The sequence below is a fragment of the Manis pentadactyla genome, chromosome Y, assembly GCF_030020395.1.
Source record: "Manis pentadactyla isolate mManPen7 chromosome Y, mManPen7.hap1, whole genome shotgun sequence".
Classification (NCBI taxonomy): domain Eukaryota; kingdom Metazoa; phylum Chordata; class Mammalia; order Pholidota; family Manidae; genus Manis; species Manis pentadactyla.
The window spans coordinates 4,522,626-4,666,804 of record NC_080039.1 but is presented as its reverse complement, the minus strand read 5'-3'; the positions used below and the strand labels follow the sequence as shown (position 1 = coordinate 4,666,804).

The 144,179-nt window shown below is 38.3% G+C and overlaps 1 pseudogene; it reads left to right on the top strand.

Moving 5' to 3' along the window:
• The first annotated feature begins 36,133 nt into the window (after nucleotides 1-36,133).
• Nucleotides 36,134-142,114, top strand: LOC130682189 (putative bifunctional UDP-N-acetylglucosamine transferase and deubiquitinase ALG13; annotated as a pseudogene).
• Nucleotides 142,115-144,179: the final 2,065 nt, after the last annotated feature.

Here is a 144,179-nt window from a genome sequence, read left to right as displayed (position 1 = left end):
AACTGGAAAAAGAAGAACAAATAAGGCCCAAATTCAGCAGAAGGAGGGACATAATAAAGATCAGAGAAGAAATAAATAAACCTGAGAAGTATAAAACACTAGAAAAAATCAGTGAAAACAAGAGCTGGTTCTTTGATAAAATAAAGAAAATAGGTAAATCCCTAGCCATACTTATTAAAAGAAAAAGAGAATCTACACACATAAACAGAATCAGAAATGAAATAGGAAAAATCACTATGAACACCACAGAAATACAAGCAATTATTACAAAATATCATGAAAATCGGTATGCTAGTAAGCTGGATAACCTAGAAGAGATGGACAACTTCTTAGTAAATACAACCTTCCAAGACTGACCAAGGAAGAAACAGAAAATCTAAACATACCAATTACCAGCAACGAAATTGAATCAGTAATCAAAAAACTACCCAAGAATAAAACTACCATACCAGATGGATTCACCGCTGAATTTTATCAGACATTTAGAGAAGGCATAATACCCATTTTCTTTTAAGTTTTCCAGAAGAGAGGAGGGGAGGGAATACTCTCAAACACATTCGATGAAGCCAGCATCACTCTATTACCGAAACCATGCAAAGACACCACAAAAAAGAAAACTACAGACCAATATCCCTGAAGAACATAGATGCAAAAATACTTAACAAAATATTAACCATGATCAAGTGGGATGCATCTCAGGGATGCAAAGTTGGTAAAGCATTCAAAAATCCATCAACATCATCCACGACATGTACAAAAATAGGACAAAAACCACATGATAATCTCCATAGATGCTGAAAAATCATTTGACAAAATTCAACATCCATTCATGATAAACACTCTCAACAAAATGGGTACAGAGGGAAAGTACCTCAACATAATAAAGGCCATGTATGACAAACCCACAACCAACATTACAGTTAACAGCGAGAATCTGAAAGCTTTTCCCCTAAGATAGGGAACAAGACAAGGATGCTTACTCTCCCTGCTTTTATTCAACATAGTACTGGAGGTCCTAGCCACTGTAATCAGACAACACAAAGAAATAAAAGGCATACAGGTTGGCAAGGAAGAAGTTAAACTGTCCCTGTTTCCAGATGACATGATATTGTACATAACAAACCATAAAGGATCCACTCCAAAACTACTAGAACTAATATCTGAATTCAGCAATGTTGCAGGATACAAAATTAATACAAGGAAATATGTTGCATTCCTATGCCATTAATGAACTAGCAGAAAGAGAAATCAGGAAAACAATTCCATTCACAATTGCATTAACAAGAATAAAATACCTAGGAATAAGCCTAATCAAGGAAGTGAAAGGAATATACTCTGAAAACTATAAGGCACTCTTGACATAAATTAAAGAGGATGCTAATAAATGGAAATTCATTCCATGCTCTAGGCTAGGAAGAATTAATATTGTCAAAATGGCCATCCTACCTAAAGCAATCTACAGATTCAATGCAATGCCTATCAAAATACCAACAGCATTCTTCAATGAACTGAAACACATAGTTCTAAATTCATATGGAACCACCAAAGACACCAAATAGTCAAACCAATAATGGGAAGAAAGCAGGGGGGATCTCGCTCCCCATCTTCAAGCTCTACTACAAAGCCACGGTAATCAAGACAATTTGGTACTGGCACAAGAAAAGACCCAACCAATCAATGGAACTGAATAGAGAGTCCAGATACAAACTCAAGCATACATGTTCAATTAATATACGATAAATGAGCCATGGACATACAATGGGGAAATGACAGCCTCTTCAACAGCTGGTGTTGGCAAAACTGGACAGCTTCATCTAAGAGAATGAAACTGGATTATTGTCTAACCCTATACACAAAAATAAACTCAAAATGGATCAAAGACCTGAAACCCTAAAACTCTTACAGAAACCCAAAACTTACAGAAACCCAAAACTTACAGAAACCCAAAACTCTTACAGAAACCCAAAAACCCTAAAACTCTTACAGAAAAACATAGGCAGAAATCTCTTGGACGTAAACATGAGCAACTTCTTCATGAACATATCTCCCTGGGCAAGGGAATCAAAAGCAAAAATGAACAAGTGAGACTATATCAAACTAAAGAACTTCTGTAAAGCAAAGGATACCATCAGTAGAACAAAAATGCATCCTATAGTGTGGGAGAACATATTAATAAATGACATATCTGATAAGGAGTTGACATCTAAAATACATAAAGAGTTCATGCACCTCAACAAACAAAAAGCAAACAATCCAATTAAAAAATGGGCAGAGGATCTGAACAGACAGTTCTCCAAAGAAGAAATTCAGGTGGCCAACTGGCACATGAAAAGATGCTCCACATCACTAATCATCAGAGAAATACAAATTAAAACCACAATGAGATGTCACCTCACACAGGTTAGGATGGCCACCATCCAAAAGACAAACAACAAATGTTGGCAAGGATGTGGGAATGTAAACTAGTTCTAATTGTGGAAAGCAGTATGGAGGTTCCTCAGAAAACTCAAAATAGAAATACTATTTGACCCAGGAATTCCACTCCTAGGAATTTACCCTAAGAATGAAGTAACCCAGTTCGATAAAGATATATGCACTCCTATGTTTGCAGCACTGTTTACAATAGTCAAGAAATGGAAGCAACCTAAGTGTCCATCAGTAAATGAATGGATAAAGAAGATGTGGTACATATACACAATGGAATGTTATTCAGCCATAAAAAAGAAATCCTGCCATTTACAACAACATGGATGGAGCTAGAGGGTATTATGCTCAGTGAAATAAGCCAGACAGAGAAAGACAAGTACCAAATGATTTCACTCAGCTGTGTAGTATAAGAACAAAGAAAAAATTGAAGGAACAAAGCAGAAGTAGACTCACAGAACCCAAGAATGGACTAACAGTTACCAAAGGGAAAGGGACTGGGGAGGATGGGTGGGAAGGGAGGGATAAGGGGAAAAAGGGGCATTACAATTAGCACACATAATGTAGTGGGTCAGGCACAGAGACAGCAGTATAGCACAGAGAAGACAGGTAGTTACTCTATAACATGTTACTATGCTGATGGACAGTGACTGTAATGGGGTATGTGATGGGGATTTGATAATAGGGGGAGTCTAGTAACCATAATGTTGCTCATGTAATTGTACATTAATGATACCAAAAAATTTAAAAAATCAAGCCAAACATAAAAAAATGGTACATTCTCCAAGCTTACTTGTAACTAGTTGTAGCCATGTGATTAAGCAATTGCCAGTGGGATGCAGCTAGAAGAGACATGGAAAACCTCTTCCTCAAACTCTTAAAGGGAGAGGTCAGCTCCTCCTTCTACTTCCTTTATCCTGCTTTTTGCTGTTTGGTTCTTGGACATTAGGGAGAGCCATCTTGAGCCACATGGACAGGGGAACTAACTTTGGATTAGTTGAGCCACAGGATAGGAGTCTGGATCCCTGGGCAGCATCCAGAGCAGTGGATATGGAACAGTATAGGTGTGATTAAAGATCTTCCATATCTTTAAGCAGTACTATGGAATAGTATAGCCTGGACTGCCTACCTCCAGACTAATATGAGAGAAAAATAAACTTCTATTTATTTAAGCTATTGTCAGTTGGGCCTCTGTTACAAATAGGTCAAACAATATCCAAAATAGGAGAGTTTGTGTCTTTCTCTTTTTGCTACTCTTCATTCACCTGAGCAACATATATGTGCTTGTATTCCTTTCCAACTACTGAGTTGAGGAGAAGTGATGCTAGAAAGACACAGGGGATGAGATGTGATAGTGATTTAAGGCACCCAGTACCATCTTAGTGGGTGATGATGAGACCAATCGTTTTGCCACTCAGTGTCCTTTCTGAGTTGTAGGTGCTTTACAGGTTGTTATCGATCATTTATAAGACCCCATGCATCTCTTTGTGATTAGGAAACTGATACTCATGTTCCACCCTGGAATCGGAATGGAACAGACCTTAACCTTGCTTTCTATGATCTGCAGTTCAAGCTGAGACAAGAGTCTCAGTGTTACCACTGAGCCTTAATATTCCCATGAGAAGAAGGTAATATGACACCACACAGGAACAATGGAAGAGGAAGGGGCTACCTGTTCAGCCTACAAGTTAGCCCTGGGGGGTCTTTGGGAGAACACAATTGGAATGGAATGGAATGTTTGACAAAAATGGGCGGTAGGATTAGTGATTTTCTATGCTAAATAGTAATCTAACCTAATACTTGTTAGACGTAACACTTACTTTGGTGTAGAAAAGCTGTTTGCCCTCTAAAATAATTTCTTAAGTCACAATTAGAAGAATAAGATGGTAAAATACTATAGAACAAGATCTGTGCTCTCTGGTTGTAGAAGTTAAGCTCCAGTTCCAAAATTGTTTATCAAGAGTTTATTGTAAGGTTCCAGTGAAGAATTATGATTTCACCAGTTAAGTCTAGAGAATCATAGGGCAAAAACTTGTCCCCCATGTAGCTACTACAAACATTTTCTAATTATCTTAGCATTTACTGATCAGTTGTACATACATGATCTTATTTAATGCTCATAAAAAAACCTATGATGTACTGTACCCATCTCATTGATAATAAAATTGAGGCTTGGAATGGTTAAAGTACCTCAAAATTACCTCCAGCTAGTATTTGGAGAGAGTCAAGATTTGAACTCAAGTCTGTCCTCCTAAGCACAAGCTGAAAGTTAAATTCTACATCTGAAGTTCATGTGCAAAGGACATGAGATAGGGCACATCTACCTCCAAGCTTCAATGGTTACCACTTGAGCCTTGAAGCTTGGAGTCTAACAGTTCATTGGAGACCTGTTTTCACAGAAATATCCAATTTCTTATGATTCTTGAGATCTAAATGGCAGTTGTCAAGGACAATATTTTGCTTTAGTAGGGTTGCTGACCTGCTATGATAAGTCCAAAAATGCAGCAGCATAGGGGGGGTGGTTTGGGGAGAAGCCACATGTCTGAAGAATCCACAACATGGATCACTGGGCCACCTAGAAATACAGTGATTGTATCTCCAGTTGTTTGGAGCTCATCAAGGGGTGATAGACCCCTGATTAGTGGGAAAGTTTATTCCAGGAAACAGTTTTACTTCTCAGCACAGGGATTGCATATATGTTTTCCAGATATTGTTTCTTTCCATTCAAAGTAATCTACAGGGTCTTTAATGATCTTCTCAGCACTGCCCGGTAATTACCAACTCTCATCTGAGAGCAAAGGCAGGAAACCCAGTTTTAACATAAACCCTGTATATCAGGAGGGGAAGAGAAATAAGCTTGTCTGTTTTGGTTTTCAGGTTTATTTGTTTTAAGGCAAAAATATCTGTTCATCCAAAATGGAATCAGGACATGGGCCTAGGGAAGTTACACCCTGTAGTCTTCATTAGTGCTTTGGGGGTTTGGGGTCCAATGTAAGTGGACTAGGCCTCTTTCCTCTGGAACCTAATGAGAAAGATGTGTTGTTTAGGCACTTAGCTCAGCCTAGTGATCAAACAACAAATAACAGGGAAGGAAAAGGTCCCTGAGAGGGAGGCAAGATAGAGTTTGCCAAAGAGTCTGAGTTTATAAGACAAATCTCTGGGGCAACAATCAACTCCTATGCATATTCATCCTCAAACACACACGCCCAACCAGAGTCTGGTGAGGAATTCACAGACCCTGCAGGCCATTCCACAGAATCATTAAACCAGGGAGGAAATGATAAACAGCAATAATCAAATTAAAGCAAAAAAAAAATCTCATTCATTCATTAATCAAACATTTCAATGCAATTCCAGTTGTTCCCTAACCATAATGTATATCAGAATTTCTTTTCTTAGTCAGTCCCCTGTCGTGCATTGACTGCTTATTATCAACTTCCGTAAACATGGTTGTTATGTAATTTGACGTCACAGAAATTTCTGGATTGGCTGTTCTACTATTGGTTTACCTAGTGTACCAATTAAGATACTGTTGGCTTTAAATAACAGAAAACCTTTGCCCCCCTTTTAATCACATGATTTAGTTTTTATTGTTAGGTTGTACTCGACACTTTTAAACTGTTGAATCAACCAACCCTGAAGCCTGCTCTGACTTAAACAACAAGGTAGTGTATTAATTTCCTATTGCTGCTGTAACAGATTTGCTTCAAACAACACAAATTTGTTACCTTACAGTTATGGAGGTCAGAAGTCTGAAATGGATTTTGTTGAACTAAACATCAAGGTATTAACAGACATAACATTCCTTCTGGAAGATTTAGGAGAAAATCTACTCCTTACATTTTTTAGTTTCTAGAGGCTGCCCACACTCGTTGGCTCATGGCTGCACATCACCCTGACCTTTCTTCCATTGTCACGCCTTATTCTCTATCTCTGCTGCTGCCTCCCTGTCATGAGGACCTCTGTGATTACACTGAGATCACCCAGATAATCCATGACAATCTTTCCATCTCAAGATCTTTAATCACACCTGCCAAGTTCCATTTCCATGTAAGCAAACATATTCACAGATTACAAGGATAAGGACATGGGCATTTTTGACAGGTCATTATTCTGTCTACCATAGAGTTTACTACATTTTATAACTCATTGAGTACAAAGTCAGAGCAGGCTTCAGGGCTGGTTAATTCAGAAGTTTAAAAGTGTCATCAAGTATAGTTCAGCAATAAAAAAACCAACCACCTGATTAAAAATGGGGCGAAGAACTTGAATAAACATGTATCCATGGAAGATAAACAAATGGTCAATAAGCACATGAAAAAGTGCTCAACATCACTCGTCATCAGGGAAATGCAAAATCAAAACCACAGTAAGATACCACTTCACATCCATTAGGACGGCTACAATTAAGAAGGGAAAACAAAGCAAAACAAAAAACAGAAAATAACCGGTGTTGGTGGAGATGTGTAGAAAATGGAGCCCTTATTCTTTACTGGTGGGAATGTAAAATCGTGCAGGTGCTATGGAAAACAACATGGTGAGCCCTCAAAAAATTAAACATAGAATTACCATATGATCCACCAATTCAGGTTCTTGGTATTTGCCCAATAGAGTTGAAATCAGGGACTTGAATAGATATCTGTACATCAATGTTCATAGCAGTATTTTTCACAATAGCCAAAAGTTAGAAACAATTCAAATGTCAATCAACAGATAAATGAAGAAACAAAAGGTGGTGTATACAAACAATAGCATATTATTCAGCCTTAGTAAAAGGACGGAAATTCTGACACATGCTACAGCACGGATGAACCTTGAGGACATTATGCTAAGTGAAATAAGCCAGTCACAAAAAGGACAAGTATTCATGATTCCTTTTACATGAGGTACCTAAAGTAGTCAAATTCACAGAGACAGAAAGCAGAATGCTGGTTGCCAAGGTCTGGGATGAGGGAGACTGATGGGGACTTAAAATGTCATAAATACAGAGTTTCAGTTTGGGAAGATGGAAAATTTCTGGAGACGTGTGGCAGTGATGATTGCACAACAACATATATGTACTTAATGCCACTGAACTGTACACTTAAAAATAGTTAATATAAGTTTTACATTCTGTGTATTTTGCCACAATTTTTAAAAAGTCACCAAGAGCCCAGATTCTTCCCATCACTGTACTCTGTTTCTGCAGATCATTTGCTAAGGCTAGAGTCTCCTCACAGTCATAAGAAAGTTGTCAACAGCAGTCAGAGCCACATGTTTCCTTGCTCGCAACCAGGAAAAGAGCCTCTCTTGTAGAAGCAAGGACAAGTTTTCCCAAAAGTGTCCAATAAACATTTGATTGAATGTCATGCAGGCTGACTGTCTGAACCATAAGTAGCAAAAGTGATGTGTTCAACCACAGACCAATCAGACTGAGTTAAGATGAGTTTCCCTCCTTGTTTTGCTGCAATTCAGTTTTTAAAGGATGGCATAAGTCCTGAGGAGTCACAGAGCACTACTACCACTTCTCAGTTTTGTAGAAACTTAAATGCAGGTGCACAGACACAGGTGCAAAACCTCTGTGGAAAATTCAAGCCATCTTCCAGCTCCCTCCCAGGTGTCCCCTGCCAGTGCCAGCAAAACACCTCTGCATCTAGGTTACATACCTTCCCATATCTTACCATGCAGCAACAGGAGAGGTCACATCTATGGAGGACAAGGAAGTAAGAAGAGAAGACATCAGAAAAGGGGCCATGCTTACATTTGCATCAGTATCACCTGGCAAGTGCCTTGATAAGAGGGATTCCTCATTCTCACCCAAGAAGTGCTTAATCACAACCTTAAGTCAAAATTAAATTTAAATGGCTATTTCTCTTTTATGAATTTGCATTTTAAGAGGAGCCCTGGGTAATTTCAGTGCTGATCTATGGAATATGATTTGAGAAACACTGGTCCAATCTTTGCTAGGAGCTGTCCTATGTCCTAAGGGTAGAGTAACAAAGATTATATGGTTCACACACTGGAGGAGTTTACAGTCTATTTGGGAGAGCAGATACTTAGATAATTATGACAAAGATCAATGGGTGCTATAGTAGTGATATGAATGGAATTCTATGAGGCTGATATTGTTTAAGAGGGTCAGGAAAAGATTCACAGACTATTGGGCTATAGAGAGTTAGCATTATAGGGTGCAACTGAATTGAAAAGAGACAGACAGAGACAACTTACAGTTTTAATCACTCAGGCAACTAGGAAGACTCAGGGAGTCCCAGAGTTAGGGAATCATTAGAAGGCAGAATTGCAACTGTGATACCCTCATGAGATCTTTTTCCCGCTTCTTACAGCTTTAGCTTTTACTGCATTGCTCTGAATTTGATTCTAGTATTTAATGATACATATTTTTCACATACATATTTACGTGCAAGATTGTATAAACAAAATCACGTTTCATCTACTTTGGGATGGTTTTGTATGTTTTGAACGGTAGTTTAGCTGTATGTAGTTAAACCTTACATCACTGCCTTTAAACTGAGCCCCACATCCCCTTCCCTACCTTAAACAGATATTCTAGAGGAGGAGAGGCAGTTATCCAGGTGGAAAAATAGGAAGAGAGATTTCAGGCAGGTGGGCCAAAATTGTCAGATAATGGAGTTGCCAAGGAACAGGATACATCTGGTGACTAGCCAGTCAGAAGTTAGGCAGGCCTGTCAGTGGGTGTGTGAGGTAAAGTAGCAGGAGAGGTGATGGGGCAGGTCAGGTGGGCTCAGACTATTCAAGACAAAACTAAGGAATGTGACCTTTAAATTGAAGAAAATGGAAGCTATTTCAGGAGTTTAAGTAAGTGAATGACAAGATAAATATGCGTTCAGAGAGATCATTTATTGATTTAATGGTGATTACTCTGAAGCAACAGAGAATGGGCTTCTCAAAGGTCCAGGGACGCTCAGTACAGTTCCATTTTACTAAGGTTCTTGGTACAATAGAGACAACAGAAATGACAGAGGTCACAAAACCTTTGAACTACTCTAAATGATTATGTTTGAAAAATTAACACTTTTAACATATACAGGATTGTTATTTCTAGTGTCTCATTTGGGGATGTTATAAATCTAAGTTGGAAGCTGAGGCCATACCCCATACCCAATCTGGATTTCTTTCTAGATTCTATTTTATTCTAAAACCTTGAATAAGCAATTTAATCTCTCTGAGCTGCAGTTTTCTGTGGGAATAATAGCCACTTTGTAAGGACCAGATGATAGAAGATGTATACAGTGTCGGGCATACTTGTATGTTCAACAAGGGTTGATACTGCCTCATAATTTTTGAATATAAAGAGCATGTGCCATGTGCACTCAGATTCTGATATGGTGCCCTGGGGCCAAGGTTGGAAAGGGATAGATCCACCAAACCCTCCTAGTGCCTCTCCCTGCTTCTCTTCTGAACCTCCATCACTGAAGAGAGAGCATAGCCTCTATCTCAGGGGCCTACCCCTGAGAGCCCCCTGCATACACATTTACCTCAGTATGGCTGTGTTATGCCATCACCCTACTCCTTCTCTCAAGAGTGTTAGCACAGCACTCTTTAGCACTTATCATAGAATTAAAGAATGCCCTTTTCCATGTTACAGAGATTTCAGGTCTCCATTAATCTTCACCAGAAATCCCCCAGAAGAAAGGGGAACCTTCTCACTGCTCCTGAGGCTACAGTAGAAGGGTTCTTATCCTCAAGCGCTTTAGGGGAACCTGCCCTTTTCCCCTCCTCGCGGATCAGCACTACCTTTGGGCTCAGTGTTTTTGTCTGGGGCACAGAGACCCATAACCTACAGTAACAATTCCCTAGCTGAACAACAGCAATAACTCACAGGGCTGCAACAGGCTTCCTGGGTTTCTGTTAACTTTGCAGAGTCAGGTCATTGAGCTTGCATGAGATTCAGTGCTTAGAAGCTTTGCTTTATAATCAGGGTGATTTCAGAACATAGCATCAGCTAAATGGGTCCCTGGGCCTAAGCCAACCTCCTAGGGCTCCAGTTTCAAGATTCACCATTTGCAGGATCCCTGTCACTTAGAAGTCCTTGGGGATGGTATATTTTAAGAGCTTGTAACAGACTAATCTGGAAAGAAACTTTAGAGGTTTATTTGTGGCTCTATAGTAAAAAAAGAAATTTGATTTATCATTATTACATGCTGATAATAGATAATACTTGATTGTTCCGATTATGCCCAAATCTCTTACCAATGGGGATAGCAGAAAATAGGAATGAACATATAAATGGCTCCCAGCTCCCATTCAGTTCTAATTGCTTGCTCTCCTTTAAAAAAGATGTTACCATCATTTTTATATCCTGTTCAAGTATGAAATGGTAGGATTTTGTCTGAAAAAGATTGCATGAGGTCATTTCATCTATCTTCCTGCCTTTAAGTCAGTCTAGACTTAATATCAACCCATGTAGCTCAGTACCTAATCACTTCTTGGTGAACCACCTCAGAGCTTAACAACTGCACTATCAATAGTGTTGGCAATTTCGCGATCCTAATGCCCTCCAGCTGCAATTCAGTCTTCTGTTTTTCGGTCTTCAGTCTTCCCACCGAGTATCTTCCAGGTGCTACCTGGTCATATTCCATCCCTGTAGGTTTGCTTCCACACTATTCTTGTTCTCTTAAGCACCCCTAACAAGCACGATGCCCCAGCCCTTTAAATGACTCTGTTGATCTTCATAAAAGCCTCTCCAAGTCATCCTTGCCTCTCATGAATTCACTAAATATGACCAATAAAAAAAAGAAAGAAAATTAATGATGAGAAAAGATAGGTCTTTAGACCTATGGGGAGCTTTTTTCCATTTCTATTACTTATATCATTTATGTCAAATAATATTTAGCACTACTTTGATCGAATATATGTAGTATGTTCACAACAGAAAAATTTAAAGAACACTGAAGAATGAAAAGAAAGAGAAAAAACCTTCTGTAATCTGACCACCTTGACCCAAGGGTTAGAATTTCCTTTGTGTGTGTGTTTGAGCACATATGTGTGTCTCTTCAAATTGGAACAATAATATATTTGCCATTTTGTATCATGCTCTGTTCAGGTTGTATTTCATGGGCATTTTCCATACTTTCATCCACTTTTCTGAAGTATGACTTCTAAATGACAGCCTACTTCTCCACTGTATAGAGGTGCCTTGGCTCATGTAACCATTCCCTGCCACTGGGCATTAAAATGGGTTTCTGGTGTTTCACAATTTATAAATAATGCTCTACCAATATCCTTGTACATAAATCTTAGTCCACAATCCTAAGAGTCTCAGAAAGCATCACTGTACAAGCATGTGTGCATCTGTGTGTATATATCAATAGTTGATATCCTAATTCCCATAAGCTGTCATTTCAGACTTTCAGATAAGATCTCTGGATAATTTTCTATCAGATTCACATGTAGACTCTGAATAATAAATGAATAATCCATGGCTTTCAATTCTTAAATAGCTCCCCCACCAGTGATAGGACAAATTTCCAATCTTTAACAGACCTTCTAAGCTCCATCTTTTTAATTCATGCCTGGAAATGTGTACTTTAGTAATTCAGACTCCTTCTAATTACTTGCATACTTCACGGTGCTTAGTACCTTTGATTACATTTTCCCTCTGCCTAGAAAGTTCTCCCCCTGTCTTTCCCCTCCTTCAAATCCTAAACAGGACTTCAAGGTTCAGCTCATGTGCCATCTCCTTTAAGGCAATCTTCCTTGAATCTCCACTTTGGGCTAAGTGCACCCCTAATGTGCACTTGTGGTATGTCCTGTGTGTCTCTAACATACTATATTAAAGTGAATATTATATTGAAATGTTTTTCTGCCACTAAACCATAAGCACCCTGAGGACAGGGGCCATGTCTCATTCCTCTCCCAATGTACAGTATCTACCATATGGCAGGTGTATTTTATAACAGAACCAAGTACCTTTTTGTGCCTATATCTGTGCTTGATGCTGGTAGTTCAGGAAAAATTATTGAGTAAAGTTTCAAAATCATAATATAGTAGGGGACAGTGGTTACAGAATATGTGGTTGCAGAGTAACTATGATTCAATGCTACAAATTATTCTGGGTTGATGGAGGAAGGAGAAATCAATTCTGCTGGGAGCTGGACAGTGGTCTAACCAACGTATTTCTTGTTTACTAGAGCATAGGAATCTCGTAATGATAGGAGATTAGCAGAGGGGTCCTAATGATAGTTGATCAGTCAGTTGGTATCTGTCTTCTTAAACAAACACAAAGCATCTTAATTTTACTGTGATTTCTACTGTCATCCTTGAAATTTTCATACCTATAGTCAACACAGTCTGGCACTATTTTGCCTCCCTGGAAATGTATTTCAGAATGTGGAACTAGCAAAAGAAAATGGGAGACTAGATAAAAGTATCTCTAGACAGAGGTGTCACTTTTCTGAGAAATACTCCACATCCTCTAATTCTACTCTACAAGAAGTAAGGCCATGGTTCAGTCACATAGGGACTGATGTTGCCTCCTCCTTCAGCATCAGTGTGATCCCCACTGTCAGATAGCTTCCTGGGTAGCACAAAAAGCTAATGTTCAGGATGAAGGGCATGGAGAGACTAGAGGCACTTGCCAGTTGGCTAAATAACAAGACAGGACTGTAGAAAACTGTGAGTTTCCAGTAAGAGGACATTACAAAGGCACTCCATACATCAGGGTATGGAGGGGTCCTGAAGGGGTACATGCCAGCGTGTTCCCAGGCCTACAGAATGGCAACTAAACCAAAGCAGCTCTCCACCAACAGACCTTTCTCAGGAGAAGGTGGAAGCTAGAGGCCCAGGGTGAGCAAGGTAATTTACAACCCACAGGCCTCCTTCTAGATGGGAGCCCAGGGGTTATGGCTGAAGCAACTAACACATATTATAAAGTGAATTGGTATGATCCTTTCATGAGCTAGGGATGACCAGGGCCCTTAATCAAGAGCAGACAGACCAGCAGCCCACCAGCTGACTAAACTGTCACAGGAGCCTCTACAGGGAGAAAAGATTTTCTTCCTGTATGCTTTAAATGCCATCTAGCTTTCTAGAAAGGCTTAATCTAGTGGAATAGGATTATGACTATGATTTTAATACAGGCAGTACCCAGCTTACAAATGAAATGTGTTCCAAATGTTTAATGGTTTAGAACTCAAAGCACATTTGTCCTCAGGTTCCAATCCAACCGGTAAGAAAAACTATCAATCCTCCAGTGCAGCTAACTCACAGTTACAATACTACAGTAGCAACTGGAATTTTATGTTCTCATTCTATATGAGTTGCTGGCAGCCATGTAAAATAGAAGTCAAGAGGAGGAGGAGAAGAAAGAGAAAGAGAGTTTCACAGCCCCTGCTCCTCCCTCCGGAATAGCCCTGGCCTGCCTGAGGTAAATTTCAAACCTGCAAAATCATTTCTGAAAAACATCCACCTTCCTTTATGTGCCTTTCCCAGGCAGGGCTCTATTGCCTTTTAGGCTACCCTAAGCCCCCAGCTTGACAGCTCCCTAAACTGCCTTGGCATTTCCAGTCCCCACCATGGCTTCTGTATCTCCTATTCTTCACTCTCCATGAGATTACTACTTCCTCACAGAAGTCCAACACCTAGCTCATCCCCCCCTATGCCAAACCTGTTCTGCTTGACTGTCCAGGCTCTGTCAACAGCAATGAAATTTCTACAGTTAAGTTAAAACCCAGCATCCTCTCTGACGCCTTTTTTCCCTTGCTCCAACACAACTCATCGGTCAAATGTCTTGTTGATCCCACTTCTGGAAGGTCTTTGGATATTACTGTCCTTGCTTGGACCTCATCACTGTTAGGAATCCTTTGACATTGCAGCTTTTGAATCAGAATATGTAATCTCTCACTTGAATTATTGCAGCAGCCTCGTGACCACCTCCATTACTAGCTCCTCCCTCTTCCCTTTTCTGATGGATGAACCTTTCTAAAGCATAGCTTTAGTCACTTCCTCTATCCTTCCTTCCAGATCTACCAATGGTTCTCTTAACACATAACAGCTACTCTTATGCCATTAAGTTTTCACAATCAAGATGAGGTATAACCTTATTTCCATTTTGAAAATTAGGAAAAATAATTTACTGAAGGTCACTGGCTTGCTCTGTGATGCAGCCAAGATTTAAATTCAGGTTGGTGTCCAAAGACCATAGTCTTTTCAGTCACACCACATTCCAATGTAGCCCAGAAAACATAGCTTTGTGATCAAGGTCTTCCATGATCTGGCTTCATTTTATTTTCCCATCCTCTTTCACACTACTCCTCTTTATATCCACTCTATTCCAACCTAACCAGGCTACTTGCTATTTCCCAAAACCATCCTGTATTCTACCGCCATTGTTTATGCTTTCTGCTGGATGGTGTGTCCTTTCCTTGTTAAGGCCCAACTCAGTGGCTACTTCTTCCACAAAGCCTTACCTTCTGTCACCCATTTCACCTGCAGATACTTCTGAACATGAGTAAAGAGTTCTCTCCCTTTTCTGAATTCCCACAACACACACTGTAGCCTGTATCATAGTTATTTGAGTGGGAATTATCACCCCAACTACTACCTTAAACTCTTGATAATAGGTATCCAAACTTTTTACCTTCCATCTTAGCAAGTGGATATGTCCATGGTAGGGACTGAGTTAATGCTTGAAGAATGAATTATTAGTGGAAATTAAGATTACTAGGTAAAACGAGGAGTTTCTGTATGATGAAAAAGAGGATTTTGAACAGAAGGCCCTCACAAAAGTTCTGCTTTAGAATACCTAATTAAAACTTTTAAAAAATGGTTCAGAAAAAAAAAAGATGTATCATATAAGTAAAAAAAACAAAAAAAAAGCAAAATACAGGTTAGAGCAGAAATGTTCTCAATGAAGACCTCAGTTCTGTTACACATTAGCTCTGTGACTTTGGGCAAGTCACTTTCTTCTGTGAGCTATCTTTTCACTTTTTAATGGTGTACTTTGAAGCACAAATGTTTTTAATTTTGTTGAAGTTCAATTTATGTATTTTTTCTTTAGTTTCTTATGTTTTGGTGTCATAGCTAAAATTTCTAATCCAAGGTCATAAAGGTCTGCATCTCTGTTTTCTTCTAAGAGTTTTATAGTTTTAGCTCTTACACTGGGGCCTGTGAACCATCCTCAGTTAATTTTTATACAGTGAGAGATAGGAGTCCACTTTTGTTCTTTTGCATGTAGACATCCAGATGTCCCAGAACAATTTGTTGAAAATACTATTCTTTCTCCATTGATCTATGGGTGTATTTATATATCCTATGCCAGATCACACTGTCTTGATTACTGTTATTTTGTAGCGAATTTTCAAATCAAAAGTGTCCACTCTTTTCGGGAGTACTGCCATCTTAACCATATTGTTTTCCATACCATTTACATGGGATGCTAGGACAAGTCATTTAAACTCCCTGATCTTCATCTGCCTGATTCTTCAAATGGGAATAATAATAGCCATTATACAGATCTGACAGGGTTGTTGTGAAGGTACCATGAGAAAATTCTCTTTAAAGGGATTATTTATCATAGCATTATAGGACTCAGTAGTGCAGCCAAATGAGATGATAACTCTGAGAAGCACTAAAACAACCATTTATGTACATCTTAAAACCAGTTTAATTTTGCAGTCATATTTTCTATTTCTAAAGTCCCAATTATGTGGTTGGTGTCATAGTAGGCTCCATAGCACAGAGTTTAAAAATGCAGGCCCTAGAGCCAGACTACCTGCTTTCAATTTCCAACTCTACCACCTTATTTAACCTTAAACAATTTACTTGCTTCTCTGTCACTGTTTCTTCTCATCAATAAAATGGGGATAATAATAGTATCTGTTTTATAGAGTTCTTGTAAAGACTGAATGAGTTAATTCATATAAAATGCTTAGAAACATGCCTGACACATAACATTAAATAAATGTCAACCATCATTACAGCATAGAAGTACTTTAAGGCCCTACTCCCCATGGTATTTATAATAAAATACTTACGGCCTTGCTGCCAGACCTTTGATTTGCATGATTTGAGAAAGTCAAGCATTCTCTTGGAGCTAGAGTAGGTACTTTCTAGGAACTAGACTGGAATATAAATAAGCTCACACAATAAGCTGGAGTCTACCATTTCTCTGGATGGATATATGAGTAAATAATTGCTTTTAAAATGTATTCAACATTGTACAAAGTAAATCCCTTCTTAGTTAAACAGAAAACACATAGATTGCTGGGGATAATGGTTTCATAGGAAATCAGTGCAATGACATTGCATCACTTTTTTTTTTCCTCAGGAGTCTACTTCTCTCTGCTCTTAGTCTTGTTTATTAGAAACAGCTAGGGAAGAGTTAGGGCTGTATATGCACATACATGCTGTATCTGTCTCCATCCCGTCAGATGCATTCTGATCCCTGATGGCATCTGGTTCTAGGGAAATTGCATTTGGTTGATAAGTGGTAAAGAAATCTGCCTACTGCCAGTCTTTCTGAAGCTTGAGCTGAGGGGAATCATTACTGAAATTGCTGCAGTCAGGAGAAGACTGAGCCTCAGGGAAGCATCCAACCCCATAATGACAGCCTGGAAAGGAAATAGAACAATTTATGTTAGAACCAGAGGATCAAGGGGCTTGCAGTGGCCTTTAACAGGCCATCCTTATCCTAGTTCATTTCTAAGCTTCTAGGAAGCTAAGTGAAACTATTTAGGGCAGATTGATGTGTAGCCCCTACCCCTGCACTCTCTACTTTTTAGTCTATTTCTTAACTCAGGAGATATGGACTTTAGTACACTTGAGCACGTAAATAGAGTTTACAGGATAAAGCCCTAGATAGGAAATCTTCTGTCCTCAAATCCCTCATTCCTCAGCATGGAAAACCAAAGAAACAAAAGAGCAGGGGAGAAAAAGCCAAATAGCAACAGATCCCTTGTGCTGGTCCAGTGTTGCTTAGCAGAGCAACTTGGGTATTGGATGTGGGGATAGCCATGTGGAAACAGTAGAGTAAGTCAAAGGCAAGGAAAACTAGCAGAAGCCTTATAGTACAACCTTAGAGGAGAGCTTTGGTACTCTTAGGAATATTTGAGACATTCTGGTGAAATGAATTCCTCTGTTTGCTGCTGACAATAATTAGAAACAATGTATAGAGCCACAGGCTAGTACGTACTGGTGAGAGCTTAATGTGAACCCTGAAAAAAGAATTGGGTTCTTTTAAAACTTAGGATAGTGCTCTCACACTCCTTGTTCCCTTCTCCCAAATTCTGTTCTTCAGTTGGTCTCTATTTCATCCCTCTCCACCAAAAATTTCTTCCATGCTTATGCAGTAGGCTTCCATTATCCCTGCTCATTGTTAAAATTCATGATCTTTATAGTACAGATCCAAGTAGATACAAGGTGGAAAGCAATCTGATTGAACTAAGTCACATAGGGATGCTTGAGAGTTCCTCAATGATCTCAGGACTTTGCATTTTAAAAGATGAGATTCATCCAAATAAATTTATGATCTTGGAAAAATTCAAAACTATGTGATGAATTTTTTTGGAGGGAAGGTTTGAAGAGAGAGGGAGCTCTTTGGTACCCCTCAGTTCACACAGTACTTTCCTTGTACAACTTTGGTAACATTCTGATTGTAGGTCATCGCGACAGGGAATATGGACATAACCTCAAAAAACCCACCCATTTAAAGGCATACAGCCTTGAAACTTTAGGTTTTAAATGAAAGTGAGAATCAGAGCTTTGGAAGTTGAGTCTCTGTAAAACTTCCCAGTTGGTGTCTCCCTTGAGGAAGACTCCTCTCTCTAAGTTCACAGCTACAGAGAGCTCTGACCAAGACTAATGATTGTCCTGCCTCAGAATTTCCTTGCTGAGAGGGCAATAGGTAAGACAGACAGGAATAAGAAGATAAGCATCAAGAGGAAGTTTTAAATTTGAGATGCTCTATGTTAATGGGAAAAGAAAGAGAGTCACTTGGTATATGTCAGCCTCAGCCAACTGGGTAGAGGGCATTTTTCTTGCTCTCTCCATTTGACAGTTGGTGAAATTCAGCACTGAGTTGACAAACGCACTTGTGAGATGAGCATGTAGCGTTCACCAAGGACACACACGGCAGACCACAAGTGACAGATTCTACAATAAGGTTCCCCCTTGCTGGCCTCTAACTGACTTGTAGATGCATGGCTCTACTCAAGCTTTGGAAATGCACTCTAAGTGTTTTTCCCCTGGGGTTTCCAACCCATCACCAGCATCAACCTCCTGCCCCCATACAAAGACACACCATGCAGTTTGCAGGAGTTGTAACTATGTCTAGTGTTAAGTATCACCATTACTCTGAATGACAGAACAGCCAAACAACACCCAGGAGAAAGATAAAGGTAATGAGCTCAAAGATTGCAAAACTTCCAAAGCAGGCTGAAAGGGTATTTAATGTTGATGAAGTTAGCTGTTTAAAAACCTTTAACAGATGCAGTGGTGTCTTTGTTTATTAATAATTGTTATGTTTCTTTCTTCATGGGCACCTACCCTGCTCTGCAAGCTGCCCAGAATACCTACCCAAGTAGTTCTCAATCATGATTGTGAATCAGCATTACCAAAGGAATGTTTTCAAAAAAATCCAGATGACCTAGCCCCAACCCAGAACTACTGAATAAGAATCACTGGAAATGGGGCACAAATATTCACATTAAAATTTTCCAAGTGATTTTTGAGGCCTATTAAAGGTTACAGACTTCCTTAGCCTCAACTGGACTAATTTCACCTTTACAACAACTCTGTGAGGCATGTATTATTACCCCATTTTACAGATGAAGAAACTGAAGCTCATAAACATTCAATGATTGTCCAAGGTCACATAGCTATAAATGTGCTAAGATTCAAAGCAGGCCATGGCTCAAAAGGACATGCTCTTTCCACCCCACTAATAAGCTATGCATATATTTTTTTCATTACTCTGATATAGGCCACCTTTTTAGTTGTACTATTAGTTTTTTTATTGAAATGTAGTTAATATACAATATCATACTGGTTTCTGGTGTACAACATAGTGGCTTGACAATTATATACATAGCTAAACATTCACCAAGATAAGTGTAGTTAACACCTTCACCATACAAAGATATTATAATATTATTGATTAAATTTCCTATGCTGTACTTTCATCTCCATGAGTTATTTAGTTTTATATTGGTACCTCATTATACCCATCATCTATTTTGCCCATCCTCCCACCTCCTTCCCCTAAGGCAACCATCAGTCTGTTCTCTGAGTTTATGAGTGATATAAACCTCTTCTAAACCAGGTGTCTTGACTTTACTTACAGTATTGGATGCTCTAGTAGTTTCCACCCTTCTCTTGGTTTAATTACATCATATCCATGTTTGTCCATTCTTTCAAATCTAACCATCATTTTCCAATACAGAAATGATAGAAACTGAGCAATACTATGTTTTCTCCTGATGGTTATTAAAATTATACTATAACATTATTGATCTCAGTCTGCAGTCATATACCCTCCTTCTCTGGTACTACAGGTAGGTCACTATTCCAGAGTTCCTAAAATCCTTAAGTCACTCTGTGTGTTGACTTTCCTGGTACTTTATTGCAGGGACATTCCACTCATTTATGTTTGTGTATGGACCAGTGTCCCTTCATTCATCTTTTGTCAATGTATATTATAAATACTTGCACATATATGGATTATATGTACATGTGTGTTTAGTTTCTTCAATGTTACAAATTATAAGGTGCTTTTTTCTGGAAAGAATTTTACAGATATTATTTGTTCCAATGGTTTTCAAAACTCCTCTAACCACAGAACTCCTTCTCCAAGTAAATTCATGTTCAGAATCCCAACATATAAAGCAAACATCAGAAGAATCTGGTAGAGCAAGAAGGGAGAGGTCCATCTCTTTGGAACTTGAAGCAGCTGCAATAGCACAATTTGAAATACACAGTTCTAGTCAACTCCCCCAATATACTGATGAGGAAATTAAGGTCCCGGGAAGTAAATCAACTTACCCAAGGTCACAGGGCATTCAATAAATCAAGATCTAAAATCCAAATTTCTTAAACTGATGTCCAGTGCTCTTTCTATAGCACTTGAGATGGTAAAATTGGAAATCAGCACCATGTCCAGAAAGTTCTGGGGAAAACCCAGCTACAGGAAAGAATAATAATATTAACAGTTAATATATATTGAGCACTTACTAAATGCCAAGCATTTTTACTGCTTTACTTCTGGTTCACTCTGTTTCAGAGTGATTTCACCTGAATTAATGTACTGTACCTGCTTCATTAACATGTCTCTGAGTGTCTTTTGAATCCATCAACTATCTGTTCCTCTGGATTCCCGAAACTAGTGCCTTAATTTAGGCCCACATTATTTTTCTTTTTTAAAAAAAAACAGCTTGAGAGATGGAGGCAAGATGGTGGCGTGAGTAGAGCAGCAGCAATCTCATCCCAAAACCACATATATTTATGAAAATATAACAAAGACAACTCCTCCTAGAATAGAGACCAGAGGACACAGGACAACATCCAGACCACATCCACACCTGCGAGAACCCAGCGCCTCACCAAAGGGGGTAAGATACAAGCTCCTGCCCTGCGGGACTGGAGCGCCCCTCCCCCCAACTCCTAGCGCGAGAAGAGCAGGCAGAGTGGGAGGGAGACAGAGCCCAGGACTGCTGAACACCCAACCCCAGCCATCCGGACCAGAGCGCAGACACAGTGCGTGTGTGGGGCCCTGGATACTAGGGAAACAGGGCAGCAGGACCGGTGAGTGGGTCCCTGAGGCCAGCACCCAGGGACAAAGAAAAGAGAGCGGCTTTTTTAAAAAAATTATTTATTTAATTCTTTTTTTTTTTTCTGCGAGTGCTTTTTGGAAGTCTTAAAGGGACAGGGACCCCAAAACCAGATGGAAACATCCCGGAACACTTAGTACAGCAGCAGAGAATCTGGGGATCTATGGGCACTCTAACACCCTGGGCAGCAGGGAGCACGGAGGCCCCTCATGGAGATAAATAGCCTCCCGGCCGTTCCCCCAGCAACGCACCTCAACCATTTCAGAGCAGAAGCCCGAGGCAGGCCACGCCCACAGCAACAGCGGAGATAACCTCCACAGCAACTGGGCAAAATCAGCCCTGTCTGCGTGCAGCTGCCCAGCACAAGCCACTAGAGGTCGCTGTACTCCCAGGAGAGGAGGGCCACAAACCAACAAGAAAGGAAGTCCTTCCAGCCGTCACTCGTCCCAGTTCTGCAGACTATTCCTATCACCATGAAAAGGCAAAGCTACAGGCAGACAAAGATCACAGAGACAACACCAGAGAAGGAGACAGACCTAACCAGTCTTCCTGACAAAGAATTCAAAATAAGAATCATAAACATGCTGATGGAGATGCAGAGAAATACGCAAGAGAAATGGGATGAAGTCCGGAGGGAGATCATAGATGCCAGAAAGGAGATCACAGAAATGAAACAAACTCTGGAAGGGTTTATAAGCACAATGGATAGGATGCAAGAGGCCATTGATGGAACTGAAACCAGAGAACAGGAACGCATAGAAGCTGACATAGAGAGAGATAAAAGGACCTCAAGGAATGAAACAATATTAAGAGAACTGTGAGACCAATCCAAAAGGAACTATATCCATATAATAGGAGTACCAGAAGAAGAGAGAGAAAAAGGGATAGAAAGTGTCTTTGAAGAAATAATTGCTGAAAACTTCCCCAAACTGGGGTAGGAAACAATCGAACAGACCACGGAAATACACAGTCCCCCAAAAGAAAGGATCCAAGGAGGAGAACACCAAGACACATAATAATTAAAATGGCAAAGATAAAGGACAAGGAAAGAGTTTTAAAGGCAGCTAGAGTGAAAAAGGTCACCTATAAAGGAAAACCCATCAGGCTATCATCAGACTTCTCAAGAGAAACCTTACAGGCCAGAAGAGAATGGCATGATATATTTAATGCAATGAAACAGAAGGGCCTTGAACCAAGGATACTGTATCCAGCATGATTATCATTTAAATATGATGGAGGGATTAATCAATTCCTAGACAAGCAAAAGTTCAGGGAATGTGCCTCCCACAAACCACCTCTACAGAGTATTTTAGAGCGACTGTTCTAGATGGGAGCACTGCTAAAACTAAACAGATGTCACCAGAGAAAATAAAATCACAGCAAAGAAAGCAGACCAACCAAATACTAACTAAAGGCAAATAAAATAAAATCAACTACCCACTAAAAGCAGTTAAAGGAAACACGAAAGAGCACAGAATAAAACAACCAACATATAAAGAATGGAGGAGGAGGAATAAAAAGGGAGAGAAGAAAAGAATCTCCAGACAGTGTATATAACAGCTCAATAAGTGAGCTAAGTTAGGCAGTAAGATACTAAAGAGGCTAACCTTGAACATATCGTAACCACGAATCTAAAGCCTGCAATGGCAATAAGTACATATCTTTCAATAGTCACCCAAAATGTAAATGGACTGAATGCACCAAACAAAAGACACAGAGTAATAGAATGGATAAAAAAGCAAGACCCATCTATATGCTGCTTACAAGAAACGCACCTAAAACCCAAAGACGTGCACAGACTAAAATTCAAGAGACGGAAGAACATATTTCAGGCAAAGAACAGAGAGAAGAAAGCAGGGGTTGCAGTATTATATCAGACAAAAGAGACTTCAAAACAAAGAAAGTAACAAGAGATAAAGAAGGACATTACATAATGATAAAGGGCTCAGTCCAACAAGAGGATATAACCATTCTAAATACATATGCACCCAACACAGGAGCACCAGCATATGTGAAACAAATACTAAAAGAACTAAAGGGGGAAATAGACTGCAATGCATTCATTATAGGAGACTTCAACAGCCACTCACCCCAAAGGATAGATCCACCAGGAAGAAAATAAGTAAGGACACGGAGGCACTGAACAACACACTAGAACAGATGGACCTAACAGACATCTATAGAACTCTACATCCAAAAGCAACAGGATATACATTCTTCTCAAGTGCACATGGAACATTCTTCAGAATAGACCACATAATAGCTCACAAAAAGAGCATCAGTAAATTCCAAAATATTGAAATTCTACCAACCAATTTTTTAGAGCACAGAGGTATAAAACTAGAAATAAATTCTACAAAGAAAACAAAAAGGCTCACAAACACATGGAGCCTTAACATGCTCCTAAATAATCAATGGATCAATGAACAAATTAAAATAGAGATCAAAGAATATATGGAAACAAATGACAACAACAACACAAAGCCCCAACTTCTGTGGGACACAGCGAAAGCAGTCTTAAGAGGAAAGTATATAGTGATCCAGGCACACTTGAAGAAGGAAGAACAATCCCAGATGAATAGTCTAACATCACAATTATCGAAACTGGTAAAAAAAGAACAAATGAGGTCTAAAGTCAGCAGAAAGATGGACATAATAAAGATCAGAGAAGAAATAAACAAAATTGAGAAGAATAAAACAATAGCAAAAATCAATAAAACTAACAGCTGGTTCTTTAAGAAAATGAACAAAATAGATAAGCCTATAGCCAAACTTATTAAGAGAAAAAGAGAATCAACACAAATCAAAAGAATCAGATATGAGAATGGAAAAATCATGACAAACTCCACAGAAATACAAAGAATTATTAAAGACTACTATGAAAACCTATATGACCACAAGCTGGTAAACCAAGAAGAAATGGACAACTTCCTAGAAAAATACAACCTTCCAAGACTTACCAAGGAAGAAACACAAAAGTTAAACAAACCAATTATGAGAAAAGAAATTGAAACAGTAATAAAAAAACTACCCAAGAACAAAACCCCCGGGCCGGATGGATTTACCTCCGAATTTTATCAGACACACAGAGGAGACATAATACCCATTCTTCCTAAAGTTTTCCAAAAAATAGAAGAGGAGGGAATACTCCCACACTCATTCTATGAAGCCAATATTACCCTAATACCAAAATCAGGCAAAGATCCCACCAAAAAAAAAAATTACAGACCAATATCCCTGATGAATGCAAATTGAAAAATACTCAATAAAATATTAGCAAACCGAAGTCAAAAACATATCAAAAGGATCATACATCATGACAAAGTGGGATTCATTCCAGGGATGGAAGGATGGTACGACATTTGAAAATCCACCAACATCATCCACCACATCAGCAAAAAGAAAGACAAAAACCACATGATCATCTCCATAGATGCTGAATAAGCATTTGACAAAATTCAACATCCATTCATGATAAAAACTCTCAGCAAAATTGGAATAGAGGGCAAGTACCTCAACATAATAAAGGCCATATATGATAAACCCACAGCCAACATTATACAGAACAGCGAGAAGCTGAAAGCTTTTCCTCTGAGATTGGAACAAGACAGGGATGCCCACTCTCCACACTGTTATTTAACATAGTACTGGAAGTCCAAGCCATGGCAATCAGACAAAACAAAGAAATACGAAGAATCCAGATTGGTAAAGAAGAAGTTAAACTGTCACTATTTGCAGATGACATGATATCGTACATAAAAAACCCTAAAGAGTCCACTCCAAAACTTCTAGAACTGATATCGGAATACAGCAAAGTTGCAGGATACAAAATTAACACACAGAAATTTGTGGCTTTCCTATATACTAACAATGAAACAATAGAAGAGAAATCAGTAAAACAACTCCATTCACAATTGCATCAAAAAGAATGAAATACCTAGGAATAAACTTAACCAAAGTAGTGAAAGACCTATACCCTGAAAACTACAAGTCACTCTTAAAAGAAATTAAAGGGGACACTAACAAATGGAAACTCATCCCATTCTCATGGCTACAAAGAACTAATATCGTCAACATGGCCATCCTGCTCAAAGCAATATACAGATTTCATGCAATCCCTATCAAATTACCAGCAACATTCTTCAATGTACTGGAACAAATAATCCAAAAATTCATATGGAAACACAAAAGACCCCGAATAGCCAAAGCAATCCTGAGAAAGAAAAATAGAGTAGGGAGGTTCTCACTCCCAAACTTCAAGCTCTCCTACAAAGCCATAGTAATCAAGACAATTTGGTACTGGCACAAGAACAGAGCCACAGAACAGTGGAACAAATTAGAGACTCCAGACATTAACCCAAACATATATGGTCGATTAATATTTGATAAAGGAGCCATGGACATACAATGGCGAAATGACAGTCTCTTAAACAGATGGTGCTGGCAAAACTGGACAGCTACATGTAGGAGAATTAAACTGGACCATTGTCTAACCCCATACACAAAAGTAAATTCAAAGTGGATCAAAGACCTTAATGTAAGTCATGAAACCATAACACTCTTAGAAGAAAACGTAGGCAAAAACTACTTAGACATAAACATGAGTGACCTCTTCTTGAACATATATCCCCAGGCAAGGAAAACAACACCAAAAGTGAACAAGTGGGACTATATTAAGCTGAAAAGCTTCTGTACAGCAAAAGACACTATCAATAGAACAAAAAGGTACCCTACAGTATGGGAGATTATATTTGTAAATGACAGATCCAATAAAGGCTTGACGTCCAAAATATATAAAGAGCTCACCCACCTGAACAAACAAAAAATAAATAATCCATTTAAAAAATGGGCAGAGGAACTGAAAAGACATTTCTCTAAAAAAGAAATACAGATGGCAAACAGGCACATGAAAAGATGCTCCACATTGCTAATTATCAGACAAATGCAAATTAAAACCACGAGGTATCATCTCACACCAGTAAGGACGGCTACTATCTAAAGGACAAACAACAATAAATGTTGGCGAAGTTGTGGAGAAAGGGTAACACTCCTACACTGCTGATGGGAATGTAAATTAGTTCAACCATTGTGGAAAGCAGTACGGAGGTTCCTCAAAATGCTCAAAATAGACTTACCATTTGACCCAGGAATTCCACTCCTAGGAATTTAATCTAAGAACGCAGCACTCAAGTTTGAAAAAGACAGATACACCCCTATGTTTATTGCAGCACTATTTGCAATAGCCAAGAACTGGAAGCAACCTAATTGTCCATCAGTAGATGAATGGATAAAGAAGATGAGCTTCATACACACAATGGAATATTACTCAGCCATAAGAAGAAAATAAATCCTACCATTTACACAACATGGATGGATTTGGTGGATATTCTACTCATTGAAATAAGCTAGTGAGAGAAAGGAAAGTGGCAATGATTTCACTCTCCTGTGGAGGATTACAAAAAAGAAAAAAAGGGAAGGAACATACAGTAGCAGCCTCACCAAACCCAAGAATGGACTAAAAGTTACCAAAGGGTAAAGGTCTCGGTTTGATGCCTGGGACTTCAGGGATAAGGGTCAGGGGAAAGTAAAGGTGGCTTTATTATTAGCATGCATGTTTCATGTGGCACAGGTATCACTGTAGAATACTGAGAAGGCGAGGAGGGATTTCACAATATATGGTCATGCTAATGGAAAGTTACTGCAATGGGGTAAGTAGCAGGAAGATGAACATGGAGGGAGTCTAAAAAACAATGTTCTGCCTGTAATTGTAGATTAATGATAACAAAATAAAAAAACAATGGAAATATTAAGGAGCAGTACAGCAACAGATTCACACAACCCAAGAATAGACTAACATTTAGCAAAAAGGAAAGGAACTGGGGTGGATGGGTATGAATGCAGTGATAAGGGGGTGAAGGAAAAGAAAGGGTGCATGGTGGTTAGCATGTATAATGTGGGAGGAGGGACCCTGGAAAGCTGAAAAAAACAGAGAAGACAAGTAGTGATTGTACAGAATCCTACTACACTGATGAACAGGGACTGCAATCGGGTATCAGGCAGTATTTGGTGATGGGGGAGTTTAGGAAACATAAAATTGCTCATGTAATTGTCAATTAATGAAAAATGAATTATAAAGAAATAAACAAACAAATAACAGTAAATATATAAATAAAAAGAATGCAGCAGCACACTTTAAAAAAGACATGCACTCCTATGTTTATCACAGTACTTTTTAGGATACAAAAGAAATTGAAGCAACGTAAGTGTCCATCTGTAGATGAGTGCATAAAGAAGATGTGCTTCATATACACAATGGAATATTAGTCAGCCGTAAGAAGAAAATTAATCCTACCATTTACTCAACATGGACGGATTTGTTGGAAATAATGCTCACTGAAATAAGGTAGTCAGAGAAAGAAAAGTGCCAAATGATGTCACTCACATGGGGATTATTAGGAAAAAGAAAAAAAGTGAAGGAACAAGATAGTAGCAGCTTCTATGAACCCAAGAATGGACCAACATTACAAAGAGAAAGTGACTGAGGGGGATGTGTTGGAAGGGAGGAAAGAGATGGAAAATGGGGCATTACGAGCAAAAACAGCTAATGTGGATTGGGGGCGGGCATGGGGAAGGCAGTAGAGCACAGCGAAGATCACTATTGCTTCTACAGCATATTACTGGGCTGATGGACATTGACTCTTATGGGGCATGTGGAAGGTACTGGATAATGGGGGTACTCTAGTAACCGTAATGTTGCTAGTGCAACTGCTTAGTACTGACATCAAAATAAAAAGAAACGCACAGGACCTTGTATCTTATTTCAATTTTCCCTGATGCTATCCCGGTGGTCAGCGTCCACCTCACTGAAATTACACTCCCAGCTAGTGCCCTAGGCTCTGGACTGGGACGCTGCTCATTTGAGCAGACACTTTGCATCTCTAGGAAAGAGGCACCACTGTGACATCATGGATTAGCCAGGCAACAGTGCTGCTCTTGCAAACTCCATCCCCACAGGGTGTGCAATGCCCAGTCATGGGGAGCTGCATCATCTTAGCAAACATTCCTGGATCTGGTCTATATATATACATATAAAATGATTTCAATCATCAGTGGAAAATAAGAGCACAGAAAAACTGAAGGAGCAAAACAGCAGCAGGAGCACAGGACCGAAGAATGGACTAACAGTTACCAAAGGGTAAATGACCCGGTTGGATGACTGGAAATTCAGGGATAAGGGTCAGGGGAAAGAAATGGGGCTTTATTATTAGCATGTAAAATGTTTGGTGTGGCACATGTACAGCCGTACAACACTGAGAAGACAAGGGGTGACTTCACAGTATCTGGTCATGCTGATGGAAAGTTACTGCAATGGAGTATGTAGCAGGAAGATGGAGATGGGGGGAGTCTAAAAACTTAACGTTCTGCATGTAATTGTAGATTAATGATAATGAAATTTTAAAAAACAATGAAAAAATTAAAGAGCAATAGGGCAGCAGATCTACACAGTCCAAGATTGGACTAACAGTTACCCAAACAAAAAGGACTGGGGTGGATGGGTTTGAATGCAGTGATAAGGGGATGAAGGGCGAGAAAGAACACATTGTGGTTGGCATGTATAATGTGGGAGGGGAGTGCCAGGGGGGCTGTAAAACACAGAGAATACAGTTATTGATTCTACAGAATCCGACTACACTGATGGACAGTGACTGCAATGGGGAATCAGGGGGTACCTGGTGATGTGGGGAGTTTAGGAAACAAAAGAGTTGCTCCTGTAATTATTGATTAATGAAAAATTAACAATAAAGAAACAAACAATAATAAATATATAACTAAATAAATAATGCAGCAGCACCGTTTTAAAAAGACATGCACCCCTATGTTTATCACAGCACTGTGCAGGACACTAAATATATGGAAGCAACCTAGGTGTCCATCTGTAGATAAATGGATAAAGAAGATGTCGTTCATACACACAATGGAATATTACACAGCCTTTAGAAGAAAATAAATCCTATCATTTGCTGGAACATGGATCGAGTTTGAGGATATTATGCTCATTGAAATAAGCTGGGAGAGAAAGAAAAGTGCCAAATGATTTCACTCACCTGTGGAGTATTAGAAAAATGAAAATAAGTGAGGGAACAAGACAGTAGCATAACTGAACCCAAGAATGGGCTAACGGTTTTCCAAGGGTAAGTGACTGAGGGAGATGGGTAAGAAGGGAGGAAAGATATGGACAATGGGGCATTCCGAGCAGCACAGATAGTGTGGTTTTGGTGTGGGCACGGGGAAGGCAGTAGAGCACAGCGAAGATCAGTATCACTTCTAGAGCATATTACTGGGCTGATAGACATTGACTCTTATGGGGCATGTACTGTGGACTGGATAATGGGGGTAGTCTAGTAACGGTAATGTGGCTCATATTACTGTTTAGTACTGACATGAAAATAAAAGAAACACACAGGACCTTGGATCTGATTTCCATATTCCCTGATGCTGTCAAGGTGGTGCATCCACCTCACTGAAATCACACTCCCAGCTAGGGCTTGAGGCTCTGGACTGGGAAGCTGCTCATATGAGCACACGCTTTGTGTCTCTAGGAAAGAGACACGACTGTGACGTGGATTCTACAGGCAACAGTGCTGCTCTTGCAAACTCCGCCTCCAGGGGGCGGGCAATACCCAGTCATGGGGAGCTGCATCATCTTGGCCAACATTCCTGGTTTTATGTATATATGTATTTATATACATATATAAAATGATTTCACTCATCAGAGGAGAAAAAGAACAAAGAAAAGCTGAAGGAGCAAAAGAGCAGCAGATGCACAGGACCCAAGAATGGATTAACGGTTTAATGTTTGGTGTGGCACAGGTACAGATGTACAACACTGAGAAGATGAGGAATGATTCCACAGTATCTGGTCATGGTGATGGAAAGTTACTGCAATGCGGTATGTGGAGGGAAGTTGGAGAAAGGTGGAGTCTAAAATATTTTATGATCTGCATGTAATTGTAGATTAATGATAACGAAATATAAAAACAATGTGAAAATTAAGGAGCAATAGAGCAGCAGATCTACACAACCTACGAATTTACTAACAGTTACCCGAACAAAAAGGAGTGTGGTGTATGGGTGTGAATGCAGTGATAAGGGTGTGAAGGGAAAGAAAGGGTGCACTGTCGTTAGCATGTGGGAGTTGGGACCAGGAGGGCTGTAAAACACAGAGAAGACAGGTAGTGAGTATCTTACTACACCGATTGACAGTGACTGCAATGAGGCTTCTGGGGGTACTTGGTGATTGGGGGCGTTTAGGAAACATAAACTTGCTCATGTAATTGTTGATTAATGAAAAATGAGTAATAAAGAAAAAAACAGTAAGTAATAGTAATATATAAGTAAAAATAATGCAGCATCACATTTAAAAAAGACATTTGTACCCCTATGTTTATCACAGCACTATAAAGGATACAAAAGAAATGGAACCAACCTAAGTGTCCATCTGTAGACGAGTGGAAAAGAAGATGTGGTTCATACATACAATGGAATATTACTCAGCCATAAGAATAAATCAAATCCTACCATTTGCAACAACATGAACGGAGCTGCAGGGTATTCTGCACAGTGAAATAAGCCAGGTGGAGAAAGACAAGTATCAAATGACTTCACACATCTTTAGAGTATAAGAACAAAGAAAAAAGGGAAGGGGCAAAACGGCACGAGACTCACAGAACCCAATAATGGACTATATTTACCCAAGTGAAAGGAACTTCAGGGGTTGGCTGGAAATGGAAGGATAAGTGGGGGAGAGAGTAAAATGGGTTTATGATTAGCAAGTATAATGTGTGGGGTGGCATGGGGAGCAATGTACAACACAGAGAAGTCGAGTTGTAATTTTACAGCATTTTAATATGCTGATGGACAGTGACAACAATGGACTATGGGGGTAATTTGGTGATGGGGAGTGTCTAGTAAACATAATGTTACTCATGTTATTGTAGTTTAAAGAAAGATAGATGATAGTTAGAAAGACATAGATAGATTGAAAGATAGATGCATAGCTAAATTAATAAATATAAATGACTGACTGAATGAATGAATAAATGAACGAATGAATAAATAAATAAATAAATGGGCAAATAAAGGAGCAAATAAATAAATGAGCAAATAATTAAATAATTAAATACAATGCAGCCACCCAGTTTAGCAAAGACGTATGCACACCTATGTTTATCACAGCACTATTCACAATAATCAAGCTAAGTGTCCCTCAGTAGATGAATGGATAAAGAAGATGTGGTACATATACACAATGGAATATTATTCATCCATAAGAAGAAAAAAAATTCTACTATTTACAACAACATGAATGGAGCTAGGGGGTATTATACTCGGTGAAATAACCCAGGCAGAGAAAGACAAGTAGCAAATGATTTCACTCATCTGTGGAGTATAAGAAGAAAGAGAAAACTGAAGGAGCAAAACACCAGTAGCCTTGCCGAACCCAAGAATGGACTAATGGTTACCAAATGGACTGTGACTGTGGAGGATGGGAGGGAAGGGAGAAATAAGGGGGAAATCGGGGCATTTAGAGTAGCACACATAATATGGGTGGGGGTGCAGCATGGGGAGTGCAGTATAACACAGAGAAGACTAGTAGTGATTCTACAGCATCTTACTAAGCTGATGGACAGTGACTGCAATGGTGTAAGTGGAGGTAACACAGTGATGAAGGAGTGTAGTAAACATAGTGTTCCCCATGTAATTGGAGATTAATGATAGCAAGTTTAAAAATAGATTAAAAATGAAATAAAAGAATGCAGTAACCCAGTTTGAAAAAGACACATGCACCCCTACGTTTATCACAGCACTATTCACAATAGTCAAGCTAAGTGTCCATTAGTATATGAATGAATACAGAAAATGTGGTGCATATACACAATGGAATATTCTTCAGCCATAAGAAGAAAACAAATCCTACTATTTACAACAACATGGATGGAGCTGGAGGATATTGTGTTCATTGAAACAAGCTAGGTGGAGAAAGACAAGTGCTAAATGATTTACCTCATTTGTGGAGTACAACAATGAAGCGAATTTGAAGGAACAAAATAGCAGCAGACTCAGAGACTCCAAGAAGACACTAGTGATGACCAGAGGAGAAGGGTTTGGGCGAATGGGTGGGGATGGAGGGAGAAGGTGATGTAGGGGTATCGTCCTTGGTATACATGTGTTGGAGGATCATGGGGAATACACTGTAGCACAGAGAAGGTAAATAGTGATCTGTGACATCTTGCTGCACTGATGGACAGTGACTTCATTGGGGTATGGGTGGGGACTTGATAATATGGGTAAACTGTAGTAACCACATTGTTTTTCATGTGAAACCTTCCTAAGAGTGTATATCAATAGAACCTTAATAAAAATTCTTGAAAAACAAAAATAAATCACATGTTCATCTCAAGAGATACAGAAAAATCATTTGAGAAATCCCTCAACATGTATTCAAGACAAAAACTCTCAACAACTTACATACAGAGGGAATATATCTAAACATAATAAAAGTCATATGTAGTAAGGCAACAATGTGAAAAACTGAAAGCTTTTCCTCTGAGATCAGGATCAAAACAAGGGGGCCACTCCTGCTTTATTATTCAACAAAGTAGTGGAAGTCCTACCCAGAGCAATTAGGCAAGAAAAAGAAACAAAAGGCAAACAAATCAAAACAAAAAAAGCAAAAACATCATTATATGTATGACTATACATAACACTGAAGACTTAAAAAGCTCTTACCATTAACTGAATGAAGTCAATAATATTTAGAATGTAAAATCAATATACAAAACTCAGCTGTGTTTCTACATACTAATAGTGAACTATCAGTAAGAGATATTAAGAAACTACTCCCATTTATAACTGCACTGAAAATAGTAAAATAAATAAATCAAACCAATGAGGTGAAAAATCTGTATGTTGAAATCTATAAGACATTGATAAAAGAAGCTGAAGAATAGGTAAAGAAATGGAAACAGTCTGTGCTCGTAGACTGAAATGATTACTATCACATACTACACAAACAAACAAATCCACAGATTCAGTGTAACCCCTTACCAAAACTGCCATGGCATTTTTCATGGAACTAGCACAAACCTAAAATGTGTATGGAACCATGGAAGTCTGAACAGCCAAAGCAATCTTGAGAAAGAACAACAAAGCTGGAGGCATCAAGCTCCCTGATTTCAAAATGTATCAATAAAGCTATAATAATCAAAACAGTACAGTACAGACACCAAGATCCATGGAACAGAATAGAGAGTTCAGAGGTAAACCCAGTCATAGAGGGTTAATTAACTTACAGCAAAGGAGCCAGGAATATACAGAGGGAAAGAACAGTCTTTTGAACAAATCGCTGGGAAAACTGTACAGCAAAATAACAAAACAGGATGATTATATTGTACCATAAACAAAAAGAACTCAAAATGGATCAAAGACTGACACATTAAGGCCTAAAGTCATGAACTTCCCAGAAGAAAACATAAGAGGGTAAACTCATTGACACTGGATTAGTCAATGGTTTTTTGAATTTGACACCAAGAGTAAAAGAAGGCAATAAAAGTGAGAAGAAAAGTAGGATTCTATCAAACTAAAAAGGTTCTGTACAGCAAAGGAAGCAATCAACAAAATAAAAAGACAATCTATAGATTGAGAGAAAATATTTTGAAACCACATATCTGATAAGGAATTAATATCTAAAATATAGGAAGAATTAATGCAATTCAGTAGTGGAAAAAACCCAACAAACAACCCAATTACTAAATGCGCAGAGATGTAAATGGATGTGTTTCCAAAGAACACATACAAATCGCCAATGTGCACATGAAAAGGTGCTACATATCACTAATCATTAAGAAATGCAAATCAAATGCAGTGAGATATCACCTCGTACCTGTTAGAATGTCTATTATCAGAAAGGCAAGTAATACCAAGTGTTGGCGAGGATGTGGAAAAAAGTGTTCTGTTTTGGTGCACTGTTACAAGGTAAATTGGACCTGCTGCTCTCTAAAACAGTATGGAGCTTCAATAAAAAATAAAAAAATGGAACTACCACGTGATTCAGCAATTCCACTTATGAGTATTTATCCAAAGGAGATGAAATCACGATATTAAAATGTCTGCTTTGTTCAGTGCAGCATTGTTTCCAGTAGCCAGGACATAGAAACAATCTAAGTGTCCACTGATGGATGAATGGACAAAGAAAATGTTGTATATATATATGCACAATGTGATATTATTCAGTTACCAATAAATGGAAAATCTGCCATTTATTATTACAACATGGATGTACTCTAAGTGAAATAAGTCAAATAATGTATGATATCACTTACATTTGGAATCTAAAACAAAACAGAACAAAAAAGAGAGAATTCATACATATACAGAACACACTGGTGAATAACAGAGAAGGCGGGGGTGAGGGGTAGGGGGTAGGCACAATGGGTGAAGGTCAAAAGTTACAGACGTCCAGTTACCAGACGCATTAAGTCCTGGGATGTAATATATAGCATGGTGAATATAGTTAACAATGTTGCATTTGTATATTTAAATGTTGAGAGAGTAGATATTAAAAGTTCTCATCCAAGAAGAATCCTATGTAAATATAGTGATGGATGTTATCTAAACTTACTGTTATAATCATTTCACAATGTATAACACATATCAAATCATTATGCAGCACACGTAAAATTAACAAAATACAATATGTCAATATATCTCAATTATAAAACTATTAATTTTAGAATAATCTAGCAGCTCGTAAAAAAGTACAATTGATGGCGCACCGTTTGGGCAGTGGGCACGGGCGGGTCCAAGTGGGCGCCCCGGGGCGGAGCCAGGTGGCCGCGAGGGGCGGGCGCGGGAAGCCTTCGGCGTCCGCTTGCCGCTAGGCCGCCCTGCTGGCTGTAGCCCCCTGCCTGGCGAAGGCCTTCACGGAACCTCGGCAGTGGCGGCGGCACCGGGGCAGGGGGTCGAGGCAGGCTGCCGCTTCCGGTGGAGTGAGGAGCGATTGTCTGAGCGAGGCCAGACTGGAGGCCTTCCCTCAATGGCCCCCCTAGCACGCGCCCGTACCCGCCTCACTCATCCCAGTGGCGCCGGGCGCCCGCTCCCGCTGCTCGGGGCCTGGAAGTTCCCCAAGGGCACCCAGGAGCTGGAGGCTCAGCGGCCAACGTGGCCTCGGGGTACTGAGGGTGGGAGGGAGCTAGGGCGCAGAGGGCCGGCGCGGAGCGCCACGCAGGCGCCGTGGGAAAATGACCCCAGGGGTCACCGCGGCGCGCTGCCTGATGGGGGGAGGCCCGGGAACCCTGGCGGACTGACGGCGAGAGCGCGGGAGCTCCGCAGGGCCCGCCGGGAGCTGACGCTGTGGCTGCTCTCTCCTCTCCAATCTCTCTTTTTTTTCAGTCTCACCATTATGTAGTCTGGACTATGCGGGCTTTTTTATTTTTATATTTTTTAGTGTCATTAATCTACAATTATATGAGCAACATTATGGTGACTAGACTCCCCCCATCATCCAGTCCCCCCCCCCAACATACCCCATTACAGTCACTGGCCATCAGCATAGTAAGATGCTACAGAATCAGTACTTGACTTCTCTGTGCGATACTGACCTCCCCGTGGGACCCTCCCCCACATTATGAGCACTAATCGCAATGCCCCTTTTCCCTCTTCCCCCTCCCTCCCCAGATAGTCAGCCCAGTCCCTTTCCCTTTGGTAACTTGGTTATAGGGGGAGTCTAGTAAACATAATGTTACTCATGTAACTGCATATAAATGATAAAAAATTAATAATAATAATAATAATAGATGATAGATAGACATACAAATAAAAAAATAAATAACATGAAGTCACAGTGGTGCCTCTTTCCAAGATACACAATGTGTACGCTGAGAAGAGCAGGTTTCCCCTTCAGAGCATGGTGTCCTAGACTGGAATGTGATTTCAGTGAGGTGGGCACTGGCCACGTTGACAGCATGAGGGAAAATGGAAACCGCATCCAAGGTACTGTGTGTTTCATTTTATTTGGGGTCAGTACTAAACAGTTATATGTTCACCATAATGGTTCCTATACTCCCACCATTATCTTATCAAGTCCCCACCGCATATGCCATACGAGTCACTGACCATCAGCCCAGTAATATGCTGTTGAAGCACTACTTGTCTTCTCTGTGTTGTACAGCCCTCCCCGTGCCCCACCTCCCACATTATACATGCTAATCGTAATGGACCTTTATTTCCCCGCCCTTATCCCTCCCTTCCCACCAAGCCACCCCAGTCCCTTTCCCATTGGTAACTGTTAGTCCATTCTCGTGATTCTGCTGCTGTTTTGCTCCTTCAGTTTTCTCTTTGTTCTTATACTCCATAGATGAGTGAAATCATTTCATGCTTTGTCTTTCTGTTCCTGGCTTATTTCACTGAGCATAATACCCTGTAGCTCCATCCATGTTGTTGCAAATGGTAGGATTTGTTTTCATCATATGGCTGATTAATATTTCACTGTGTATATGTGCCACATCTTCTTCATCCACTCATCTACTGATGGACACGTATCTTTGCTATTGAGGATAGTGCTGTGTAAACAGAGGAGTGCATAAGCGTTTTTCAAACGGGGTTGCTGCATACTTTTTTTGTACTTATTTATTTATTTTTTAATTTTGATATCATTATTCTACAATTAGATGAGGAACATCATGTTTATGAGACTCCCCCATCAAAAACTTACCCCACATAGCCCATTGCAGTCAGTGTCCATCAGCGTAGTAAGATGCTGTAGAATCACTACTTGTCTGCTCTGTGTGGTTAAGCACTCCCTGTGGCCCCTCCACACTATGCATGTTAATCATAATGTGCTCTTTCTTTACTCCCCCTGATTCCCCCATTCCCACCCATTCATCCCAGTCCCTTTCCCTTTGGTAACTGTTAGTCCATTCTTGGATTTTGTGTGTCTGCTGCTGTTTGCTTCTTCAGTTTTTTCCTTGTTCTCCTTTTCTATTGATGAGTAAAGTTATTTGATACTTGTCTTTTTCCGCCTGGCATATTTCACTGTGCATAACACCCTCTAGCTCCATCCAGGTTGTTGCAAATGGTAGGATTTGTTTTCTTCTTATGGCTGAATAATAGTCCATTGTGTAAATAATCCACGTCTTCTATATTCATTCATCTACTGTTGGACAAGTAGCTTGGCTACTGTGAACATTGCTGTGATAAACATAGGGGTGCATGTTTCTTTTTTAACCTGTGCTGCTGCATTCTTTTTATTTATTTATTTATTTATTATTTGTTTGTTTGCTTATTTGTTTATTTTTATTTAGTATACAATTACATGGGTAACATTATGTTTACTAGACTCCCCCCATCACCAAGTTCCCCCATGATTGATACCCCATTGCAGTCACTATCCATCAGTGTTGTTAGGTACTGTGGAATCACAACTTGTCTTCTCAGTGTTGTTGTACAGCCCTACCTGTGCCCCACCACATGTTATACATGCTAATCATAATGCCACCTTACTTTCCCCCACCCCTTACCCATACAGTCCCAACAATCCACCATAGTGCTTTTCCCTGTAGTAACTGTTAGTCCATTCTTCTGTTCTGTGAGTGTGCTGCTGTTTCGCTCCTTCAGTTTTTTCTTTGTTATTATACTCTAGGAAGACGGAAATCATTTTGTACTTGTCTTTCTCTACCTGGCTTATTTTACTGTGTATAATACCCTATAGCTCCACTGATGTTGCAAATGGTATTATTTTTTTCCTCTTATGGTTGAATAACAGTCCATTGTGTGCATGTACCACATCTTCTTCATCCATTCATCTACTCATGGACACTTAGCTTGGCTATTGTGAATAGTGTTGTGATAAACATAGGGGTGCATATGTCTTTTTGAACAGGGCTGCTGCAATATTTTTATTTATTTATCTATAATTTATGTATTTACTTCTTTATTTCTTATTAATCTACAATTTCATGAGTAAAATTATGTTCACCAGATTCCCTGCACCACCAAGTTTCACCCCAGATACCCCATTACAGTCAGTGTCTATCAGGGTAGAAAGATACTGCAGATTCACTACTTGTCTTCTCAGTTTTGTGCAGCCCTCCACATGCCATCCCTCCCACGTTATACATGCTATTCCTAATGTGCCCTTTCTTCTCACCACCTGTTATCCCTACATTCTCACCCAAACACCTCATTCCCTTTCGCTTTGGTAACGGTTGGTTCATTGGTCAGTGCTGTGTGTCTGCTGCTGTTTTATTCCTTCAGTTTTTTCTTTGTTCTTATACTCCCTAGATGAGTGAAATCATTTCATACTTGTCTTTCACTGCCTTATTTCACTGAGCATAACATGCTGTAGCTCCATCCATATTGCTGCAAATGTTAGGATTTGATTTCCACTTTTGGCTGAATCATGTTGCACTGTGTATATGCAACACATCTCCTTCATCCATTTATCTACTGATGGACACTTACCTTGGCTATTCTGACTAGTGCTGTGGTAAACATAGGGGTGCATACGTCTTTTTGCAATGGAGTTGCTGCATTTTTTTACTTATTTATTTATTTTATTTTGATATCGTTAATCTACAATTAGATGAGTAACATTATGTTTACTAGACTCCCCCATCGAAAAGTTACCTGATATAGCCCATTGCAGTCATGTCCAGCAGCGTAGAAAGATGCTGTGGAATCACTACTTGTCTTCTCTGTGTGTACAGAACACCCTTTGCCGACCCCACATTATACTTGCTAATCATAATACCCCCTTTAAGTAGCCCACCTTTTCCCTCTATTCCCACCTGTCCATGCAAGACCCTTCCCCTTTGATAACTGTTAGTCCATTTTGGGTTCTGTGAGTCTGCTGCTGTTTTGCTTCTTCACTTTATTCTTTGTTCTCCTTCTCTGCAGCTGAGTGAAGTCATTTAATACTTGTCTTTCTTTGCCTGGCTTATTTCACTGTATATAATACCCACTATCTCCATCCATGCTGTTGCAAATCATAGGTTTGTTTTCTTCTTATGGCTGAATAACATTTCATTGCGTATATGTACCACATCTTTATCCATTCGTCTCCTGATGGACACTTTGCGTGGCTATTGTGAATGGTGCTGTGATAAACATAGGGGTGCATATGTTTTATTTAAACTAGGCTGCTGCACTCTATGTGTATATATATTTATTTATATTTCCTTATTTTTTATTTATTTATCATTATCTACAATTACATACGTAACATTATGTTTACTAGACTCCACCCATCACGAAGTTCCCAACAAATAACCCATTGCATTCACTTTCCATCAGCGTAGTAACATACTGTATAATCACTACTTGTCCTCTGTGTCTTACAGACCTCCTGGTGTCCCTCCTCCCACATTATACATGCTAATTGTAATGCACCCTTTCTTTCCCCCAACCCCTTATCCCTCCATTCCCACCCATCCACCCCACTCCCTTTCCCTGTCCATTCTTGCGTCCTGTGAATCTGCTGCTGATTGCTTGTTAAGATTTTTCATTGTTTTTTTACTTCGTTATCATTAATCTACAATTACATGCTGAACACTAAGTTTTCTAGACTACTCCCATCAACAAGTTCTCCCCACATGCCCCATTGCAGTCACTTTACATCACCATGGTAAGATGCAGTGGAAATACTCCTTGTCTTCTCAGTTTTGTACAGCCTTATGTGTGCCTCACGAAACATTATACATGCTAATCATAATGCCCTCTTTCTTTCCCGTGCTCCTTATCCCTCCAGTTCCAGACATCCACCCCATTCCTTTTCCCTTTGGTAACTGTTAGTCCATTCTTGGGGTCTGTGAGTCTGCTACTGTTTTGCTCCTTCAGGTTTTCTTTGTTCTTATACTCCACTGATGATTGAAATCATTATATATATATATAGACCAGAACCAGTAATGTTTGCTAAGATGATGCAGCTACCCATGGCTGGGCCTTGACCACACCCTGGGGGTGGACTTTGCAAGAGCAGCACTCTTGCCTACAGATTCCATGATGTCACAGTGGTGCCTCTTTCCTAGAGACACAATGTGTATGCTGGGTGGATCAGCTTCCCTCTTCAGACCCTGGTGTCCTAGACGGGGATATGATTTCAGTGAGGGGGTCACTGACCACCTTGACAGCATCAGGGAAAATGGAAACCTGATCCAAGGTACTGTGTGTTTCTTTTTATTTTGATATCCATACTAAACAGTTACATAAGCAACATTATGGTCTCTAGACTCCCCCATTATTAAGTACCCACCACCTACCACACAGGAGTCACCATCCATCAGCACAGTAATATTCTGTAGAAGCCATACTGAACTTTGCTCTATTGTACAGCACTCCCCTTATCCCCCTTCCACATTATACATGCTCAGCATAATGCACCCTTTCTCCCCCGCCCTTAAACCTCCATTCCCACCAATCCTCCCCAGTCCATTTCCCTTTGGTAAGTGTTAGACCATTATTGATTTCTCTAAATGTGGTAATGTTTTGCTCCTTCAGTTTTTTCTTTGTTTTTATACTCTTTAGAAGACTGAAATCATTTCATACTTGTCTTTCTCTACCTGGCTTATTTCACTGTGTATAATGCCTTATAGCTCCATCCATTTTGCAAATGGTAGGATTTGTTTTTCTGTTATGGCTGAATAATATTTCATTTTATACATGTACCACATTTTCTTCATCCATTCATCTACTGATGGACACTTAGCTTGGCTGTTGTGAATAGTGTATTGATAAACGTACGTGTGCACGTCTTTTTAAAACTAGGCTGCTGCCTTCTATTTAGTTCATTATATTTATTTATTTATTATTTATTTTTCATTAATCTGCTATTACATGAGTAAAATTATTTTTACTAGACTTATCCCATCACCAAGCTCCCCCTAACACCCCATTACAGTCACTTTCCATCAGTGTAGTAAGATACTGTCAAATCACTGCTTGTCTTCTCTGTATTGTCCAGTCCTCCCCGTGCACTCCGTCTGACATTATACATGCTAATTGTAATGTGCCCTTTCTTCCCACACAGCCTTTGTCCCTCCATTCCCACCCATCCACCCCAGGCTCTTTCACTTTGGTAACTCAGTCCATTCTCGGATTCTGTAAGTCTGCTGCTGTTTTACTCGTTCAATTTTTTCTTTGTTCTTATTTGACAATGATGAGTGAAATCATTTTATGTTTATATGTAGGCAAGAACTACTTATATTCCCTGAAATGATGCAGAACCTCATGGCTGGGCAGTGACCACCATGTTGGGGTGGAGTTTGAAAGAGCAGCACTGTTGCCTGGAGATTCCGTGACGTCACAGAGGTGCCTCTTTACCGGAGACACAATGCATATGCTGAGAGGTGCAGGTTCCCACTTCAAATCCCGATGCCCTAGATGGGGATGTGTTTTCGTTGAGGTGGGCACTGCCCACCTTGACAGCATCATGGAAAATGTAAACCAGATCCAAGGTACTGTGTGTTTCTTTTTATTTTGGTGTCAGTACTAAACAGTTACATGAGCAACATTATGCTTACTAGAATACCCCCATTATCCAGTACCCTCCACATACCCCATAAGAGTCAGTGTCCATGAGCCCAGTAATATGCTGTAGAAGTGCTACGCATGGTCGCTGTACTTTACTGCCTTCCCCGTGCCCGCCCCTTGCCACATTATGTATGCTACTCATAATGCCCCATTTTCCCTCCCTTCCCTCCCTTCCAACCCATCCTCCTCAGTCACTTTCCCTTTGGTAACCATTAGTCAATTCTTGGATTCAGCGGGGATACTACTGTCTTATTCCTTCACTTTTTTTCTTTTTTCTAATAGTCCACAGGTGAATGAAATCATTTGAGACTTTTCTTTCTCTGCCTGGCTTATTTCACTTAGTATAATACCCTCTAGCTCCATCCATGTTGTTGTAAATAGTAGGATTTGTTTTCTTCATATGGCTAAGTAAATTCCTCTTTGTATATGTAACCACAACTTAATCCATGCATATCATGGTGGACACTTCGCTTGGCTGTTGTGTATTATCCTGTGATAAACATAGGGGTGCAGATGCCTTTTTAAATCTAGGCTGCTGCACTCTATTATTTATTTATTATATCTATTTATTTTTATTCATTCATTTATTTTTTATTTGTCATTAATCTAAAATTACATGTATAACATTATGCTTACTAGACTCCCCCCATCACCAAGATGTCCCCAGATTCCCCATTGCAGTCAATGTCCATGAGCATAGTAAGATACCGTAGAATCACTTCTTGTCTTCTTTGTGATGTTGAGTCCTTCCCGTATCCCCCTCACACATTATACATGCTAATCGTAATGCACGCTTTCTTTCTCCCCCCTCCTTATCCCTCCATTGCTACCTGTCGACCCCAGTCTCTTTCGCTTTGTTAACTGTTAGTCCATTCTTGGGTTCTATGAAACTGCTTCTGTTTTGCTCCTTCCGTTCCTTCTTGGTTCTCCTTCTCCACATGTGCGTGAAATCGTTTGATACTTGTCTTTCTCCACCCAGCTTATTTCAAAGTGCATAATGGCCTCTAGCTCCAACCATGTTGTTGCAAATGGTAGAATTTGTACTCTTCTTATGGCTGAATAGTATTCCATTGTGTATATGTACCATGTCTGCTTTATCCATTCATCTACTGATGGACACTTAGCTTTGCTACTGTGAATATTGCTATGATAAACATAGGGGTGCACATGTATTTTTTACACTGGGCTGATACATCATTTCATCTATTTATCCATCTATCTATCTATCCATCTATCTATCTATCTATCTATCTATCTATCTATCTATCTATCTATCTATCTATCTATCTATCTATCTATCTATCTATCTATCTATCTATCTATCTATCTATCCATCCATCCATCCATCCATCCATCCATCCATCCATCCATCCATCCATCCATCCATCCATCCATCCATCCATCCATCCATCCATCCATCCATCCATCCATCCATCTATCTATCTATCTATCTATCTATCTATCTATCTATCTATCTATCTATTTATTTATCATTAATCTACAATTAGATGTCTACCATTGTTTTTACTAGACTCCACCAATGACCAAGTTTCCCCCAGATATCCCACTGCAGTCCCTTTCCATCACCGTAGTTTGGTAAAGTAGAACCACTACTTCTCTTCTCTGTGTTGTTGAGCCCTCCCCATGCCCCCCCTTCCACCTTATACATGCTAAACTTAAGCCACATATTCTACCGCCCCCCTTGTCCCTCCTTTCCCAACCATCCACCCCAGTCTGTTTCCCTTTGGTAACTTTTAGTCCATTCTTCAGCCTGTGAGTTTGCTGCTGTTTTACTACTACAGTTTTTTCTTTGTTCTTGTACTCCAATGATGAGTGAAATCATTTTATATATATATATATATATGTATGCCAGATCCACTGATGTTTGCTCAGATGATGCCACTCCCCACAGCTTCACAATTTGCTCCCTCTGGGCATCCTGGACTGGGGACCGATGTGATGCACTGGCCGAGGCCTGCGACTACTTCCCAGTGTAATTCTATCCTGTGGATAAACGTGTTCCTTCATTTGCTAAACTTGACAGCCTGCAACTGCATTTCCTATATGCGTTTCCACTAGGCAGGGGCAAGGCAGGTGGAGACAAGAATGGAATAACAATGCCATCCTGCCATCTGGGGGTGGAGTTTGCAAGAGCATCACGGTTGCCTGGAGATTCCATGATATCTCAGTGATGCCACGTTCCTAGACACAGAATGTGTATGCTGAGAGATGCAGCTAACCACTTTAGAGCCTGGTGCCCAAGACAGGGGTGTGATTTCAGTGAGGTGGGTGCTGACCACCTTGACAGCATCAGGGAAAATGGAAATAGATCCAAGGTACTGTGTGTTTCTTTTTATTTTGGTGTCAGTACTAAACAGTTACATAAGCAACCTTATGGTTACTGTAATACCCCCATTATCAAATCCCCACCACATAGCCCGTAAGAGTCATAGTCCATCAGCGTAGTATGGTAAATGCATATGCCCTGTAATATGACCTAGAAGCACTACTGAACTTTGCTGTGTTTTACTGCCTTCGTGCCCTCTCCTGGCCCACATTATGCATGCTACTCGTAATGCCCCATTTTCCCTCTCTTCCCTCCCTTCCAACCCATGCTCCTCAGTCACTTTCCCTTTGGTAACCGTTAGTCCATTCTTGGATTTGGCGTGGGTGCTACTGTTTTGTTGCTTCATTTTTCTTCATTTTTCTAATACTCCACATGTGAGAGAAGTCATTTGACACTTTTCTCTCTCTGCGTGGTTTATTTCACTGAGCGTAACACCCTCTGGCTCCATCCATGTTGTTGCAAATGGTATGATTTGATTTCCTCATATGGCTAAATAATATTCCACTGTGTATATGTACCACATGTTCTTCATGCATTCATCTACTGATGGACATTTAGCTTGGCTATTGTGAATACTGCTGTGATAAACATAGGGCCACACATATCTTTTTTAAAGACGACAGTGGCATTCTATTCATTTTTGAACTATTTATTTATTTGTTTCTTTATTGTTTATCATTAATCTACAATTACATGAGTAACTTTATTCACCAAGTTCCCCCTGCATACCCCATTGCAGTCAGTTTACATCAGCATAGTAAGATAGTGTAAAATCACTACTTGACTTCTCTGTGCTGTTCAACCCTCCCCGTGCCCCTATCCCACATTGTACATTTTAATCATAAATTCCATTTCTCCCCCACCCATTATACCTCTGTTCCATCCCATCCTCCCTAGTGCTTTTCCCTTTGTTAATTGTTATTCCATTCTTATCTTCTGTGAGTCTGCTCCTGTTTAGCTCCTTCTGTTTTTCCTTTGTTCTTACACTCCAATGATGTGTGAAATCATTTTATATATATATAAGTAGGCAAGAACCACTGATGTTTGCTAAGATGATGCATCTCCCCATGGCTGGGCTGTCCCAGCCATCTGGGGGTGGAATTTGCAAGAGCAACACTGTTGCCTAGAAGTTCCATGACATCACAGTGGTGCCTCTTTCCTGGAGACACAATGTGTATGCTGAGAGCAGCAAGTTCCCACTTCAGAGCCTGGTGCCCTAAATGGGAGTGTGATATCACTGAGGTGGTTGCTGACCACCTTGACAGCATCAGGGATAATGGAAACCAGATCCAAGGTACTGTGTGTTTCTTTTTATATGGTTTCAGAATGAAACAGTTATATGAGCAACATTATGGTAACTAGACAACCCCCCATTATCAAGTCCCCATCATGTACCATGTAAGACTCAGTGTCCATCAGCCCACTAATATTTGTTAGAAGCCCTACTGATTTTTGCTGTGTGACACTGCCTTCCCCGTGCCCACCCTGTGACCACATTATGTGTGCTACTCTTAATGCCCTATTGTCCCTCTCTTGCCTCCCTTCCAACCCATTCTCCTCAGTCACTTTCCCTTTGGTAACTGTTGGCCCATTCTTGGGTTGGGCAAGGCTGCTACTGCCGTGTTCCTTCACTTTGTTTCTTTTTTCTAATACTCCACATGTGAGTGAAATAATTTGAGACTTTTCTCTCTCTGCCTGGCTTATTTCACTGATTATAATACCCTCTAGCTCCATCCATGTTGTTGTAAATGGTAAAATTTGATTTCTTCATATGGATGAAAAGTATCCCACTGTTTATATGTACCACATGTTATTCATCCATTCATCTACTGATGAACACTTAAATAATAGTGCTGCGATAATCATCGGGGAGCACATACCTTTTTAAAACTCAGCTGCTGCATCCATGTATTTCTTTATACATTTATGTATTTATGTTTATTTATTGTTTATACTTAATCTTCAGTTACAGGAGTAACATAATGTTTGCTAGACTCCCCCCATCACCAATTTCCCCCAAATACCCCATTATAGTCACTTTCCATCAACATCGTAAGGTACTGTAGAACCAATACTTCTCTGTGTTGTAGAGCCATCCCTGTGCCCCTGTCCCACATTATACATGCTAATCATAATTCACAATTTCCTTCCCCACCCCCTTTTCTGTCCATTCCCATCCATCCACCCCAGTCTGTTTCCCTTTTGGAACTGTTAGCCCATTCTTGGGATCGGCGAGGCTGCTACTGTCTTGTTCCTTCACTTTTTTTCTTTTTACAAATACTCCACAGGTGAGTGAAATCATTTGGCACTTTTCTTTCTCTCCCAGCTTATTTCAGTGAGCATAATATCCTCCAGCCTCATTCATGTTCTAGTAAATGGAAGGATTTATTTTCTTCTAAAGGCTGTGTAATATTCCATTGTGTGCACGAACCACATCTTCTTTATCCATTTATCTACAGAAGGACACGTAGGTTGCTTCCATTTCTTTTGTATCCTGTATAGTGCTGTGTTAAATACAGCCGTGTGTATGTCTTTTTTAAACTGTGCTGAAGCATTCTTTTTATTTATATGTTATCACTTATTTGTTTGTTTTTTTAGTTTTCATTTTTCATTAATCGACAATTACATGAGTAACTTTATGTTTCCTAAACGGCCCCCATCACCAAGTACCCCATAAACCCATTGCAGTCACAGTCGATATGTGTAGTAAGATACAGCAGAATCACTGCTTGTCTTCTCTTTGTTTTATAGCCATCCTCGTTCCCAACTCTCACATTATAAATGCTAACTACAATGCGTCCTTTCTTTCCCTTCACCCCTTTGTCACTGCATTCACACCCATCCTCCCCAGTCCCTTTCCTTTTAGTAACTGTTAGTCCATTCTTGGGTTGTGTGGATCTGCTGCTGTACTGCTCCTTCTGTTTTTTATTTCTTCTTATACTCCAATGATGAGCGAAATCATTTTATATATACATATAATAAGGGCTGAACCGCTGATGTTTGCTAAGATGATGCAGCTCCCCATGGCTGGGCAGTGTCCGCCAACTGGGGGTGGAGTTTGTAGGGAGCACTGCTGCCTGCAGATTCCATGACATCACAGTGGTGCTTCTTTCATAGAGACAATTTGTATATGCTGAGAGGTGCAGGTTCCCACTTCAGAGGCTGGTGCCCTAGATGGGGATGTGACTTTGGTGAGTTGGATGCTGACCACTTTGACAGCATCAGGGAAAATGGAAACCAGGTCCAAAGTACTGTCTGTTTCTTTTTATTTTGGTGTCCATACTAAAGAGTTACATGAGCTACATTATGGTTACTAAACTATCCCTACTATCAAGTCCCAACACGTACCCCATAAGAGTCACTGTCCACCAGCACAGTAATATTCTGTAGAAGCGCTACTGATCTTCACTGTGTTATACTCCCTTCCCCGTACTCGCCCCTGGCCACATTATGCATGCTACTCATAATGCCCCATTTTCCTACTCTTCCATCCCTTGCCACCCATCATCCTCAGTCACTTTCCTTTTGGTAACCATTATTCCATTCTTGGGTTCGGCGAGGCTGCTACTCTCTTGTTCCTTCACTTTGTTTCTTTTTTCTAATACTCCACAGATGAGTGAAATGATTTCAGACTTTTCATTCTCTGCCTGTCTTATTTCACTGAGCATAATACCCTCTAGCTCTATCCATGTTGTTGTAAATGGTAGGATTTGTTTTCTTCACTTGGCTGAATAATATTCCACTGCATATGTAACAGATCTTCTTCATCCATTCATCTACTGACGGACACTTAGCTTGGCAGTTGTGAATAGTGCTGTGATAAACTTAGGGCTGCACATGTCCTTTTAAAACTTGGCTGCTGCATTCCATTTATTTATTTATTTATGTCTCTTTATTTTTTATTTATTATTAATCTACAATGTCATGAGTAACATTATGTTTACTAGACTTTACCCATCACCAATATGCCCCAGATACCTCACTGCACTCACTCTCCATGAACCTCTAAAGATACTGAAGAATCACTACTTCTCTTTCCAGTGTTGCACAGCCCTCCCCTTGACCCCCCTCTGACATTATACATGCTAATCATAATGCACATTTTCATTCTCCACCAGCCCATTATCTGTCCTTTCAGACTTACTACCCAGTCCCTTTCCCTTTGGTAACTGTTAGTCCATTCTTAGGTTCTGTGAGTCTACTCTTGTTTGGTTCCTTCAGTTTTTTCTTGGCTCCCCTTCTCCACAGGTGAGTGAAATCATTTGATACCTGTCTTTTTCCACCTGGCTTATTTCACTGAGTATAATGCCCTTTGGCTCCATCCATGTTGTTGCAAGTGATAGGATTTGTATTCTTCTTATGGCTGAATAACATTCCGCTGTGTATATATACCACATCTTCTTTATCCATTCATCTACTGATGGACACGTATCTTGGCTGCTGTGAAAAACATAGGAATGCACATTACTTTTTTACACATTACTTTTTTTACAGTCAGTGTAAAAAAAGCTCCATTCTATTTAGTTATATATCTATTTGTCTGTTTATTTATTTATTTATTCTTTATCATTAATCTACAGTTACATGGGAACATTATGTTTACTGGACTGTCTACATCATCAAGTTCCCCCCAAATACCACATTGCAGTCACTTTCCATCAGCATAGTAAAGTACTGTAGAAACACTATTTCTCTGTGTTGTAGAGGGCCCCTATAGCCCCCCCATCCCACATTATACATGCTCATCATAATGTGCAATTTCATTCCCCTCACATTTGCCCCTCCATACCTACCCATCCACATCAGTCTGTTTCCATTTAGTAACTGTAGGTCCATTCTTTGGCTCTGTGAATCTGCTGCTGTTTTGCAGGTTCTGTTTTCTCTTTGTTCTTATACTCCAATGATGAGTCAAATCATTTTATGTATATATGTAGGCCAGAAACACTGATGTTTGCTAAGATGATGCAGCTCCCCTCGGCTGGGAAGTGCCCACCATCTGGGGGTATAGTTTGCAAGAGCAGCACTGATGCCTGGAGATTCCATGATGTCACAGTGGTGCCCCTTCCTTGAAACAGTATGTGTATGCTGAGAGGACCAGGTTTCTATCCCCTACACGAGGGTGTGATATTGGTGAGGTGAGAACTGACCACCTTGACACCATCAGGGAAAAAGGAAACCAGATACAATGTACTGTGTGTTTCTTTTTCTTTTGGTGTCAGTACTAAAAAGTTTCATGAGCAACATTATGGTTACTAGAGTACCCCCATTATCAAGTCCCCAACACATACCCAATAAGAGTCATGCTCCATCACCCAGTAATATACTGCAGAAGCGCTACTGATCTTCACTGTGTTACACTGTCTTCCCCGTGCCCACCCCCACCCACATTATGTGTACTAGTCATAATGCCCCATTTTCCATCTCTTCCCTCCCTTACAATCCCTCCTCCTCAGTCACTTTCCCTTTGGTAACCGTTAGTCCATTCTTGGGTTTAGCAAGGCTCTTACTGTCTTGTTCCTTCACTTTTTTCTTTTCTCTAATACTCCACAAGTGACTGAAATCATTTGACACTTCTGTTTCTGTGCGTGGCTTATTTCACTGAGCATAATACCCTCTAGCTCCATCCATGTTGCTGACAATGATGTGATTTGTTTTCTTCACATGGCTGAATAATATTCCACTGTGTATATATATATCACGTCTTCTTCATCCATTCATCTACTTATGGACACTTATATTGGCTATTGTGAATTGTGGTGTGATAAACATAAGGGTTTACATGTCTTTTTTAACCTGGGATGCCTCGTTCCATTTATTTATTTATTCATTTACCTTTATATTAAGTCATTAATTTGTTGTTTATCATTAATCTCCAATTACATGAGTAGCATTATGTTTACTAGACTCCACTCATAAACAAGTTCCCCCCAAATACCCCATTGCAGACACTTTCCATCAGTGGAGTGTTGTATTGTAGAATCACTACTTGTCTTCTTGATGTTGTACAGCCCTCCCTGTATCCCCTCATTACACGTGTGAATCAAAAAGCCTCCGTTCTTCCCCCAGCACTTTTCCCTCCATTGCATCCTATCCTCTCCAGTGGCTTTCCCTTTGTTAACTGTTACTCCATTCTTAGCATCTGTGCATCTGCTGCTGCTCTGCTCCTTCAGTGTTTTCTTTGTTCTTACACTCCACAGACGGAAATATTTTGATACTTGTCTTTCTCAGACTCGATTTTTTTCACTTAGCATAATACCTCCTACCTCTATCCATGTTGCCGAAAGTGGTAGGATTTGTTTTCTTCTTATGGCTCAATAATATTCCATTGTCCATATGTACAACATTTTCTTTATCTGTTCATCTCCTGATGGACACTTAGCTTGGCTATCATGAATAGTGTTGTGATATAGAAATGGGTGCATATATCTTTTGGAAACTGGGCTGCTGTAGTGAAATATTTATTTATTTATTTTGGTGTCATTAATCTACAATTACATGAGGAACATTATGTTTACTAGACTGGCCACATCACCAAGTTCCCCACACCCCCCCCATTGCAGCCACTCTCCTTCAGTGTAGTAAGATGCTGTAGAATCACTTCTTGTCTTCTCTGTGTTGCACACCCCTCCTCATGGCCCCCAAATTATAATACATGCTTATCATAGTGCCCCCTTTTCCCCCCACCCTTATTCCTCCATTCCAACCCATCCACGCAGTCCCTATCCCTTTGGTAACTGTTAATCCTTTCTTGGTTAATGTGATTCTGCTGATGTTTGTTCCTTCAGTTTTATCTTTGTTCTTATACTCTAGGAATGAGTGAAATCATTTGATACTTGTCTTTCTCCCCTGGCTTATTTCATTGAGCATAATACCCTCTAGGTGATTGATACTGTTGCAAAAGATAGGTTTTGTTTTCTTCTTATGGGTATATACCACCTCTTCTTTATCCATTCATCTACTGACGGACACTTATGTTGCTTCCATTTCTTGGCTATTGTAAATAGTGCTGTGATAAACATAGGGGTGCATCTGTCTTTTTCAAACTGGGCTGCTGCATTCTTAGGGTAAATTCCTAGAAGTGGAATTCCTGGGTCAAATGGTATTTCTATTTTTAGTTTTTTGAGGAACCTCCATACTGCTTTCCACAATGGTTGAACTAGTTTACATTCGCACCAGCAGTGTACAAGGCGTCCCCTTTCTCCACAACCTCACCAACATTTGTTGTTGTTTGACTTTTGGAAGGTGGCCATCCTTCCTTTGGAAGGGATACCTCATTGTGGTTTTAATTTGCATTTCTCTGATGACTAGTGATGTGGAGCATCTTTTCATTTTCTGTTCGCTATCTGAATTTCTTCATTAGAGAACTGTCTATTCAGCTCCTCTGCCCATTTTTTAATTTCATTAATTGCTTTTTGTTTGTTGAGGTGCGTGAGCTCTTTATATATTTTCAGTGTCAACTCTTTATTGGATCTGTCATTTATGAATATGTTTCCAATACTATAGGATACCTTTTTGTTCTATTGATGGTGTCCTTTGCTGTACAGAAGCTTTTCAGCTTGATATAGTCCTTGTGCATTTTTAATTTTCTTTCCCTTGCCTGGGGAGATATGTTCATGAAGAAGATATGCTCATGTTTATGTCTAGAAGATTTTTGTCTATTTTTTTTCTAAGAGTTTTATGGTTTCATGACTTACATTCAGGTCTTTGATCCATTTCGAATTTACTTTAGCGTATGGGGTTAGACAATGATCCAGTTTCATTCTCTTACATGTAGCTGTCCAGTTTTGCCAGCACCATCTGCTGAAGAGACTGTCATTTCCCCGTTGTATGTCCATGGCTCCTTTATCATATATTAATTGAACATATATGCTTGGGCTAATGTTTGGAGTCTCTATTTTGTTCCACTGGTATGTGGCTCTGTTCTTGTGCTAGTACAAAATTGTCTTGATTACTGTAGCTTTGTAGTAGTACTTGAAGTTGGGGAGCAAGACCCCCCCACTTTATTCAACCTTCTCAGGATTGCTTTGGCTATTTGGGGTCTTTGGTGGTCCCATAAGAAATTTTGAACTATTTGTTCCAGTTTGTTGTGGAATGCTGTTGGTAATTTGATAGGGATTGCATTGAATCTGTATATTGCTTTGGGCTGGATGACCATTTTGACGTTAATTTTTCCTATCCAGGAGCATGGGATGAGTTTTCATTTGTTAGTGTCCTATTTAATTTCTCTTAAGAGTGTCTTATAGTTTTCAGGCTATGGGACTTTCACTTCCTTGGTTAGGTTTATTCCTATGTATTTTATTCTTTCTGATGCAATTCTGAATGGAATTTTCGTAGTTTCTCTTTCTATTAGTTCATTTTTAGTGTATTGGAAAGCCACAGGTTTCTGTGTGTTAATTTTGTATCCTGCAACTTTGCTCTATTCTGATACTAGTTCTAGTAGTTTTGGAGTGGAGTCTTTAGGGATTTTTATGTACAATCCCATGTCGTCTGCAAATAGTGACAGTTTAACTACTTCTTTACCAATCTGGATTCCTTGTATTTCTTTGTTTCGTCTAATTGTTGTGGCTAGGACCTCCAGTACTATGTTGAATTACAGTGGGGAGAGTGGGCATCCCTGTCTTGTTCCCGATCTCAGAGGAAAAGCTTTCAGCTTCTCACTGTTCAGTGTGATGCTGGCTGTGGGTTTATCATACATGGCCTTTACTATATTGAAGTACTTGTCTTGTATACCCATTTTGTTGAGTTTTTATCTTGAATGTATGATGAGTTTTGTCGAATGCTTTTTCCGCATCTATGGAGATTATCATGTGTTTTTTGTCCTTCTTTTTGTTGATGTGGTGAATGATGTTGATGAATTTTCGAATGTTTTACCATCCTTGTATCCCCGGGATGAATCCCACTTGGTCATGGTGTATGATCCTTTCGATGTATTTTTGAGTTTGGTTTGCTAATATTTTATGGAGTATTTTTGCATCTACATTCATCATGGATATTATTCTGTAGTTTTCTGTTTTGGTGGGTTCTTTGCCTGGTTTTGGTATTACGGTGATGCTGGATTCATAGAATGAGTTTGGGAGTATTCTCTCCTCTTCTATTTTTTGGAAAACTTTAAGCAGAGTGGGTATTATGTCTTCTCTGTATGTCTGATAAAATTCCGAGGTAAATCTGTCTGGCCCAGGGATTTTGTTCTTGGTAGTTTTTTATTACTGCTTCAATTTTTTGCTGGTAATTGGCTTGATTTCATAATTTTTGATCATTGTTTTTGTAGCCTGAGAAAGAATGTGAAGTGAAAATCGGAAAGGTTCATTTTAATTATTTTAACAATATTGTAGCTTTAGTGTGATTTGGAGAGTAATTTTTTATAAGCAGCAAACTCACATACAGATAGGATTTTAAAAGCTTACAATTTAAGCCTGATATAAAGAGATCAGACCTGTAGTGTGTCTACCACCATGCTTGGCACATCAGGAGTGTTCAGTAACAATTAGTTTTTCCCTGCCTCTAATAACTCAAGTAGTGTTGTTGCCAAACAGCTGTGTCTGGAAAGGTCTCTCCCTGTGCACTAGGTGAAGCACTTGGAGAAACCTGAACCTGGAGGGGAGCGGGTTTTTTACTCTGGTCGAGAAAGAATTCTCAAGCAGGTCAGATGAGTGTAGGTTAGGAAGGAATTCATTAACACAGAGCAGCAGGGAAGGGCAGCTGCATTTCAGGCAGCAGAGAAAAGGAAAGTGCAGAGGAAAAGTTCTCGGCCTAGGATAGTTTCCCTTGCCTATCGTGAGGCCAAATCATCTGGCATCCTGTGTCCTCTTGGATCTGCATGGCATGGGGACTAGCCACTACAACTCCAGGATTTGGAGGAGCCACAGAACACAGGATGGAGTGAGACTATGTTCTGAGAACTTCCCCAAAAAGGGAGATTTCCAGGTCAGCTACCAAGAGCAGATCGCACAGTTGCAGTTTCATCCATCCAGGTCACCCAGGCGACAGAAACATGCAGGTCCAAATCAGAGCTTTCAGCACTCCCTTCCTACTTAATAGGAGTAAAGTGGAAACAGAATGAAGACTTGGAAATAAAATGAAATAGCAAGGGGACAAATTGCAATAATTTGAGCAGTGACAAAGCTTTATTTGAAAGTATGCAATGAAAGAAAGGAAAATGCAGGCATTCTCAGAGAGGAAGCACACTGAAAGTTTGGGGATTCTGTCTTTTTTACCCAGCAGGGGGTTAACAATATCACTGATCCATACAAGAGGCATATACTCAAGTAATGTTGCACTAGGAGAAATCTCAACTTCTACATAACACACTTTACAAAACTAAGTAAGTTTAAAAGAAATGTAATGCGGCAAAGGGCAGGGGGATGGTTATTGGGCATAGGCTTGACTTGTGGTCTCAAGGTGTTTGTCTTTGGTGAGAGACACCATGTCTCCTCCTTTCCTTTATTATAAGTCCTCCAGCTAATTCTGCTAAATAAACCCAACACAAGGGATTTATTTATCCTGTTCTTCTCCAAGACAGTGGTTACTCTCAAGCAGTGAGGACATATCAGTTAAGACTGCTTGCCCTTCCTTGAGGTAGACTGTGGGGTTATTGTCCAATTACCAGAGAATATGTTAGGAATTTTACTTTATAACTCTCTGCTTTTGAAAATGGAATATTAGTCTTAAGATGGGGTCGCTCCTGTTCTTACAATGCTGTTTATATCTCAGCATTTTTCATCAGCCAGGAAAAGTTAACTATGATGCTTCTCTTGTGTCCTTGGCCCTACCTCATTGTTGCAATCAGCTGTCATTCATCACAGCCCATTAAAAACCCAGTTTTATACTTGTATAGTTTTTCAACCGAAGCCTAACATTTGGATCCAATTTATTTGAATTAATTGTTTCTGTTTCTTCATTTATTCTTATATATGTATATTAAATTTTATTTTGGTATCATTAATCTACAATTACATGAAGGATATTCTGTTTACTAGGCTCCTCCCTTCAACAAGTCTCCCTCACATCCCCATTCAGAGTCACTGTCCATAAACATACTAAGATGCTGTAAAATCACTACTTGTCTTCTCTGTGTTGCACATCCCTCCCTGTGCACCTCCCACTATACATGCAAATCGTAATGCCCGCCCTTTTTTTTTCCTGCTCTTGTCCCTCCCTTCCCACCCGTCCTCCCCAGACCCTTTCCCTTTGGTAACTATTAGTCCATTCTTGGGTTCTGTGATACTGCTGCTGTTTTGTTCCTTCAGTTTTCTTTGTTCTTATACTCCACATATGAGTGAAATCATTTGGTACTTGTCTTTCTCCGCCTGGCTTATTCACTGATTTATTTATTTATTTACTGAGCATAAAACCCTCTAGCTCCCTCCATGTTGTTGCGAATGGTAGGATTTATTTTTTTCTTATGGCTGAGTAATATTCCATTGTGTATATGTACCACATCTTCTTTATCCATTCATCTCCTAATGGACATTTAGGTTGCTTCCATATCTTGGATATTGTAAATAGTGCAGCGATAACCATAGGGGTGCATCTGTCTTTTCAAACTGGGCTGCTGCATTCTTGGGGTAAATTCCTAGAAATAGAATTCCTGGTTCACATGGTATTTCTATTTTCAGCATTTTGAGGTACTGCTTTCCACAATGGTTGAACTAATTTACATTCCCACCAGCAGTGTAGGAGGGTTCCCCTTTCTCCACAAAATTGCCAACATTTGTTGTTTGTCTTTTTGATGGTAGCCATCCTTACTGGTGTGAGATGATATCTCATTGTGGTTTTAATTTGCATTTCCCTGATGACAAGTGATGTGGAGCATCTTTTCATGTGTCTGTTGGCCATCTGAATTTCTTCTGTAGAGAACTGTCTGTTCAGCTCCCCTGCCCATTTTTTAATTGGATTATTTGCTTTTTGTTTGTTGAGGTGTGTGAGCTCTTTATATATTTTGGATGTCAACCCTTTATCGGATCTGTCATTTACAAATATATTCTCCCATACTGTAGGTTACCATGTTGTTCTATTGATGGTGTCCTTTGCTGTACAGAAGCTTTTCAGCTTGATATAGTCCCATTTGTTCATTTTTGTGTTTGTTTCCCTTGCCCGGGGAGATATGTTCAAAAAGAGGTCACTCATGTTTATGTCTAAGAGATTTTTGCCTATGTTTTTTTCTAAGAGTTTTATGGTTTCATGACTTACATTCAAGTCTTTGATTCGTTTCAAATTTACTTTTGTGTATGGCATTAGACAGTGATCCAGTTTCATTCTCTTACATGTAGCTGTCCAGTTTTGCCAGCACCATCTGCTGAAGAGACTGTAATTTCCCCATTGTATGTCCATGGCTCCTTTATCGTACATTAATTGACCATATATGTCTGGGTTAATGTTTGGAGTCTCTATTCTGTTCCACTGGTCTGTGGCTCTGTTCTTGTGCCAGTACCAAATTGTCTTGATTACTGTGGCTTTGTACTAGAGCTTGAAGTTGGGGAGTGAGATCCCCCCCCCACTTTATTCTTCCTTCTCAGGATTGCTTTAGCTATTCGGGGTCTTTGGTGGTTCCATATGAATTTTTGAACTATTTGTTCCAGTTCATTGAAGAATGCTGTTGGTAGTTTGATATGGACTGCATCGAATCTGTATATTGCTTTGGGCAGGATGGCCATTTTGACGATATTAATTCTTCCTAGCCAGGAGCATGGGATGAGTTTCCATTTGTTAGTGTCCTCTTTAATTTCTCTTAAGAGTGTCTTATAGTTTTCAGGGTATAGGTCTTTCACTTCCTTGGTTAGGTTTATTCCTAGGTATTTTATTCTTTTTGATGCTATTGTGAATGGAATTGTCTTCCTGCTTTCTCCTTCTATTAGTTTATTGTTAGTGTATAGGAAAACCACAGATTTCTGTGTGTTAATTTTGTATCCTGCAACTTTGCTGAATTCCGATATTAGCTCTAGTTGTTTCAGAGTGGAGTCTTTAGGGTTTTTTATGTACAATATCCTGTCATCTGCAAATAGTGACAGTTTAACTTCTTCTTTACCAATCTGGATTCCTTGTATTTCTTTGTTTTGTCTGACTGCCATGGCTAGGGCCTCCAGTACTATGTTGAAGAACAGTGGGGAGAGTGGGCATCCCTGTCTTGTTCCCGATCGCAGAGGAAAAGCTTTCAGCTTCTCGCTGTTCAGTATGATGCTGGCTGTGTGTTTATCATATATGGACTTTATTATGTTGATGTACTTGCCCTGTAGAACCATTTTGTTGAGAGTTTTTATCATGAATGGATGTTGAATTTTATCGAATGTTTTTCAGCGTCTATGGTGATGATCATGTGTTTTTTGTCTTTCTTTTCGTTGATGTGGTGGATGACGTTGATGGATTTTCGAATGTTGTACCGTCGTTGGATCCCTGGGATGAATCCCACTTGATCATGGTGTATTGTCCTTTTGATGTATTTTTGAATTCGGTTTCCTAATTTCTTTTTGAGTATTTTTGCATCTATATTCATCAGGGATATTGGTCTGTAGTTTTCTGTTTTGGTAGGTTCTTTGCCTGGTTTTGGTATTAGGATGATGTTGACTTCATAGAATGAGTTTGGGAGTATTCCCTCCTCTTCTATTTTTTGGAAAACTTTAAGGAGAATGGGTATTATGTCTTCTCTGTATGTCTGATAAAATTCCCAGGTAAATCCATCTGACCCGGGGGTTTTGTCCTTTGGTAGTTTTTTTTATTACCACTTCAATTTCGTTGCTGGTAATAGGTCTGTTAAGATTTTCTGTTTCTATCTAGGTCAGTCTTGGATGGTTGTATTTTTCTAGGAAGTTGTCCATTTCTAGGTTTCCCAGCTTGTTAGCATTTAGGTTTTCATAGTACTCTCTAATAATTCTTTGTATTTTTTTGTGGTCCATCCTGAATTTTCCTTTCGCATTTCTGATTCTGTTGGTTTATGTTGACTCTCTTTTCCTCTTAATAAGACTGGCTAGAGGCTTATCTATTTTGTTAATTTTCTCAAAGAACCATCTCTTGGTTTCATTGATTTTTGCTATTGTTTTATTCTTCTCAACTTTATTTATTTCTTCTCTGATCTTTATTTTGTCCCTCCTTGTGCTGACCTTAGGCCTCATTTGTTCTTCTTTTTCCAATTTCAATAATTGTGACATTAGACCATTCATTTGGGATTCATCTTCCTTCTTTAAATATGCATGGATTGCTGTATGCCTTCCCCTTAAGACTGCTTTTGTTGTATCCCACAGTAGTTGGGGCTTTGTGTTGTTGTTGTCATTTGTTTCCATACATTGCTGGATCTCCATTTTAATTTGGTCATTGATCCATTGATTATTTTGGAGCATGTTGTTAAGCCTCTGTGTGTTTGTGAGCCTTTTTGCTTTCTTTGTACAATTTATTTCTAGTTTTATGCCTTTGTGGTATGAAAAGTTGGTTGGTAGGATTTCAATCGTTTGGAATTTACTGAGGCATTTTTTGTGGCCGAGTGTGTGGTATATTCTGGAGAATGTTGCATGTGCACTTGAGAAGTATGTGTATCTATTGCTTTTGGATGTAGAGTTCCGTAGATGTCTATTAGGTCCATCTGTTCTAGTGTGTTTTTCAGTGCCTCTGCGTCCTTAGTTATTTTCCGTCTGGTGGATCAGTCCTTTGGAATGACTGCTATGTTGAAGTCTCCCAGAATGAATGCATTTTATCCTTTTTCTTCCTTTAATTTTGTTAGTATTTGTTTCACATATGTTGGTGCTCCTGTGTTGGGTACATATATATTTATAATGGTTATATACTCTTGTTGGACTCAGCCCTTTATCATTATGTAATGTCCTTCTTTATTTTTTGTTACTTTCTTTATTTTGAAGTCTATTTTGTCTGATACTTTTATTTCAACACCTGCTTTTTTCTCTCTGTTGTTTTCATAAAATATCTTCTTCCATCCCTTGACTTTAAGTCCGTGCATGTCTTGGGGTTTGAGGTGAGTCTCTTGTAAGCAGCATATAGATGGGTCCTGCTTTTTTATCCATTCTTTGTCTTTTGATTGGTGCATTCAGTCCATTTACATTTAGGGTGATTATTGAAGGGTATATACTTATTGCCATTGCAGGCTTTAAGTTTGTGGTTACCAAAGGTTCAAGGTTAGCTTCTTTACTATCTTACTGTCTAACTTAACTTGCTTATTGAGCTATTATAAACACGGTCTGATGATGCTTTATTTCTCTCCCTTCTTATTCCTTCTGCTCCCTTATTCATATGTTGAGTGTTTTGTTCTGTGCTCTTTTTAGGGTGCTCCCATCTAAAGCAGTCCCTGTAAGATGCCCTGTAGAGGTGGTTTGTGGGAGGCAAATTCCCTCAACTTTTGCTTGTCTGGGAATTGTTTAATCCCTCCTTCATATTTAAATGATAATCGTGCTGGATACAGTATCCTTGGTTCGAGGCCCTCCTGTTTCATTGCATTAAGTGTATCATGCCATTCTCTTCTGGCCTGTAGGGTTTCTGTTGAGAAGTCTGATGATAGCCTGATGGGTTTTCCTTTGTAGGTGACCTTTTTTTCTCTCTGGCTGCCTTTAATACTTTGTCCTTGTGTTTGATCTTTGCCATTTTAATTATTATGTGTCTTGGTGTTGCCCTCCTTGGATCCCTTGTCATGGGAGTTCTGTGTACCTCTGTGGTCTGATGGCCATTTCCTCCCCTAGTTTGGGGAAGTTTTCAGCAATTACTTCTTCAAAGACATATTCTATCCCTTTTTCTCTCTTCTCTTCGTCTGGTACCCCTATAAATAGGATATTGTTCCTTTTCCATTGGTCACACAGTTCTCTTAAAATTCTTTCATTCATGGAGATCCTTTTATTTCTCTCTGCATCAGCTTCTCATTGTTCCTGTTCTCCGTTTTCTAGTCCATTAATGGCCTCTTGCATCTTGTCCATTCTATTATGAAGTCCTTCCAGAGACTGTTTAATTTCTGTAGCCTCCCACCTCAGTTCTTGCATATTTCTCTGCAAGTCCATCAGCATGGTTTTGACTTTTGTTTTGAATTCTTTTTCAGGAAGACTGGTTAGCTCTATCTCCCCAGGTTCCTTCTTGGGGGAAGATGTAGAAGATGTCGAAGCTGTCTGGGTTAGTCTTGTCTGGATCAAGTTTTTTTGCCTTTTCATGTTCATAGGTGCAGTGGAATGTTATTGACGCATCTATCAGCTGGAAGGGTCAAGACTCTTTCCACTTGGCCCCTGGCCTTTCTTTACTGGGACAACTGCGACCCCTTGTGGCCTGTGTTGGGAAATTGCCTGTAGACTGGGTCTCTGTATCTTGCCGGGCCGGTATGGAGGAAGCTCCCTTGCTGTGGTCATAGCCAGCCTCAGGCTGCTCTCTGCTATGGCGGGGCCCTGGAGGGGTAATGGACGGGGGGCTGTTTGGCTGTTTACCTCCATGAGGGGTCTCAGAGCTGTTGCCCAGGGGGTTAGTGCGCCCGGAGTTTCCTGGAATTTCCAGCTGCTGGACTGTGACCCGTGATGCTTATGTATAGCTGTGGGGTCCCTGTCCCTTTAAGACTTTCAAAAAGCACTCGCTTTTCTTTGTCTCAGGGGCGCCGGCCGCAGGACTGGCTCACAGGTCTTTCTGTCCTGCTTCCCTAGTACCCAGAACCCCACGCGTGCACTGTGTCTGCGCTCTGGTGGGGATGGCGGGGCTGGGTGTTCAGCAGTGCTGAGCTCCCTCTCCCTCCCTGCTCCGATTCCTCTCCTCCCACCAGGAGCTGGGGTGAGGGGCCGCGGGTCCCGCCAGGCTGCGGCTTATATCTTACCTCTTTCACCCGGCGCTGGGTTCTCACAGGTGTGGATGTAGTCTGGCTGTTGTCCTGTGTCTTCTGGTCTCTCTTTTAGGATTAGTTGTATTTGTTGTATTTTCAAAAATATATATGTTTTTGGGAGGAGATTCCCACTGTCTACTCATGCCACCATCTTGGCTCCACCTTCTTATATATTTTTAAATATCTTTTTGAATCTTTGTTTTATTAGCTGTTTTGCACACTCGGGTAAACGAAGTTCTTCATTTTACTCACTAGTATCTTTAAGAAACTAGGTAACCTAGCCTGAACTTTTAAAATACAGTTGAAATAAAAATATCGATTAGTAAAACAAAGAGGAAAAATATTTTTTGTCCCTTTATATTTCTAGGTTCTCAGCCTGGAGCCTTGCAAATTTAGACTGGCAAAAGACATATCAACAAGCAAAAAGCAAAGAGAAGTTTATTAATATGTGCATTAATGCACACATATAGGAGTACTCAATGATGAGTACCTAAAGGGGTAGTTATAACTTGAGCTTATATAGCATCTCAACAAAAAATACATTTTAAGAGAAGAGACACGAGCGGCAGAGCCAAGATGGTGGTGTGAGTAGGACAGTGGGAATTTCCTCCCAAAAACGTATATATATTGAAAATACAACATATACAACTATCCCTAAAAGAGAGACCAGAAGATACATGACAACCCCCAGACTACATCCACACCCGTGATAACCCAGCGCCAGGTGAAGGGGGTAAGATACAACCCCCAGAATGGCGGGATTCGAGCGCCCCTCACCCCAGCTCCTGGCGGGAGGAGAGGAGTCAGAGCAGGAAGGGAGGGGGGCCCTGGACTGATAAATAGCCAGCCCTAGCCATCTGCACCCAGAGTGCAGACACACAGTGTATGGGGTGCTGGACACTAGGGAAACAGGACAGTAAGACCTGTGACCGGCAGCCTGGGGACAAAGAAAAGCGTGTGCTTTTTCAAAGTCCTAAATGGACAGGGACCCCACAGCTGTACTGAAGCACCCCGGGACACTTAGCCCAGCAGCTGGGAATCCCAGGGAACGCTGGATGCCCTAACCCCCTGGGCAGCAGCTCTGAGACCCGTCACAGTGATAAACGGCCCCCTGTCTGTTCCCCCAGCACCCTGCCATAGCAGAGTAGCAGCCTGAGGCTGGCGACGCCCACAGCAAGGGAGCTTCCTCCATACCAGCCGGGCAAGACACAGAGACACAGTCTACATGCAACTGGCAAACACAGGCTGCTAGGGGTTGCCGTTGTACCCGTACAGAAAGGCCAGGAGCAAGTGGAAAGGGTCTTGGCTCTCCCAGGTGACAGATGCGTCAATAGCATACCACTGCATCTATCAACATGAAAAGGGAAAAAAATTTGATCCAGACCAGACTAACCCAGACAACTTCCACATCCTCCCCTGAGAAGGAATCTGGGGAGATAGATTTAACCAATCTTCCTGAAAAAGAATTCAAAACAAAAGTCATAACCATGCTTATGGACTTGCAGAGAAATATGCAAGAACTAAGGATAGAGAATACAGAAGTAAAACAATCTCTGGAAGGGGTTCAAAGCAGAATGAACGAGATGCAAGAGACCATTAATGGACTAGAAATCAGAGAAAAGGAATGCAGAGAAGCTAACACAAAGAGAGATAAAAGGATCTCCAGGATTGAAAGAATATTAAGAGAACTGTGTGACCAATCGCAACAGAAGAGTATTTGCATCATAGGAGTACCAGAAGAAGAGAGAGAAAAAGGGATAGAAAGTGTCTTTGAAGAAATAATTGCTGAAAACTTCCCCAAACTAGGGGAGGAAATGGCCTCTCAGACAACAGAAGCACACAGAACCCCCACAACAAGGGACTCAAGGAGGGGAACAGCAAGACACATAATAATTAAAATGGCAAAGATCAAAGACAAGGACAAAGTATTAAAGACAGGGAGAGAGGAAAAAAAGGTCACCTACAAAGGCAAACCCATCAGGCTATCATCAGACTTCTCAGCAGAAACCTTACAGGCCAGAAGAGAATGGCATGATATACTTAATGCAATGAAACAGAGGGCCTCGAAGCAAGAATACTGTATCCAGAACGATTATCGTTTAATTATGAAGGAGGGATTAAACAATTCCCAGCCAAGTAAAAGTTGAGGGAATTTGCCTCCCACAAACCACCTCTACACTACACGGTATCTTAGAGGGACTGCTCTAGATGGGAGCACTCCTAAAAAGAGCACAGAACAAAACAACCAACATATGAAGAATGGAGGAGGAGGAATAAAAAGGGAGAGAAATAAAGAATCCTCAGACTCTGTTTATAATAGCTCAATAAGTGAGTTAAGTTAGACAGTAATATAGTAAAGAGGCTAACCTTGAAACCTTGGTAACCACAAACTTAAAGCCTGCAATGGCAATAAGTACATATCTTTCAATAATCACCCAAAATGTAAATGGACTGAATGCACCAATCAAAAGACACAGAGTAATAGAATGGATAAAAAAGAAAGACCCATCTATATGCTGCTTACAAGAGACTCACCTCAAACCCAAAGACATGCACAGACTTAACGTCAAGGGATGGAAAAAGATATTTCAAGCAAACAACAGAGAGAAAAAAGCAGGTGTTGCAGTACTAGTATCAGACAAAATAGACTTCAAAACAAAGAAAGTGAGAAGAGGTAAAGAAGGACTTCACATAATGAAAAAGGGGTCAGTCCAACAGTAGTATGTAACCATTATAAATATATATGCACCCAACGTAGGAGCACAAACATATGTGAAACAAATACTAACCGAATTAAGGAGGAAATAGAATGCAATGCGTTCATTTTGGGAGACTTCAACACACCTATTCACTCCAAAGGACAGATCCACCAGAAAGAAAATAAGTAAGGACACAGAGGCACTGTACAACACACTGGAATAGATGGACCTAACAGACATCTATAGAACTCTACATCCAAAAGCAACAGCATACACATTCTTCTCAGTGCACATGGAACGTTCTCCATAATAGACCACATAGGAGGCCACAAAAAGTGTCTCAGTAATTTCAAAGAGATTGAAATCCCACCTGCCAACTTTTCAGACCACAAAGGTATAAAACCAGAAATAAATTGTACAAAGAAAGCAAAAAGGCTCACAAACACACAGTGGCTTAACAACATGCTCCTAAATAATCAATGGACCAACGACCAAATTAGAATGGAGATCCAGCAAGATATGGAAACAAATGATAACAACAACACAAAGCCCCTAGTACTGCGGGATGCTGTGAAATCAGTTTTAAGAGGAAAGGACCTAATGTCACAATTATCAAATTGGAAAAAGGAGAACAAATGAGGCCGAAGGCCAGAAGAAGGAGGGACATAATAAAGATCAGAGAATAAATAAGTAAAATTGAGAAGATTAATACAGAAGAAAAAAATCAATGAAACTAAGAGCTGGTTCTTTGAGAAAATAAACAAAATAGATAAGCCTCTAGACAGACTTATTAAGAGAAAAAGAGAATCAACACACATCAACATAATCAGAAACGAGGCAGAAAACATCATGATGGACCCCAGAGAAATACAAAGAATTATTTGAGACTACTGTGAAAACCTATATGCTAACAAGCTGGAGAACCTAGCAGAAATGGAAAACTTCCTAGAAAAATACAACCTTCCAAGACTGACCCATAAAGAAACAGAAAACTTAAACAAACCAATTACCAGCAACGAAATAGAAGTGGTAATCAAAAAACTACCCAAGAACAAATTCCCGGGCCAGATGGATTTACCTCGGAATTTTTTCAGACATACAGAGAAGACATATTACCCATGCTCCTTAAAGTTTTCCAAAAAATACAAGAGGAGGGAATACTCCCAAACTCATTCTATGAAGCCAACATCACCCTAATACCAAAACCAAGTGGGATTCATCCCATGGATGCAAGGTTGGTACAACATTCGAAAATTCATCAACATCATCCACGACATCAACAAAAAGAAGGACAAAAAATATACATGATCATCTCCATAGATACTGAAAAAGCATTCGACAAAATTCCACATCTATTCATGATAAAAACTCTCAACAAAATGAGTATAGAGGGCAAGTACCTCAACACAATAAAGGCCGTATATGATAAACCCAAAGCCAACATCATACTGAACAGCGAGAAGCTGAAAGCTTTTCCTCTGAGATTGGGAGCAAGACACGGATGCCCACTCTCCCTACTGTTATTCAACATTCTCCTGGAGGTCCTAACCATGACAATTAGACAAAACAAAGAACGTTTTCCAAAAAACACAAGAGGAGGGGATACTCCCAAAGTCATTCTATGAAGCCAACATCACCCTAATACCAAAACCAAGTGGGATTCTTCCCAGGGATGCAAGGATAGAATCCAGATTGGTAAAGAAGAAGTTAAACTGTCACTATTTGCAGATGACATGATACTGTACATAAAAATCCCTAAAGACTCCACTTCAAAACTACTAGAACTGATGCTGGAATAGAGCAAAGTTGCAGGATACAAAGTTAACACACAGAAATCTGTGGCTTTCCTATACACTAACAATAAACTAATAGGAAGAGAAATCAGGAAGACAATTCCATTCACAATAGCATCAAAGAGAATAAAATACCTAGGAATAAACCTAACCAAGGAAGTGAAAGACCTATACCCTGAAATCTGTAAGACACTCTTAAGAGAAATTAAAGAAGACACTAAAAAATGTATAGTCATCCCATGCTCCTGGCTAGGAAGAATTAATATTGTCAAAATTGCCATCCTTCCCAAAACAATATACAGATTCGATGCAATCCCTATCAAATTACCAACAGCATTCTTCAAATGAACTGGAACAAATAGTTCAAAAATTCACATGGAACCACCAAAGACCCCGAATAGTTAAAGCAATCCTGAGAAGGAAGAACAAAGTGGGGGGGAGGGGAAACTCACTCCCCAACTTCAAGCTCTACTACAAAGCCACAGTAATCAAGACAATTTGGTACTGGCACAAGAACAGAGTCACAGACCAATGGAACAGAATAGAGACTCCAAACATTAACCCAGACATATATGGTCAAATTAATATTTGATAAAGAGCCATGGACATACAATGGGGAAATTACAGTCTCTTCAGCAGATGGTGCTGGCAAAACTGGACAGCTACATGTAAGAGAATGAAACTGGATCACTGTCTAACCCCATACACCAAAGTAAATTCAAAATGGATCAAAGGACTTGAACGTAAGTCATGAAACCATAAAACTCTTTAAAAAAAAACGCAGGCAAAAATCTCTTACACATAAACATGAGTGACCTGTTCTTGAACATATCTCCATGGGAAAGGGAAACAGAAGCAAAAATGAATAAGTGGGATTATATGAAGCCGAAAAGCTTCTGTACAGCAAAGGACACCATCAATAGAACAAAAAGGTATCCTACAGTATGGGAGAATATATTTATAAATGACATATCCGATAAGGGCTTGACATCCAAAGTATATAAAGAGCTAACACGCCTCAGCAAACAAAAAGCATATCATCCAATTAAAACATGGGCAGAGGAGCTGAACAGACAGTTTTCCAAAGAAGAAATTCATATGGCCAACAGATAGGTGAAAAGATGATACACATCACTAATTAGCGGAGAAATGCAAATTAAAACCACAATGAGATATCACCTCACACCAGTAAGAATGGCTCCCATCGAAAAGACAAAAAACAACAAATGTTGGCGAGATTGTGGAGAAAGGGGAACCCTCCTACACTGTTGGTGGGAATGTATATTATTTCAACCATTGTGGAAACCAGTATGGAGGTTCCTCAAAATGCTCAAAATAGAAATGACCCAGAATTTACCGTAAGAATGCAGCACTCCAGTTTGAAAAAGACAGATGCACCCCTCTGTTTATCGCTGCACTATTTACAGTAGACAAGATATGGAAGCAACCTAAATGTCCATCAGTAGATGAATGGAGAAAGAAGAGGTGGCACATATACAAAATGGCATATTACTCAGCCATAAGAAAAAAACAGATCCTACCATTTGCAACAGCATGGATGGAGCTAGAGGTATTATGCTCTGTGAAATAAGCCAGGTAGAGAAAGACAAATACCAAATGATTTCACTCATATGTGGAGTATAAGAACAAATGAAAACTGAAGGAACAAAACAGCAGCAGAATCACAGAACCCAAGAAGGGACTAACAGTTACCAAAGGCAAAGGGACTGGGGTGGATGGTTGGGATGGGAGGGATAAAGTTGGGGGAAAAGAAAGGGGGCATTACAATTAGCATGTATAGTATAGGGGGGCACAGGGATTGCTGTGCTACATAGAGAAGACAAGTAGTGATTTTACAGCATCTTACTACACTGATGGACAGTGACTGTGAAGGGGTATTCGTGGGGAACTTGGTGAAGGGAGGAGTCTAGTAAACATAATGTTCTTCATTTAATTTAAATTAATGGTACCAAAAAAAAAAATAGTTGGTGCAGCCAGGGAAGGGAAGGTAAGTTTCAAGGAAAGAACTGCCCAAACTAAACCTCATCATAATCTCATTGAAATAAAATTTACATTGAAAAAAAGAAGAGAAGAGACACGACAAAGGAAGAGGACTGTGAATTTCTTGGGTGGCAAATTGTTGGAAGGTAAACAAATGGGAGAAATGGATCCTAAGTGTTAATTGGCAAAGTTTGCTATGTAGATATGTAGATTCCTATGGTATTCCTATGTAGAATTATCTCTGGTGGTTATCTTCTTCCTTCCTGGTAGAGTGTAGGGAACACCTTTATGATTACTTCTAGGCAAATAAAGGTAAGCAGAGTGTTTTTCTCATGTATCTGCTTCTTCCCAATAGCCTTCAGCTTAAAACAATCCTTATCTCAAAGCACCATATTTTGGGGTGGGGTATTTTGTTACCCTTTAAAATTAAACCATTTTCTTTATGGTTCTCCCAAAATTGACTCATAATTTTGTACTATTATTTTAACCCAAGATTTGACTTGTGTAGCCCAGAAATAATTTTGGTGTCCCTGAAAGTAAGGTAATTGGCATCAACATTTGTGAAGAGGGGGAGGAAAGGGAGAGGCAAGTTTTGGCAACTTTTCAAGAACATAATGGACCCACAAAGCAGAGATTAAAAACAAATGTTTTACAACATGCAACTTTCTGCCTGGTTATCTGATTCTATAGTGGTTTGCGTCTTTTATTGGATTTTGAAAGAGCCCTGGAAATGTTGCCTCAGTTCACTGGTATGCTCTGAACGTTATCTAAGTGATATTGTTAGGCAGAAAGACAGAAATGAGCAGGATGCAAAGGAGAAATGGCCCCCCAAAGATGACGCAGGGAGTTGATCAAATAGAACCAGAAAGAAAAAAGGACTCAGAGAGTTAATCAGATGAAGCCATAGGGTCCAAGAGTGACTCAGGAAATGTCCAGGGTCCCCCCAGATAAGAAACATCAGAAGCACAGACACAGCACAGCCCCCATTTCGCCAATCAGAACAACCTTAGAGAGCCAACAGCTCTCAAGGAAGGACCTCTCTGCCCTGCCAAAACCACATAAAAGAAGCCTCAGAATGAGCATCCTGGCCTGTCTCACCATAGGCAGGCCTGCTCTGTTACTCTATTCAGAGTGCACTGAAAACTTTGCTTTCTTAACTTTGGTCTCTCATCTCACTATATCTGATTTCCCAGCGACACCAAGCCAAGTCCTTTCCTTCCTAACAAAATCGTTTCAGAACCCTGAACCCCAAGTCTATTCTTTGAAGTTCCAATCCCTTGAAGTACTTGGTATGGTTCTTTTCTATGAGGTTCTGAAACTGTTCTTTGTTGAAGATACAAATTCTAGTAGTTTATGGTAGAAGCATCAGGTAAGTTTTAGAGTAAACAATAACATTAACAGATTTAATGGCTGTAGTTAATTTATTACTGTTTCCAATGCTATGTTAATAGAGAGAAGTTAAATTCAGTATTGGAGTACAGTATATAACAGTTTCTTAAGAGTTTTGATGAGGTGAGTTGAGGGTTACCCCTGAAGGCAAAACAGTATTACCTCTGAAGGACCGGGAGGGCACTGACAAATCATCAGGGACTTCCCATAAAGCATATAATTTCTGAAATGTTTATGTAATAATATTTTGTCAAAATAAACTTAATTTAGGGGAGGTTGAATGTCTCTTGATCTGATAGCTCTTCCCATGCGACTTGATAGTAGTAATACATTAAACAAACATAACTCTTTCCCAATATCTCTCTTTATAAGGATAGCAAATCTCGGTGATTCCAGAGGCCCTCTGAGAAGTATTCATGGTTTTATGTATAAAATTGCATTTTAGGTATAAAGTATGCCCTGAAAATTTTATTTGTTCTAAATTTAGGAACTGATTTTGGGAAGGCAAAATCAAGAGTTTCCAGAGATTTGAGCACGTTATTAGACAGGCTCATGAGTGAAAAACCAATTTAATCAAAGCACAGCAGTCCCCCTTACTGGTGGGGGATTCCTAAACCTCAAGTGGGTGCCAGAAACTCTCGACAGTACTAAACCCTATATATACTGTTTCTTCCTGTATTTACATATCCATGATAAAGTTTAACTTATAAATTAGTCACAGTACAGATTAAGAATAATTAACAATAATTACAACAATGTACTGTAATAAAATTATGTGAATGTGGTCCCTCTCACAATATCTTATTGTACTGTACTCACCCTTCTTGCAATAAGTGAGATGATAAAATTCCTACATGATGAGATGAAGTGACGAGAACAATGTAGGCATAATGCACATATTAATAAACTTCTGTTTGCTTTTCTCTTGTTGATCTGTCTTTTGCCAGTCTAAATTTGCAAGGTTCCAGGAGGAGAACCTAGAAAGATAAAGAGACAAAAAAGATTTTTTCCTCTATGTTTTACTAATCAATATTTTTATTTCAACGGCATTTTAAAAGTTCAGGCTAGGTTACCTAATTTCTTAAAGATATGTCAGCAGGATAATCTGCTTCTGGACCATAATAAACAGCGGATAACAAACTGTAGAAAGTGAAACCATGGATGAGATGGGGATTACTGTACAAATAAAGATTTGAAAAGAAACAGAATAAAATACTATTGTAAGTGAAGAGCCTCTGTGCTCTGGGGTTTTCTCCCCTTAAATTATTAAGGACATGATAAAGGCAACTTATTAATTTTAATTTTTTATTGAAGTATAGTTGATATACAATATTATATTGGTTCCAAGTATAAAACTCAGTGATTCAATAGTTACACACATTAAATCCTCACCCCAACTAATGCAGTTATTAACATTGAAAGATGTTACAGAACCACGGACTACATTCTCCATGCTGCACTTCCATCCCCAGGACCAACATATTACAATTGAGATTTGGTGTCCCCTTATCCCCCTTGTAAGATAAATTTTAGCCGAAGTAAGCAGGCAGAGAGAGGCAACAAAGGGCCAGGTACTTTATTTGAATGCCCTGGGGCGAGGTTCCGTGGCCTTCCTGTCACAGGCCAGGGAAGTCACACCTGGTCAGGGAGGTGGGGGCTTATAAGGGATTAGGAGGGGGAGGAGTGGGCAAACTATCCTAGGGGGTGTGGAGAGGTATGATTGGCTAAAGGTGACATAATAGACAACTAGAAACTTTTTTCCTTCCCAGAGGGAGGAGGCTGACATCCGGGTCTTAGTTGGCACTTCAGAAGGATGGAATTCAGGAAGTGCTGTCCCCTTTCCATATAAGGCACGGACCTTGGGGTCTGGTCTGTTCTCCCCCTATGGCATCTCCCTGTTCTGTTTGCATGTCCTTCTTTTTCCTTCCTCCAGCCTAACACCCTCACCCTACCCACTTACCCCAACCCCTCTCCCATGATAACCACCAGCCACTTCTCAGTGTCTATAAGTCTACTACTGATATGTTCATTCTGTTTTGTTTGTATATTTAAAGGTAACTTAAATCATAGAAAATTAGTCTTGTAAGACATAGAATCTCTATCTAGGCAAGATTACACTTAAAGAATGACCTTTCATACTGTAGGAGGAAATATTCATTACTAAATAAAGGAAACAAGACTGTTTAAACTGAGGGAGTACTGTAAACACTAATATATTTTATAGCTTTGTTTCAGCCTCAGGTATTATAAACCAAAGCAAATAAAATTCACTTTCTAAAATGTCCTTTGTCATACTCTCTCATATTCTTTTAGAGGATCTGTGAGGTCAAAATGATTTTCATTATAATACTAAAATGTTATTTGTCTTTTTGACTCTCATCCTCTCATGAGCGTACTGTATTTTCCAGAGGCTATGATAATGCAATAGATTAAGTGCAGAAGAAGATACAAGGATCCATTTCTCTTTTGTGAGCTCAGATAGTAAAGAGATTTGCCAAAAAAATGTGAAACAATCCTATTCTTTTCAGAAAAATTCTGGTTTGAATAATATAGTTATTTTTCATAAAAATTAGGTCATTTAGATTAACATGCAATGTGTTCATCATTGCTACTTTCCAATGAATCAATATTTTTAAACTTTCTCATTTTTAATATCATATGGTAAATATCAATAGTTATAACTCACATTATAATACACATAACCAAGAGCTCTTTGAGGTTCTCAACAATTTTTAAGAGTATAAAGGAGTCTGGAAACCAAAACTCTGCTTTAGAAAAAAAAAGTATTCTTTTTCCTTGAAAAACCAAAGTACATACACATATACTGTTGTACTTCTCTGTCACTGTTACTGATTGAAGACCCTCAACCACCTATATTAATTCTCAATTTTAACCAATGTGACTAACTGTGGGTAAAATTGCAGGATTTCCAGAATCACTCCCCTGGCTTTAGTGCATTTCCATATCAACAGGGGTTCCTAAGGGGTGGAGAGAGGTAGTTCATCTCCATATTAATGGGTAATTATGAGGGCAACCCAGGGCTTATCTGAACCTGAGAGGCTGGAGAGGACGGGTATTTGCTTGCTTCTGACGGAGCAGGAGAGAAACGACCCCGGACCGCTGTTTGTAAACAATAAATAGGTTTTAAACTTTATTTCTCCCTTTGACTGATTTCGGTTTCAGCTAGGTATTTTGCCCCTGGATGTCCTCTCCCCGGAATTACACTAACCTTTATTATAAAAAGAAAAGTGCAGGGTACATAATTGAGAACTGTCTGATTTATGCAAGCATTTTAACAGACTAGCAGAGCTTTAGAATGTACGTGACAGAATTTTCTATAGCCACCAAATCTTTTTCATAACTTCTTATAATGGTGAAAACACATTCCTCAACTCCAAGATAATAGCTTCTCTATAGCATTTCAAAGTATGAAGCAAAAGGATGTCAATTTAGCATTATGCTTTGTATAAACCAGTGTTTCAACATATTACTTACAAAGTAGCTGTGCTATGATTAACTATTAATTTACTCAGTTTAATGTCAGGCCACAACTTTTAGTTGCTTAAAGATTTTGGAAATTATCCTCAAGCTGGTATAATATAAAACAGTTGTTGTTGAAATAACTTTTGTCAGAATACTGATTTAATGTAGTTGAAAACAAATTTCTATTTTTCATAATTATAAACATTTTCAAAGTAACATTAATTTATTTGATCAGTAAGCATGTATGAGTTTAGTAAAAACACCCAAGTAAAATAAAATGCATGCTTGTATTATATTTAACACTAATATAACAGAGAAAAGACTTGCTAAAATTTTCCATTAATTATGTAATCTTGGATTCTTAAAACATTTGTGGATCAGCTTGTGCAAGATGTTTTAAGTTTGGCACATTTAAATTATAAGTTCAGTTTTCTTATTTTCTGGAAGTTGAAGCCTATTTGATTTATATATATGTTTATTCACTCTATGAGCTAATTAAAACAGTGCTCCTTTAATATTTTTCAGATATATGAAAAAATCTTACAGACACAAGAGGTAAAGGCCTTTCTGAGTTTCAGAATACTTTGGAATATTTGTTGTCTTTATAGTTTAATAAGTACTCGTGGTTTATTACTCTTATTGGGCAGAAAACATACGTATGCTTATGTTTTACTATTTAACCACAGCCTTTCTACATTTGTCATTATGAACCTTAGCTGCACTGCATCATTCGTTCTTGAAATTTGGCATCAAGAAAAGGATAGCAAAATACCACTCCTCAAAAATGCAATTAAACAAGCTACAAGATATAAAGAATCCAGCAGAAATAGACTAGGTTTTTTCAGCATATGTTTTAGCCCTAATTCACCTCCAATCCTCTTTCTCTTTCAAAATAATTTCTTCTCACAGCTTTCTTCCTGTATATCATCAGGCAGGACAAAGCATAAATATGGTTTAAAGGGAGATTTTAATCAGGAAAGAAAGAAGACATTAGAATGAAAAAGAGCACCTGATGATCTAATGCTGGGAGGAGAAGTCTTGATAAATCACCTCTCCTGTACTTGGCTACCTGAGTGTAATTATCTGTGCTGTTTATTCAGGCTAATGTATAACTTTAAATTTCATCATACTTTAACATATCCTTACATTTTAAATGGTTCAATGGATGGGTTCAATGAATGATAGATGTAGGTTTCAGGCCTTAATGCCTCTTATTTTACACACAAAACTTATTAATGGAGTTTGACTCTGCAGCTTCCCAGGGACCCCATAAGCGCTCTGACTTCTTGAGAATCACATTTGTAAGAGACCATTGCCAATTACTTTGAAATGGCATTATTTTTGGATTGCAGTCAACAGACTTGAGGCAAAACCATCACTCAAATGTATATGGGCGAAACATGTTCACAGATAAAGAATCCCAAACCTCAGCATCATTGAAAAGATTTGTGGTATCCAACCAATTATGTGAACTCTTAGGATAGGGTATGAGGCTTCACTGTTCTTGCTTAACCACGACGTTTTAAGAGCTAAATTAAGTCTGTCAGTTCCCTCCTCCTTCTCCTCCTGGTGAGGCTGCCGTGACTTATACACGCAGAGGGTTATCATCAGTGGCCGGCTGGTGGGCCATAAATAGTCTTTGACTCCACCCTCCCCGCCCCAAAGATCTGATTTCCATCGCCCTATGGCGGCCGTGGCGGACTTCCGCCTCCCGCACCCCCCGCGGCCCCTGCGCTCCTGGATTCTGTACGTCATATCCGGTCGTTGCGGTTCGGGGAACGAGCCCGCGCGACGAAGTGTTTGTTACTGTAGGGACCATCAGCTTTGACGACCTCATCGCGTGCGTATTGGCGCACGCCAGTCGGCCAGTGAGTTGAGGAGGCGAGCAGGCGGGCAGCGGCGTTGTTCGCTGAGCTCGCCGCTTGTAGCTTGCCACCGCTAGCCTCGGTAACCTCGGCCTGATCGCAGCGCTCACTCAGGTGCCACCGCCCGCTTCGCTAGCTCCTCCCCGCGCCCGGCTGGGCCCTCTTGCGGCCCACCCGGCCCTCAGGGCCCTCTGCCTCCTCAGATCGCTCCCCCACCCTTTTCCGGCGCCTTCTCCTGCCCCTGGCTTTTTTCCTCAGATTCTCCGCCTCCGCCTCTCTGCCCAATAACTTCGCCCCTTCTTCCTGAGGGCCGGGGCTGCTCTCGCCGGCTCCACTGGCTCGCTTTGGGCCGCGTGGTGGGCAGCGGCCGCCTCCGCGCGCTCCGCTGGGCCTGCCAGGCGCGTCGTCTCGGCTCAGCCCCGCCGTGCTGGAGCCGCGCCCGCGCCCAGCCGCCTGAGGCGCCCTCGCGGCAGGCGTTTTTGGGCGCGCGGTGAGTCCTGAGCGCGCCTTCTCCTCAGGGCTCATAGTTCGCGCAGCCCCATCCGGGAGGCCGAGCGGGCCAATTTCTTGGTCTCCTCACTAGTTTTCGACACCCTTTTCAGAGTCCTTGCCTGATCTCATGCCCCTCGAGTGGCCAGTTCTTTCACGGCTTGGTCAGCCAGGTCGCTTACGTCCATTCCGGCCAAGTGAGCTAACTTGCTGGGCCCAGTACAGGGAAAAGTCGTTTTGGAAAACTTACTTTATTCGGTCATTCTTTTGGACAGCCCGTGCTCTGGCCTGAACACCGACCATAGGGTTTGTTGTTACTGCTGTTTTTCACAGTGGCCTGTTGAAAAAGCCCGTTTTTTTCAGTTTTCTCTATTTAGATAATCAAGAGACTTGGTTACAACCGGCTTGTCCTGCAAATAGGTAGAGGAAAGGTGGTACCTGAGCCATTCAGTACGGAGTCATTTACTCTGGATGTTTACAGGTACAAGAATTCCTTGACAGAAGACCTTGGGAAGGCAGATCTTGTTATTAGTCATGCAGGTCAAGTGTTTTAGAATCTCAAAGAGTTCGGTTTTGGTAGACAGTCACAAATCTGAACCTTTTGAGGTACAGTAAAATCACTAGAGTAACTCACTGTAGCCCTTTTGAATGTAATGCTCGAATATAACAATTGAGAACATTTGTGGAGATAATTTATTTCTGGGTGACAGAAGGATGAGAAAAATTAAATCACCAACCCAACTTTAAGAAACCCTTAACACAGGGGAAAAAATAATTTACCTGATAACACATGCCAAAGAGTTGTCAAACTTGAAATTACTGTTTGGGCTTAAGCAGGAGTGTTCAGCCAGCCAATTGGTTGGATTGTTCATGGAGAAATTAGCTTAGAAAGATTTTTTACATATTTGTTAAGATTGAGTGTGAAATGAATGCTTTCAAAAATGTTCTTTAACGATCACATACTGTGTAACTCATTGCTAGCTTCTTAGAGAACCATCCTGTTGTAGTTAGATTGCCAGTACCTTCAAAATAACTGTTTTTGGGGAGGATTGCAGTTTTGACTGCTGGAAAAGTAAGGGAGTAAGTTTCTTGGTTTTTAAAAAGCCTAGTTTGAAGAGAGGTCTTTCAAAATAGACATTACTACTGGGTTTGGTGATTAGAAATGTATACGATACTAATAGATTTTGGTATGGTTTTGCATGATTTGTGTATATAACTTGTTGAATTCTCCCAAACAGTCCTATGAACTGTAGTGTGTGCATTTCACAGGAAGAAACTGAGACAAAGAAGTTAAGTAACTTGTCTAGTCAGTAAATGGTAAACAGTCTGCTGCTAAGAGTTTGTTTTAACTACTACCCTAGCATCACCTAAAGATTTTGCCTAGTCACTTATCAGTCTCTTTGCTCCCGCTTAAAATAGCTAAAATGATTTTAGATTTCAAAGTTGAATTGACCCAAGTATTGTATATACGAACATTAGTGGAGATTTGTTCTTGACTATTTTTAGGGTGGTACCTCACAGGCAGAATCATAAACAGTGTTAAAAATTTTTCTTTATTGGTGTGTCTTCCTATTGAAGGCTTGCTTTTTCTACTTGTGTTTGAATGGAAGTACATTCAGTTTCATGTACAGCGTGTTGAACCTGAGACTGATTTAGATTCAAGACTCATACTTAGGGCTTAGTACTAGAGGGCAGGTGGCAAAGCACTCGGTCATGGGTCATCAGTGGTGAAGAATGTTTTTCAAGTCAGTTTTATAACACTTCATTAGAGAGCAACTGATAATTACATTTTTGTCATTTTAAAGGTATATAATTAAAAGGCCGGGATTGTAGTGTTGCAACTAAGTTTTTTTTTACTTTTTAATTTTGTTATCATTAATCTACAATTACATGAAGAACATTATGTTTACTAGGCTCTCCCCTACCCCAAGTCCCCTGCACAAACCCCCATTACAGCCACTGTCCATCAGCATAGTAACATGTTGTAGAATCACTATTTGTGTTTCTGTGTTGTACAGCCCTCCCCTTTCCCCCACCCCCTACATTACACATGCTAATCATAATACCCCCTTTCTTCTTCCCTGACCTTATTCCTCCCTACGCTTCCATTCTCCCCAGTCTCTTTCCCTTTGGTAACTATTAGTCCGTTCTTGGGTTCTGTGATTGGGTGCTGTTTTGTTCCTTCAGGTTTTCCTTTGTTCTTATACTCCACAGATGAGTGAAATCATTTGGTATTTGTCTTTTCTCTGCATGGCTTATTTCACTGAACATAATACCCTCTAGCTCCATCCATGTTGTTGCAATTGTAGGATTTGTTTTCTTCTTATGGCTGAATAATACTCAATTGTGTATATGTACCACATCTTCTTTATCCATTCATCTACTGATGGACACTTAGGTTGCTTCCATTTCTTGGCTATTGTAACTAGTGCTGCGATAAACATAGGGGTGCATCTGTCTTTTTCAAACAGGAGTGATGCATTCTTCGGGTAAAATCCTAGAAGTGGAATTCCTGGGTCAAATGGTAAGTCTATTTTGAGCATTTCGAGGAGCCTCCATACTGCTTTCCACAACGGTTGAACTAATTTACATTTCCACCAACAGTGTAGGACAGTTCCCCTTTCTCCAGTACCTTGCCAACATTTGTTGTTGTCTGTCTTTGAATTGGTAGCCATCCTTACTGGTGTGAGGTGATATCTCATTGTGGTTTTTATTTGCACTTCTCTGATAACGAGTAATGTGGAGCATCTTTCCATGTGTCTGTTGGCCACATGAATTTCTTCTTTGGAGAACTGTTCAGCTCCTCTGCCCATTTTTTAATTGGACTATTTGCTTTTTGTTTATTGAGGTGTGTGAGCTATTTATATATTTGGATATCAAGCCTTTATTGGATCTGTCATTTTTTAATATATTCTCCCATACTGTAGGGTACCTTTTTGTTCTATTGATGGTGTCCTTTGCTGTACAGAAGCTTTTCAGCTTCATATAGTCCCACTTGTTCATTTTTGCTTTTTTTCCCCTTGCCCGCGGAGATATGTTCATGAAGAAGTCGCTAATGTTTATGTCCAAGAGATTTTTGCCTATGTTTTTTTTAAGAGTTTTATGGTTTCATGACTTACATTCAGGTCTTTGATCCATTTTGAATTTACTTTTGTGTATGGGGTTAGACAATGGTCCAGTTTTATTCTCCTATATGTAGCTGTCCAGTTTTGCCAGCACCATCTGTTGAAGAGACTGTCATTTCCCCATTGTATGTCCATGCCTCATTTATCGAATATTAATTGACCATATATGTTTGGGTTAATGTCTGGAGTCTGTAATCTGTTCTACTGGTCTGTGGCTCTGTTTTGTGCCTGGAACCAAATTGTCTTGCTTAATATGGCTTTGTAGTAGAGCTTGAAGTTGGAGAGTGATATCCCCCTCACTTTATTCTTCTTTCTCAGGATTGCTTTGGCTATTCAGGGTCTTTGGTCGTTCCACATGAATTTTTGAACTATTTGTTCCAGTTCGTTAAAGAATGTTTTTGGTAATTTGATAGGGATTGCTTCAAATCTGTATATTGCTTTGGGCAGGATGGCCATTTTGACTATATTAATTATTCCTAGCTGTGAGCATGGGATGAGTTTCCATGTGTTAGTGTCCCCTTTAATTTCTCTTAAGAGTGTCTTATGGTTTTCAGGGTATAGGTCTTTCACTTCTTTGGGTAGGTTTATTCCTAGGCATGTTATTCTTTTTGATGCAATTGTGAGTGGAATTGTTTTCCTGGTTTCTCTTTCTATTGGTTCATTATTAGTGTATAGGAAAGCCACAGATTTCTGTGTGTTAACTTTGTATCCTGCAACTTTGCTCTATTCCAGCATCAGTAATAGTAGTAGTTTTGGAGTGGAGTCTTTAGGGATTTTTATGTACACTATCATGTCATCTTCAAATAGTGACAGTTTTAACTTCTTCTTTACCAGTCTGGATTCCTTGTATTTCTTTGTTTTGTCTAATTGCTGTGGCTAGGACCTCCAGTACTATGTTAAATAACAGTGGGGAGAGTGGGCATCCCTGTCTTGTCCCCGATCTCAGAGGAAAAGCTTTCAGCTTCTCGCTGTTCAGTATGATGTTGGCTGTGGGTTTACCATATATGTCCTTTATTAAGTTGAGGTACTTGCCCTGTATACCCATTTTGCTGATGGTTTTTATCACGAATGGATGTTGAATTTTGTCGAATGCTTTTTCAGCATCTATGGGGATGATCATGTGTTTTTGTCTTTCTTTTTGTTTATGTGGTGGATGATGAGGATGGATTTTCGAATGCTGTACCGTCCTTGCATCCCTGGGATGAATCCCACTTGGTCATGGTGTATGATCCTTTTTGATATATTTCTGAATTCGGTTTGCTAATATTCTGTTGAGAATTTTTGCATCTTCGTTCATCAGGGATATTGGTCTGTAATTTTCTGTTTTGGTGGGTTCTTTGCCTGGTTTTGGTATTAGGGTGGTGCTGGCTTCATAGAATGAGTTTGGGAGCATTCCCTCCTCTTCTATTTTTGGGAAAACTTTAAGGAGAATGTGTATTATATCTTCTCTGTATGTCTGATAAAATTCCGAGGTAAATACATCTTGCCCGGGGTTTTATTTCTTGGGTAGTTTTTTGATTACCGCTTCAATTTCTTTGGTGGTAATTGGTTTGTTTAGATTTTGTTTCTTCCTTGGTCAGTCTTGGAAGGTTGTATTTTTCTAGGAAGTTGTCCATTTCTTCTAGGTTTTTCAGCTTGTTAGCATATAGGTTTTCATAGTAGTCTCTAATAATTGTTTGTATTTCTGTTGGGTCCGTTGTGATGTTTCCTTTCTCATTTCTGATTCTGTTGATGTGTGTTGATTCTCTTTTTCTCTTAGTAAGTCTGGCTAGAGGCTTATCTATTTTGTTTATTTTCTCAGAGAACCAGCTTTTGGTTTCATTGATTTTTTTCTATTGTTCTATTCTTTTCAATTTTGTTTATTTCTTCTGTGATCTTTATTATGTCCCTCCTTCTGCTGACTTTAGGCCTCATTTACTCTTCTTTTTACAATTTTGATAATTGTGACGTTAGACTATTCATTTGGGTTTGTTCTTCCTTCTTTAAATATGCCTGGATTGCTATATACTTTCCTCTTTAGACTGCTCTCACTGCGTCCCACAGAAGTTGGGGCTTTGTGTTGTTGTCATTTACCGGATCTCCATTTTAATTTGGTCATTGATCCATTGAGTGTTTAGAAGCATGTTGTTAAGGCTCCATGTGTTTGTGAGCCTTTTTGCTTTCTTTGTACAAGTTTTTCTAGTTTTATGACTTTGTGGTCTGAAAAGTTGTTTGGTAGAATTTCAGTCTTTTTGAATTTACTGAGGCTCTTTTTTGGCCAAGTATGTGGTCTATTCTGGAGAATGTTGCATGTGCACGTGAGAAGAATGTGTATCCTGTTACTTTTGGGTGTTGAGTTCTATAGATGTCTGTTAGGTCCGTCTGTTCTACTGTGTTGTTCAGTGCCTCCGTGTCCTTACTTATTTTCTGCCCGGGGATCTATCCTTTGGGGTGAGTGGAGTGTTGAAGTCTCCTAAAATGAATGCATTGCAGTCTATTTCCTCCTTTAGTTCTGTTAGTATTTGTTTCACAGATGCTGGTGCTCCTGTGCTGGGTGCATATATATTTGTAACGGTTATATCCTCTTGTTGGACTGAGCCCTTTATCATTATGTAATGTCCATATTTATCTCTTGTTACTTTCTTTGTTTTGAAGTCTATTTTGTTTGATACTAGTACTGCAACACCTGCTTTTTCTCCCATTGTTTGCATGAAATATCTTTTTCCCTCCCGTGGCTTTTGGTCTGTGCATGTCTTTGGGTTTGAGGTGAGTCTCTTGTAAGCAGCATGTAGATGGGCCTTGTTTTTTTATCCATTCACTGACCCTATATCTTTTGATTGGTTCATTCAGTCCATTTACATTTAGGGTGGTTATCGATAGGTATGTACTTATTGCCATTTCAGGCTTTAGATTCATGGTTACGAAAGGTTCCAGGTTACTTTCCTTACTATCTAAGACTCTAACTTAACTCACTTAGTATGCTGTTACAAACACAATCTAAAGGTTCTTTTCTATTTCTCCTCCTTTTTCTTCCTCCTTCATTTTTTATATATTAGGTATCAAATTCTGTACGTTTTGTCTATCCCTTGATTGACTTTGGGGATAATCAATCTAATTGTTCATTTGCCTTGCAATCAGCTGCTCCACACTCCCTTCCATCATTTTACTACCTCTGGTGACAGCTATCCAACCCTAGGAACACTTCCATCTATAGCAGTCCCTCCAAAATAGGCTGCAGAGATGGTTTGTGGGAGCTAAACTCTCTCAGCTTTTCCTTATCTGGAAATTGTTTAATCCCTCCTTCAAATTTAAATGATAATCTTTCCAGATAAAGTAAGGTTGGTTCCAGGCCCTTCTGCTTCATGGCATTTAATACATCATGCCACTCCCTTCTGGTCTGTAAGGTTTCCACTGAGAAGGCTAATGTTAGCCTGATGGGCTTTCCTTTGTATGTGATCTTATTTCTGCCTCTTGGTGCTTTTAACAGTCTGTCCTTATCCTTGATCTTTCCCGTTTTAATTACTATGTGTCTTGCTGTTGTCTTCCTTGGGTCCCTTATGTTGGGAGATCTGTGGATCTCCGTGGCCTGAGAGACGATCTCCTTCCCCAGATTGGGGAAGTTTTTAGCAACTACCTCCTCAAACACACTTTCTATCCCTTTCTCTCTCTCTTCTTCTTCTTCTCGTATCCCTATAATGCGAATATTGTTCTGCTGGAATTGGTCACACAGTTCTCTCAATATTCTTTCATTTTTAGAGATCCTTTTTTCTCTCTGTGCCTCAGCTTCTTTGTATTCCTCTTCTCTAGTTTCTGTTTCATTTATTGTCTCCTCCACTGTATCCAACCTGCTTTTAATACCCTCCATTGTTCTCTTCTACGATTTGATCTCTGACCTGAGTTCATTCCTGAGTTCTTGGATGTCTTTCCATACCTCCATTAGAATGTTGATAATTTTTATTTTGAACTCTCTTTCAGGAAGAGTCTCGAGGTCCATGTCATTTAAATCTTTCTTGGGAGTTGTATTAATAATTTTACTATGGGGCAGGGTTCCTTTGGCATTTCATGTTTGTATATGGCGCCCTCTAGTGTCCAGAAGCTCTATTCTGGATCTGCTCAGCCTCTGAAGCAATGTCGGGGGTCGCAGGGGAGAGGTACCAGTGCCTTGGGGGAGGAAAGAGCTGTTCCCCGCTTCCCGGCTGCTGTGCCTGTCTCCACCGCCTGAGCCAGTGGGCCGGGCACACAGGTATAAATTTTTGTCTCAGAGCAGCCAGATATGGATCCCTGCTTTCCACAAGTGGCCGGAATCCCAGTCTCCCCAGGAACTCTGTCTGTATTAACTTTCCAACCTGGTAGTCATGCGAGACTCATGAAAGCACCATGAAATGTAGGTTTGTGCTCCCAGAGCAGATCTCTGGAGCTCGGTATTCAGCAGTCCCAAGCCTTCCACTCCCTCCCTGCTCCGTTTCTCTTCCTCCAGCCAGTTAGCTGGGGTCGGGGAAGGGCTCGGGTCCCGCAGAGCTACAGCTCTGGTACTTTACCCTGTTCCATGAGGTCTGCTCTTTTCTCCAGGTGTATGCAGTCTGACACCGTCCTATTTCCTGTTGCTCTTCAGGATTAGTTGTTCCAATTAAATTTTCTCATTGTATTCATTTTTAGGAGGAAGTCTCTGTCTCTCCTCTCACACTACCATCTTTAACCCTCAAAATAGCTCTTCTTCAAGTTTTTTATCTTTTGAGTCCTAGCTGTAAAGCTTGGTGCAACACCTTCATTTTTTTAAAACTGTATTAACACATTTGATTTATTTTTGTAGGTGTGGAAAGTGGTTTGGAGACTCGTGAAAAAGGAAAGCCACTTGTGGTGGTTGTAAATGAAAAATTGATAAGCAATCAGCAGCTGGAATTGTCAAAGCAGTTCTACAAGGACGGACATCTCTTGTATTGTACCTGCAGGTATGCTAGAGACTGATGATTTGACCTATTTAATCTCTCCCTAGCTCTTGCCTACCTGCCTAACCTTTCTGTCTTTTTGACCTCCTACCTTTTCCCACTTCAACTGTCATTTATGTGTTGTATTTCTTTCAAATATAATTTCATTGCATGTGAGTATCTGTGTGTGTGTGTGTGTGTGTGTGTGTGTGTGTGTGCGCGCACATGTATGTATATTCATCTGGACATGCAAGTCACAAGAATATAGTTTTTTAATTTGCTTAGATTTTCTTTATCCAAGGAATGCATTTGCTTATTAATTGAAGTTTTGCCTTCAGTAAATGCACTGGAATCCCTAAATTAAGTTTTTACTCATTCATTAATTCAACTAAACCTAATGAGTGGCAGCCATTACTTTATGTGCTATGGATACAGGGAAATACAAGAGAAAAAGTCCCTTCTTTCATGGTGCTTATGTTCTAGTTGTGGGAGTTAGTAAACAGTTCATAAATAAGCCATCAAGATAGTTACACATGGTGAAATGTGTTGTGAAGAAAATAAGGCAGGATGATGGAATGGCTGTGGTGGGTGAAGACTAATTAGATAAATTCAGGGAAGCCATGACTTGGGTATATAACGTTTGAGGTGATACCTCAGTGACAAGGAAGAAGTAGTAATGGGAAGCTAGAGGCAGAAAGAACAGCAGCAATTGCAAAAGGCCCTAAGTTAGGAATGAACATAGAGTTTGGTGCATTTGAGGAACAGAGGGAAATTTAGTGTGACAGAAGTATAGTGAACAAGGAAGAATGTAGTGTAAAATGAGGCTGAGTGGGGACAGCTCGTATAAGAGTTCTGATTTTATTCTGTTTAATGAGAAGCCATTGGAATATTTTAAGCAAAAGCATTACTTTATGGTAAGGAGTATTATTTTCTAGAAGTATATTAGAATTCTGCAAGAACTGATCAACATCACAATAGAAGGATGAAGAAAATTGCTGTTTTTTTTCCTTACTAATGCTTCTTGAGACAGTAGAAGCTTGACAAAGGGTCAGGTCAGTAATTTCCAATTGTTTGAGTTTAAAAGCTATACTAATTTGATGTTGTAAAAAGTAAAGACCTCAGTGAAGAAGTATTACAAAATAGATAATTTTTAAGTTAAAATAAGTTGAAATTAAGATAAATGAATCTTAGAAGAAACTGACTAGAACATATTGAGCTTTTCTTTTAATTTTATGTGTCTCTTAGGCAATTTAAAATAAAAATGAACACCTGTTTATCATTAAATATTTATTGCATGCCTCCTATGTGCCAGGCATTATTATAGGCACTTAGCATACATCACTGAACAAAACAGATTCCTATTCTCATGGAGAGGAGACAGATTTATTGATTGTTTCAAGAGCAGCTGTTGGTGTCCTATTCCCTATAATGATGGAGAAGAGGGAATGTCAGGGTGGTTTTATAATAATAGAAGCCATTCTAGAAAGCATTGTGAGTCAGGGGAGAAACTAGTTAATCAAAATTATGTGGGCTTCAGATAATGGACATATCTGTCCCTGGTAGTTGAGATTATTAGTGGTTAACAGGCATTTCTAAAGAGAATAAACTCTCACCTTCCTAATTGGTTTATGCAAATCAGTTTTTCCCAGTCACTTTTGATGATGATTTTCATTCTAAATGTTGAATCAGCTTTAATTTTATGTTGGTACATTAAAAAAAGAGAAAACATTGATTTCATAAACATATCCTATACTTTGGTTGAAGAGGAGAAAGCTATACAAGTCTCCACTTTATTCATTTTTTACAGTTTTTTAGAAATCTTTCTTTGTTATATTAATTTCAAGAAAGTCATACACATGAATGCCATAAGAATCAGTAATTGGTTGTATTTTTATTTTAGGTATATCATTTATTTGCCCCAAATCTGGGCTGGGTGGTTGTATGTCTATTCTAATTTAAGTGACTGGTTTAATTAAATTTCTGAATAGCTGTATGTTGTGATTTGGAACCTTATTACCGATGTGCATGGTGGCTGTGCATTGCTTAATTGTATATGTATTTATGTTAGAAAATTATTGGCAAAAGGAGTTTTTCCACAATCTTCATGCATGGTTTAGTAGTCTCCCCAGCTTATTGTTCTTATCTGGTAGCTGTTAGTTAAAGTTGCATTTATTCTGTTTTCATAAATTAATTTTACCTCCAATTACATATGCCCAGTCCTGAGAAGTGTTCCAAAGCCATGTGACCACATCAGTTGACATAAGAGAAAAGGTATGTGTTGGATTGATATCGACATATAGTCTCTTCATACTGCTTTAATCTTGGTATGTATATCTGTAGTATTAAAATACTTACTCATGTGCAGTTTGAGAAGCATCACAGTGTGCTTGGAAGTTAGATTCAGTCATCAAGTGGGTAGCAGATGAATTATGGGATTTTCTTCCATGTTACTAATATTTTTCTTCTATTGTTTTAGCACACTTCCTTGGTTATTACAGCCAATGGACTTATCAACACTGAAATGTTTTCCTCCTGGCCAGCCAAAAAAATTTTCTACATTTTTGGATAAAGTTGTTGGATTGCAAAAATAAACACTTAAAACTCTGAACACTTTAAAAACACCCCACAAGTCCAGCCTATGGAATATGGTTAAGTCAAATAAAATACATAATACATGTTTGCAGAATAATATAAATTTCCTACATTTATAGAATGTATAGAAAATTTTATGGTGTAAATGTTAGCATTTGGGTCCAAATCCTAATTGCAATTTAATAAATTGATTAGATATGTTTCTCATATTTTCGTAAAAGAAATATGTAGTAAGTATTCATAGGTTTTTGTCCTAGAATCCTAAGTGGATTCAGAATCATGAAAAAAATGAACAAAGCTTAAGAACTTGGACAAGAACCTCAAAGATGGTTACTAGTTTGAATTTTAAAAATGAAATAGTAACAAACTTCTTAAAAAAGAGCAAAGAGCACCTTTAGCTTCTTAATCCAAGGAACCAAATTTTTTAAAAAAGACAAGCAAAAATGATGCATTGTGCTCTGAAATAAAAAGCTCAGTAGTTACCTAAAAGAAATGAACAAGATTAACTATCAAGTCATTTGATGTATTGTACTTGGAGAAACTCTTTTTATCCTGAAGGGTGAAGTGGATGTGTTTGTTCACTTTCCTCTAAAATACAAATAGAAAGTGACAAAATAATCTTGCCTGATGTCAAAGCTTTACTGGTTTGAGAAGAGTAAATCAGGAAAGACTTAACGCCAATAGGACTTGATGTTATTTTTTAAGGCCCTCTCTTGCAGTGGTATTGAAACATTTATTGTAACATCAGAGGAATTGATAATTTATGTGCTTAGAAAATTAGTTGTACAAATGTGTAAGTGATCTGATGTGTGTAATGCCTAAATATATCATTCAGAGTTCACACAATTGAAGATACACATATATTAAGGAATTCTGATGAACAGAGATTACCTTTAAGACCAAAAAGTAAACCAGATAAGCCATGAGTGTTCATAGTTTCCTGGTGGAAATTTTAGATATAATCCATTCATAAAACAAGAGCATTCACTATGAAGACCTACTTTCCACTGTATTATCCCAAAATGTTGAATATTCTAAACATTTGACTGGGGATGCATTATGTGATGTTTTTGTAGATTTATTTTCCTCATTGTGTTTTACTTAAGCTAATGTTTATTAAAAATAAATTCTTACTAATGGTAGAAGGTGGTGGCTAAGAAGTACTCTGGGTAGCAGGAGGAAGCCAACTTGGATTACAATTTTGCTGAGAATAAGCTTAAAAGTGAGTGAGTTGCATCTACATGGGTAGGAATTCACAGCACCATAATCATAATTGTATAGTATTTTGATGTGCTCATGTTGTAGAAAAGGCCCTATTCAAATATATGGGGATAATTTGACTTCTGTGCTTTTAAAGTGTTTCTCTGGTTTGAGAAAAACAATTGTGGCTTAAAATTTATGTTTACTCAATCTTTCATCATTTTATGTCATGAAGGACTAACCATAGAGAAACAGGAACAAGTGAAAGGTTTACTTAGAACATCAGACAGCTGAAAAGCAACATAGGGCCCCACAACCTTGGCTTTTTTAATTTCCCTAAGAATACATAACCCAGATTCAGTTTTTTTGTTTAGCAGAAGCTTAAGTCAGTGGTGTCGACTGTGTGTAATGACATCCCTTTGATTACATATTTATGAGAATTGTATCAGTTGTGGGGTTTAAAAATCAAAGGATATCTTCGCATCGATTTGATTTGGCGGGAATCCTCAAGATCGTCTAGTCCAATCTCATCATCTTCTCAGTTGAGAAAGAAGGTCAGAGGTTATAGCTTGTCTAACAGCCTTTGGCAGAGCTGCCATTAGAAGCAGCTCCTCGACTCCTACTCCTGTGCTCTTTCCACCATACCATAATATATGTTGTAAGCTTTTTGTTTCTTTATAGTTTTGTTTAGTGTTTAGTTACTTTAATCTTCAGAGGAAACTTGTTCATTTCCAGAAGCTGTTCATCTCATTTCAGTTGGAATTGAACACTTTGTGTATTTAAGTTTTCTGTTGGTGTATGACAGCCTTACCTCAGACTTATAAATCTGTCATTCCTGAGTGTTTGCAGTCTAGCAAGATGTTCTGAGTGGGATTGGTACTAGATTGAATGAGTGAGGGCTTTAAGACAAATAACTAGATTTTTGGAGTTGGAAGAGAATTTTAAATATACCAGATGGAAACCACTCATTTTACAGATAAGGAAAGAGGCAAAGATGAATTAATTGCCAAGTTTACATGGCATTGGTCCTTATGAAAAAATTAATGATAATCAAAATTCTATTAGAAATAATTTGCTCAGTGGAGTGAAATCACTTTGGTGTTATTACAAGACAGAGCTTCAGGTTCTTGAAAGCAATGAGTAAGTGGAGTGCACTTTATTTAATAGCAGCTTTCTGCTGCATGTATTTCGAGTTCCAGGAATAAGAAAGCAATAGAGAAAGGTTAGTATTTTGAGAAATTTGCATCGTGGATAGGTTCAGAGGTGGAAAAGTAATAGTTAGAAAGTTGATGTTGGAGTAGGTAAAAGATGATGTGAGGTTATAGGATGATGGGAAAGATTTTAGATTACTGTGCTTACAATTTTGGAGGAAAAGTAAGAGCTGGTAGGATTTGGTGTTAGGTAAGAAAGAGTATATGAAATTACTGTCAGGTTTTTTTAATTTCAGGCGCCTTAGAGCACTACTTTGTATGCCTTTAATGGCAAATAATGCAGACACACAGGGAAGTGTAAAAATATGTTCATTCTGATATTTTCAGTCTGAGAAACTCTTCCTCAGACTAAGTCATTAATGACTAGCATGATCTAGATAATTTTCTTGGCCCTTTATTATGGTATAAGCACTTAATCCCACTGATTTGTTCACATATAAAATTTTCAGAGATGACCAGGAATCTTTACACAGTCTGAGAAATGAGATCTATCGGTGAATTACTAGAAATTAATTTTTGAGAACAATTTGGAATGAGTAGTCCTGATAGCTATGCAGTAATCAATTTTCTGCTGTACAATTAGTTTCACATTTCTGTGGGGGAGTAGGGAATGAAAAATAATGCCTGTTGCGTGCTTAGTAATATATCAGGTACTATTCAGAGCACTTTACACATATGAGTACATTTAATCTTTATAATAACCCTATGAAATAGTTACTATTATCTCATTTTACAAACGAGGAGAATGGGCTCAGAGCATAATGTGAAAAAGGAGTTTCATGTTAAATGAAGTGTCCAAAAGATGGCTTTGGAATTGTAATTGGAACACTGAATTATATTTCCACCATTTGTGGGGATAAGGATAGAATATTTGAAATCCAAGAAATTTTGATGGTATGATAGCCACAGGTACTTAATATACTTCAATTTTCACATTGCTATTTAGAATTATACAATTCATGTGGAGAAATTTTCCCAGTAGGTTTACCTAGTTGCAAGTTCTTTACTGGTTCTTTTGTTTTCTCTTTAAATATTTGTGTTTTAGCTTCCATTTTTGTTCTTTAATGTACTTATATTTCCTTGGTATTGTTATCACTTCCACAGCTTGTACTACTGATTGCCCTATCTATAGTCCTCCATCCAGTTGCCTTTTGGTCTTGTTTGTCTGTTAGCTCTCTAGGCACCTTAAACGATGTGCCCCAAACTAAAATCATATTTCTCCTTTTCATCCTTCTGAGATCCTTATCACCATTTAGTGGTAATAATGGTGTTACCGTTTAGTCAGTCCCCCACGCTTTAACTCTTAATCTCCAACACTGTATTGGTCACCATGTATTCTGAGCTTTACCTCCTAAGTGTCTCATGCCCATTTATTTCCTTATTTAGTATTTTAACAAAAATGCATAGTAAGACTTTTTTGTATCACAGGACTCAAGACAGGATTCCTGGCCTGGAGGAATGCTCATACAGTGTAGTTGAGGATGAACTGTTTTACTCATTCTTGAAGCCTCTGCCTGAAACACTTTAGGCTTTCGATAAATGATAAGTGTACTTTTGTAACTTAGTATTCTTTTCTCATTATCTTGCTTAGGAGTTGGTACTGGTTTTAGGAAATACTGTCATCACGCACATACTCATTTCATACAGTCTTTGACTTGACTCCAAAGTATTATGTCTCTTGTTCAGGAGGAAGTTGTGACCCTCACATTGTATGGTGAGTTTGTAGGATCAAGCATTTACAGGAGTAGCATCTAAAACATAGCGGTGCCTATCCTGTGTAATGTCTTAATGGTGTTTAAGTGTCTCTCATAATGGTGCTTATTGGGGATATTTTGGTAAAATGTGATGTAAATTAGTTTTATTAAAAGCAGTAGCTATAGTGTTTTTCAGTAAAAGACTCTGTGGATAAAGGTTAAGGATAACTGCTGAATGACATTTAATTTGGTTCCCTGTTAGTTGATTAATTCCTGAAGTATTTTAGCACAATCTTAATATTGTATGGTCTTTTAATTCTTATAATTTTTGTAGGTGACTAGACAAAAGGCGAGCAAATCTAGTTAGCTTCCAACAGGAAAGTACAATATATGCTTCTTGATTGATACTGATTCCTGTAAAATATTTTGAGACGTTTATATATTGTTATATACCATCTATTAACATTTCAGAAACTTTTAGATCTTTATTGTCTTTATGAATTTTTACCACATTCTGGTCAAAATTATTTATTATGATTGGCACTGATTTTATTTTAATGACTACAGTCCTATTCTTTAAGGCAGTAGTTCTTAAGCTTCCTTGGGTTGTGCAGTCCTTCAAAATATTTAAAACTATTGCTCCTCTCCCTACTGGCACATACACACATTTTGCAGTGAATGACATTTCAGGGAGTTTAAAGATGCCTTGAGGCCCTAAGTAAAGAATCCTTAGACTAAGGGCAACTTCAGTAACTTCATTCCTGCTTGTAGGAATTATAGGTCATTGCTTATTATAATTATTAGACTCCTTTATAATTAAATCCTTTTGTTAAGTACATTTGAGTTTAATAATTCCCAGTTTTTAAAATAATATAGCAAATTATAAACTTTTCTCATCAAGTTTAACACATAACCAAACAACATGTTTTGAAACTAACCTTCATATTATTAACCCAGTATTTATAACCCCCAATGGCTTGTGTAGCACTGTTTCTAATTGGTGAAAGGAACTAAATGGAATTTAGTAATTAGTTTTAGGGTATACTGCATTAGGCTATTTGGTAAACCTGTACAGTAATTTAGTTATTAACTGTCAAGTGTGCTTCTAAAGTATTTGTTTCCTGAGCTGGTAGTCACTGTTGGAGCTGTCTGTGAGAAGCCACATAGTGCATCTTTTTTACTGTTCATTTTCTCTTTTGTACAGAATGTACTGGTTATTTCTCCACTGCCAGTATGAAGTGGGTGGATAATAAGTGCACCAAATATAGGAGTGAAAAACATTCCTAAATCCTTAACCTAACTAATATTCTGGATCTTAGTTTCCCCATTTGTGAATTAGTAAAACTAAATTCCTTCACTGGTGTTTTCTAAGATATAAAACCAATTATGTGGAAAGTTTGAAAATAAATGTCAAAATAAGACCTTTTCTCTTGGTTAAGAGTTTTTGTTTTAAGAAATAGGAATAGTCTTAGAGATAGTTCCCTAGAATTCACAGTAGACAGTCCTAAGTAATACACAAAGCAAAGTCCTCACTGACACCAAATTTCACATTTAAATTCATATTCAGTCTCTGGTTGGGGTTATAGAAAATTGAAGTGAATGGGCATTTCCAGCGCATCAAAACAAAAGAATGGTCTGGTCTTTATTCTCCCTTTCCTCAGTGCCCTGTCTATAGAGTGATGAGACATTGCAAATAACATAAATAAAAAATGAAACCAAAACAAAAATCCTCAGTATTTCTGTGTAAATATGATATATTTTTTAAGCAAGTACCGTTTTCCTCTTTTCTTATCTGTATAGGCATGCTTCAGGTGGAAGTGGGGAAGAGAAGAAAATGAAAGCAAGTAGTTCTTGGTAATGTTTCTTCTGTTTTGTATATCTGAGAAGGATCACTGCTTTATTGGAAATCAATTCTTCCTTGTCTCTATTGTCTTCATTAAACCTGAGGAGGAGGTTGAATAGGGCTGTGTGGCCATATTTTATTGTAGAACCATTGTGTTCCCTTACAAATAGTGCCTTACTAATTCTGTTTAAATGTCTACCATGAAAGAAAGTGACGGGTTCTAGTTGAGGGGGCTGTTAAAAAGTGTTTTTAAAGAAACTTTACCATCATATTTTTCATTAATGAAAGACATTAAAAATAAGTTATCAGAGTTGATGTATTCCCCAAATTGTCCCCATGTTTTTTGGTGCTAAAAATAATTGAAATAAATGATTTAGTATTAGTTTCTAAAATTCCGATTGTCTTCGCAGCAGGTTCTGCCACAAGTTGTTACGTACATGTGTTTGTTATCTCTTTTTTCCCCGTTTTATTTACATACAATTGACATAATACAATTGACTTATATAATTGTATCATATAATTCAGTTATATGATCAATCACCACACAGTTACAAGTTTTGTTGTCTTTTTAAAAATCTAGGTCTATTTCTTTCATTTAGTAATGCAAGATTTATTATTCATTTTTATGTGGCCGAGTCAACCCTACATTTTGCTAGAATGTTAATTCCTCTATGCGCTATTTTCATGGTTAATGTGGATCATTAATTTGACAATATAAATATATTATCCATCATTGAATCACAGAGAATCAGAGTTCCTTAGACATGAACGGGTGCTTAGAGGTCACGCAACCCATCTCCTTTATTTTACAAATGAGGAAACTCACCCAGAGAGATTGAAGGGGCATAATCAAGTTCATAACACTCTTTTCATGGTACCATGATGCCTCTCAGAAACTAAAATAATTCAAGAGCATCATGTCCCATATACATTTACAACTATACTTTGTATATTACAGGTAATACATGCTTTAGAAATATTCCAAGCGTATACCTCATTTGTTTGAAATATGAAGGAGTGTTCTTAGAGTTAAAACTGCTAGTATTCATATGTTGTACTACAAAAAAGAAATAGTTTTAGAAATTAAAAAAATTATATATTTTTATTTTGGTATCCTTACTCTACAATTACATGAGGAACATTATGTTCACTAGAATCCCCCCATCACCAAGTTCCCTCCACATTCCCCATTGCAGTCATTGTCCATCAGTGTTGTAAGATGTTGTAGAATCACTACTTGCCTTCTCTGTGTGTACAGCCCTCCCCGTGAAACCTCCCCCCACATTATACATGCTAATCATAATGAACCCTTTATCCCCCACCCACCTTATTCCCTCCCTTCCCACCTGGTCCTTTTCCCTTAGGTAACTGTTAGTCCATTCCTGGGTTCTGTGAGTCTTCTGGTGTTTTTGCTCCTTCAGCTTTTCCTTTGTACTTAATACTCCACAGATCAGTGAAATCACTTGATACTTGTTTGTGTCCGCCTGGCTTATTTCACCGAGCATAATACCCTCTAGCTCCATCCCTGTTGTTGCAACTGGTAGGATTTGTTTTCTTCTTAAGGCTGAATAACATTCCATTGTGTGTAGGTACCACATCTTCTTTATCCATTCATCTAGTGATGGACACTTAGGTTGCTTCCATTTCTTGGCTGTTGTGAATAGTGCTGGAATAAACATAGGGGTGCATTTGTCTTTTTCAAATGGGGCTCCTGCGTTCTTAGGGTAAATTCCTAGAAGTGGAATTCCTGGGTCAAATGGTATTTCTGTTTTTAGTTTTTTGAGGGGAACCTCCATACTGCTTTCCACAATGGTTGAACTAGTTTACATTCTGACCAGCAGTGTAGGAGGGTTCCCCTTTCTCCACAACCTCACCAGCATTTGTTGTTGTTTGTCTTTTGGATTTGTGGCAATCCTAATGTTGTGGTTTTAATTTGCATTTCTCTGATGACAAGTGATATGGAGCATCTTCTCATGTGTCTGTTTGCCGTCTGAATTTCTTCTTTGGAGAAGTGTCTGTTCAGATCATGTGTCCATTTTTTAATTGGTTGATTTGCTTTTACTTTGTTGAGGTGCATGAACCCTTTATATATTTTGGATGTCAACCCTTTATCAGATCTGTCATTTATGAATATATTCTCCCATACTGTAGGATGCCTTTTTGTTCTATTTGTAGTGTTCTTTGCTGTACAGAAGCTTTTCACTTTGGTGTAGTCCCACTTGTTCATTTTTGCTTTTGTTTCCCTTCCCCGGGGCGATATGTTCATGGAGAAGTTGCTCATGTTTATGTGCAAGAGAATTTTGCCTATGTTTTTTTCTAAGAGTTTTATGGTTTCATGACTCACATTCAGGTCTTGGATCCATTTCGAATTTACTTTTGTGTGTGGGTTTAGACAGTGATCCAGTTTTATTCTCTTACATGTAGCTGTCCAGTTTTGCCAACACTAGCTGTTGAAGAGGCTGTCATTTCCCCTTTGTAAGTCCATGGCTCCTTTATCATGTATTAACTGACCGTATATGTTTGTATTTATATCTGGACTCTCTGTTCTGTTCCACTGGTCTGTGCATCTGTTCTTATGCCAGTACCAAATTGTCTTGATTACTGTGGCTTTTTAGTAGAGCTTGAAGTTGGGAGCGAGACCCCCTCGCTTTATTTTTTCTTCTCAGGATTGCTTTGGCCATTCAGGGTCTTTGTGGATCCATTTGAATTTTCCATCTATTTTTTCCAGTTCGTTAAAGAATGCTGTTGGTATTTTGATAGGCATTGCATTGAATCTGAGGATTGTTTTAGGCAGGATTGCCATTTAGACAATATTAATTCTTCCTAGCCAAGAGCATGGGTTGAGTTTCCATTTGTTAGTGTCCTCTTTAATTTCTTTAAGAGTGTCTTGTAGTTTTCAGGGTATAGGTCTTTTACTTCCTGGCTTAGGTTTATTCCTAGGTATTTTATTCTTTTTGATGCAATTGTGAATGGAATTGTTTTCCTGCTTTCGCTTTCTGCTAGTTCATCGTGAGTGTATATGAAAGCAACAGATTTCTGTGTATTAATTTTGTATTCTGCAACTTTGCTGAATTCAGATATTAGTTCTAGTTGTTTTACAGTGGAGTCTTTAGGGTTTTTTATGTACAATATCATGTCATCTGAAAATAGTGACAGTTTGACTTCTTCTTTACCAATCTGGATGCCTTATATCTCTTTGTTTTGTCTAACTGCCGTGTCTAGGACCTCTAGTACTATGTTGAACAACAGTGAGGAGAGTGGGCATCCCTGTCTTCTTCCCGATTGCAGAGGAAAAGCTTTCAGCTTCTCACTGTTAAATATGATGTTGGCTGTGGCTTCATCATATATGGCCTTTGTTATGTTGAGGTACTTGCCCTGTATACCCATTTTGTTGAGACTTTTTTTTATCATGAATGGATGTTAACTTTTGTTGAATGCTTTTTCAGCATCTATGGAGATGATCATGTGTTTTTGTCCTTCTTTTTGTTTATGTGGTGGATGATGATGGATTTTTGAATGTTCTACCATCCTTGCGTCCCTGAGGTGAATCCCACTTGGTCATGGTGTATGATCCTCTTGATGTATTTTTTAATTCAGTTTGCTAATATTCTGTTGAGTATTTTTACATCTTTGTTCATCAGGGATATTGGTCTGTAATTTTCTTTTTTGATGGGGTCTTTGCCTGGTTTTGGTATAAGAGTGATGCTGGCTTCATAGAATGAATTTGGATATATTCCCTCCTCTTCTGTTTTTTGGAAAACTTTTAAGGAGAATGGGTTTGATGTCTTCTCTATATGTGTCATAAAATTCAGCAGTGAATCCATCGGGACCAGGGGTTTTGTTCTTGGGTACTTTTTTGATTTACCACTTCAATTTCGTTGCTGGTAATTGGTCTGTTTATATTTTCTGCTTCTTCCTTGGTCAGTCTTGGAAGGTTGTATTTTTCTAGGAAGTTGTCCATTTCTCTTAGGTTTCCCAGCTTGTTAGCATATAGGTTTTCATAGTAGTCTCTAATAATTCTTTGTATTTCTGCGGGGTCCGTCGTGATTTTTCCTTTCTCGTTTCTGATACTGTTGATTTGTGTTGACTCTCTTTTCCTCTTAATAAGTCTGGCTAGAGGCTTATCTATTTTGTTTATTTTCTTGAAGAACCAGCTCTTGGTTTCATTGATTTTTGCTATTGTTTTATTCTTCTCAATTTTATTTATTTCTTCTCTGATCTTTGTTATGTCCCTCCTTCTGCTGACCTTAGGCCTCATTTGTTCTTCTTTTTCCAATTTCGATAGTTGTGACATTAGACCGTTCATTTGGGATTGCTCTTCCTTTTTTAAATATGCTTGGGTTGCTATATACTTTCCTCTTAAGACTGCTTTTGCTGTGTCCCACAGAAGTTGGGGCTTAGTGTTGTTGTTGTCATTTGTTTCCATATATTGCTGGATCTCCATTTTGATTTGGTCATTGATCCATTGATTATTTAGGAGCGTGTTGTTTGGCCTCCATGTGTTTGTGAGCCCTTTTGCTTTCTTTGAACAGTTTATTTCTAGTTTAATGCCTTTGTGGTCTGAAAAGTTGGTTGGCAGGATTTCAGTCTTTCGGAATTTACTGAGGCTCTTTTTGTGTCCTAGTATGTGGTCTATTCTGGAGAATGTTCCATGTGCACTTGAGAAGAATGTGTATCCTGTTGCTTCTGGATGTAGAGTTCTGTAGATGTCTATTAGGTCCATCTGTTCTAGTGTGTTGTTCAGTGCCTCTGTGTCCTTACTTATTTTCTGTCTGGTAGATCTGTCCTTTGGAGTGAGTGGTATGTTGAAGTCTCCTAGAATGAATGCATTGCATTCTATTTCCTCCTTTAGTCCTGTTAATATTTGTTTCAGGTATGTTGGTGCTCCTGTATTGGGTGCATATATATTTATAATGGTTATATCCTCTGGATGGACTGAGCCCTTTATCATTATGTAATGTCCTTCTTCGACTTTTGTTACTTTCTTTATTTTGAAGTCTGTTTTGTCTGATACCAGAATTGCAACACCTGCTTTCTTCTCTCTGTTGTTTGCTTGAAATATCTTTTTCCCTCCCTTGACTTTAAGTCTGTGCATGTCTTTGGGTTTGAGGTGAATCTCTTGTAAGCAGCATATGGATGGATCTTGCGTTTTTATCCATTCTGTTACTCTGTGTCTTTTGATTGTTGCATTCAGTCAATTTACATTTAGGGTGATTATTGAAAGGTATGAATTTATTGCCATTGCAGGCTTTAAGTTTTTGGTTACCAAAGGTTTAGGGTTAGCTCCTTTACTATCTTACTGTCTAACTTAACTCGCTTGTTGAGCTATTATAAATGCGGTCTGATGATTCTTTATTTCTCTCCCTTCTTATTCCTCCTCCTCCCTTCTTCATATGTTGGGTGTTTTGTTGTGTGCTCTTTTTAGGAGTGCTCCCATCTAGAGCAGTCCCTGTAGGATGCCCTGTAGAGGTGGTTTGTGGGAGGCAAATTCCCTCAACTTTTGCTTGTCTGGGAATTGTTTAATCCCTCCTTCATATTTAAATGATATTCGTGCTGGATACAGTAGTCTTGGTTCGAGGCCCTTCTGTTTCATTGCATTAAGTATATCATGCCATTCTCTTCTGGCCTGTAGGGTTTCTGTTGAGAAGTCTGATGATAGCCTGATGGGTTTTCCTTTGTAGGTAACCTTTTTTCTCTCTCTGGCTGCCTGTAATACTTTGTCCTTGTCTTTGATCTTTGCCATTTTAATTATTATGTGTCTTGGTGTTGCCCCCCTTGGATCCCTTGTCATGGGAGTTCTGTGTACCTCTGTGGTCTGAGAGGCCATTTCTTCCCCTAGTTTGGGGAAGTTTTCAGCAATTATTTCTTCAAAGACATTTTCTATCCCCTTTTCTCTCTCTACTTCTTCTGGAATACCTGTAATTCTTATATTGTTCCTTTTCGTTTGGTCACTGAGCTCTCTTAAAATTCTTTCATTGCTGGATATCCTTTTATCTCTCTCTGCATCAGCTTCTCTGCGTTCCTGTTCTCTGTTTTCTAGTCCATTAATGGTCTCTTGCATCTCGTCCATTCTGTTTTGAAGTCCTTCCAGAGCTTGTTTTATTTCTGAATTCTCCTTCCTTAGTTCTTGCATATTTCTCTGCAAGTCCATCAGGATGGTTATGACTTTTGTTTTGAATTCTTTTTCAGGAAGACTGGCTAAATCTATCTCCCCAGGTTCCTTCTCAGGGGAAGATGTAGCAGATGCCGAAGCTGTCTGGGTTAGTCTTGTCTGGATCATATTTTTTTGCCTTTTCATGTTGACAGGTGCTATTGACTGTCAGCTGGGAGGGCCAAAATTTTCACTTGCTACTGGCCTTTCTTTACTGGGACAACTGCGACCCCTAGTGGCTTGTGTTGGGTAATTGCGTGTAGACTGGGTCTTTGTGTCTTGCCTGGCTGGAAGGGAGAAATTTCCCTTTCTGTGGGCGGAATTTGTCTCAGGGTGCTTCTCTGCTTTCGCAGCGCCGGGTGGGGTAATGGATGGGGGGGCTGCTTGACTGTTTGCCTCCGTGAGGGGTCTCAGAGCTGTTGCCCAGGGGGTTAGTGCACCCGGTTTTCCCTGTAATTTCCAGCTGCTGTACTGTGACCTGGGTTGTTTCCATCAAGCTGTTAAGTCCCTGTCCCTTTAAGACTTTCAACAAGCCCCCGCTTTTCTTTGTCACAGGGGCATCAGCTTCGGCACCCGCTCAGAGGTCTTACTCCCTGTTCCCCCAGTATCCAGGGCCCCCTGGGCACCTACTGTGTTTGCGTTCTGGCCCGGATGGCGGGGGCTGGGTGTTCGGCAGTCCTGGGCTCCGTCTCCCTCCCGCTCTGCCTATTCTTCTCCCGCCGGGAGCTGGGGGGAGGGGCGCTCGGGTCCCGCGGGGCCGGGGCTTGTATCTTACCCCTTTCATCAGGCGCTGGGTTCTCGCTGGTGTAGCTGCAGTCTGGCCACTGTCCTGCGTCTTCTGGTCTCTCTTTTAGGGCTAGTTGTGTTTGTTGTATTTTCAAAAGTATATATGTTTTTGGGAGGAGATTCCCACTGTCGTACTCACGCCGCCATGTTGGCTCTGCCTCTAGTCAAAGACACTTTCTATCCCTTTTTCTCTCTCTTCTTCTGGTAGCCCTATAATGCGAATATTGTTCCGTTTCGATTGGTCACACAGTTCTCTTAGTATTTTTTCATTCCTGGAGATCCTTATATCTCTCTCTGCCTCAGCTTCTCTGTGTTCCTGTTGTCTGAGTTCTATTCCATTAACAGCCTCTTGCACCTCATCCAGTCTTCTCTGAAGTGCTTTCAAAGATTGTTTTTCCTCTGTATTCTCCCTCCTAACTTGATCCTTTAGCTTTTGCGTATTTCTCTCCAGGTCCATCAGCATGGTTATGACCTTTATTTTGAATTCTTTTTCAGGAAGATTGGTTAAATGTATCTGCTTAGGCTCCCTCTCAGGGGTTGTCTTGGTGATTCTGGACTGGATCAGATTCTTCTGCCTTTTTATGGCTATAGAGGTAGTTGTGGGCAGTTTGTGTGTGTGTTAGCTGCAAGAGCAAAGTCCCTTCATGCTTTCTGGTCGCCTTGCCCTCCTCACTGCCTCTGCTGGTTACCCACCCACAGGTAGCAGCTTCCGGTTTTATTTCCTGAGCCGCCATGGGCGGGGCAGCCATCAGGGCATCCCAGGCTCTACAGGGAGTGGCAGGCATGCTGGGTACACTCTGATGCACGAACTGCGACCTTTAGTGCCTTGTCTCGGCTCCCTCTGTTTGTGTGTGCTGGCGGGGCCTCTGAGTCTGCCCCAGCTGGCTGCAGAGGATTCTCTGGGCAGTTGCTGTGGGCGCAGCTGCTCTCAGGCTGCTCACCTGCTATGGCAGGTCTGCCCCGGAGGGGGGATGGGCGGGAGCCTGTTTGTCGCCTTGAGGGGCCTCACAGATGCGCTGCCTCCCAGGGGGCTGGAGCGCCTGAATTTCCCCTGGATTCCCAGCTGCTGGGCTTAGTGTGCCGGCATGCTTCCATCCAGCTGTGAGGCCCCTGTCCCTTTAAGACTTTCAAAAATCACTCGCTTTTCTTTTGTCCCAGGGGAGCCGGCTGCAGGGACCTGCTTGCAGCTTTTACTGTTCTGTTTCCCTAATATCCAGCATACCACGCAACGTGTGTCTGTGCTCCCAGTACGGATGACTAGGGCTGGGTGTTTAGCAGCCCTGGGCTTCCACTCCCTTCCCGCTCTGACTCCTCTCCTCCCGCGGGGGAGCTGGGGTCGGGGGTGGGATGCTCGGGTTCCGCCGGGCCACGGTTTGTATCTTACCCCCTTCGTGAGGCACTGAGTTCTTGCCGATGTGGATGTAGCCTGGCTGTTGTACTGTATCTTCTGGTCTTTCTTGGAGTAATAGTTGTATTATTTGTACTTTCAAAAATATATATGGTTTTGGGAGGAGATTTCGACTGCCCTACTCACCCCGCCATCTTGGCTCCTATGTTATTTATTTTTAAATTTAAATATAACAAAGTATTTTTCTTTTACAGTTCGGTAAGATTTTACAAATGCATAATCGTGTAACCACTACTATACTCAAGGTACATAACTCCATATGTTCTTTCTGCCATCCCTTTTTAGTCAGCCCTTCCCTGCAGTCCTAACTAGTGACAACTGATCTGTTTACCCTTATTATGGTTTTGTCTTTTCCAATATGTCATAAAAATGTAGTCATAAAGTGTGTAGCCTTTTGAATCTGTCTTCTTTCACTTGCCACAGTGCATTTGAGATTCATGCATGTTCTTGTGTATATCCATACCTAACTTTTTATTGCTAAGGAGTATTCTGTTGTATGAATGCCATGGTTTGTCCATTTACCAGTTGAAGTGTGTTTGGATTGTTTCCAGTTTTAGGGGAATCATGGTTATGAATAAAGCTGCTATAAACACTGATGCATGGGTTTTTGTGTGGACTTAAGTTTTCTATTTCTCTTGAACAGATAGCCAGAAATGGGATTGCTGTGCCATATGGTAACTCTCTCCTTATAAGAATTGCCAAACTATTTTGCCAGAGTTCCTGTATTGATTTATAGTCTTAACAGCAACATATGAGAGTTCCAGTTGCACTGCATCCTTGGCAACACTTCAGTTGTTACTATCAGTCTTAAAAAATGTGTTTTAGTCATTCTATGATGTATGTAGTGGTATCTCATTAAAGATATGCAGATGGCCAATAGGCACATGAAGTATGCTCGACCATATTAGCCATAGAGAAATGCAAAGCAAAACCACAAAGAGATACCACTTCATATCTACTAGGATGGCTAAAGAGATAACAGTAAGTGTTGGTAGGATGTGGAGAAACAGGAACCCTCAAAATGCTGGTAAGAATGTAAAATGGTGAAGCTGCTGTGGAAAAACAGTCTGATAGTTCCTTGAACAGTCAAATGTAGAGTTATGTGATTCAGCAACTCCATTCCTAGGTATTACCCAATAAAATGGAAACACGTCCAAACAATAACTTGTCTATGACTTTATAATAGCATTAGTCATAATAGGCAAAAAGTAGAAAGGAACCCAAATGTCTATCAACTCATAAATAGATAATTAAACATAGTTTATACAAAGGGTTTAGATACTGGTAAATGCCACAGCATGGGTGAACCTTGAAACTTCATGCCAAGTGAAAGAATCTAGTTACACAGGACTAAGTACTGTGTGATTCTATTTGAAGTACCCATAATATGTATATAGAGACAAAGTAGATAGTGGTTGCCTGGAATTGGTAGGGATAGGGGGATTAAAGGTTGATGGTAATGGGTGTGTGGGTTTCCTTTTGGGGTAATGAGAATGTTCTAAAATTTGGGTGGTGAATGCACAACTCTTAAGTATCCATTACATGCTTTGAATTGTATGTTTTGTGAATTTCAAAGCTGTTAAAATTACTAGTTTTAAATGTACAATTCAGTTTTTAGTAAATATATATAGAATTGTGCAAACATTACCACAAAACAGTTTTCAAATATTTCTATCACCCCAAAAGATCCTTTGTTCCTGTTTGTAGTTAATAACTATTTCCATCCCACACCAGGCAACCAGTGATTTTCTGTCTCTTCAGATTGGTCTGTTTGGTATATTTCATATGAGTGGAATCATGTATATTTTGGAATCACACTCCTTTTGCCTCTGGCTTCTTTTAATAAGGTTCCAGTTTCTGCATGTCCGTGCTAACACTTGTACTGTTTGTATTTATTATAGTCATCCTAGTGGGTGTGTAGTGATGTCTCACTGTGGCTTTAATTTGAATTTTCTTACTGACTAATGTTGAATATATTTTTACATGCTTAGTAGCCACTCCTGTATCTTTGGTAAATGTGTGGTAAAATTGCCCATTTTAAAAATTGTTATTGTTGACTTTTGAGAGTTCCTTATATATTTTGGCACAAACTTTTTTGTCAAATATGTGATATACAAATGTTTTCTTCCAGATGTGGCTTGTATTTTCATTCTAACAATGTAATTTTCAGAGCAGTTTTTAATTTTGACAAAGTCCAATCAATTTTTTATTACATTGTATTGAAGAAATCTGCCTAACTCAAGGTCCACAAGATTTTCTCCTATGCTTGTGTTTAAAAGTTTCAAAGTTCTACAGTTAGTTCTTTGATCCATGTGGAGTTAATTATTGTACAGGACATGAAGTGCAGGTTGAAGATCATTTTTTTTTCTTTTGCATATTGATGTCAATTATTCTAGCACATTTGATGAAACTACTATCATCTCTTATTGAACTGCTCTTGCACCTTTGTTAAAAATAAATTGACAGTATTTATGTGGGTCTCTTTGTGCTTTCTCTGTTTTAGTCTCTTTTTGCCTGCTTGTCTTTTTCTTCTCTTTGTTCCCTTCTCTCCTATTAGACTCTCTCTCCCTCTCCCAGTTTTCCCTGTTATCTTCCTCATGGTGAACTATGTTGATTAGTATTGATTGAAATTTTATATATACAGCTATAAATATGCAGAATTGTATTTTTCTCTTATTGGTACATTGGTAAAAAAAAATGTCAGAAATGATTAACTTTTTATTATAACCCTTAGTTTTTCTCAGGGAATTTGTGGCCTTAAAGAAAGATGGTGGTCCCTCTTCCCAAACCGTGTTTCAGAACTTTTGCAAAAAGAGTCATTTCCCCAGTGTTACAGTTCCTTTAAAAAAGAAATTAGTTACGGTAATATCAAATTGGTATGCTGAAGGGAGTCAAGAATTCACTCTTTTTTTCTAAAATGCCTATAGTTCATCCCTTAATTATAAGGTTGATTACTGACAGTTCTCCCCTAGGCGGCAGTCATGATTACTACCGGATCCACAGATACAAGAAAAAGTTTTCAAAAAGCAGCTTAATTTTGTAACTTCTCCAAAGCCAGCTTTGATCTATGTTTTTTAACACTTAAACAAATGAAGGAATTAGAATTTTGTATTTAAATAAAAACGAGAGACTTGACAATGAAATCAAGTAATACAAGTGACCAGTCCTGGCTTTGAACCCTAAAAAGCACAGTCATATTTTATTTTGGTTTTCTCAGAATCTAGTTTTTCCAAAAAGTGCCCTGATACATTGAAACATGTCTCTTACCTAGTTTCTTAGAATGTTTGTGGGCAACATGTTTCTTTCATGCTGCTTCAGTTGAAGTTTCCATTGTTTCCATTTGTTTGGAAACACCCTCTTTTGTATTTACTCTTTTTGTTAATGCTATACAATAGTTTGGAAATACTAGTTCAGAATTCTATCAGCATTTCCTAGCATAATTAAGGAATTTAGTTTCTGTGATGCTAGCAGATGGTTATTATTAACTGTGAGAATGAAATGAGATTACATAAACCCCATACCTGAAATCTCCAGCTGCTTGCTTTTGGCACTTTGCCTGAACTGTGATTTCTGCCCCTTCAGGTTAAGAGAGCCTTTCCCCCAACCACAGTCAGTTTATCTGTTTTTTAAGATGTTCTTAATATTAAATCTTACTAGTTCATTAGTTTCAGATTTTTTTTTCTCATCTCCATGAAACTATGGATAGAGCAGGGAACTTGGCAGAGACTGTTGTGGAAAATTTGGGCAGAGATATTAAAGCAATGTAATGTGGGCCAGGCTGCGTCATAACACACCTGAGCCTTATTGCAGACCTTTCTGCCTCCTGCAGCAGTTGCCTCGAGTTAAGAAGCAAACTCGGCTTCTTTTTGGTCCACGCTCAGCTGTTTAATGCATATTTCTCAACCTTGGGCTGATTGGATTAATGTTGCCCTTCCCCTAAAAGGTAGCTCTGCAAGTACCTTCCCCCTCCCACATCTTCTCAAGTCTAACTCTCTATACCTAGGAGCTTTGGCTCTTCCTCTTCTTTTCACAGGGTCGGGACTTGTCCTGGGCAAGCCAGCCCTTTGCTTCTCCTGCTCCTGAGAAATGCCAAGATTCTACAGCGCTGACTCCCAGCTGCCTTCTCATACCTAGACTTTGGGCTGCTTTCCAGATACCTGCATAAGCAAGCCCTTGTCACTGCTACCCATTCCTACCTGCACCCTTTTTCCTCTTTGCCACCCTGTTCCTTTGTCCTTCCCTCCCACCTCCACCCTCTCGTGCACAATGTATAAAAGATGGGAAAAGTACTACGGCCAGAAGTCTCTGAGAGAGGCATCAATGGATGAATATTTAGGCAGCTTAGGGCTGTTTCGGAAGCTGACTGCCAAGGATGCCTCTTGCCTCTTTCGGGCTATTTCGGAGCAGGTAAAAGGAAAACAAATGTGTCTTCCCTATACTGAGTTTTCAGAGTTTGAGACATGGCATGGTACTGTAGCTAGAAGACCTGTAGCCCACCAGAACAAAACTCCCTTATCCCTTCCCTAGTAAAAACATCAGGTCTATAAGCCAATTATTACCTTGCTGTGTGCCTTTACTCGTTAGTCCAAATCTATTGCTTACTTTTGCTATCTTAACTTTTCTAAGTGCCACTTTGGAATGTAATGAAGAATGGGGTTAAACAATATTTTGAAGTGTATCTTGATCCTTTTCAGCAACGTTCCACTTCTTCGAAATTTTATGCCTAAGGAAAAATTTATAGGCTGTTCCCTGACAGAGTAGAAAAGCAGGGGGTGGGGGCATTGACAGAATCATCTCCCCTCATTCTCACTAAAGGAATCACAGATTTTAGTGAGGACTTAATTTCCTAATTTCCTACATATGTTCTGATTAAGGGGTAATGAAGTGTCCAGTTCACAGTCTTAATTTAGAAGCTTCTGTGTCAAATTATTGCTGACAGTGAGCTGGTCTTTCTCTTTTTTTAGTTGTTTTGCAGCCAGGTCCATCATTTGGAAATCAGGAAGGCTTGTGTTTCATATATGAGAGAAAATCCACAACCTTTTGAGTCTGTAAGTAGAAATACATACCCAAGGGAGAGTTGTGGATAGAGTATATAGCAGGTGGGAAATGAATTTTGAGCTTCTATGTATGAAAATTGTATCATTCTCTCAGTAGCAAATATTTAATTTCCAGCTGGCTTCCTTCCCCCTGGCTAGCCATGCTTCTGGACCTCCTTCTGTAATTAGATTGTTTTGTACTCCAGTTAAAAATTGAGAAGAAACAGTTAATCTGTATACTTCCAACTACTTCTCCCCCACACACCAAAAATTCCCCAAAAGTTAACATTTTGACTGCTGTTTTTTATTATCCATACCACTGTTTTCTTGCACAATTAATCATAGTTCACAGAGGTTTGGCTATGTAAGTGTATATTTAAAAATATGTACAAATACAAACCTCCTGTGCAGTAATTCTGTGCACAATGCCCTTCGGCCAGCCAACTTAATCTTATAAAACTTAATTGTAAGGAAACTAAATTAGGAAACCTATTATCATGTGACGAATTGGTAATTGAAGCACTGTCACTAATGATTGACTTTTAAAACAACTTAGAAGACCTCTTTGTGTATGTTGAAGCGTTTGAATTCTTGGAACAAAATAAGGTTTTATCAAGGTGTTTTTTGAATTGTGTCTTTTGTGTGGTTGTTGGGTGTTGTGTTTTTTTTTTTTTTTTACTGTGTTTAGCTTTTCCAGTACTATTTGTTTTCTTCCGACTATATTTTGGGTATTTGCCTGCTGTTCGAGGTTTACTCTTAATTTTCTCAACAGGTTTTGGTGAATTTTAACACTACATAAAGGCTTTTTTACTTTAAAGCTTATTACCTTGAAATTAATTACAATCTTCACCCCACCTGGGGAAGGATTATTCCTGAAATTACTTGAAGTGCAAGACGATGGTGTAAAGCAGTGTATCTCAAGTACTCTTGTGCCTACAAATCACCTGGGGATTTTGTTAAAATACAGATTCTGATTCAGTAGGTCTGAGCAGGGCCCATAATTTCTGCATAGTTAAACTCCCAAGTGATGTTTGCTGTTGTTTGTGCATGGCATTTTGAGTAACAGAGATGTGTGTAAAATTTTAAAACTATGAGGATGAATCTCCAAATAATTATGCCAAGTGCAAGAAGCCAGAACCACCCTCCCACCAAAGTACATATCATACAATTTCCTTTATATAAAACTCTAGAAAATGCAAACCAGTCTATTGTGACAGAAAGCAGATCAGTGATTGCTTGTGGGTCGGTGGGGCTAAAGAGGGGCACAAGGAAACTTGATATTCACTATCAAGATAATCATGGTGGTTTGACATGACATGACTGCGTACATATGTCAAAACTTAACTGCATGTAAATATTTGCAGTTCATATGTCAGTTGTACTTCAAAAAGTTGTTAAAAGGGTTTGAGGAAAAATTAAAATTTGATTTCACATCTTGTGATATATTTTCATGGAACTAGTCATATATAGTCCTTGAATTTTTATTTTTATTTAGGTACTTTACATACAGTAAAATTGGCCATTTTAAGTTGAGTGTTACTAGTTTTGGCAATAATATGCAGTCATATAACTGCCACTGTAATCAAGATACTGAACAATTCCATCACCCCAGAAAGTTGCCTTGTGCCCTGGGCTTTTTTGAAATAAATTTCCTTTAAGATTCCTCAGTTTAACTTGGTAAATGCATGTCTCCTGTCAAGTATGAAATTATTCTAATTATTTGGCTTGCTTGATTCATGAAAATTGTCAGGTTACTTAAATAGGAATTTCAAAACTAAAAGGCATACTATTGGATGAAATGCACAGGTAGGTGAATAAGCCAGGATCAGTTCCGAAGATAATTGTATAGTCCATCTTTTCTCCTCTCAAAACTTTGTGTATGTGCAAATCTTCTTGAGATGCTGTGCAAAGTCGTAATTTAATACTGAGATTGTTGATTTGAACAAAAATCCACTGGGGGATAATATTGCAGAATACGATCAGATTTCGGTAATAAAATGTAATTGGTTAAGTCAAGATTTTTTTTATTTTTGAAGTACGTAGAGGGATCTTTTGAGAAATACCTGGAACAGTTGGGAGATCCCAAGGTAAGATCAAATATGGGGGTTTACACTTTTCAGAGTATTTGGAATAGTAACCTAAGTATTCATTCAGCTGTGTCACTTTAGCTAGACTCAACCTGTTTTCTTAAGTAGCTAGCTGATTTGAATCAAATAGTTCTTGCAAAAGTTTGGAGACTGGCTACAGACCTATTGTTTTGTGTCGAATAATGAGAATTCTGTGTTAAGAATTTTATCATCCATAGACTAGTAAAAGAGTACACACTGGGAACAGGACAAGCCTAAGCCTTTTCACTCTAATCGGGGAGGGGGAATGGTAATGAATGTTACTAGGAGGTTGTTACTTAGAACTCTTCTGATGTGTAGTTATCTTTTTTTGTGTGGGAGTAAGATCCACAAACACATTTATTTAAAAATAATTTATGTGATTAGTTCCATAGTTGTGGACTTAAAACACTTGTACTAAATACCCTGCTGACTTCATATTCGTACACTAATTCCATTTTTATTGTGCCTTTTAAATCTTCCATATTAATTGTCCTTGTTAATACCTAACTAAGGTTGTCTTTAGGTCTATTTTTTTCAGACTAAGTTTATGTTAATGATTAACTATCACAATATCCTAAGCCTCAAAGCAAGTTATAGAAGTTCTTCGTCTAAAGTAGTGTGCTAAGTATCTAGAAAAACAATTGTTAAACTTGGAAAAACTACCTCCTAGCAGCAGAACATTTTTAAAACTTTATGCACTATTTATGTTTAGGAAAGTGCTGGCCAGCTGGAAATAAGGGCTCTTTCTCTAATTTATAAGTAAGTTGAACCTCCTTTTTTCAAAAAGAGAAAGTGTGTGTATGTGTGTGTAAGATTTTTATTAAAGTCCCCTTAGTATTGGGAAAATTTGAGATTTGATGTATCGATATATAGAATGAAGAGACCTAAGGAAAGTCAGTTGGTACAATTTTGGGGTGGAGAACCTCTAGCATTGTGTACATTTGAATGGAAGAATAAAGGACTTTAAGAACTGCTGGTATTATTCCTGTCGAAAATCAGAATATTTATCTTAGAATTTTTATGTGTTTAACTTTGTGCCTCTTTTGCTTGCATCCTCAATGGAACAGTATCACTTCTAAAATAAATTGGTTCTTAAGGACAAAAATATTAGATATTACAATGATGGTTTGTGGTTCTTCAAAGAATTACAATACGTAAGTGTACAGTGTATCTGGTATTAAAATTTCGTAGGGAAATTAAGAAAAGCCTAAAAAGGCTTTTTAGGGAGGTGATAATGGGAAATTTGAGAAACACTGCCCTACTGCTTTTGCAAGTTCTATTTTGGTCTTTAGAACTGTAAAAGCATTTTTGAAAGCTGTGCGATTTTGAAAAATAGCTACATAATGTAGGTTAGAGGTGTGGAAATCTTGTTCATTTGAGAAGTTTAATCTGTTTTGACTCCTTAAAAATTTTTAAGATGATGAGATGGCATAAACTTTGGTAGGGTTAGAACCCTCTTCTGGGGAGTTGTTCAAGTTAGTATTTTGCAATCTTCTCCTTTCTTAGTTAAGTCCAGCAATAAGTAGTATTGAAGAGGCATTGGGCAGGCTGATGTCAGTTGTTGGCTTTTAACTCACTGGCTCCCGGCTTGTAAATTGGCTTGCTTCTGTTTTTGTGTGACCCTCAGGCTAAGAATGCTTTAAAAATTTCTTTAAATGGTTAAGAAATCAGAAGACTATTTCATGGCATGTTAAAATTTCATGAAATTCAAATTTCAGTCTGCATAAAAATAGTTTTATTGGGACACAGTTATCTGCGTTTGTGCATTGTCTCTGTCTGCTTTCAGAGCTACAATGTCAAAGTTAAACCATATGGCATGCAAAAACTGAAATGCGTAGTGTCTGGTGTTTACCAAGAAAAAATTTGTCGACCCCTACCTTAAATAAATGGGAGCCCCGAAAACTCGAAAACCTACATACACTTGTTAATCTTCTTTGCTCTTTCTCCCATGTTAAGATACATATATTAAGCAATCCACTGGACTTGACCTACCTCAATTTAGCATTCTTTAGTCTTTTAAACATTTGGATTATTTTATATAAATGAAATATGCAGTTTAAAAGCACAAATACTTGTTCTTACAAGTTTCTCATTTATATACTAAGTTACCTGTTCTCGCCCACCATTGTTTTCTATTCATGTAGACGGGATTTCATTCTTTATCGCTATCCCAGAAAGCCTCCAATTTATGTCACAGATAACGGCTATGAAGACAAGGTAAGAAGATGAGTGAGTGTTTACTAAAATAAACTGAATGATACTGCTGGCTTACCAGGGCATAGGAAATCCTTTTTTTTTTTTACCTAATTAATGGAAAAAATAAGCATAGTCTAAATGAGAATTTTCTCTGCTACCAGCCTTTTCCTCTCCAGTCAGTCCTCCAACCTTAGTATACCATGCTTCCAGATAGTTTTCCTTTGTATCTCAAATGTCAATTCTCTTGAAACTTTCCCAGCTCCCCTGGAGTTATTTCCTCCCTTTGATTTCCTCTAACATGACCTGAAGTAATTATAATATTTATCACATTGTATTGTTTTCATTTCTACGTTCTCATTAGTCTGAAGAGTGTGCTACTACTGACCAGTAGGTTGCTTGGAAAATAGTAGGTTGTTTTGTTGGCTGAGAACTCTCAACAGGTAAACAAATTGCTCTTCAGCATACAATTTTTATTTCAAGAAGATTTTAAGAAAAGCCTTTTATCCAGATTATTTGATTAGTAAATATAGACTGCACAGTATTTGAGTTTTGTAAGTTGTTTCGTTCCATGGAGCAAAATTCAGGCAACATTTTTATTATGGTGAGAGAAGACTAGACACTGAGAGAACTGTTAAGATGTTTAAGTAACCTAGATAAAAGATGTGAACTACACAAATGGCATTAGGAATAGGGGAAGACCAAGTGGGCTGCAAGAGATAATTTGGAAAATAAGTATAAATTGGGGCGCATTGTTTTACTAATGGTACTTCCATCTGTTTTACTCAGCAAACATTAATCCAATGTAGTGTACCATACACTTTACTGGGCTTTGGGGATACCAAAGTAAATACAACAAAATCCTTGCCAGGGGTCTTAAGGGGTTATCAAGACAGACATGTAATAGTTAACTACAGCAAAGTAATATGTTTTATAAAGAAGTATGTACAAAGAGCATAGGAAAAAAAGCCCTTCACTCTGCTTGAGTTTAGAAAGTTTCATGGTGGTAGTGACATTTATGGGGAATACCAAAAAATGAATCCAACAAGTATGAAGGCAATCTATTTAGAGGAAACATATGCAAAGGAATGGAAGCAAGAGATCCTTTGGGACTCAAATAATTGGGTGGGGAGAGGTCAATGCTGAAAAGACAGGCTAGAGTTACATGAGGGGTGTTAGAGAAGAATTTGGCTTTTTATTGTACAGAATAGTCAATTGAAGTTTTCTTCTACTATTTTATTATTGAGCTTTTAAAACATACAGAAAACCTAAAAGTATTTTACAGTGAGCATCCATATACTCACCACCTAGTCTGCTGTCAGTATTTGGTTTCCTTGTTTATCATATATCTATCCCATCTCTGTTTACCAGTCCATCTTAATTTTTGGTGTCTGAAATGTACTTTGAAATACATCAGTACAGGTGCCCCTGAACAGTTTTTAAACAAAGGTGTGACATAGTCTGAATTGTTTGAAGAAGAGGAGTGTTATCTTTTTTTATTTTAGCAATTTTACACAGCATTGCCTGAGGAGATTTAGACATTTAGATCTTTATTAGGACGCTTTAGACCTGCAATTCATTTTTTCCCTGGACATTTTATTCTGAAAGTTTTCATATAGAGAAAAGTTTTGAAAGAGTTGAGTAGTGAATATCCATATACCCAGCCCTTAGTCCCTACAGTTACACAGCTCCATTTTCAAATGAGTCCTATACATCTTAGAGATATTACTGAACTAATTAAGGGGAAAGCATCATACATTGGGAGCCATGATACTACAAAAATGCAAGGTCTTTTGAGTATGCAGCCATGAGAATAGCATGTATAAATCTCATCCTTGAGCTGATGAGACTCTTATTAGCTTATAGAGAGAGAGCTAATACTTACCAGCATTTGTGTATTTACATGCAAAGGATTGTGTATATATGTCTAATTTGGGAGTGTTTAAGTGTGTTTGTTCATACTGAAACTTAAGAATGGAAAAGCCAGGTGGCAGCAGAGTATTTTTGTTAGGTGACACCTTGATTTGCCTTAAACTTGTACTGTATTTCATTTTAGGCTCTTAAGATTTGTGTTTGAATTGTTTGGGTTTTCAAAAATGACTATCACAGACAGTGAGCATTATCAGTGAGCCTTCCATAAAATATATTCTAGAGCAAATTCTCAAATAAATGCCTAATGGTCACCTTGGTTCCTTTCATCGTCTATATTGACTTAAGTCTGTATTTCACATAGTTATCCAGTATCAGAGAAAATGCTACTGGAAACTAGCCATCTTCACTCAGCCTATTCGTCTATCTAGAAAGAATAGAAATAAATTAATATATTAAAAACGAAATAAAACTTAAACCTGGGCATGTAGAGTAAGAAATCAAATACCCGTTCATGCTCTTAAATCTCATGCTTTAAACTAGTTTGGGTGGGTATCCCTCTGTATCGTTCTCTTTGCATTTATTTTCTAAATGTAGATGGGCTCAACTTAACATTCTGTTACTTGTTCTTTTCAAATATCTATCCTCATCAATAATGCAGATCTACTTCATTTTTTCACTACTTTATTGCCATTACATCCCACCCGCCTACCCCCAACAGACAGACCACCCACAAGTTTATATGAACGAATTATTTTATGTTGGGATACCACCAAGAACATGAAAGCCATCATGCCTAGTTTTGCCTCTTCTGTCAAAATTGAACTCATTGCTACTTGAATAGAGAAATTGTACAGTCATCTTTCTTCTTTCCTGCTTGTTCATCAGTTTTGGAACTGGCAACGTTTTTATTATGTTTTATTAGTTTATTATGTTTAGTTTTATTGTAACTACTCCTTAACAACTACCGTCAGTTATTAACCTTTCTTAGTTTGAGTTCCCAGTTCTAGTCCAAAATACAGAGGCTTCTCTGCTCAAATTTGCTTACTGTTCCTTGTGGATTAAAAAACTCCTCTTAAATGTAAATACCCCTGGGGGTGGGTAAAACTTAAAAAGTTAAACTTTTCTGTGAGTAACTTTAGCGTGACACTTGCCCTCAGTTCTCTGAATTGGATTATACTGTTGGGATTAAAGTTGTGATCTCAAACAAAAGGCTAGGGAAGAATAAAAAATCTAGAATCAGAGAATTTGATTATTGGGAGAAGTTTGCCCAGGGTAGTGTAAGAAGGTAGAAAAAAAGTAAAAAAGAAAAATAATAAAAGAGTAAAAAATTAAAAAGATTAATTTTCTGCCAAGGAACTTTGGTGGCAACATCTTCCCATAGAATCACCTTTGGTACTTCAGGTTGCTGATAACCAGAGATATCTTCAAATTAGGCTAAATCACTAAGGATTACATCTCTTACACAAGACACAGGGTTTTGAGCAAAAATTCAAAAAGGTTTTGGAGCAGTTTATAAACATATTTCCTCACATGGAACTAGGGAGCATTTTTACTGAAATAATTTGGTTAGGGAACATGGCCTTTGAATTGGTGTTTGGAAAAACTAGAAGACAAAGGAATCAACTAAGAAATTAACTCATTCTTTAGCCATCTCAGTGCCTTAATTCATTAAGGAAGTCTCTTTAGTAGTATTGATAGCTTGGTGTATTGCTATTTGATACAGTGGAAAACATATTTAATAAAACTGAAGTCCATTCCCAATCCCCCATACTGTGGGTTTGGGGTATTTGAGTATTTGACCTAATTTTTCCAGTCATTTTTAGAAGTTAAGCTAAGTCTTTTAACTTCTGGTAGGCTTTCTGTTTTATTTACCCAATTTGTAGAAGTTCCCATGTTTTGCAAATCTGTACATCAATACTTGTTTCTTGTATTTACAAGAATGTGATCGAGGCTTACAGTGAAGTCTGAGCAGGGGTTTTAATTTTAACCTCGGCATTTAAAAGTCACTGTCAGGAAAATCTCTGAGGTATAGCTTGCATTTATCTATATGTAAATTTCAAAAATCACTTTTCTTCAGCTTTATTGAGATACAATTGGCACATTATGCAAGATGAAATAAGAGACAAACACTGTATGATATCACTCATATGTATAATTTAGAAATCATTGTTTTTAAAAAGACATCAGTTTCTGATTAGCAACTTAATTTCAAGTAGTTATGGTTGTAAGATGTGTAACATTCACTTAATTGTTGTGTGTGTGGTTTTTTTCTTCAGATTCTACTCTGCTCTTCAAGTAATGGGCATTATGATTCAGTATACTCAAAACAGTTTCAGTCAAGTGCTGCTGTTTGCCAAGGTACTTGAAGACTTTATAAATGTTTTGGTGTGATTTCAGGTGATTTGTTGGCCATCTTTAAATTGAAGGACCCACCATGAATAGCTCTTTTAAAACCCTGTTGATACCTATTGAATTTGTATACTGGTTAATAGCTGTTTACATTGTTATAAAACCACCTTATTTTGATAATTTGCATTTTGGTCATTTCTTCCTTTAGCTGTATTGTATGAAATTCTCTATAAAGATGTGTTTGTTTTGGATGAAGAAGAGTTGAAGACTGCAGTTCAATTGTTTCGAAGTAGTTCCAAAAAGAACAGAAACAATGTGACTGGCAGTGAGGATGACCTTATTGACTACAGGAGTTCAACTCAGGATAGGTAATAAGGGGAAAGGGGAAGTCAATCACAAGATCGTTGATGTTCATGTTTCTATGCATCATCATTTGAAAGTGGAAGGGACCTGGAAGCTTATGCCTTAGACAACACATATGAATGTAGGTATATGTGTGTTTATAAGGATATACATTTTTTTTAATGGGGAAAGAGAAGTTTTACCAAAAAGATAGCCTGTACTGTGAGTTGCTCAGGCTTTGGGGTGTTCGGTGCAAGTTGGAATCTATTTTTTTTTTTTTTGCTAGAAGAGACTTTAGAACTATCAAATCCCATGATTCTCAAACTTCAGTTGTATACAAATTGTTTAGGGTGCTTGTTAGAAAGGCAGATTCTGGGGCCTACCTTCACAAAATTTGATGTCAGAGTGAAGTTAAGAATCTGCTTCTTTAACAAGTACACCCAAGTATTCAGATGTAGGTAAACTGTGGACCACATATTGACAAAAAACTGATTCAGAACCAGCCCCATCGTTCTTTAGAAGGTAACTGAGGTTCAGAGTGGTTACTTGACACACGTCCATCTAGTAAAGAATCTCTCAGGCTAACACAAGTTTTAGAAGCTTTTGAGTATCTGCTTTTGGTACCCCTAAGGATGTAGATTGTGGCAGCTATTAAACAGATTTAGTCAAAAACTTACATTTAAAATTGTAGTTTTCTATTCTTGATTCCTAGTTCTGTCTGGAAATTCAGATAGGTTTGGCTCCAGTAAGGTATCACATTGTCTTTTTGTCATACAGTTGTATTTCTAGGATGTTTAATGCTTGCAATTATTTTCTTTTTTTGGTAGAAGAGGGTTTTCTTGGGTGTTTTTTTTTTTAAAGCTTATATGGGAATGCAGGAGGTAGCTGCCATATATCAGGGTAAAAGTTTCTTTTCACTGATTTTGTCTTAAGGGCTTCAGGCTTACAGAAACTACAGTAGTAGGAAGTCAAGGTATATTAGTTATCTATTGCGTAGCAATATTACCACAAACTCAGCAGCTTAGAATAACACACTTATCTCTCAATTTATGTGGGTTAGGAGTCTGGGTATAGCTTATCTGGGTTTTCTGCTTAGGGTCTCACTCTAGTATGCAATGAGGATGTTAGTATTGAGTTCTTACCTGGAGTTTTGACTGGGGAAGGATCCACTTCCCTACTCACATGGTTCTTGGCAGCATTCCGTTCCTTTCAGCTGTAGGACTAAGATTTTTTTTCTGGCTGTCAGCTAGAGGTAACCCTCAGCTCTTTACTACATGGGGCTGGAGAACATGGCTACTTGTTTTCTTAGAGTCATAGAGCTACCAGCAACATAGTCATTACATTCTTATGTTAATGTAATGATACACATCCTATTGGTTAGAAGCAAACTTAGGAAGAGGGGAATCACAGAAGGGCATGATTATAGGGGCCATCTTTAGAGTGTTTCCCCACAGGGGGTATGAAATATAGGAGGTAATCTGCTGAGTATACTTTCAGAAAGGAAGCATAAAGGTAAATGTTGGGGTGAAAAAGTATTTGCCTCATTTTTAGAACTGAGCTACTTTAACCGCTAGGTGGTGCTACAGATGTCAGGCTTAAGACTTCTTAGCTTCTGCATTTATATAAAGCTCTTTGTTCTAAATCTTTTTAATTAGGACTGAAGAGTTAGGTGCCTGCTGCGATGCTGAAAATATGCCAGAGGAGTACAGTGAAGGAACAGATGAAGCAAAGGTTTGAGATTTTCTAGGGCAAAGAAATTTCATATTCTTGGCATATGGCATCATAACTTAAACTAGTTAAGGTCAAATAAGTCCATCCTAGTTAAATGGGGTGGTGGAAGAGTTGATGTTTTCCTTTGTGGAAGTCTTAATCTGAAAATGTAAAATACATGCTTAATTGTTCTCTCTATTTCTATTCTTCAGGAGTTGTAGATTTTTTTTCAAAGTAAACCAAACCCTTGATAAATTTCAGCTCTTTTCATGTTACATTACAAACCCAATAGATAATTAGTTTGTAATCAGTCTTCTGATGCTAAGGTTTCTTTTTGTCATTAAAAATATAATAACCCTGTTCTGCAAAGAAAATAGTTGATAACCATGGTTGAAGAAACAGGAAAAATGTTACCATCTGTATAGGCATAAAATCAAGCAAACCTTCCATTTGAAGCTAGCTATGTAGGACATTATTACAGTAATCACTGTGCATGCTTCAAGTGCTGATAATTTGCAGAAAGAATTGAACATAGTGAAATTCTCAGAAGTAGAAGAGTAGAAGAAGGTAATTCCTTTGGAAATCATAACAAATTTTGATGAAAGCAAACTTTTCAGATTTTTTCCCAGCGATTTTAGGGTATAGAAACACTTGCACCTCTGTGTGCATATCAAGATGAGACTCGTTGAATATTTGTGACTGAATCTTTAATGCTGGTCTGTATTGCATTGATTTATATATGTCATGTCTTGAGCTGTTGGCTGCTTTAGACAAAATTTCCCTTCTGCAGTCTTTTTAGATCATTTGCATAACTGCTTCTTTAGTCTCCTCACCTTTCAGATGCAATAAATAAAATTTATTTTCGCATACATTTATTCTTTTAATAAAGAAGGAAAGGAAGCCATATGTACAAATTTTTTTAAAAAAAAGAAAAGGAAGGAAAAGAACCTAATTCTTCCTTCTTCATAGAAGGAAGACTTAAGCTAAGGATGGGGAGTTTGTAGCATGATAATTTTTATTTTAGTCTCTAGGAAACCAGTCAAAGATGCCCTTCCCCTACAAGGTGCTCAAAGCCCTGGATCCAGAAATCTATCATAATGTAGAATTTGATGTTTGGTTGGACAGCATAAAAGGTAATGACATGTCAACAGAATACTTTTGAATCCTGACAGATCCAGGAGAATAATTTCGCAGATTGTTTCTAACAAGAGATGTTATTAGATGTCAATGTACTGTTATGTTAAAAAAAACCAGCCTGGGACTTTTTAGCTTAATACATGGTTTAAATCTAAAGAGGAAACAAATAAACTTAGAAGTGAGGATGGATCTTAGAATCTGATGTTTATCTGGGACATCAACTTTGCAAAGACTGTGTGGTGATAGTTTGTAGGTAGCTAGGACTACCAGACACTTAAAACTGGAAATAAGCTTATTTAAATTGTTAAGACTTCCCTCATTAATAATACATCAGATGTCTGCAAACCATGGCCTGTGGACCGAATCTGACCTGCCACCTGTTTTTATGTGTTCCATGAGATAAGAATGGTCTCTATATTTTTAAGTGGCAGAAAAACTTGAAAGAACAGTGTATTGTGACACATGAAAATTAAATGAAATTTAGATTTCAGTATCCAAATTTCAGTGACAGCGTTGAGTAGCTGGAACAGTCTTTGTGGCCCACAGAGGTTAAAACATTTACTATGTGGCTTTTTACAGAGAAAGGTTGCCAACCCTTAAAATAGGTCATTGTTTTCTCCTTTTTAGGTAACTAAGTTGATCAAAGTAAGCCTTAAGTTCTGCCTTCAAGGTAGCCCTTAATGTTTAATATTCAACAACTTGAACTTTGCTGAACCTAGCTATTGTTAACAATCTAGAATGAGGTTATGACCTCATGGAACACAAAGTGTTGTTAACAATAAGAGACTACTTGAGGAAGCTGTGTAGTGATACTTTTTTTTACCTTTATTTTTTAATTGAGGTGTGTTACTTTTAAATGGTACCTTCTTGGTGTTTGACCAATTCTAAGATTACAACCTCCAGTTTTCACCTATTTGTGTTTTGTAGAACAAAAATATTCTGGCAGGTCTCCTTAAATTGATTTAGAGAAAAACCCATGAAGAGGAATAGTATGACTCATTAAAACTTTTTTAAAAGAAACTTAGCTTATAGTGGTAGCATTATCAAAGACCCTGATAAAATTTACAAAATCAAATGATGTAGAGCACTTGAGCTTGAATCTTCATTTTCTCTTAATAGAACTTCAAAAACTGAATTACATGGAGTATGCTGGGAGACTGTACTTTTTGGGAGACAAGTGTCAGGTTAGTTCTTTCTTTAAAGAATTAGTAATATGTTTTTCCAAATAATCTGTGGCTTTAGTTATTAATATAAAGTTTAGAAAACTAATTTACAAAGTGCTAGAAAAATGTGCCTTCTAATGTTTGTGTTAAATTTTAATTACACATGTTTGTGATTACATATAAGGCTCTTTCAGCATGTGCTGCCTCCATTGAACCAGACTGCCAGTGTTGATTATCAACTGGTTTAATAAGTACACGTCTGAACTCCATTTGGGAGAACTGATCTTTTTATTTGGCAGAAGCCAGATAATGTCTACCAACCTGAGACTAGATATATTCTTACTGTCTCTTCCCATTTCAGGTTCACTTGGATTCAGGTGGAAGATACTATAATGCTTATATTCAGGAAGTTGGAAATGAGAACAGTTCAGTAACAGTCTTCATTGAAGAACTGGCAGAAAAGTGAGAATATAAAAAGTTGTTGAATTACCAAAATCTTTGGCTCTTGATGCTTTTTTGTTGAGAATTCCCAGCATGCTAGTAAAAGAACCCAAGTTATATCTGGTAGAAGCTTAAGATAACTTACTTCAAATTGTAAAAGCATATCCTGAAGTGTATGATGTTTCAGTATACGTACTTGTATAAAAGTTTCCAAATCCTAGGCATTAGCAAACTTATTAGGAATATTAATACAACAGAATTCTGGTATAAACCTGTTCAGATGAATTAGAAAGCTGCTTTGCTAACTGAGCCTCTGCCAGTTGAGAACATTAAATTAGTTTATGCTGTCCTAACAACCAAAGAAATCTCAGGCTTAAACCAATAATGTTCATTTCTTGTTTAGCATGGTTACAGTCTGTCAGCAAAGAGGACCCAGTCCAGTAAAGTCTCTATCTAGGCCTATGTTTCCATGATCACAGTTAGGGAATGAGACCATGACAAATCATTTGAATGTTCTTCAGGTATCTGCTCACATTTTATAGGCTAAAGTGGGTTACACAGATGAGCCTGAAGTCAGTGGGGGTGGGAAAATATAATCATCTTCCAAGGAGAGGGAACAAGTATTTGTAAACTTTATATCACAATCTCTCCTCTGGAACAGGATACATGCTATAAATAGCTATGAAATTGTACAAACTATTGTTAGATTTTCTAGTCTGAATAGAAAACCTTAACGGATAGCTAGTGTCAATGGTTTAAGAGGAATACACTTGAAAATGAAGCAGGAGGGGTTGGGGTATGTGTAACTACTGAGAATCGAGTCTTGTTGCAATGGCTTCATGGTGACATCTTTAAAATTTTAAGGCATGTTGTTCCACTGGCTAACTTAAAACCAGTTACCCAAGTGTCACCTGTTCCTGTCTGGAATCCTGTGCTTGTTCAGAAAGGAAGAAGTTACCAGAAAACTTCGGGGATCTATGGCCCAGAAATGGGTTTGTATACTGAAGGTTTTATTATTTTCCCCTTCTTGTACTTGTCTATATTGTATTTTTTTTAAGGTATAACATAAGTCTTGTTCTAAGATAGGGTTTCTCAACTTTAGCACTGCTGACATTTTGGGACAGATAATACTTTGTTTTGGGACGTGATCCTATGCATTGTAGGGTGTTTACCTGCATCTCTGGCCTCTGTCCATTGAATACTGGTAGCATCCTCTCCCCCGTTGTGCCAACGAAAAATGCCTCCAGACATTGCCAAATGTGCCCCAAGTAGCAAATTTATCCCTGATTGAAAATCAGGTTCCCAGGGGATTTTGTATAAAGTTAAGCTGATATAGATTTTAGAGACAAAAGATTTCTCAAAAGAATGAGGAAAAACACCTCACAGAAGCAGCCAGGGATATTAATAGGCATAATTTCTTGGATAATAGTAATGTAAGCAATGAGAATGACTTTTTTGAGGACCAAAGTTGCCTATACAAAAGATAGAGTTGAGATGTCTATTGATAGAGATTACCTGCTCATTTTGCTCTTCCAAATACAAAATTTCCCTCCCTGTATTTATTTGGTTTGTTAAAAAAAAATCCGATAGTTTTAGGCATTTGTGAGAGTTGGGAGGAGACACTACATCTTTTGGTTTGGTTATGAAGTTTATTTGCTGCCTCTTGGTTTGCCTGAAAGCTACGTCAGACGTGAACATGAAGCAATGGAAGAAGATGTTCAAGAAAGTTAGAGGAAAGGAGATTCATATGACTATGGCTTACATCGAGGGAGACACTTCGTTCCCGCCAAGACTTCAGCAGAGTACGCATTACGGGCATAACCAGTCACAGGAAGCTGGCAGTACTACGTCTAGTGAATATTCTCATCCTCAACATTCATCTCAGAGACCCAGTTGGATATATGGGATGCCCAGGTAAGGCTTTACTGACTTTAACGATAATGTACATCTCTATTTAAATACTGTAAATCATTCCTGGACAGAATTACTGTAGAATTTAGAAATATCTTAATAGTTTACATTTCTCTTATAATATCTGCCTAAAGGGAGCATAGAGGATAGAAGTTATGTATACTTAAATTCTCATCTAATAGATGTATTGGAAGATAAGTATTCTCAGAGTCTAGGGAAATGTGGAGCAGTTGGAAGAGATGCTAGGTGATAGAATGCTATCAAGGTGAGCGCCGTAAGTGTGGCATTATATTCTTGAATGATGGATAGACCTAATACCAGTGGTGAGGAGAGCAAGGCTGTATTTGGATGATTTTAGAAAGATGTTGTTTATTCTGTTTAACTTGAAGAACTGACTTCTCAAGCACTACTGAATAAAGAATTATATTTTCCCATCCCTCTGTTCTTAGGGATTCATCTTGCTTTATAAATAGGCACGATGTGGAGGGCCCTAAAGTTGGTTTTTACTCTGGCCCAGGTAAAAGGTGCTGCCAGAGCTATGATAACTTCTCCTATAGATCTCGGTAAGTGAATATTCAGTGTTGAAAGAGAAAATGGGTAAGTTTGGCTTCATTGCTAAGTAACAAATATGTGATCGAAATTTTTTTAAAGTTTCAACATTGAAATGTTTTAATTGTTATTTAGAAATTAGAAACAAGTTACTATCATGTTCTGTCATTTTTTTCTCCTTCTCATACTCTGAAATACTTAAGTTCCTTTAGGCGTAGTCAGCGCCAAATGCATTGTGTGAATAAGAAGAGTGAGAATAGCTTTGCTCCCGAGAATGGACAGATGCCCAGGGACTTGGAAGAAACCATTACTGTTTGTGAAGTTGAAGAAGAGAGTGGGACTGCTTATCCAACTATAGCTGTAAGTAGGTCAAAGCTTCACTCAAAAAGCTGTTTACCTTTCCCTTTTCCTTTTTTTTAAAATAAAGGCTATGTGGATAAATTTTAGCTTTTTACACAGACAACCAAATAAAGCCCTTCTGATAAACATGAGTTTTGCATCTTAGAGCTTTTAAAGGTGAAAAACTTATTTTTTAAGCTGTTCTTAGAGATTTGTTGATAGAGGTGGACAAATAATTTGGGCAGTATTTTCTGTTTTCTTGATTATTATTTCTTCATTTTTCTAATGTCCAGTACATTTAATATATTTATAACTCTCTTCTCCTGACTACAGAGGCAGAGAACTGCATGTGTATGTTTATGTGTGTGTGTGTCTTTGGTACAGAATCATGGAGGACCCTCTACAATGGTGCCTGTTCCTTCGAGACACTATGTTGCAAGGCAAGGACATAGCTCAGGCACACAGACTTTGAATTCAGAGGAGGGCAGTGACCAGAATGACAATGGTGAGTCAGTTACAATTAAATAAATTGTTTTTTTTTTTGAAGATGATTCTGTGGCATCGTAGATTCAAAGTTTTGTGGGTATATATTCTGGTTTTTGAAAGTTACCAGTTCTTGTCTTAGAGCTTAGGTTTTTGAAGATGTTTTGGTATTTTTTAGAAGAACAGACTTCTATTTCTGTAGGCCACTAAATCGTTATAACTTATTTTCAGGTCTCTGCATATGTCTTTAGTGAATTTGATTTGGTGGTACTCCAGTATGGAAAACAACTATTCCTTATTAGTAAAACACTATTCATGTTGTCCTCACAATTTGTATAACTACTGTAGGCTTTTCACATGACTAGCTATTATTTTACGAGATTTCTATGAGATAACTCTTTCATCCGAAGTAATCTGCTTTGTTTATGAACATTACTATTCATTGAATCCTATTGACCATCCACTGTACTAAGTAATTATATTGATAATTTAATAAAATACTTTATCCCTCTGATGGATGTGGTGTCCTTATTTTGTATATGAGTAAACTGAGATAGAAAGGGTAAGTGACATGGCCAAAGTCATACCCTTGGTAAGTGACAGAGATTTATATTTTTAATAATTGCTCCATTTAGATATCTGCATACCATACAATTCACCTATTTAAAGCATACAATTCAGTGGTGTTTAGTATAGTCAGTGTTGCATACCAATCATCAGCACAATCAATTTTAGAACATTTTAATCATCCCAAAATGAAACCCTGTACTCATTAGCAGCTACTCCCCATTTTCTGCCCATCTGCCTCCACCCAGCCCTAGGAAACCACCAGTCCGATGTCTGTCTGAATGGATTTGTCTATTCTGGACATTTCATGTAAATGGAATCATGTAATATGCGGTTCTTTGTGACTGGCAGAGATAATTTTGAATTTAGGTTTGTCTGGCTCTAAAATGTATACATATATGCCCTTAACGGTTGTTACAGTGCCTCTCACCACAAGTGTGCTTATTTTTACCATTTTACTGTAAGGTGGCATGACAGCTGAAGCATTTCTGGAGGAATTGGGTGATTAAAGAGATGCAAAGCAGCTGAATGACTTAATAGTCAAGTTGCTTAATTTCTTGTGATGCTCCTCTTTCTGTTACTTATGTAGAAGGAAATAGATATTTCTAGAAATTTAATAAGAAAACATATAGCACAGGATCAATCTGTGAAGACTTTGTAGGTGCATGTGCTTAAGGATATGTACTCTCTGCTCTTTTACTCAGCATGGTCCTTTTGTCTTCACCCTTTATCCTGGTGGGTACCTTCAGATGTACCGCTCACTTGTAGTGGCATAATCACAGTCTTTGTTTCTCACCTTAAATCCTGATGTTTGGAGTGGTTGCATGCATGTGTGTTTGATAAGTGATGTGTTTAAGAATCAAATCCAGTATTGACCTGTGGGATTTTGCTTGGTGGAAAACTGTCCAGTTGAAGATTGACTTTCTCTGCATTTCAATGGCATAGCAATCTTAAAGTAAAGTACCTGAGTCCACTAAGCCATCCTTTGAGAACAAACCGATTTTAAATGTATTATTTACCTGAAACAGGTGGAAAAAACAGATGAGGCATGACATATCTGTAATGTTTAACCTTCTCAAACTATGGATTATACTCAGATTACTTTGTACACCATTTATTCTTATGTCAAGCACCGTGTCCTTTTCACCCATCCCCACCTATTGATGAGCTGTTTTCCATGTCTTACGGTGAAGAAATTGAGATACAAACTAAATAACCTGCCTAAAGTAATACAGTTCATCAGGATTCAAATATAGACAGTCCTAACTCTAGAGCAATGAACTTAATCACTGGAAAAATTGGACATAGCTGTTTTTCTTTTTTTAACCTCTGCCTGACCTCTAAGAGCTAAGGGAATTTTCAGAGGAGAGATATGTATTGTTTACAGCCAATTTCTGGCTGTAATATCTCCAATCACTTGTTTCAAGGATGTATACATTTTGGCTTTGAACACGTATCAATAAAACTTGAGAAAAAGCAAGTTTTATTTGGCCATTTGGCTCTGCTGAGCTAAAAAGCCCTACACGAACATCCTTCTTCTGTCTTTTATACAATTGCAAAGAATATATGTATCCTTCAGGTCAGTGAGATCTAGATGTAATCTGACATTAATCATTATTTTATAAAATTTCAGACTCTAAAATAATGCTCACTTTTTACTTTACTTTGGCTATATTCTCTAGAACCAGACTACGAAACTTCAGATGTTCATAGCACAACTGAATCTACAGCAAACTTGGTAGGTATTTAACAGTAATGGCCAGCACCTATAGCTCCTACTGTGTACTAGGGCACAGTTCTAACAGCTATACATATAAATATATTTTAATCATAACAGTCCTGTAAGGTATTTAGGGTATCATTCCCATCCTAAGGATGAAGACACTGAGATCCAGAAATTAAGTAACTCATTCAAGATCACACCCCTTTTCCAAAATTAATCTGTTTACAGATATTCCTAATACTTGTCAATACAAGAGGAAATTAAAACATCAGGCATGATATTTTAGAGGATTTCATCGTGCTTTTGTATTAGTAGGAATGGTCCATAATCTCACTTAATATAACAAAAGTTTGCTTCTTGGTCATGCTGCATGTCCAGTGGAGGTCTACAGGAGGGCTCTGCTCAGGGACTCAGGCTGATGGAAGCTCCAACCATGATTTCCAAGGCAGGAACCAAAAGGTAGTGAATGGTGCACTGCCTCTTACAGCTTCCACCTGGAGATGCTATGAGTCACTTTCTTTGCACTTCTTTTTCATCAGCCAGAGTATGTCCCACCGAAGAATCTAACTTCTCTGTGCCTGGAAGTCAAAAAGCTGGAAATATTTTAAAAGCACTTAAGGACTAAAACAGTTCAGCTCAAACTCCCTCCTATAGGCAGAATGCTTGATTTCACCTGAAGGGTGTCAACCTCAAAATCATGTTCAGTGTAATTAAACTCAGTCCAAGGTTTCTGGGAAATGTGTAGTGCTTTCTGTATTGTGTCCACATGTGGCTCCTCTTGATCTGGAAGCCTAAAATTAAAGAGACAAAATAATTTACCTCATACACACCCAGGTTATGACAGGGGAGTGGGGACTGAAAAACTGCAGTAAAAATTCCCACTTGGGGAAAATGGGAGAAACATTACCTGCTTGTAACAAGTGTGTTATGATAGACAGACATTGTGAGGACCCTCAGCTGAGGCCTGGGGACTGCTCCCCAGAGGGGCTCCCTCGTTCACTGTTTTCTAGAACTCTTCGTTACTCAACCTACTTTTTACTTATAGGAAATTGGGGGCCCAAGGGACATTTTATCTCAGTTGCACAGTTTTAGTTGTTACAGTTTCTTCGACTGATTTACTATGCTGCTGCTTTGGTTCCTGTTAGTTTCAAGTGCCAATAGCCATACTGCTAGTTCTTTTTTTTAAATAGATATACTACTTAGATTTGCTATAATTCTTTGCTTTCTTATTCCTATGTCTCTCTCTTACCTAACTGCAGATACCTTGAGCTTATCAGGAATTGATGGAAGATCCATCTTTGGATGCTTTTTCATGAGCCATTTTGGTAAAGTTCAAGATTCATTAGGTGCTATATCCTTAGTTTGGATTCTTGCTTTGAAGCCAAGTTTTAACTGTTCTTTGTTGTTCAGAGCATTTATCAATTTTATGTGTATAGTTGTGTGTTGAAGCAGTTTCTTCAACCCTACAAGTTTCTGTATTCAAGTACTCTATTCCCTTCATTTTTGCCTGCAAACTACTTTTATATACATGTCTGTCTTAGGATACCTTATTAAACTCGTCTACTAGTAATCACAATATGAAACTTACATTGTTTTCTAAATCTCTTCCCCCAATGGCTTCAAGTTCATAATCTTCTCAAGTTAGGTTTTTGTTACAGCAGCACCCTACTTCTAGTTACCAGCTACTGTTTAGTCAGGTTAGCTGTAGTACCAACCTCCGAAAATCTCAGCAGCATCACACAGGAAAGTTTTCTTGCTGATATTGTATGTCCAGTGCAGGTTAGTTGCAGGCCTTTGTTCATCATAGTCAGTCAGGGACCCAGACTGTTGGACTTGGGCTTTCACAGTCACCTTGGCAGGGCTAAAGATAGGAAATTGAACACTGGTTCTTAGTATTTCTGCTTGTATTTCATTGGCCAAGCAAGTCACATGGCCATACCTCACTTTAGATGAGGCCAGAAGAGCAACCTACCATGTACCCAGGAGAACTGGAATATTTGTGAAGAACTTGAATAACTACCCTCCGTTCTCTAACTTTGATAGCTTCAGGTACAAGATTTTTGTTTTTACTGTTTAGGCCATCTTATGAAGGTGAAAACTATGATGTGTAATTCTTTTCCCCTTACTTCTCCTTTCCTTTCTTTGCCCCATCTAGAGAAATAGGTTTTTCCCCCTCCATCATTACTAGTCTCATATCACGTGTCTCTTAAAATAGCCTTTCACTTAAAATAGCGACTTGCACAAAAAAATGAAGAAAACAAGTAAAAAATCTTAACATCAGGGATAATAAGAGTAGACATTTCTTTCTGTTCACTTATTTTCACTTGCCACATGTTCTCTTTTGTTCTGAATTTACTTTATCATACATCACCAGTAGCTTTCAATCTCTTCATAATGTGCTCCACTTCTACCCTCTAGTCACCAAATCCATAGCAAGTTCATAAGTAATTTTTTCACAGCATTCTGAGGGGAGAGGACCAATGCAGAACTTAGAGATTTCTGGGCACAGGACTTCTGAAAAACTGTGAACATTTATTCTTACATCTTATTTCCATGCCCAGTTCTCAACTAAATATTTTCCTAGAGTTTTAACATTGATACTGGATCTTCAGAGCCAGGGCCAAAGATTGCTTTTTGGCAGGTGCTTTGGCTGTAGTTGAACAGACTTTAGAAACGTGCAATCTTACGTCCATGTAAGTTAGACTCACCTTTGTCACAGTGTGATTCCTCTTGTTTCCTGTGATTACTTCCCTTGATACCCTCTGAGTTATCATTATTACCAATTTACACTGCTAGTTTTTCTTTCTGTCATGACAGTTTGCCATGCATAACTCTGAGCATTTTTAAATCATTTTACTTTGACAAAGACAAGGTCTTGAACCAGAGGGGAGCAGTGTTTGCACTATACTACATCCTTCTTGGATAGGATGTGGCTGAACACCAGATACCTACCTTTGTCCTAAGTTACATCTTCGAATGGCATGCTTTCTTTTAGCAAAACTGCTGCTGGTCCTACTGATGTTGAAGCTTCTAAGGCAAGGAAGGCCACGAAGAAAGTGTTTACATTACAGTCCTCCATATTATTTTAGTATCTATGTTGGGACTAGAGTTGCATATGATCAGGATCTCTGTAGATCAGAAATAGAGCAGTCACCTCAGTCAGGCAGCAGATTGATACCTTCTGGAATATTACCTTAGTAGTCACTTCCAAATTTGAATACTTTGAGGGTATACCATATTCGCTTAATTTTAGGAGATGTTGAAACACAGCAGATTTTTTTATTAATGTGTTGTTTGTTTTCTTGATTTCCCTTCATTTAACTATATTTCTGTATTCATTAAAGTCTCTTCAGGACAGAGGACCATGTTCTATGTCTCCTCAGGACACAGTTACCTCATACAACTACCCCCAGAAGGTAATCTTCATTGTGTTATCAAGCAGTTGCAATGGTCTGTACAGAGGAGAATCATTTTTTTCCCCTTGTTCACTTTGCCCTTCATCGTACTTTCAAGAAGCTGCTTTTATTTCTATATTAAGTATTATTGTACTTTGTGGTGCCTGGCACAATGAGTAGTAAATTCATTCAACAAATTGAGCATCTATTGTGATCAAGACACGGTTCTGTGTGCTGGCATTAGACTACTCATATTCTACTCTGGATCTCTTGTATAATGAGTAAGCTAATACAAATTACCTGTCAAGTCTATGTCATTTACTAAAACTTCCCAAAACTTCCTTCCCATATAGGGTTTACATAAAGATTGACTTCTCGGTGTTTTAGTTGTCAGAATACTAATTCATGAAATTTAGGATCAGGTAAGAGACCAATATTGTTTGAAAAATTGAACTTAGAGTTTTAAACTTTCTTTCACACTTACAGGTGCTGGTAAATTCTGCAGCAGTTGCAGCTTCCTGTGCCAGTAATGTTCCAGCTTCAGTCTTATCAAACTGTGCAGCAGCTAATCAAGCTGGTAATACCACTTCAGTTCCCTCAGAGAATGTTATGCAGCCTCTATTTGTATCTCCACCTACACAAGGCAGGCCAGGTAGGTTATCAGTGGTTGCTACTTTGGAAACCTCTTTTGCTATTCACGAACATGCACATACAACAATTCTAGTAATTAGATAGGATTACTTTAATAACCAGTATTAAATTTAAGCTAGTTAATAAAGAATGTTCTATAGTTGAGGAAACCATGATATTTAAGAGCCAGAGTTTCAGTATTTTTCTTGCAGATTTGGCTTTGATATGATTTTGTAGCAATTTTGCTACTCCACTGAGAGTTTAGAGGACTTCACAAGTTTCTTAAACTTTGAGTCAAGTTTTATTGTACAGGAATTAGAGATGTTTCGCCCTTCACAGATAATTTGTAAAAAGTTTGCTATAAAATACTTGCCATATAATGAATCATTTTCCCATGAATGTTGTAATAATTATGGGTTCCAGAATTTAAGAAATCTTGGTTTAACAACATAGTAGCTGTGTAATTTTCGGTAAGTTTTTGAACCTTTCTGATCTGATAGTAACAACTTACATGTAGAATTCCATTGAGTCAATTAATTTAAAGTTCTCAGAATTCTGGAAAGGTAATGTCAGCAGCATAGGTTTTCAATCTGAGTCCCCAAATAAAAATGGAAATAGCAAAACCAAACCATGGATAATACTTACAACAAAACTAGGTGACCAAGGCATCACTCTGAACCCCCCAGATTTAAACAGGTCGGGACAAACCACAAGTCACAAGACTTGCATGCTATCAGGTCTGTGTGGGTGCAAGAAAACAGAATCACTGGGGCTGTTGTCTGATGGATCTGAGAACAGGAGAACTACTAAAGAGCTAATAATTCATGGGAAAGTGAGGCAGCCAATTTGGAAGGAGCAGCTAAGACTGGGAAGGGATTTGACCTCTCCAATACTGGGTGAGTGCTTTGGGTACATGGTAAAGGAATTGAAGGGCTTGGAACAATTTAGCCCCTAAGAACACTCAAAACTGACATTCCAAGGAGAAACTGCTGAGAGTGCAATCAAAATTGATCAGTATAGTAAAAAGAGCAGGTCCTGATTAAAGTTGAGAACAGAGTCAAGGCATCCTAGAAAGCATTCATGGTTTTTAATACTGCACAAGAAAATAAAATCCTACGAAGTTAGAAAAGCTTTCCTGTACTCATTCTAAAGTTCATGAAAAATAATTTCACTTAAAAATGAATGGAAGAAAAGTGCAAAATAAAATTCTGTACAAAGATATTTTGAGGGGAAAAAAAGAATAATCTCCCTAAAGGCATGAGGTATGTCAGAAATATGACTACTTAACTATTTCAGAATGAGCTAAAGACATTAAAAAATGGTATAAAAATAGCAAATGAGTTAGAAAAACTCATATGTGACAGACCTCAGGAAAGCATTAGAAATGGAAGAAAGTAATTTCAGTAATGAAGGCAAAACTATAACAAACATGACCAAAAATATACAACAGATAATGCTTTCAGAGAAAGATATAAGAAAGAAGGGAAATCTAAAATGAAGAAAAGGAAGATTAAAAAAATCAAAAGTGATGTATTAAACATAGGCAGAGGAGACTAAACACTGTAGAAGTCCTCCCTGAAGAAGAAAACCAAAGTAAGGAGAAAGAACAAATGGTAACACCTCTAATTCAGAAAACTTTTATGAAATTGAAAAAGCTTTAAAACTGTGTACTGAAATAGCACTCTGCTTATCTGAGAATATTGACCCAGAGCAAGCAATACCAGAACATTCTAGTAAAATGTCTGGACTTTAAAGAAAAAGTCCTTTTGTAATCTAGATGAAAGAGCCTATGGGACATAAAAAAATGAAATGCAATTCATCAAACTTAATAGCCTCTGCCAGAAGAAAATGGAGTAACATTTGAGATAATAAATAAGAATGTAAACCAAAGATTTTATATCTAATTAAACTGATTATCAAGCCTAAAGTCAGATGTAAGAATTGAGAGAATCTTAGTTGCATGAGCCCTTCCTGGAGAATCTACTAAAGCCATGCCATCAAGCAGGGTAATCACTAGCCACATGTGACAATTTAAATTTCAGTTAATTATAGTTGAGTAAGGTTTCAGTTGCTCAGTCACCAACCACATGTAAACTGCTCAAAGTCACATGGAGATAGAGGCAACTATATTGGACATCCCAGAAGTGTTATTTCTGCCATCACAGAAAGTTGTATTGAATGGACATCAGTGTACTAGAGAATGAGCTTTGACTTTAAGACTACTAAAACAATTAGAAACATCAGCATAAGATCTGATGGTATTAAATACATAATTACTGGAAGAATTAATACAAACAGGCTAGAGGTTGAGAATTTACTGTGTAATAGCAACAGCCTTATACTTAGACATTGTAGATACAGCATAGCTATTTTTAAAAATGGGGGAGTTGAGAGACCATGTGGTAAGCATTTTTTAATGCTTTCATGAATCATATCAAGTTCACTCAGATTGTTGTTCTGAAACAAATGTTGTCTAAAACAAGAGTGAGTATGGGATATTCTAATTTTATCCCCTCATGTCCTAGCAAACCAGGAGTCTCAATATGGAAGAAAGGTAATACAGATGTGATAAAGAGGCTGAGTAAAAGCTTCTGTGGTCCTAAATTTGAAAGTATCGATATAAACTTAAGGTATTTTATCTTTAAATATGTGTGTATTTTTCGTAGCTTTGTCCACAGAAAAGGCCTAGAAATGATGAATAACCTTAGCACTCAATTTGTAGTCTTGAAATACTATTTCTCACTTAAAAAAAAGGTGGGGCCTTTGTGGAGAAATGGCTGCAAGAAATGTTCAAGATTAGCCTGGATCATTTTGTCATGGCAGATAGCTAGGAAGAGTTACTAGACTCACGTCAAAAGGACTTAGGACCTGTCTTGAACAGGTTCCCACTGGCCAAAAATGGAATAATTTAAGCCTCAGCAATGATAATTACAGTAGGTTAGAACACATAAAATGTGTTAAATTTTTAAGTACTTAATGTTTTTAAATTTGTTACCTTAAGAGGATGATAGGAAACCAGTTCATTTTCTTGAACACTGCAAAATTAAGTGAAAGCAGCGTTTATCTTGCTTGCCTTATACGAACTGAACCAATGTGTAACCAAATAGTAGTTGGGGGCAAATGTGTGCGTGCATGCGTGCGTGCGTGTGTGTGTGTGTGTGTGTGTGTGTGTGTTTTATATATATATATATATATATATATATATATATATATGATCAGTGAATAAAAGGGGCAGAACATAATCATTTTGCAGTCCTTACTGAATGAATGGGTATTAAGCAGAAATAGCTGCTGAGATTGCAGAGGCAGTCACATGTTACTTACAGAAGTGCCAAGGGAATTAATCCTAGTCTGATCCAGCCTCCTGGATCCAACTGCCCAATTGCAGGAAATGTGGTAGAACATATTGAAATGCACCAAGCGTATGTGATCAGCAAAATCCAGACTGGGAAATTTAACAGGTCCAAGGGCCCAGATTCTTCAAAAAAAAAAAAAACTGAAAGGAAATGACAGAGGTGGAGAAAGGACCAACAGACTTAAAGAGATTCAAGACATAAACTTAAAAAAACTATCTAGGGATACATATTTGGGTAACAAAACCCTTAAGACCATAAGGAAATGATATTATGAAAGGATAACAGTTAATTATGGTGGGAAAGGGAGGGTTATGATTGGGATGGGGCACATGGAATTTTTCTTGAATGGCTGGCAAAGTTTTACTTGACCTTCATAGTGTCCACTTTAAAATAATTCATTTGATGTGTTTTCTTTGATGTAGAACTTAAAAATTAACTGTTTAGCACAGTGCCTAGAACAAAACCATGCAGTATATGTTAATTACCATAGAAAATTTTCACTGCAAATGTTAATGTAGACCCTCTTTTACTACTTTGTGCTAATTGTAAGGAAAAACTGCTCTGTTTCTAGCAGATGCATGAGCTTAAAAACAAATGAAGTAACAGCTGAACTAAACATTGTAATGCCTCACTTACAGTCATCGAACGCTTACTTTTTAAATGCCAAATTGTGTTCTATGTAGGTATTTCTAAAAATGTATACTGCCTTCATTTATTTTACTTTTTGTTTTTTGAGTCGCTTAGGAACCTCAGCTGTAAGTCTACTAGTTCATGGCTGCTTTTTAGTTATTCTTTATCATTCCCGTCAGTCCTCTAGATGAAACAAATCATATTTCGCATTGTGTTATTCACGTGTTTCTCTGGCACCCCATTTCATCCTGTTTTAAGCCACTTCTTACCTACTAGATGCTATGATTGCATTTAACATGAGTCTCCTCATAAGCATTAAATGCTGTCAACTGAGTTTTGGTAACTTTGAAGGTGCTTGTCAGAGCTGCGACTAGGGACTCATTTGCCTTGGATGCAAGATTTAAGGAAGTGCCGAAAACCCACGATCATCAAGATAGTACTTTAATGCACTATTTAAAAAAATAAAGGTTAATGCAGAAAATATCCATGATAAAGTACTGAAACTTTAAATATAAAATCTGTGTGCCAGGCTTAGGGTGAGTTGAATGAGACATTCATTGTTGGGGGTCATGCAGGTGCAGGCTTGGATCCTGTCTTAATTTAGAATTTTTATATTTTACTTGCCATGAGTTATTCTGAGTGTTAACTTGGTGGCCCCTTCAGTTTTGCACCTCACTACACCTAGGTCCAGGCCTGATCTGTAAGAAGCCGAATCTTACTATGCATATTCATATTCTCCCCTGAAATGTCCTGAAGCGCACTGCACCTACAAAGACAAGGGAGAATAAGTATTTTTAGGACATTACATTGGTTTCCACTAATACTTTAGAAAAGTTCCATTGTCCTGGAGTTACCTCTTGAATTATATACCCTTTAAGCCTATAGAGCCCTATTAAAACTGTGCATGAGAATGCTCATGTTTCTCTAGAGAGTAGCTAGAAATTATGAAAGCTTTTTCTTAGGGGGTTTATTACATTATGTACTTAGAAGTACAGTGAGTTCAGATAAAGTTAACCTCCATATCTCTTCTGCCCTTGATCCTCTCAGGCCCATGAGAACTTACTTAGCTACGTCTGTGTCTAATACTTGGTTTTTATTTAGTGATCATCACCACATTCTGTCTTCATCTGAGTGAATTTACTCCATTTGCTTTTTTAAAATGGTGTGATTTGAGTGCTAGTTTAAGAGGAATAAGAGTAAACATCCATGAGGTCTTCAAAACATTTGGAGATGTTCTAAAAATTAGATTCCTTTTCCAAAACTGTACAAGTGGATATTTCTATATGCAAGACAAAACTCCAAAACAGTTGAGCAAGTTTTTAAAGTTTAACTTAGATACAATAAAATTTGTCTTTTGGTGCCCAGTTGTTTAAGTTTTCACAATGCATAGAGTTGTATAACACCACAACCAAAAAAGAAGTTTCATCACCCCTAAAGAGCTGTTTATCAAGTTTTATATTACACTAAGACACAGATTTCCTATTACTATTAGCCTGTAACTGTATAAAGAGTATAGATAAGTGTGTTATTAACATTTATGTCAGTGAATGAAAACAGTGTGGGTTCCTTCTAATACTTGGCCTTATTCCTCATTAAATTACTAGGATAACAAATTCAGCTTGTGTGGACTGTTAGTTGAACTAAGTGTTCTAAAACTGAATTTAAACCTTTATTGAAGAACAAGACTAAATTTTTCTATACTTCTCAGGATTAAAATTAAAGTGCAGGTAACAATGATAAAATTTAGTACTTGACTTTCTAAGTCAGTTAAAATGATTCAGTTAAACTTGAAAGGTTCTATCACTCACCTTTTGTCAAAAATGTAACACATTTTCTGGCATACTATGTATATATAGGGATATTTTAACTAGGTTGGAACTGCATTGTTTCCTTTATCCTCATAGAGAAATGTATTCATACTTGAACATATTTGTATTTTAATTGTCAAAAACTGACTCCTATATGAATATTGTTTTTAAAACATAGTAACAGGTGTAGAAAGTTAAAGGAATAAGGTATTTCAGCTAGCCTGTTTTAGATTCTGTACATGCTTAGAAATGGAAATATGATTTAGAGTTCCTTATGTTACTCCAATGCTACAAGTAGAAACCTTCAAGGATTACTTCATCTGTAATCTGTGCAATTTAGTCTCTCTTACTAGCTTCTTAATGATCTAAGAGTGGCAGATGTCTGAAAACATCCTTAATTTTGTATTAAGCTAAGTAAAAATTTTGCTTTAATGGTATTTTATTTATGTACCTGTTAGCTAATGTTTAAAGTCTTTGGTAGTCAAAGTTCTTCAGTTTCAGTTTTTTTTCCTCTTAATTTCAAGTAATTTACAAAACTAAAACTAACCTGTAATAAATCCTAGTTTTTGACTGGCTTGTCTAAGAGAGTATGGGCAACTTACCTTCCAAGTTTTTTATTTTAAGTCAACACATAAGAATTAGAGTTGTTCGACATATTGGGGGTGGAGGAGGAGTAGACAATGAGCTATTGCTTGTAAGGTATTAAGGTTGTGCATTGCTACTTTTTGTTTCTTTTTTAGTGATCACCTCACCATCCTGTCCATACCTCTCTGCTCCTATTCCTGCTGCCTATCTACCACCACCACCTGTTTCTCCTCTTCCTCCTCCTTTTCCTCCTCATCCTTCCTATCCTTCCTATCCTTCCTATCCTTCCTATCCTTCCTATCCTTCCTATCCTTCCTATTCTCTTTATCCTCTTGAGGTGGGGGAGGCTTCAAACTTACCACCTCCACCTCTTCCACCTCCACCTCCACCTTATTCCTGTGATCCAAGTGGCAATGATCTGCCTCAAGGTAAGTAGATTTTGAGACTTGGGTGAGGGTTATTTAGGTCTGAGATGTTTCTCCCTGAAGAACATTCTCAACTGGATATCTTTGCTTTCTCAACTGTTTTTCTTGAAAAGCAGGAGTCGATAACAAATTTTTCTTCATTTCGTAAATTCCTACCATAAGTGTATGAAACTGTTGTAATCTTTGGTATTTAGGATTAAATACCTAAATGTAATTCCAACTTAATTTCAAAGATTTGGAGAATGTTTTTGTTTGGAGGAATTGGGGGTCTGATTTGTCATGGATTTCAGCCATGTGTTGTTTCCTCCATCAAAGTAAAGAGCAGTTTCCCATAGGAAATTCTTTGTTTTACACCTCTGTTTGGCAGTGTTTTTCAAAAGAGATTTGTAGTTGAAAATTGTAGCTTATTTATACTTTCTTTACTTTAATGTTATCTTGATTTTTTAGCTGCTTCTCTGTTCTGTTTTTTTTTCTTCCTAGCCCATATGGTAGTTACCAAGATCATCTTCACCTCCATTCTTTCCTTTTTCTTTACCTTAAAGCTTCATTATCACCTTTATATAGATGGTTCCTAAATCTGTCTAGCCCTGGCCTCTGAATTTTCAGGTACTTGTGTCTAGCCACTTGCTACATTTGGCTTTCTTACTTTCAAACTCAGTCTGTCTATAATGAAATTCATTGTTATCTCCCTTTTTCTTCTCCCAGGCCATGTAAAACATGGACTCTTCTTGGTTTCCTGTTTTGTTAATAATGTGTCATTTCTACCTAATTTACCCAGTATCTAAACCCTTACCCCTTCCCTTCACTTACGTACACCTGCCCGGGATCTACTCAGTTGGCACATAATGCTAATTATACATATTCCAGCATTTTATGAAAATGTTCAAACATACATGAAAGTTGAATTTTAAAATAAATATTGATATATCCACTACCTGGATTTTATCATTAACATGTAACTGTACTTCATGTATCCATCTTTCCCTTCAATCCATCTTATTTTTGGTGCATTTCAAAGTAAATTGTAGACTTCAACGATCTATTGCATAAAAACTTCAGCATACATATCTTTAACTAGAGTTTGATACTTATTTTTTCTTCTGATGTAAAGTTTACATATAATGAAATGCACAAATCTTAAATGTACACTTGCTGAGTTTTGACAAATAGATACTTGCACCTCTGTAACCTAAATCCTGGTCAAGATAGAAAATACTACCATTATCCCACAAAGTTCCCTTGTGCCCCTTTCTAGTCATTCCCCACCCCTAGCTCCACTTCCTTTAAGAGGCAATCACTGTTCTCTTTTTTCTGCCAGTTTTATCTGTTTTAGAACTTCATGTAAATATAATCATACAGTATGTGCCCTTTGTGGAAGGCTTCTTAAACTCAGCATTATGCTTCTGAGGTTTTTCCATGTTGCTGCATATGTACCAATGGTTGTCCATTGCTTACCAGTATAATTTAATTGTATGGATATTCCACAGGTTGTCCATTCTATTAATGGACATCAGGGCTATTTCCAGTTTGGGGCTCCTATGAATAAACCTTCCATGAACATTCTCATAAAAGTCTTTGCGAGCATGTTTTCATTTCCTTTGGGTAAATTCCTAGGAGTGGAATTGATGGGTCATAGATTGGTGTTTGTTAGTTTTGTGTAAAATAGTTGAACCTTATCTCCTCCTACTTTTTTTTCCCCAAACTTGAACCTTAGCACCTACTTTACAAGAACTCTATTCACCTGGTTTTCTGCTTCTGAGATGGTGATTCCACTGAAATTCTCTCCATCCACTTAGACATTTTCATGATAATCCCCCATTGCATTTCAAAATGATTTTTTTGAATTTTTATGGTTCTTACTGTGCCACTTGTTTTTAACAGCTTGAGCTATAATTCACATACCATATAAGTCTCCCAGTTAAAGTTTACAACTCAGTGGTCTTTAACACATTCGCAAATATGTGCAACTATCACTAATTCCGGAATGTTTTTATCACCCCAGAAAGAAACCCTATCTGCATTATTAGTCGCTCCTCATTCTCGTCCCTGGCAGCCACTATTCTACTTCCTGCCTCCATAGATTTGCCTGTTTTGGACATCTCATATAAGTAGAATCATACAATATGGGGTCTCTTGAAGTTGGTTCTTTTGACTTAGTATAGTGTTTTCAAAAGTCATCCATGATTGTAGCATGTATCTATTCTTCATTCTTTTCTGTGGCTGAATAATCCATTGTATGGATATGCTGCATTTTTATCTGTTGGTTTATTGACATTTGGGTTTCCACTTTTTTGCTATTGTGAATAATACTGCTCATGATATTTTTTTGAAGAATCATAGATACACCATCTTATGAAGGTTCCACATGAACACAACATTCACCTGTATTATCAAGTCCACACCACCGCCCACCATTGCAGTCACTGTCTATCAGTGTAGTAAGATGCTATAGAGTCATTGCTTGTCTTTTCCATGCTGTATTGCCTTCCCCATGACCTACCTATACTGTGACTGTGAATTATAGTGCCCCTTAATTCCCTTCTCCCTCTCCATCTTAGCATTGGGAGAGCATTCATTTGTACAGTGTGGAGCTCCATTAATAGAGGACCAATATGATTGCTTATGTAGTAGATTTGTATTAAAGTAAAATTTTAGTCTTGAGACAAGCATGAAAATACCTCTACTGTATTTTTTCTAAATATTAGCCAACGTGGCACTCCTGTAATGTCTGCCTAATATTAAGAATAGAAATAAAATACGTATTTGGTAAATTAAACTTTGGATCAGAAAATGGTCTCTATAGTGATAGGTAAGTAGTCATTTACATTTACTAAGGGAGAATTGAGGGTGATGTTAATGTGTTGATAAGGTATCTACCTTAGTACTCAAAGAAAAGCTTCTAAGTGTTCTAATTGCTTATGTCATGTAATCACTAAAATTAAAATTTTTAATTTTAGATATGGAAGTTCTGCAGTACTATTTCAATTTGGGATTGCAGGTAAGAGTCATGTTAAAATTGCTTTGATAAAGTCTGTTCTATTAAAAATGAAGCTGTTTTGATAAGCAGACTCTTGAACTTTAATAGCCAAGAATACTGACAGGGGCCTAAAAGTTTAATTCCTGTCTTTCATAATGTATCTCTGAAGGTGATGCAGGTCAGTTTTCTACTTTAGCCTCATAGTGCTTCAGTTTCTCTTAAAAATAGTTGTTAAATTATGGTGAGTAGGGGCTCTAAGCACCCTAGCTTTGGCATATATTGGCCTCCACATTTAATATACGCCAATCCTTCATTATGTTGTTCTGTCTCAAAATAACAAATGGATTATTTTTCCATACTTAAAACATTTTTATGACTATTTCTGCATTTCATTGGAAAAGTAATCAGACTAATTCAAAGACATTTAAAGAGCTCTATTATTTTTAAAGTGTTCATATACATACGTAATTGCCAAACACTGATTTCACTACCCTGAATTGTTGAAGGGCGGTTACTGACTGATATGTTAATGTCACTGACAGGTGTTTCTGATTTCAGGAAAGACCTCTTTTATCATTTCAGCCATCATTTTCTCCCTGAAATACACTTGACTTCTGATACAACAAGATGGCATATTTCCTGAAAAGGAATAATACATCTTAAGGTCTGGTGAATGATCCAGTCTCCTGGATAATGTTCAGAATAGTTCATATTCCCAAACATGGATTTCTCTAAAACTTTGGACATACCATTTCCAGAAAACTATATTCTCCAATTGTCACACATTTTTAAATTGAGTAGTAGAGTTTGTTTTGTTCTTCAAGACTGTATTTCTTAAATGTAGTTTCAAGAATTGAAAAATAAACTATTTTCCCCTTCGGTTATGTTAGTTTATTATAGTCACATAAGGAAATGTAACTCATTCCACAAGTTATGGCATTTTAAAATATTCTGCATTTTACATCATGGGAATGCAAATAAATGCAGAATAGATATTTTAATGATTTTTTCATATTAAAAGTAATAGCATTCATTGTCATTAATTTCAGAAATGCTATAACAGCCAAATTATAACCACTGTACACTGATGTTTCCTTACAGCTTATATCCTTTTTTACAAAATACGCGCTGCTATGTAATCTTACAAATTTTTAAGTTAACAATGTGAGTACTTTTTTTCTATTACAGCATTTTCATATTGCCTCTATTTGAATTCATCATTCCATTTCCTGTTGTCAAATAGTTGTGTTGTTCATTGTTTTTTTGCTTTTAAATATAATGCTATAAAAGACATCTTTGTATACAGGTCATTGTGTGTATCTCTAATTAGGATGCTCTCTTAAAAGAATTTCTAGGTCCAACTATGAGATTGGGACACTGGAAAATATCCTAAAAGTTATAATAGAGAATAGATTTACTAAATGTCATATCTTTTAGGTCAAAAAGTCATTGCTACCCCACCTAAAAATCATGGCCCTACTTTTTTTTAAGTGAGTAACCATACTATTTTAAGAAAAGGTAACCGTAAAGTATGTGTGTTTTCCCTCTCTTATCTAAGTGCTATCACCACAACTACTGGCACTCCTTGGTCTATGTGCCATATATGCACCAGCAGCGGCAGCTTCATGTGCAGAATTATCCAGGCTATACTGAGACACCTTCTCTGGCAGACCAAACCAGTTCTCAGTTGTACAGTGAGGTGGAGAGTCAAGATGGCACACAGGCAGAAGCATCAGCAAGTGGTGAGTATATAGTAAGATTGCCTGCAAGAAAGACAATTAGATTTTATTGTAAATAATAGTCTTCAGGTATTTCATTAGGTCTATATACCAGAGCAGTGTTTCTCAAAGCATGCTATGCATGTCCTTTAGGGTCTGTGAGACCCTTTTAAGGGATCCATGAGGCCCAAAGTATTCATCATCATCCACAGATTTTAACGGTCTCTTTCACTGTCTTATATTTGCACCGAGGGTGCAAAAATCAGTGGTGGGTAAAGCTGCTGGTGCCTAAGCCCCAAATTAAGGCAGGAGCAATGAAACTGTGTGCTAGTGATCAGCATCTTGTTCATTCCCACACCCACAATACAAAAAAATGCCAGTTTTATTTTTTGTTTCATCAAAGATACTCTTATTTCTATTAAATGTTTATCATTGAATAATTGTACCTATTCTGTGTAACAAAATGGTAAGTAGTAATAAGCACTCTGCATATTGATGACTACCTTAAAAGGATTTGTGAGGTTGAGTTCTGATCTGAACTAGCTTTTTTCATAGAACACTATTTTTACTTGAAAAAATGATGGACTGACTATGGTTATTCAGACTTGGGGATCTGGCAGAAATTTTCTCAAATGAACAATGTGAGCCTGTCATTTCAAGTAAAACTACTGGTAGTATTTGTGGTCCAAGGTAACAATTACAGTTTTTGAATAAAAATTAAAATTTTTGAAAACTTGTCTTCCACTATGAGTTTGACAGCTTCCTAGTACTTAACTCTCGTAATAAGATAGATGGGTCTATTAATGAATGTCATTTTTTTACACTGTATAATGAAGTGTGTCAACATTTGGGATATCGGTATATCTCAGTGAAATAATATTTTCTCTTTTACCAATGTATAATGTCACCTGTGCATGATTTTGTAACATCTCTCAAAAGTACAAGATAAAACTGTATTTTAATACTGACAGAGTACAAAAAGTCCACATTGCTACCGACCTTTAAAAAACTACCACTTACCTAGTTTGGGTGTAGTGTCAGAAGTTATCTACAATTACCTGGAAAGGCTAGTTATTTGAAGACTTCCCTTCTTTCCAACTACAAATCTGTATGAGGCCAGATTTTCTTCAAATACTCCAACCAAAACAACATTATCATGATCGATTAAATGCAGAAGCAGATAAGAAAATCCAGCTGTCTATATTCACCCATACATTAGAGATTTGCACAAGTGTAAAACAATGCCACTTGTCTCAATTTTTGTTTTGGAAAATCGTTTTCTGTAAAAAAATTTTGTGTTACCAGTAGTGGGCTTATTTTTACATGAATTAAATAATATTAACTTTCTTAGTTTATTTACTAATACAGTAAATATTGATAGTTATAACCCACACAAGCAAAAGCTATTTCAGATCCTAAATTTTTAAGTATGTAAAGGAATCCTCAGACTGTTGTACCACACCATAAAGATGGTTGCTCTGTCTATGAGTTCACAGTATAATGTAAGGAGGCAATATGAAGGATTGAGAACAGGATCTTTGGACTGCCCTTGGAAAGAGTCAGCAGGAGGTGGAAGAAAGGATGTAGACTAACCTAACCAAATCTGTTCCCCATCCAGCACTGCTCGCTTGATGGTGGCGATCTTGGCTGAGTTACTTAACCTCCCTAACTATCTGTAAAATGGGAAATACTTGATTTGCCAGGATTGTTCTAAGAACTAAATGAGAGAGATACCCTGTATTTATATACTAAACGCATAAGTATACTGTGTCAGGGTCATGTGAGGAATATGAATATCCTTCCTTCCCTTTTTATTTTAAAACATACTAATGGTTTTGGAACGTTAGCCTTATGGAATCTTATTCCTAGTCTGGTGGTGTGATGTGGCCTGTGGTAATAAAAATTTTTAAGTTTCAACCTTTAATGTATTTTTGTACCATGTACCATTTATAAATTTTCAATTGTAGTAAACCATGAGACCTTGGCAGTCTTAATTTCACAGAATGAGCTAATCTATGTTATCCCAAGTAATGAAGGACTCCTTTTTGTTACTATTTATATACTCACTATAGCAGGGTCAGAACAGCGTCTGTGTCCACTAAAACTGACTTAAGGTAGCTCAAGTGCTGTAAAATGAAACTTAGGCTAATATCTTTATGACATTCAAGACATGACACTTAAATTGTTGGTCTTTTAGGATGCTCTTTAGACCTTTACCTTAAAGTGTAGGCTAGATGGTATAGACACCCAAGTTTTCTTTATTAAGGTATCATTAATACATACTCTTATGAAGGTTTAATGTGAAAAACAATGTCATAACTACATTCACGCATTTTATCAAGTCCCCCCCTTACCCCATTGCAGTCACTGTCCATTAGTGAAGTAAGATGCAGATGCCACAGTCACTACTTTAGACATCTGAATTATTAATTGCTTAAGAAATACAGAATAGTTATTTGGATGATATGCATTACACTGAAAGCTATTGAATAACTTAATTGCAACTGACTGTTAAAAGAATTGAATTGACTAGAAGGACTCTAGAGAAAGTAGCATCTAGTCTGTTTTGGTACTTATATGATCCCAGAGAGATAGTTTTCTCTAGGTAGAATATATTTGACACATTATATACACACAACACACACTTTTTTTAGGAAATTTTCATACAATCTTCTGATAACCTCTCAAATTACCAACGCTGATATCTAAAGTGCTCCCACCATAATTGTTGTGATCTTTCCTATATTTAGTGATAAATTTTATTTTTACCTGTAAGATCATCCATTTATGTTGTTGTTTTGTGTATTTTTGTATATAAAGCATACTGTTTACATTCTTTATTTCAGATACTTTTCCAAATGCTGACCCTGCACCTGTGCCTCATGGAGCAGTCCAATATCCAGTGATGTCAGATCCCTTTGGGCAGCCATCTTTGCTTGGTTTTGAATCCTGCCTTCCTGTTGTGCCTTATTATCCTTACGGTGTCCCTTGGCATCCAGTTGGTGCAGCATATGGTGGTTCTTGTCATATTCATGGTACTATGAGACCTGGGCCAGTTGGCTATATTGCTTTACCTCCATTAGCTTCTCATCATGTATCTCAAAATATGTAAGATTCAGCAGTATGAAGCATTCTTAACACTGCCATTTTTCTTGCTGTTCTGGTTTTTTAAAAATTGTTTTATGTTAGTGTTTGAGTTAGGTTGTTAGAGTGGTTACTATTATATTTGTCTCTAAAATTATTTTATCTTCTGGTTTAAATAGTACTTTAAAATAAAGGAGTATTACTCTAGGTTGTGATTAAGGAAATTGAGGTGGATGTGCAGCTAGCCACATACTGAGCATACTTCATTGTACTCAAGTGTTTTCCTTTCAGCAGGCTTGTCAACTTTGTATTAGCTGATGGTACCAACTGACAAAAAGAATAAATCACATGAACTATATCCTTGGTTCAGATATTACATACCATATTAAACCATGAAAAGTGCAACAACTGCTTTTTTATGAAACCAAGAGCACTTGCTTCTGGGTAACTAGCAGTATTGAATTCTTTCTTAATTGTCTGAACTGAGTTGTGTTCTGTGATAACCATATCAAAGGCTCATGGTACTCTGCTTTAGATTTATCCCATATGCTCTGTTTAATACTGGATTTATGTAAGTGTTCTACTGCACACTACTGAATTGGTGTTCTTTGCAGTTAGCAGTGAATAAAATTTGCATTTAAAATTGCTCAAATTAGTGTGATTTTCTTTTCACTTTTTCCTGGCAGCAAAGAGTAACAGACATTTGATTGTTCTAGTATGTTTTCTTCCACTGGTAGTTTGGTTGCAAAACAACAAATTTATGGCAAGAATTGATGGGACCAGTTGAAAAGTTATTTGATCGTAAGATACTGCAATGCTTGTACTACCATATCTGGTTGTTTTCCCTTGAGAATGTTTCTTTTTAGTTTGCATTTTTTTAAGTCTGTTTACTTCCTTCTGGAACTTTGATCCAGACTTACTTTTTCATTCTCCTGTACTTCCAGTTGTTGTTATATCTTTCAGTTTTTGTCTTTAGACTTGTATCTCTCCAGGCCTGCCTTGTCTCTGACTTTGTGAGATGTATTTCATCAGCCTTTCTGCCTTCTCCCTTTCATCTACCTAAAGACCAGAAGATTCTTCTGAGTCAGTTCTCTGAGGACTAATTGATCACGAATGCTTTGCAGTTTCTCACCTGACAAACATCTATTTAAAGTGTATTCTTTGTTTGCCACAAAAGTTATTTATATTGTCTTAATATTTATAAAGTCTTTATATTAAGATCATTAATGCTTGTCCTTTCCAACCTTGAGTTACACCCCAGGCAAAAAATACTGAGACTTTGGGACTTGAGCTGCTGTAACAGCTGAAAGAACTGGACTGGAATCCATTTCAAAAAAGGTATCATATCTTCAATGTGCTATTCTCGAGACGAATGATATTAATGAGTTCCAAATCAGTGACCTAGTTAAGGCTTGTGCTTCATAAGACACGGAACTGGTTGTGTTTTGTTTTTGCATCCTTGATCTTAAATCCTTGTGGTACAAGTATGTGACAACTTTAGTAAAGAAAGATGGAAGGCAGTGAGTGTACTGGCTTCATAACAATTTGTCTATTAGTGTTTTAACTTCTCTGCTAATCTCCTGTTTTATACAGGTACAAATTGTTTTATGTTACAAGGGAATATTTGCTTTAGTCAAGCTTAAAACATGGAGCAGTCTCTGTCTAACATTTTTCTATGCTAATGTTTCTGAAACACACATGACTGTCAACAAATGAATTGTCCTGTACCTTCAACTGTCAGTGATTCACTAAATTAGCTTCTAAGGGGTGTTTTAGATTATTGCAGTCTTGTCTTGAGAACGTGGGCCTTGAAACTGGTTTTAAGACAGGCACACTTGTCTTAGGCTTCCACTTGGTTTGTTTTTAATTTTAAATTTGTAGGTTGCTGTGTTCTGTTCCTAATTAATGTAATTTGATGAGATGCTTGTTAAATTACAAACTAGGGACCAGTGGTATCTACTAGATCAGCTTAATTGTTACTGTCACCTGTGTTGAAGTCACCAGGATGTGTGGTCTGTTTAAATCATCCAAGTATAGTCTATACTTGTTTATGTATTACAGTCTTCTCAGAGAAATAATCAAGGAGTATACAC